The sequence below is a fragment of the Podarcis pityusensis genome, assembly GCF_964106645.2.
Source record: "Podarcis pityusensis genome assembly, chromosome: 6".
Lineage (NCBI taxonomy): Eukaryota > Metazoa > Chordata > Lepidosauria > Squamata > Lacertidae > Podarcis > Podarcis pityusensis.
Genome location: NC_138030.1, coordinates 73,724,014 through 73,868,192, shown reverse-complemented (window position 1 = coordinate 73,868,192; position 144,179 = coordinate 73,724,014). Strand labels below are relative to the sequence as shown.

General features: G+C 43.2%; 2 protein-coding genes and 1 long non-coding RNA gene across 8 annotated transcripts; 1 reads left to right on the top strand and 2 right to left on the bottom strand.

Annotated features, from left to right (window-relative positions):
- Positions 1 to 41,399: 41,399 nt before the first annotated feature.
- PALMD (palmdelphin) lies at positions 41,400 to 98,535 on the top strand. 2 transcript variants are annotated; one of them, XM_081008702.1, is made up of 9 exons: positions 41,400 to 41,525; positions 71,162 to 71,207; positions 77,161 to 77,241; positions 83,687 to 83,817; positions 88,666 to 88,780; positions 90,046 to 90,079; positions 90,172 to 90,285; positions 94,140 to 95,243; positions 98,233 to 98,535. In XM_081008702.1, exons 2-9 carry the CDS (start codon positions 71,163 to 71,165, stop codon positions 98,274 to 98,276), a joined length of 1,668 nt encoding a protein of 555 aa, XP_080864828.1. In that variant the 5' UTR covers positions 41,400 to 41,525; position 71,162; the 3' UTR covers positions 98,277 to 98,535. The 2 variants fall into 2 exon arrangements, with proteins under 2 accessions (XP_080864828.1, XP_080864829.1); XM_081008703.1 differs by lacking the exons at positions 41,400 to 41,525; positions 71,162 to 71,207; positions 77,161 to 77,241 and adding an exon at positions 82,180 to 82,306.
- Positions 68,550 to 77,136, bottom strand: LOC308478817. The gene is made up of 3 exons (XR_013987309.1): positions 76,231 to 77,136; positions 75,200 to 75,450; positions 68,550 to 68,715 (listed from the first exon to the last, which is right to left on the bottom strand). It is a non-coding gene; the product is annotated as an uncharacterized lncRNA (long non-coding RNA).
- A 1,736-nt stretch (positions 98,536 to 100,271) lies between the features above and the next one.
- On the bottom strand, positions 100,272 to 139,227 carry LOC308478680 (ferric-chelate reductase 1-like). 5 transcript variants are annotated; one of them, XM_081008665.1, is made up of 17 exons: positions 139,074 to 139,227; positions 138,877 to 138,962; positions 122,158 to 122,356; positions 119,891 to 120,027; positions 118,783 to 118,877; positions 116,112 to 116,259; positions 114,422 to 114,604; positions 113,665 to 113,766; positions 110,274 to 110,421; positions 109,289 to 109,405; positions 107,973 to 108,088; positions 107,640 to 107,726; positions 105,634 to 105,731; positions 105,286 to 105,344; positions 104,083 to 104,226; positions 103,009 to 103,070; positions 100,272 to 101,906 (listed from the first exon to the last, which is right to left on the bottom strand). In XM_081008665.1, the coding sequence occupies exons 3-17, from the start codon at positions 122,354 to 122,356 to the stop codon at positions 101,814 to 101,816; spliced, it is 1,788 nt and encodes a 595-aa protein (XP_080864791.1). In that variant the 5' UTR covers positions 138,877 to 138,962; positions 139,074 to 139,227; the 3' UTR covers positions 100,272 to 101,813. The 5 variants fall into 5 exon arrangements, with proteins under 5 accessions (XP_080864791.1, XP_080864788.1, XP_080864787.1 ...); XM_081008662.1 differs by lacking the exons at positions 138,877 to 138,962; positions 139,074 to 139,227 and adding an exon at positions 131,878 to 132,056; XM_081008661.1 differs by lacking the exons at positions 138,877 to 138,962; positions 139,074 to 139,227 and adding an exon at positions 123,889 to 123,952.
- Positions 139,228 to 144,179: the final 4,952 nt, after the last annotated feature.

Sequence of the window (144,179 nt, the reverse complement as noted above, 5' to 3'; positions counted from 1 at the left end):
GTTTGCAATCATCTATCACCCAAATTTCAATGTCATACTTAAAGAGGAAAAACTAACGGTTCATTTAATAAGCAGAATATATAAGAAGCAATTATTAAATCAATACATCCCTGAAGCACAAACATTTTAATAAATAACAAGGGATTAAAAAAAAGCAAATGGCACACATATTAATCAAAATAAATACGCTTATAAATATGAATTTTTTGAAATGCTGCAGATATAAATCATTGTAATTGTTATTTTTAAATGAATGAATTGTTTCCATATATACATACATGCTCATGAAGAATTTAAAATATACCACGGCATGGGGAGACAAATGGGAAAGAACCCCTTCATTACTAAACTCACTCCAAACCTGACCAATACATAGGTGTGGAAAATGCTTTTTTTTTAGCAGTTTGAAAAATACATTGAATTTTACATAGCTCACTGTCGCCATCTGGCGTCACATTTGTATATTGCACTTTGCAACACGTTTAAAGCGTTTTATTTGCAGCTGTGTTGCTGGGTCCAGTGCTGAGCTATGGCATTTACTCCCACAAGATGTAATCCATGTGATGGCCACCAACTTGGATTTTTAAAGGAAGAATTAAGACTAGTTCATGGAGGGCAAGGCTATCAATGACTACTAGCAATTGTGGCTGTGCGCTACCTCAACGTTTGGGTGGTGGCATACTTCAGACTACCAGTTGCTGGGGATACCAAGTGGGGAGACTTCTGTTGTGCTCAGAGCTGGCTTGCAAGCTTCCCATAGGCTGACCACTGTGACAACAGGATGCTAGACTTGACAGGCTTGTGGCCTGAATGATCCAGCCCAAGGTATCCTTAAAAAATTGGGCAATGTTGGGAATGTATAAAGGTGAAAAGGTTCTGGGAAATGATATATAATGAGATGAAAAAAATGTTGAAATATACATTTATTAAGAAACCAGAAACATTTTTATTGGGCATTGTAGGAGATGATATAAATAGAAAGGATTGTAAGTTGTTTTTATATGCAGTGACGGCAGCAAGAATATTATTGGCACAAAAATGGAAGCAAGAAGTATTACCGACAAAAGAAGATTGGAGGATGAAATTGATGGACTATGCAGAATTAGACAAACTAACAGGAAGAATTCAAAACCGGCGGGACCAGAGATTCACAGAAGACTGGTGTAAATACATGGACTATTTGAAAAGTAATTGTGATGATCAGATTACGTTTGTAGGTTTGCAAGTTTTGTGAGGTGCATAATTTGAATTATTGCATAATTGGATAAAGAGGAGGATTGTTAGTTAAGATAATTAAAGGCAATATGAATTTAAGAAATGATAAAATGAGGGATCATCAGAGGTGCTGATGGAAGTCCAAAAAGATTGTATAAGATGGGAAGTTTTGTGGTATGTATGATAATTAATACGTTATAAAATTAATAAAAATTGTTTTTTAAAAAATTGGGCAATGTGCTCAGTGTGCATGGCAAGCAATTATTATTTCCCAGTCCTCTTGGAGGCAAAGGAGAGAGGGTGTGAAATTCACCTCATTCTAGTCATCATTATATATTATCTACACCAGGTGCCACAAAATGATTTAAAAGACATCACCTTGTCCACAAGATGAAGACCATACATCTCTTGGCAATATGAATGTTTTGACATGCGGGTCCCAGGCTCAGGAGCTGTAGCTCTCACTGCTATGTCTTGAATTAATCACTTTGAAATTTTCCATTTTGTCCGCAGAAGCTTCTCCTGTCCCCACATTTTTGTATTAGGCACCCGCACACACTTGTCTACGAACAAGCCTACTCAAGCACCTGTAAGACTGATTTTAAATATTTCTTGAGTATGTACATAGCAATAAGAAAGTTTTTGTTAGCTTCTCGCCTTTGAAAGAAATGGGTAATTGCACATGATGAAACATCGCTGCTGGTGATTTATTGGAGGTTTGTGTTTTGAAAAAGAACCTTAGAGCATATTTTATTATGAGTGATCTTCTGAAGATCTGCCATATAATTTATCTTATATAGCACTATATCACTTAAGAGATGTTTAATGGGAAGTTTGAAGGGCACAGTAGGAGGGCTTGTCAACCAGGTTATTCCTCAAAACAACATATAGAAAAACACTTTTTACTTGTTGATGCAATAGTCTGAGCGTGAGCCCAAAGCAACTGATTTTGCGGCTTCAAAACCCGTGCAAGAAAGGAAAAAGCTGGTGAGGTTACCTTCTTTTCTGGAAAACAATTGGGGCCTGTGATACTATAAGGCAGGCATAGGCAAACTCGGCCCTCCAGATGTTTTGGGACTACAAGTCCCATCATCCCTGACCACTGGTCCTGATACCTAGAGATGATGGGAGTTGTAGTCCCAAAACATTTGGAGGGCCAAGTTTGCCTATGCCTGCTATAAGGGATTGTACTTGGAGTTGGCTCCAGTGGTAGCTAGTCTACAGATTTCACAGTTGTACACCTCCTTCCAGCAACTCCGGCAGCCATTGGTCCATGTAGCTGCCTACACTGATTTGCAGTGACTCTCCAGGGTTCTGGCTGGGTTCTCTCCCAGCCCTACCTTTGCACACCTGGACCTTCTGCATGTGCTCTTCCAGTGAGCTACAAACTCTTCTCCTGAACCACAGCAAACATGCTGTTGTGGTTTGAACAAAGTTGATCCTTTTGTAATGATTATTCAACACTGGGTCTCTTGTGTGACGTTTCTAACAGCCATGTCTTCTTTCTCTTCAAAGACATATTTACCAGTATAGTGGTCCTTCTGGCAGCAATCACAAACAGACCACAAACTGGGGGCTCGTCCACTCTTAACGTTTGTCCAGCTGCTTCCCTGCCTCCATGGAAAACCCACTTTTTCCTGATGAATTGGAGCAAAGTCAATTTGGTTTCCTGTAGATTGACGTAGAGTGGGTCTTCCCATAGAAAGCATGGGGGCAAATGGAAAACAGCTCAGACCCATGCCTGTTTAGGGAAGCTTTTAATGTTTGATGCATTACTATATTTTAATATTTTTTTGAAAGCTGTCCAGAGTGGCTGGGGAAGCCCAGCCAGATGGGAGGGGTATAAATAATAAATTATTATTATTATTATTATTATTGTTATTGTTATTATTTCTAGGTGTGGGACAAGAAAAGCATGGACGACTGAGGTGGTGATGGTGATGGTTGAAGTGTCCTCAAGAGCAGGCAGGTGGGAAATGTGACAGTCAGCCAGACAGTCCCCCGTCCTTTGCAGATTGGCATGCACAAAGATTGTTATTACAGTATTTGAAAAGGCATTTTTAATATGAAGTCAAAAGCGTTTTGAAATGAGAAGCGCTGTCATCATCAGCATGTTGTATTTTGCATGTCATTTGGAAAAGGCAAAAAGCCAGTCAGAATGGATATTTCTGCCTGCTTCTCCTATACTGGCAAAATCTTGCACATACACACACACACACACACACACACACACACACACACGGCTGCCCACTCCTGCCTTCCTTTGTAAGCAGGGCAGTTAATAGAGCTCAAGTAATGTTGCATCAGACTGATTTGTATTAGATGGCTCGACTCTTCCTTCCAAACAGACAACAAGAATCAATGTGTTGTGGTTGCTGGGGTTCCCCCCCCCCCAACAAGCTGTCAGCCTTTTATTTACACTGAAGTACAAAATGTTTTGTTCTTTGGCTGTTTTCCTATATACGTGTTAATTAGAAAGCTTCTAAGTTCCATGGAAAGTACTTAGTATAAGCATGAGAAAGCACCAGAAGAATTCTCAATTGACAGGAAATGTCAAGGCGCAGGGCATATTGTTGTCCTTGGTAGATGGCTCAACGATATATCTGGCTAGTGCAAAGGTTTCCCAGCATCCACACAAGATTAGCTTCTCCTGGAAGATTCTCTGGGCAAGAAGCATTTGCTGAGGGCATAATTTACCACTCAACAGATACCCAAAGCCAAGCCTATAAATTTTCAGCCCCAAAATTATCATTTTTGATAAGGGAAGAGGACCATTGATTAGTTGTGACTAGCCCAAGGTCACCCAGCAGCTGCATGTGGAGGAGCGGAGACGCGAACCCGGTTCCCCAGATTACGAGTCTATCACTCTTAACCACTATACCACACTGGCTCTCATTCACCCAAATGGCCCAGCTTCTGGTTGTCTTTCTGTGTCACAGCACTCACCTGACCATTCTTAGAAGGGAAACAACACCCAGTCAGCCCAGAAGAAATGGGACTTGGAGAACAAAAAGGACTCCTGCTGACCTTTTATAAGGATTCCCTTGAGATTTGTTGCAGTTTCAAAGACTTGCCATGCCTCCTCCTGAACGTGACCACCTACCCAGTTTAGATCACACCCATCTGCCTCTGGCCTTTTGCATCTTTATCTGCCTGCTCCAGAACCACTGGCCTGTTTGGACCACGGTGTCTGCCTGGGATACAACTGGGCACTGACAGTAGCAAGCACAGTAATGTGTGTGAGAACTCTGTAGTTCTGACACTAAGTAGCTAGCATCAGTCACAGTCAGCTCCAGCATGATTGGGAGACAGAATGAGCCGCCTAGACTGGCTCTCCACAGGAAGCAAAGTTAGGGTGCTGTGGGCCTGCTAGGTTCAATAGGGACCCAGAGAAACTGTGCAGAAACATGGCGCTTGAAGGAAGCAACTGGCCTTGCCTCCCAAAGCAATTCCTGCTGAAATGCCGCTGTCCACCCCATCCCCCCAAATGGTAGTCACAGAAACATGTCATGGTCTTGAATCTGGAAACACTAATCACATCTCTTTGAGTCAGTCTTATAAATTAGGCTAGCTGCATTATGAAGCACAAGGAGAAAAATTGCACTGGCAGGCTGCTCCACACAATGAACAGACCTTTCTCAGAGATGTTGACAATGCCATGGTGATTGCACGAGCATCGAGAGAACTTCATAGCTACATAACACGAGGCCCATTTTCTTTTTGTCATCGTGGGCTGCCGAAATTGCCCTTCTGTGCATGCTGAGGCCCATTTTGCCCTGGATCTAAGCAAACCGCAGGAGAAGGAAAGCAGAGGTTTTGCTCTAATCAACATTCACCTTCAATATCACCTTTAGCGTCACTCGGATGCTTTATATCAAGCGCTTTATAATTTGAAGTCAACAGAATGACAAATTCCAAGCCATGGAAACTCTTTTGGTTTTTAATCCTGTTCAGATTTTGTGTTTTTTCCACCCCATACCTGCAAATTGCAAGCTACGGTCCTGGTGTAAATCAGCAAGGATTCGTAAATAATACAGTTTAAAAGAAAACCCTTCCTTGGTCTGCCTGGAGATGTTTCACATTTTGATATTTCAAAGCAGGGAGTCTCTTGAGACGACGCTTGCTTCATTGCAAAGGAGCTGTCTCTTTTGCATGGAAATCAAAGGATTCTTTCATGAAATCACTCTGCTGCTACCTGGTGAACCAGAAATTATTCCTGATAGGAGGGAGAGAACATGAAAATACTTTTTACTCTCAGCTACTTGCACAGTCTTACTTTGGTCCATGTGTCACACAAGGCCCGAGTCTTCTGGTGCCTATATTTACATCTGCTCAGTAATCCACCAACTTTCAATCTAGGTTTAGGTTCCCTCTAGTGTGCCTTGGGTTAAACCACAGAGCCTAGGAATTGCCGATCAGAAGGTCAGTGGTTCGAATCCCCACGACGGGGTGAGCTCCCGTTGCTCGGTCCCTGCTCCTGCCAACCTAACAGTTTGAAAGCATGTCAAAGTGCAAGTAGATAAATAGGTACCTCTCCGGCGGGGAGGTAAATGGCATTTCTGTGCACTGCTCTGGTTCACCAGAAGCGGCTTAGTCATGCTGGCCACATGAACCGGAAGCTGTATGCCGGCTCCCTCGGCCAATAAAGCGAGATGAGCACCGCAACCCCAGAGTCAGTCACAACTGGACCTAATGGTCAGGGGTCCCTTTACTTTACCTTTAATGTGCCTTATTCACATCATCATCATCATCAAACTTTATTACAGTCACAGACCAACATAAGATAAAAACATGCGAACAAAATAAACCATATAAGACTTAAAGAGGAAAGGGATAAAAGCCGTTTTCTCTACTTTCTCTTCGTATATACCATAAATCTTTTGCCTTAATCCCGAGATATGGAACCTGGCCTCCTTATGAGGTTAATAGAGCAGCTAGGAGCCACTTTTATTTTAAAAAATGCCCATTCATGATTTGACTGGGATACCAAACCATGATTTGGCATTTTGCTAATTTTTGTTTTAACCTGCTACGGAACCACTAAATTTGAACACAAAATCTATTGCACTTGGTGGAACAAACGCAATAGCTCCACATGGTGAGGGAGGGAATTACCATTAAATAATATATTTTTTAAAAAGTTTCATGTTGCCAGCAGGTGACATGGGTCCTAGCTGAATCAGTTTTAGCTGTTTGAATTAGTTCCTCTATATGAGGTTTGGTGCTGTGGGTTAAACCACAGAGCCTAGGACTTGCCGTCAGAAAGTCAGCGGTTCGAATCCCCGCGACGGGGTGAGCTCCCGTTGCTCGGTCCCTGCTCCTGCCAACCTAGAAGTTTGAAAGCACATTAAAGTGCAAGTAGATAAATAGCTACCGCTCTGGCGGGAATGTAAACGGCGTTTCCGTGCACTGCTCTGGTTTCGCCAGAAGTGGCTTAGTCATGCTGGCCACATGACCCGGAAGCTGTACACCAGTAAAGCGAGATGATCACTGCAACCCCAGAGTCGGTCACAACTGGACCTAATTGTCAGGGGTCCCTTTACCTTTACCTTTATGAGGTGCAGAGCATGCTAGTTTCGGCTGGTATCTTCCCCCAATCTTGCATCCATGATACACAATCCAGATTGAGGAAGTGGCCTTTCTCCCACCAATTACACTATTTTGCAAGGTGCTTTTGAAGCAGAAAGAAGAAATCTAACTGGTTTCTCTTTTGTGGGTGTGTAAAATGCAGAATCACCGGAGAAAGGCCGGCAGGGATAATGATGGGCAATCTAAATATATAGCGATTGGCAAAGAGATTTCCCTTCCAAATACAGTGTGTTTGGCAGAAGGCTATTTCAAAGGCACACACATCTGAGCTATTGTTTAGAGTGGAAATCTAGGAGACAGTCTGCTGGTAAGTGGCATCCTTTAATCTCAAGCAAGGCTGATGGCATCCTTGTTCCTTTCAACTGCCCTATCAACCATTTTAAAATCCTCTTTATTATAGCCCAGTGTTCTCCTTCCCCCCTTCACGCTCTGCAGATAATATCCCCCACAGCTATTCAGAGACCTATATAGACACAGCACTAGATTAAATTTAGGCGAAGAGGCCGTGCAGGCTGTACAAAGAGATGGAGAGTAGGCAGGCGAATACTGCAAGCAAAAGGTGAAGGAGGAGAGATGTGAATAAGCCCAGAGCTGGACCATAAAGAAGGCTGATCGCCAAAGAATGGATGCTTTTGAATTATGGTGTTGGAGGAGACTCTTGAGAGTCCCATGGACTGCAAGAAGATCAAACCTATCCATTCTGAAGGAAATCAGCCCTGAGTGCTCACTGGAAGGACAGAAAATTGCCTCTTCAGTTGGTGAGAAGAGGTACCATTTAACAATCCAGAGGAGAACTACAGGCATGGGGACCAAGATCAGAGTTTATAAATGGAGCAGAATGTTAGGGCCAAAAGAAGTTGAGCAGTTAACGTATACAACCAGTCACCATGTGCATTCAGCAGACCTCATGGAGAATGCATCCATGGAGAGGGAACTGTGCTCATTTCCCGGTCAATATGCACAATAACCAACAGGTATTGAAGATTTTGCATATATTGCCTGCATTATGCATATCCTGGCTGCATATTTGCAATATACATATATTGTATAAATAGATACAGATATATGTATATACATATACATATATTGTATATTGTATATTGTATATTGTATATTGTATATTGTATATTGTATATTGTATATTGTATATTGTATATTGTATATTGTATATTGCATAACCTATCCATTCTTAAGGAAATCAGCCCTGAGCACTCACTGGAAGGAAAGATCCTGAAGCTGAGGCTCCAATACTTTGGCCACCTCATGAGAAGAGAAGACTCCCTGGAAAAGACCCTGATGTTGGGAAAGATGAAGGGTGCAAGGAGAAGGGGACGACAGAGGACGAGATGGTTGGACAGTGTTCTCGAAGCTACCAGCATGAGTTTGACCAAACTGCGGGAGACAGTGGAAGACAGGAGTGCCTGGCGTGCTCTGGTCCATGGGGTCATGAAGAGTCGGACACGACTAAACAACAACAACAAGATGGCCAGGTAATATTTTGTACCATGTGATCTGGCTGGTCACTGTGAGAAGCAGATACTGGTCTAGAATGGGTTTTTAGTATGATCCAACAGAGCTCTCGTATTCTTAGGAGGGGAGGGGAACAAGGCAGACAAAAGGAATAGGCTCAATAAGCAAAAGCGTCACAGTCTCCCAATCCCTTGATATTTTCACAGCTACAACAGGAAGCTCCACAACCAGGCAAATCCATGCTTAAATGCTTCTTCCCTGGCCACTTTATGACACCTCTTGTCCTCCTCCGCTGTGAAAAACAGAATGTCTCATCATGCACATGGTGTGCTTGGCAAAGACAAAAGGCAATCATTGCAAATTTGAGAATGCACCGTTCCCCAACACCACCACCCCACACACATAATTTCTCTGTATGGTCCACTTCACCAGAGACACACACAAAAATACCACATGGATTCTCTCTTGCATGTGTCCTCCTGTTCATCTGTCAATCAGGTCTACCTGTTTCATACACAAACACAAACATCTGTGATGGATCTGCTCCCAATTTCCTACATCAATATGATGTGTGTGTGTGTCCAATCTAGTTCAGTGTCAATAAATGATGTTCTTGACCTTAGCTCAGCTCCGCCAACTTTCTAGTCCTTGTTTCCCTTCTAATTGTCCGGTGTCTAGGAGTCAAGCATCTAAATGCTCAGGTGACTAGGAAAGGAAGGTGTTCCAACACCCTCCAGCAGCAAGAGGGGTCATGTGTTCTACTTTAGAGATGGAAGTCCTCACTCTGAAGGACAAATTGGTCTGCATCCAATTTAAAGGGCCATACAAAATGGAGAGCAGGGGCCTTGAAGCTGCCCATCAGCAGATTGCACTTGAACATCAGTCTCCTGACCACAGTCCTCCTCCCTACAGTGAGATGTGCAACGCTGCAATTTAAACTTCAGCAATCATCTCTGAAATGGCACCTATACATGTAAGTGAATATATATCTCCACATTTTGTTTAGATCTGTGTTCTCTTTTACCATGCATATGTCACCAGCCTACATCAGGATGAGCATTAATTCTTCAGGGGGTTATTCTATCCTGATCACTTCCCATGAAGCCCTGTCTGCACTCTCTCTCACATACACACATTCACTCCCTCCCCTCCTCCCCCCCCCCATCTCTAGGAAAAAAATATATTTCACTACAGTAAACAGAGTACATACAAATTGCTAAGCCATCCTTGAACGTTTTAGTCAGAATGCTGCTTTTGGGGGCTTTTAACAAGTTTGCAGTGTGCATGCTAAATCCATATGGAGCAGAGCATGTGTCTTATATTTCCAGAGCTTCATTTCTGCTTCACTGCCTAGAAAGAAAGGTGGGGAGCGATGCACCACTCTGTACCGTACTATGCGTAGCTGACTGGGTTTTTTATTTCTTGAAAAAGGCGGCGACATGTAATAAAATTTAATTGAGCCAGAAGCAATTAGAACTGAGACCTAGAACATGCTTCTAATGCCAAAACTCCTTTTCACAAGCATGTGAAGAAAGATAATGGGGATTTTATCTCACTGCTTGCAGATAAAAGAAACACACAATGCGGTCCTTATCTTCACAACAACCCCACAAATGCTGGGATCTTCTAAAAGATTGTAGCAGGCCCAGGAGCATGCACTGAGCTTTTTGGTGGATTGGAACCCGTGACCTTCCAAATGTTGCTGGACTTCAACTCCCATCATCCCTGCCTGTTGACTATACTGGATGGGGTTGCTGGAGTTGAAGTCCAATGCTATCTAGAAGACCATAGGTACCCTGTCGCTACCATATAATGCTATGTATGGCTACATTGCAGCGTAGAAAAGATTCAACTAGAGATATGGGGAAGGAACCCTCCTCTCTAAGAAATTTGGCTAATCTTATCAAAATTATTTCTTATTTTCCCTCAAATTTTCTGCAACTCGTTAGCATCCAGATCAAGCATCAATTTTCAGGTAAATTCAGAGGCAGCTCCAGAAGATAACACTGCCTCTACTCTGGAATATAGCTATAGTGGAGGAGACTGTGCTTAATTTGAGTTTTTGACAGGGACTAGACACTTTTTATATCATTTGGCATTTCTTTATTACATATACGAGGGAGCCATCATTTTCAAGACCATCCTCATCACAAGCCTGGCAAACCTGGAACTATACTTGACAATCAAATAACACTAATAGTCGTGAGGACACGGGTGGTGCTGTGGTCTAAACCACTGAGCCTCTTGGGCTTGCCAATAGGAAGGTTGGTGGTTCAAATCCCCAGGACGGAGTGAGCTCCTGCTGCCCTGTCCCAGCTTCTGCCAACCCAGCAGTTTGAAAGCACACCAGCGCAAGTAGATAAACAGGTACCGCTGAAGCGGGAAGGTAAACAGCGTTTCCATGCACTCTGGTTTCCATCACGGGGTCCCGTTGCTCCAGAAGTGGTTTAGTCATGCTGGCCACATGACCTGGAAAGCTGTCTGTGAACAAATGCCGGCTCCCTCAGCCTGAAAGTGAGATAAGCACTGCACTCCATAGTCACCTTTGACTGGATTTAACCACCCAGGGGTCCCTTACTTTTAAAAAGGTAAAGGGACCCCTGACCATTAGGTCCAGTCGTGGCCGACTCTGGGGTTGCGGCGCTCATCTCGCTTTATTGGCTGAGGGAGCCGGCATACAGCTTCCGGGTCATGTGGCCAGCATGACTAAGCCGCTTCTGGAGAACCAGAGCAGCACACGGAAACGCCGCTTACCTTCCTATTTATCTACTTGCACTTTTGGTGTGCTTTTGAACTGCTAGGTTGGCAGGAGCAGGAACCGAGCAACGGGAGCTCAACCCGTCATGGGGATTCGAACTGCGACCTTCTGATCGGCAAGTCCTAGGATCTGTGGTTTAACCCACAGCGCCACCCGTGTCCCTCCCTTACCTTTACCTTTACCTTTAATTGTCATCCCTTATACTTTCTTACTGTCTTCGCAAGTTTTTTCTGTCGCGACTTAGACTTTGCTATTTAACCCAGCCTCATTCCAGCCTTGCAAAGCAGCTTGAGGCTGGTGCTGCTCCAGCAGCGAGGGTTGGGCTGGCGTGCAGTGGGCTCCTTTCGCCCTCTGTGCCCCATGCCCCGTGCCCCGCCCTGCGCATGCGTGCACACCCTGGGAGCTATTAAAGGATGCTCCATCACTGGACATAAGCAAGCTGCACTGGCAGCCAGTGAGCTACCAGGCCCAATTCAATGTGTTAGAACTAGCATATAAAGCCCAAAGCTAGTCCTACTCAGAGTAGACCTCAGGGTTGTAGACCATATGGGTAGGAAACTCCTCCATGTGACAGTGATTCCCCTCACCACCATAAAGTTCAGCACCGCTCAAGTTGTCTTACCTAGAGTGGATCTACACACAGGGGGGAAACGCTATAAATAAGTCAGAAATTAAATCGTTATAACAAAAAAAAAAAACTTTATGTAAAAACTGCTTAGATTTTTTTTCTCTCTGGGGCGATCTGGTGTTGCATGTTTATAACAAATTCAAAACATTGTTTTTTGACTAATGTAGTTCCTTATCACATAACGCTAGTTCTCGCCAGGAACAAATTACTGCATAGAAGTGCTTACAGGTGGTAAGTGTAATGTCTAGACCACTTAATGATTTGTTCCCGATTAGTCACAGAAGTGCCTTGATGCTCTCACAAAATTAACAATAGGCATTCCAGGTTATACAGCTATAACCAAGGCCTTTTCAGTTGCAGTCTTGTTTGATCAATCCCTCCCATTAGTCTCATAGGCAACCAAAGCTAATTTGCTTTATATACATAATGGGTGAACATTTTCACTCCCCTTCAATGCAATACCTGAAAAATTACTGAGAGGGAGGGTTCTCTTAAGCACTGCTGAAAATGTTCCCCAAAGCACACATGCCCCACTTTTTTGCCCTGGCCCAAGGCTCACAATATGATTTAACTTTAGATCCACAGTGACTGACTGATGTTAGAACCCAAAAAAATCAAGTCTTTCAATCATGCCTGAATTTTGCTATAATCATACACAAGACACAACAGACAACTGGCAGCTCACATTGTATACGGCACTGGATTCCTAGCTGTGCCTGCAGAATTCACTACGACCTGATGTCAGGGACTGGACTGAGGAGGAATTGTGGGGACCCACACTCTTTCTGAACCTTCCCAAGAAGAGAAGGACAGTATAGATTTAGAACAGTGGTTTGCAGAAGGTCATAGTTCAGAGGCTGCAGAGGGGAGAAGCTGGGAAATATTGGAAGAGCAACAGGAAGAAGAAGCAATAGGGGAGAGACAGCTGACAGACTTAATGTCTTTAGAAAGCATTCCAGAACCCCCCTCTCCCAAAATCTGGCGGGCATTGAAAGTAGGAGAACAGAAAGCTCAGAGGCAGAAAGCACAGATCAGCTGGTGTAGGGATGGCGTAGAATAGGAGAGACTGAGGGGGTGAGACTACTTGGAGCAACGCCATTATCTAAGAAAGATTGCATTCCTTCGTCTCTCTCTGTGAATATTGAATAAACTACTTGGTAAGAACTCTTCTTGTTTATCTGCTTCTTGGCTGCCACCGTGGGAGGGATGGGATTCCCTGAAGCCTGACACTCAACTGGAAACCTGTCTCCTCTCTTGTGGGGACACTCATCCCCAGCTCATCCAGACCTACCATATTTTTCGCCCTATAGGATGCACTTTTTTCCTTCCAAAAATGAAGGGGAAATCTGTGTGCGTCCTATGGGGGCGAATGCAGGCTTTTGCTGAAGCTTGGAGAGCGAGAGGGGTCGGTGCGCATCCCTCGCTCTCCAGGCTTCAGGAAGCTATCAGCAAGCCTGGGGAGCCCGCAGGAGTTCCCGCAGGGCTCCGTAGGCTGCGGATAGCAGCCTGCTAGCCGGAGCGCAGGGCGTGCTGAAGCAGAGCGCCCCGCGCTTCGGGCAGATATCCGCAGCCTAGGGAGCTGGGGGGGGGATAAAAAAAATTTCTTTATTCCCCCCCCAAAAAACTAGGTGCGTCCTATGGGCCGGTGCGTCCTATAGGGCGAAAAAGACGGTACTTCCTTTATGGAAATGTTTCAGAGCCTAGTGCTGTTAAAGAAACATGGCCATTTCACCATGGTTCCTTCTGATGCCAGCTTCCCTGGCTGAAATATACTCGGAGTTCATGCCCTTTATTCAGCTCATAGTGGTGAGGAGGAATGAAAGTTCCCCCAAAATATCTGCTTTATATACATTATTTACACAATGGGCTGCACGTGATTAGCTAATTCCGGGATTCTCCTGTAGGCCAAATAGGTTGTGGATTCACTTCCACCTGGAGCTGGATTGGGTGGCTCCTGCGGACCAATCAGACTGCTGCACAGTGGCGTAGCGTGGGGGGTGCAGGGGGGGCTGGCCGCACCGGGCGCAACATCTGGGGGGGCACGCTCGCCCTCGCAGCTCTCTGCCCCTACCTGGCTCACTCACTCTCTCTCACTGCAGTGCTGGCTGTGCGAATCCGATCTGAGCCACTGGGTAGCCGCCCACTGTGGAGGGGGTGGGTGCCAGGCGTGCGGTGCGGAGAGAGAGCGAGGGACTATCTGGGGGAGGGACAGTGCAGCGGCCGCCCAGCGCAGCGCTGAGCGCGGGAGAGAACCACACCAGACCAGACCAGGCAGCAGCAAGAAGAAGCTGGCAGCGGCGGCAGGTTAGGGGGCACAAATTACTTGCCTTGCCCCGGGTTAGGGGGCGCAAATTACTTGCCTTGCCCCGGGTTAGGGGGCGCAAATTACTTGCCTTGCCCCGGGTTAGGGGGTGCAAATTACTTGCCTTGCCCCGGGTGCTGACAACCCACGCTACGCCGCTGCTGCTGCATTCTGAATCCTATTGTTCTAGGACCAATCAGACTGCTGCATTTTGGATCCTATTACACTCAGTACATAACACCGGCATTTTGGATAAATCCCCAAATTCCTCCATCCGTAGATACAGCTGGAAGAGGGTGGCCCGTGATCACCATCCAGCCTTTCGCCAAGGAGAATAAGGACAAACTAGTGGCACGTCTGTTGAGAATTTTGTGCTGAGGATTGATCTCCAGGCCTCACCTCCACAGCACATTGGTAAAGGCTGTTTCCGTGCTCCATCTGCAGAACACTCTCTTCATCCCCTTGCTTTGCTGTCCTGCTCCATTTTATAAGTTGAGAGTACATCTATGATTAGGGGAAAGAGATCATGTTTCAAATGCATATCCCAGGCAGCACACATACTCGCATCCAGTGCACTCCTTTTTGAAGCCAGACACACATACCTCATAAGCCACAATCCACATCAATATTGCAGTCGCTTGAGAAAAAATGCATTGCGATGTGTTTCGCCCTGAACTAGCTTTGAAAACGTCAGCCCATATAAAGACCTCCAAGCCCTCTCTCCACGCACAGGTGTGCACAGACGTCAGGCAACTTAGAAACACTGGTTTTTTTGCAATCAGAAGTTGGGCACCATTGTCCAGATTTTGCAGCCTCTCAGGTGAGCATTATTGCCATTATAAGAGAACAAGGGAGGTGTTCATGGGGAGTTCTGGCACCTCTTTTCCTAGATAGGTTGCTCACCAGAGCAAGACGGTTTGAGCATATTACACTGACCCTGGTGCGACTTCACTGGCTACCAAGTAGCTTCTGAGCCCAATTCAAAGTGCTGGTTTTGACCTATAAAGCCTTAAACATCTCAGGAGCACAATACCCCAAGGGCCACCTCTTTCCATATGAACCACCCCAGACCCTGAAATCATCATCTGAGGCCCTTCTTCATGTGCCTCCTCCTCGAGAGGTCCAGAAGGTGGCAACACGAGAACGGGCCTGCTCTGTGGTGGCTCCCTATCTGTGGAATGTTCTCCCCAGGGAAGTTCGCCTGGCACCTTCATTATACACCTTTAGGCGAGGCAAAAACATTCCTTTTTAATCAGGCCTTTGGTTGACCTGATGGACATCCTATACCCTTTTAAAATGTGGCTCTTTTGGGGGGTGTTATTGGGTTTTTGTTTTTGTTTTTATTTTATATAATGTGATCTTTTCTGTGAGCCATCCTGAGACCTCCAGGTATAGGGCAGTATATAAATTCAATCAACCAATCAATAATAAAATAGCTCTGCATCCAGCTATACTGAGGTGTACAACAACATGCAGATGAGATTTTAAACAGGGCATGGGAGTAGTGACTCAACTGTGTTTTAAGCCAATAAAATCCCAAGGGTCTTGTCAAATTTCCTCCCCTCTTCTCCACCTCCATATATCAATATTCCATTACATTGGCTACCTCTGTGAAGGGATGGCAGCCTCAATTTTTTACCCTTAAAGTCCTCTTTAAAGATCTTTCTAGCAGACAGTGTGTGTTGAACTATATATGGGTCAATTTCCAGTTTCCTAGGTAGCCTGGAAGTACCTTTGCTCTTCTGATAAACACTTTCCCCTCCATTTTGAAGTAGAAATTTAGAAGTATCACCATTACGACTTTTCAGCTATATCCTTCCTTTAAGAAGAAAAAAGGTGCGTGGAACTCTCCCACTGCAACCAACAGGTGTTTGAATTATTTTATTTATTCAGAACACTTCTTTTTAGGTTGAATCCATAAAAATCAGCAAAACACAGCAATAAAAACCTGTTCCATTTAACAATCAAACTGACTAAAAACAGGACAATAGCTTCCATATTTGAGCTTCCCAGTTTAAACTCCAAAAGCTATTCTATTTTCAAAGCTTGCTTAAAGAAGGTCAGAGTGGGCACTGGCCTAATTCCCCTAGGATCAAATTTCATGAGGAGTGGGTCAATGCAGAGAAGGCCCTGCTTATTGTACCTGCTAGCCAAATCTATTTTACTGACAGACATCACAACAGGGCCTGTATCATACATCTGAACCTATAGCCAATCCCCAAGGTAATCTGATCCCATCCCCCCAAGGTAATCTGGTTTCCAGCTGTTTTGGGACTACAATTCCCATCATCCCTTACCACTGGTCCTGCTAGCTAGGGATGACAGGAGTTGTAATCTAAAAACAACGGGAGACCCAAGTTTGGGAAACCCAGATTTAAAGCTTTCAGGGTTGTCGCCAGTTGAATTGAGTCCAGAAACATAATGGCAGCCTTTGCAACTGGTGCAGAATTAGTATAACATGAACTGGAAGTCATTGATGAATGTATGAATTACCCTGGATAAGTGCTGGACCATGCCCAATGATGCTGAATTTGAGGAGATGCTGGAACCCACCAAGCTAAGCCTTGGGTCCAACCTCACCAAAGGTAAGCACTTTCAGTGGGAGAGTTAAACACCCATTAAAACCAATTGCTAGCCCATTGCTAGCAAGGGTGTACATGCAGTATTTGTATTTAGAAGCTCCTGCATTTAGTTATAGGAGCATGACTGATGATTAATCTTTTATGGACAGCTCCTTTTATTTACCCTGCGTCTACATTTTTCATGACAACGAGCGAATGCAGCAAAGAGTATCGTCTCCGAAAAGCACTAAGCCCACTAGTAGGCCAACAGAATCAGAAATATTAATGTTCTTCATGTAAATATTTAAAATCACAAGATTAACCCTTCCTTTTAATCATTTGTTGCCTGCCGTTAAGTTTTCCCCTCTGCAAGTCACGCGAAAACAAAGCCCAATCAAGCTATTTTCTTTTTATGAAATCCTGCAAAACTTGGAAATGAAATAGGAGGGGAGGCTCCAACAATACATTTGCCCCTTGGGAAATAACCGCAGCTGAGAGAATGTGCTAAAAGAGACGGAATGCATAAAATATGTCATTGAAAGAGCCATGAAACATCGCAGCCTGCCAAAATCATAGCGCACATGAGATTCTTTGGAGTATACATTCTTCACATTGCAATATATTTAGAAGAAATCAAAAGTGTAGCAAGACAATTAGCAAGAACCTATAGTCATACACACACACGTTCATTCTATGGAGCAAAAGTAATGTCATCATCAGGGGACGCTAATGTCATCACTGAGAGGGCATCCATTTACCGTATTTTTCGCTCTATAAGACGCACCAGACCACAAGACGCACCTAGTTTTTGGAGGAGGAAAACAAGAAAAAAAATATTCTTAATCTCAGAAGCCAGAACAGCAAGAGGGATCGCTGCACAGTGAAAGCAGCAATCCCTCTTGCTGTTCTGGCTTCTGGGATAGCTGTGCAGCCTGCATTCGCTCTATAAGACGCACACACATTTCCCCTTACTTTTTAGGAGGGGAAAAGTGAGTCTTATAGAGCAAAAAATACGGTAGATTTCCCAATCTTGAGAAGCATCACACTTCATGGTGAACAGTAAAACAAGGTGAATTTCTGACCAGTTCTGCATGCAAAAGATTCAGACAAATCCCAAATCAAAAACTGAAGCACAGCCACTCTCGAATCTCTCTGAAACAGCCCAAACCACAGCAGGAAGGAACTCCTAAGAGAATCTGGGTGTTTCAGAGATTTGGATGTTTTGTTTTTAAATGTATGTTTATTGATTTTCACATTGTTAACAAATGGACGACAACAATAACAGCAACCTTCGGGTGCTTAAAAAAACCGCCAACACTGCAGACGTTGTGTCTGCAAAAAATCAAATGTTCTCCTTAAACTAGCCATATAAGGAAAACGTCAGAGTGAAATGGGCTAGAAGAGAGAAGGAAGAAATTCTCTCAACAGTTTTGAGGCATGAAGTTCACTATTAGCAGTGGAAATAGTACAATAGCTTTCTTTTCTCTTAAGGTAGTCGTAGTAGTAGTAGTAGTAGTAGTAGTAGTAATAGTAGTAATTAATAATTTTGCTTCTTTTGTGAGCAGCAATAGCAGCTGTGTTGACAGCCTGGTGGGCCCCATTTTGAATTCTTCATGATGCCTGGAAACTAGGAACATTCTAAGGCATTTTGCGTGGGTGAAGGTGGCTTCCGCAGTGGAGAATATCTGGACACACTTCTGCAAAAGTGGCCTTCCTCTTTGTTGGAATGGTGAAAAAAAAGAAACGAAAAATCAGAAATGTGCTCCGTAAAAATGTCTTCCAAGAAATTTTGGCTCAGCTCCTAATATCTGGTACTCTGCAGGACACTGTCTCTGAACCTGTAGGTTCTACACGTCTGACAGCTATTTTGACAGACACACCTCCGTGAATCTGTGAGTAAATAAATTCATTACCACCAGATAGGTTAAATAGGTTTTAAACAGATAAACCAGAAGAAATCAACACTGTCATTTTCCATCAAAACTAACCTCATTAAGCAATTCCATGTCTTTAAATGACTCCCTCCCCCTACTTTTGAGATCCTTGCCCTAAAAATGCAGGTCCGCTCCATTCACAGACTTTCCCATGTGTTGCTGTCAGCTTTGACTTAGATAGGCTGAGAGCATATTGTAGTTCTATGTATCCATAACGTGCACTCCCTCCAGGCATTATAAATAATTTCCATGGAAACGGGGCTGAGGAGAATTGCTGCAAACCCAGGAGAGATCTCTATGTCACTCTCCATCTGACTTCTGCCCTTCCTATTTATTCATTTTCCTTCAGTAAACATAGTAAATGTGTTTATTTTTTCTAAATCAGGGCACAAATGGGGGTTAAAGCTGCTGAGGGAACGGAATGAAGAATGAAGAGCTCACGCAGATTAAGTCGCCACTCGGATGCTGCACCTTGAGTCTCGGAGAACGGATGGACTTCTTATATACCATGTTACACATTCGTACATAACTTTACACCAGGGCTCTGGGATTGGGGATTCGGAGGCGAGTGGAGTCTCTCCCCTTCATCTCTCGTTCCCAGCAAAGCTAGGAAAGTAGTTGCTATGCCACTCCATATTTCTCTGTGCTGAGTAAAAAGCATGCAGAGAGCACTGCTTTCAAAAGAACACTCTAGACAACTATTTGTGCCCAGGAAATAGGCAGCGCAGACCTGAATTTCATTCATCATTATGTGCTAAAATGGCCCCATTCATGCCACTCGCGGTCCAAAGAGAATATAAGGGATGGCTGACTTTTGTCAATTTCCCACCCTTGTGACATTTGTTCACTAGATTCCAAGCACCTGGGGCTTTCGCATCTCTGAGCATGTACAAAGTTCTTTCTTTTCCCCAGTTAAAGTGAACCCGTGCACTCCGAATGGAATATTTCATTGCCTTTCTGGAGGCAGCCCTTGTGTGATGTGGGATCTGAGGCTCTGCAACTCACCCTCAGCCTTCCTGATGAGAGTGATGGAGGCCTTACAGGTGTACCTAGTCTGATGTCAGGTAGAAATTCAACTGAGGGCAGGAGAGAATGAATGACCAAGCATGGTTTTAATGTAAATTTGAATCACAACAAATCAGTACTTCACAAAGCTGGTGTTTTGTATGCACAAGATTTTGAAAGTACAGTGGTACCTTGGGTTACATACGCTTCAGGTTACATACGCTTCAGGTTACACACTCCACTAACCCAGAAATAGTGCTTCAGGTTAAGAACTTTGCTTCAGGATAAGAACAGAAATCGGGCTCCGGTGACACGGCGGCAGCAGGAGGCCCCATTAGCTAAAGTGGTGCTTCAGGTTAAGAACAGTTTCAGGTTAAGAACGGACCTCCAGAATGAATTAAGTACTTTACACGAGGTACCACTGTAATGGATCTGTTGCGGGGGGGGGTGTACACTTAGCTCCGGTATCAAGATGATCGCAGACCTGCCCAAAAATGGTTTGGTGAGAGGAAAGAAAATCTTGTAAAGTTGACCTAAATAGTGAAATAGCCCAGGTGGGGCTTGGTAGCTTGGGAAGTAGGTGTGTGATGCCTCAGGTGGAGTAGGCTCAGGTGGGGGTCATATGCCTTGTAAAGCCCAGAGTATATGACACGAATTCCGTCCTGGCCAGGCCTGCATCCAGATGAGTTACCTAAGGGTCAAGCTGAATGGTACGAGTAATCTCGCACCTTTAAGCTTGAAAGGGGGGGATGTGGTGGTAGCCCAAAGGGCCACAATAAATGTGATAATGTGTACCTCTGGAAAACCTTGAGTATGCTTCTAATAGAAAAGTTATGGTAACCTGTTGCTTTATGAAACTGATGATTTTGCAAGTCCCCCCACCCCCCGGGCAATTGGAGCAGGAATACAGCTAATATGTGAATCACGAAGATGCAGCTCAAAGCTAGAACATAAGTTGCTGCATGGTGCTAATGGTTACACGTAACACAGGTTCCCAACATGCATACAGTGGAACCTCGTGTTACGGACAGGATCTGTTCCGGAGGCCTGTCTGTAACACGGAACTGACGCAAGCTGAAGTGCCATGTCTGCGCATGCGCGCAGTGCAATTTAACGTTTCTGCGCACACGCATAGCGCAATTTAGCACTTCTGCGCATGCGCAAGCGCGAAACCTGGAAATAACCCGTTCTGGTACTTTCGGGTTGCCGCAGGACGCAACACAAAAAAACGTTACCTGAAACGGACGCAACATGAGGTATGACTGTACTAACACAATGTAACAGATCACGGCGGGAATCAGCACTGAATCAGCGAAATTGCCAGTGCTTATTGTGCAGGTGTATTAAATATGAAATGAGGTAATGATGTATATGATTGGTGAAATTGAAATGCTTTGTTTGAAACTTTATAAATACCACTGCCTGAACCATTGGGCGGGGTTGCAATTTTGCGGAACTATCCAACTGTAACCTATTGCTTTGCAATAAACCACGATGGACTCCTAACACCTCACGTTTCTGAATTTTTATTGGCATAAACTCAGGAGATAAGCCATTTTTGGCTTACAACCAACTGGCCGGCTAAACCAGGTGAGGGTAGTCAATGGGTCTTAAACCTTTGGTGAGTTATGGACTTCCCCTGCATGCGAAGAAAGGCTCTGGTAGATTGAGTGGATGGGACCAATAACTGGTCCAGCAGTCAAGAAGACGTAGAGGGAAGTGATATGTGGATAGAGCCACATAATAGGAAGCATGTGAGTAAAAGGTAAAGGTAAAGGGACCCCGACCATTAGGTCCAGTCGTGGCCGACTCGGGGGTTGCGGCGCTCATCTCGCTTTACTGGCTGAGGGAGCCGGCGTACAGCTTCCGGGTCATGTGGCCAGCATGACTAAGCTGCTTCTGGTGAACCAGAGCAGTGCACGGAAACACCGTTTACCTTCCCGCCGGAGCGGTACCTACTTATCTACTTGCACTTTGACGTGCTTTCGAACTGCTAGGTTGGCAGGAGCAGGGACCAAGCAACGGGAGCTCACCCCGTTGCAGGGATTCGAACTGCCAACCTTCTGGTCAGCAAGTTCTAGGCTCTGTGGTTTAACCCACAGCACCACCTGCGTCCCACTAAGCATGTGAGTACAAATCCCCAAACAGGGCTTATCTCTGCATCTTTCTTCGGCTTCAATCTTCTACCTGCTTACTTGCCAGATCTCCACCGAACTCAGTGTGACTGACTTCTGAGCAGACATGCAGAGGTCTCGTTTTTTTCTCAAACGCAACAAACCACCGTCTGTTGCTTCTCCTTCAACAGAGACACATAGATTACATCATCATCAGCTGGGAGCTGGCAAGAGAGCTCTGCTTTTGCCCTATCCAAAACTCTTAAGGAAAACGTCTAACAATTAGTTCCCATGGAAACACATTCGCCTGCAGTTTTCTAAGAAAAGGCTGTGTCTGGTACCTTTGATGTGAGGCTACCAAGGAATATTTAAAAACCGTTCTTGTCTGATTAACCCTTTTGCTGTCAACCCCCCCCCCAAAAAAAACTTAACAATCAATAAACACGCAGTGTGTGCAGTCTTGCAAAATGTTCGTTGCAAAGAGATCCTGGCGACTTTCACAATGTGTTTGTGGAGCAACGTAAACAATGCCCTGATCTGGCATGCACGCATGGTGTTAAATCAGGTGCCTGTTATTGATTTATTGTAACATTTACTAACTGCTCTTCAGCCTTGGCTCTTGGAACTGTGCACGGCCTGTGATATAATATACAACAAATGCTATAAATAAAACAACAGTGACAAATTGCCGGAATGGTAGATTAAAAAGTCCAGCACAAAATCAAAATACCAACTGTGGGAGAATACAAAGGCTTTCACTGGCATCAGGAAAAGAAGCACCATAGAACTGCAGAGTTGGAAGAGACCTCAAGGGCCATCTAGTCCAACCCCCTTGCGATGCAGGAATCTAAACTAAAGCATCCATAATAGAGACACTGTGCCTGGAGAACCTCTCGTAAAAACATAGGCCCATTTAATCCAGCACCCTGTTCTCACATTGGCCAACCAGTTAGCAGACAAAACATGAGGCCAGCCGCCTCCTCCTCACTAATGCTCCCCAGCAACTGCTATTGGGAGTATTACTGCCTTTGTTGGAAAGTAGTGTGGGGTGCCACAACTGAGAAGGCCCTGTCTCCCATCACCACCTACCTTTACATACCTTCCAAGTGCCCCAGGAAAAATGGGACATCCTGTTGTTTTGCTCGAGATTGCAGTGGCCATTTTGGGTGCAACAATCAGGCGTGCTTTCTTGCCTCACTCTTGTCCCCCCAAAAGCACTTTTGGGAGAGTGAGAGTGAGGTGTGGTTGAGAGTGAGGTGTGTTGACATCTTTCCACAGGGCCTGCAAGACAGAGCTGTTCCGCCTAGCCTTTGGTTTGGACTCAGTCTGACCCTTATGTTTCCCTCCCCTTATGGTCTTAATCTATCGGCTACTTTTAAAATGAGGCTGCATTTTAAATTGCATTTTAGCCTGTATTTTAAATTGGTTCCCCCCCCCCCCATTATGTGATTTTATTGGTGTTAGCCACCTTGAGCCCTGCTCTGGCTGAGGAGGGCGGGGTATAAATAAAAATTATTATTATTATTATTATTATTATTATTATTATTATTTGACTCACCCGGGAGTGCATCCTGGAAGACGCTCACGCTGGTTTTGTCTGAAAAAGTTGGACAGTGTGCCTTTACAAAGGCACATAGCAGGACCTCTTAAAAAAAATTCAGGGGTACGCTCATTTTCCTACTCTTATTGAAATACTGCCCCTCAATGAGGCCAAACTTAGGTTCACAAAATGCTTAGGGGTATGTGTACCCCTGCGTCCCCCCTGGAAAAAAAACACTGGGTGGGTCCATAGGGATAAGTGGTGCTTTAGGTTTGTGGCTCCCAAACCATTTAGGACTTTAGAAGCCATACACCAGCACTAAAAATCATGTGTTCCACATGGCAGGGCCCACCCCATCCACTATCTGCGATTTCCGTACCATCTTCAAAGGCAGAGCCACATACAGCCTTGTGTTGCAAAAGTCTAAATGAGGGTAGGTCACTGCGGCCAGGCTGTTTCACCCTATTACAAAAACCTACCCCTTATCAAAGGAAAACATCCTTTTGAAGTGTCCGGTATTACGAGTAGTAATCACCTGTAATATCTTTGAAGTTTTCCAAGTTTGCGGTGAGCTAGTTTAAAGTGCAGGCATGTAAATAGACATTAACCTGATCACCTCTGGTGAGCAAGAACCACCTCCAGGCAATCAAGCAAAGAATTTTTTTTTAATATTTTGTTTAAAAAAAAAACTATATACACACAATTCCTTTCAGGCTGCCAGCATGCTATGTATCTTAGGAACATAAGAAAAGCCTGCTAAATCAGGGCAATGGCAACTGTGGCTCTCTTATCCGGGATGCAGAAAGCATTGCTTCAAGTCATCCATGCCATCATAGCCCCCCCCCCTTTTTGGATTATTCTAATATGTTTCACATTGGACTGCCACAAAATATGGTCTATAAACTTCAGCTACTCTTCAGTAGGATATATCCAGGACAATTTGACAATGATGGAACACTTTTCACCAGTACAGTGGTACCTCAGGTTACATACGCCTCAGGTTACATACACTTCAGGTTACAGACTCCACTAACCCAGAAATAGTGCTTCAGGTTAAGAACTTTGCTTCAGGGTGATAACAGAAATTGTGCTCCAGCGGTGTGGCAGCAGCAGGAAGCCCCATTAGCTAAAGTGGTGCTTCAGGTTAAGAACAGTTTCAGGTTAAGAACGGACCTCCGGAACGAATTAAGTACTTAACCTGAGGTGCCACTGTACTTTTGACATCTGCACTGACTTCCAGTCTGTTTCTGGGCTCAGTTCAAAGGGAGACTCCGAGACCAGAAAGAAGAGACAGTGGAAGAAGACTGGAAGAAGTTTAAGGTATATTTGAAAAAATATGTTAATATTTATATCTTAGAATAGCTTTGGAAGTGGATGCAGGCGGAGGGTTAGAAGTAGAAGATAGTGTATTTTATAAGTGATAAAATGTGAAGTTTTTTAAGGTTAAAGTAAGTGTGATTTTTAAAAAAATGATAGTTAGAAATTATGATATACGTAACCTGCTAAAGATGAAGTAAAATGAAAATCAGATAGGTGGGACTTGGGGAAGCCCACTTAACAATGTTTAGGAAAATAAGGATATGACAAGAATTTGTTTGTATCGTTTGTCTTTTCTGTTTGTGTTTTTTATTTGTGTTATATAATGAATAAGGGGGGGGGGGGGTTCTATCAGGATGCTAAGCAGAGACCAGTGAGGGCCGTGGCCTGTGGAGAGTGCCTAGACCTAAGGCACCACAGTCCTGAAACAAGTCGCTGCAAGCGCAAAACCCAACTTAATATTGAGAAAAACTTTTTAACCCCCATCGTTCTGCCCGGATACTGAGGTCCAGCTCCGAGGGCCTTCTGGTGGCTCCCTCCCTGCGAGATGTGAGGTTACAGAGAACCAGGCAGAGGGCCTTCATGGCGCCCACCCTGTGGAACACACTCCCATCAGATGTCAAGGAAATAAACAACTATCTGACTTTTAAAAGACATCTGAAGGCAGCCCTGTTTAGGGAAGTTTTTAATGTAAGATGTTTTATTCTCTTTTTAATCTGCTGGGAGCCACCCAGAGTGTTGTTGTTGTTTGTTATGTGCTGCTGGTGTGGCAAGCCAACAGATGGCAGCATTTATAGCCAAGATGGATACACAAAAGTAATATATTCATCACTGTGCTTTAACTGTCTTAACAAAACTGTGTTGGTATCTTAAGAAGGGATGGGTAAAAATTACATCAGCCACAGAGAACTGTTCATTTTTAATCAGCAGATGAAACGAGCCGGGTCATTGACCCCACTGAGTCCAGCCACCTGCACAGATTCTGGACAATGCATTATACTTTCCCAAGTTTTTGCCAAGCACCACTCTCACTAAATATTTGGCTGATTCTGCCCCCTGGCGGGGATATGTGGCTTTGGCTTATAATTCATCGGTTTCGGAAAGAAATGCGTGGGGGGAATGCAGTCACGAACCAACTAAAAATATCCAATACATTACATCCGCAGCTTAAAAATCAGTTCAGGAGGAGGAGTAAGTGAAATAAATAATCTTCTTCTATTTGGTGAATTCTCAGGTGGGGGGGGGGAGGTTGATCAATTTCCCAGATTTTTACTTCTTGAAATATGGCAACTTTATCTTCTGATTCCTTTTATAATGAGACATTTCCTCCTTTTTGGCAATGCAGTGTGGCCAATGTTCCTGAAGCTGACAGCTGCTGAACCAGGGTTCAGTGGGGTTGGCACCATGCATGGAGAATCAACATGATATCTGGCTCCATCTTTAACTGAGAAAGAAAAAGTGCTTAAGATAATATGCCCAAAATACAGAGGACAATCCAGACAGCACCCCTGATTAATTAGCATGTTGCAGAAAGAGATGCATGTTGGACACTGCCCTTTGCACACACACATCGTCTCTTCTGGCAGTTCTGAGAGAACAGTTGTTCTCCTCGTATCTAAAATTATCCTTCCCAGCAAAGAAAAGACAAATACAGATAAGCCATGTGTGTGGTGACATAAAGGGTAATTTAGTCCTCAAGCTAAGGGGGCCCAGGATTCTGTAAATGCTTTGAAAATCTGCTTAGGTTTTCCCTCTAACAATTCAATTCATGTTGTCATTGGTGGGAGCGGGGGCTTTAAAAAAATAATAAATCAGCAAATTAGAGTTTTTTAAAAAATATATTTGTATTGTAGAAATAATGAGACACGTCAGATCTTTAATCTGTTAGGATTTATCCAGATCTTTAATCTGTTAGGATTTATTAGAACTCCCTACAAGAAAACCCATTGGGATAACTAGATGTGAATGAGGTCAGGTCTTCTGCAGTGTAGAAGGCAGGTGTTCTACAGGTGTAGCTAGCCACTCAGAGCCCTGCTGTGCCTGGTGAAATCCTTTTTCCGACAGACTATTAAAGAAACAAGAGGTTTGTCGTCCTTGGCATACTCTGGATGCCATACAACAGAGGTGGATGATGCCCAAGGTCTGCGTTCCCTTCTGAGCAGCCTTCTCCGGGACCCCATGGCAGGAGAGATCCAAATCAAAAGTGGGAAGAGAAACAAATTTAAACTTTGCTTTTCAGTAGACTTGTTTCTTTGCACAGGCAAGCGAGAAGCACACCCATCGTTTAATGACACATTCCAACAAGGCAAAACGATGGTCAAGGGTGTGGATATCAAGCCGTATGAGGAACGGTTGAAGGAGCTGGGTATGTTTAGCCTGGGAAAGAGGAGACTGGGAGGAGATATGATAGCCATCTTCAGATATCTCAAGGTCTGTCACTTGGAAAATGGAGAAAGCTTGTTTGATCCTCAAGAGGGTAAGACGTCAAATGGCTCCAAGTTACAAGAAAGGAGATTTCAACTGAATGTCAGGAAGATATTTCTTATGGTAGGAGCTGCTTGACAGTGGAACAGTCTCCCTCAGGAAGTTGTGGACTCTCCTTAGAAGTTTTTAAGCAAAGATTGGATGGCCATCAGTCATGGATGCTTTAGCTGAGATTCCTGCAGTGCAAGGGGTTGAATTGGATGACCCTTGGGAGGCCAGGACACAGGGATGGCCAGGACGGTCTTCCTGTTACAGTGGTACCTCGGGTTACAGACGCTTCAGGTTACAGACTCCGCTAACCCAGAAATAGTACCTCGGGTTAAGAACTTTGCTTCAGGATGAGAACAGAAATCGCATGGCAGCGGCACAGCGGCAGCAGGAAGCCCCATTAACTAAAGTGGTGCTTCAGGTTAAGAACATTTTCAGGTTAAGAATGGACCTCCAGAACGAATTAAGTTCTTAACCTGAGGTACCACTGTATATACTCTAGGCTTTACGACACATATGACCCTCACCTGAGCCTACTCCACCTGAGGCATCACACACCTACTTCCCAAGCTACCAAGCCCCACCTGGGCTATTTCACTATTCAGGTCAACTTTACAAGGCTTCATTTCCTTTCCTCTCACCAAACCATTTTTGGCAGGTCTTCTATAATCCTGATTCCAGAGCTAAGCACACAAGCCCCCCACCCACCCCACCCCGATCAATTACTTTCAAAATCTTGTGCATACAAAACACCATCTTTGGAAAGTGCTGATTTGTTGTGATTCAAATTTACATTAAAACCATGCTTGGTCATGCATTCTCTCCTGCCCTCAGTTGAATTTCTACCTGCCATCAGACTAGATACACCTGTAAGGCCTCCATCACCCTAATCATGAAGGCTGAGGGTGAGTTGCAGAGCCTCAGAGCCCACATCACATAAGGGCTGCCTCCAGACAGGCAATGAGATATTCCATTCAGAATGCCTGGGTTCCATTCTACAATTCTATGACTCAAGGAGGGTCTGACACAGGGCTAGTGAGCCCTGCGACCTGGGAGAAGGGATGACTGGGGAAAGCGGGGTGGTTTGGGGGAGTCCCAAGCTCCAGACAGAGAGGTCCAGAAGGCCACATTCATCCCCTAGGCCTGTGTCTACCAAAGTGTGGTACACATATGCCACTAAGACTCTCAGCAAACATGTGCACCACAAAACTTTCAAAAAGGGTACGTGTTTAATGTAAGTTTGGAAACCCTGACTTGCGTCTGAGGTTCCGCACCCCTGCCCTATGGCCGGCACTGTGACTGGTGGGGCCCAAACAGTAGGCGGAGCCAGAGTCAATGACAGATAAAACCAACAAATTCCAGTTTTGTCCCCAACTTCCTCCCTGCTAGAAGAGGAGGAGGAGGAAGCTGACAGACTGTGGTGCCTGGACTGGCTGTATGAAGGAAGGTAGGTGGGAGGGTCTGGGCAAGGGAAGACTGCAATTGGTCAGTGCCCCGTTTGCCCTCATGAAGCAGTCCTGTGATAGAAAAGAACCCTGGCTGTCTAAGATCCTGAAGGGCTGTCACCAGTTGGAGTAGACCAGGGTGGGAGTCTGTGGTCTTTTGGATGTTGTTGGACTCCCCAACCAGCCTGGCCAGTCAGGGAACACAGGATGATGGGAGCTGTAGTGCATTTGATGGGGGTCAGACAGGTTCTCCAGTCCTGGAGTTGATTGGGCAAGACAGGCAAATACAGTGGACGCTCAGGTTGCGAAAGTGATCCATGCGGGATGCACATCTGCAACCTGCACCGTCCACAACCCACAGCGGCGCATTTGTGCATGCGCGAGTTGCGATTCGGCGCTTCTGCGCATATGCAAAGTGCAATTTAGCACTTCTGCGCATGCGCAACCGCTGAAACCCGGAAGTAACCTGTTCCAGTACTTCCGGGTTTTGGCGGTCCTCAACCTGAAAAAACGCAACCTGAAGTGTCTGTAACCTGAGGTATGACTGTAATCCTGTAGAAGTTAGGTCCCTATCTTCCTAAAAAGCCTTCGTACTCATGAATATGTGTGTGTGTTCAGTCCAATCCCTTTAGTTCATCATTTTAAAAACATCTGTTGGGAATACACAGCTGTATTTCAAGGGATGCATTTACATGAGTCTGCAGCCTGCTGTGTAAAACAAATTTAAAATATTGGGATCTGCCCTTGATAGATATGCAGCACAGTTAATTAAATATCACACTGGCTTTAGAAAAAAGGAAACACCAAAAGTGATGCCCAGGGGAGCTGCTCGGGCTTAGTTCAGTGGCCAGAAATTGACAGCTAAAAGACCTGCCAGAAATCGACAGCTAAAAGACCTGTTGCACACGTTGTTTATTTCTCTTTGTTTATCATAAACTTCATGCCTTGGGATCTTCTTCCCTTCGGCACATCTGAGTGCCACAAGCTAATATAATTTGGCAGAGATTTTATTCAAAAGTATTTTTGCTGCTGTCATCTCATTTCCTTTTGTGCTATAAAGTCACTGTTTCGGTTGATGTTTCGAAAGGAAAGCTAAACAAAGAAATGCAGTCTGTAGGGGAAACGATGGGATTGAATTGTGAAGTTTTTTTATTGTAATAAAAGACTTGCTGAGAAAATTGCCTCTTGAATTGGTGAAAAGAGGTACCATTTAGCAATCCAGAGGAGAACTACAGGCATGGGAACCAAGATCAGAGTTTATAAATGGAGCAGAATGTTAGAGCCAAAAGAAGTTGAGCAGTTAACGTATGCAACCAGTCACCATGTGCATTCAGCAGACCTCATGCAGAATGCATCCATGGAGAGGGAACTGTACACATTTCCCGGTCAGTATGCACAATAACCAACAGGTATTGAGGATTTTGCATATATTGCCTGCATTATGCACATCTTGGCTGCATATATGCAATATACATATATTTAAATCAACTATTTGGGGCACCTTTTCCTAGTAATTTTCACAAACGATGAAAGTGGCTGAAATTTGTGGCTTAAATCCTTAAAATGCTGCTCACAAGACTCTTAATCCCAGAATTTCTCTGCTAGAAAAAAGGTGCCTGTACTGAGTACCCAAAGACCCACTACCCAAGATCCATGGTGACTCTGTGGGCACTATATAGTTTTGTCACTAGCAAACCCTCCCAGTTTCCCTATTTTCCAGGGACAGTCCCGGATTTACAGAAGCCATCCCAGTTTCTGATTTGATCCTGGAATGTTCCACTTTTCATTAGGATGTCTCTATTTTCATCAGAGAAATTTGGGGGCCAAGGTGATAAGTAACTATACAGCCATCAGAAGACATCTTAAGGGACGCTTTTTTAAAAAAATGTTTTATTATGTTTTTATGTATGTTGGAAGCCACCCAGAGTGGCTGGGGCAATGAATGAATGTGTTGTTGTTGTTGTCCTTATTATTATTATTTGGGTATAGTCACTAGGTGACACAGGACTTGGTTGCATTACGATGGACTCAGGACTTTCCTGCTGCTTTTCTGTTCTTGAAAGAGACAATCAAATACTTGCCCTGTGTCCTCTGAGCTTTCCATCACACAGAGCAACAGTGCTAAAGCATGCTCATAAGCATTAAGTCTGCCCTTTGAAGACATTTCATTTTGAGTCACCGGCCATCAGACTATTAGCCAATCCAACTGGTGAGATTAGAGTCTTTCAGTGCTGAGTGTAGCTGCATCTTACAGCTTTGTGTCTCGCTCCTTGGTGCAAGGAGTGACCATTAAAAAAAAACCTCCCCTGTGGAGGATGAGTGAGCAGCCAGCAAACTGCTGCTGTCATAGACTTGAATCAAATCCCAGAGTGCATGTAAGCAGCATCTTTCTAACAAAGCGTTCACCTTTCTGGCCAAGTCCTTTTTAGCTCTGCTAAAGCAGCCTCTGATGAGAGCTCCTTTTAATGCATCTTCATCCGTACAGGATCTCTCCCTGCCTTTTTTGAAGGACTGGATTCCATGCCGATGCTTGAGTTTTAACACAGACATGAATTAAGCTTCAGCGTAACAGTCAGGGGTCCCTTTACCTTTTATGATGCAGCAAACTAGCATCCGGAACAAAACCTTATGCTCCCAAGCAAAAGGGCAAGAAGGGAGAGAAGTGGTATTTTAAGTCCAGCACATAAGCAGAAAATGGCAATCAGTGCTGCAAAAACAGAGACATGGCTGCAAAACCTACATTATCAAGCTAAGCATATCAGCCCTGTGCCTCTTTCCACTACTATGCTGTAGTGTAAACCTCTAATCCAGGTGAAGGATGCTATATTTGTTGACATGCAGAGGGCTGGGAGGCCAGCTAGCAAGCCCCAGCTGTGCCATCTCCTTCCATTGGCCCGTGCTCTGACGTAAATCAGTGACCTGGACTTGAGAAGCCAGGGCACACTATTAGCAGAATGTACTGTGCACACAGAATAGGCATGAGGCTTGTGAAGTCATACTATAGCTACAGATTTATTAATCATAAATCAGGACAAAGAAACATGTTGTCTCTCTCTCATGTCAGTCTCAGAACAGCAAAAGCAAAAGCTATACACAAATGGAAGCTCCCAGCATACTGTGCTGGAATGTAAACAGACATGTGACACACAACATTCCCACATGCCTGTTCCTTAAGGCGGAATGGAAATGTCAACAGTATTTGTTCTTCCCACACCTACATATCACCAAATTAAAAACCATAAGGTATGTTCTTGTTAAAAATACAATAGGCAGAAAAACACAAAAGGACTTCCAATGCAGTGTTGCAGTGTGGAATGTATCCTGCTCAGCATTCCGTAGCCCTTGACCACACTCGGTCCTCACTTGCCTCTTTGAGGGAGCGAGATCTTTTCTTTTAAGTATTTTTCTGTATTTTTGTAAATGGTCATGGTCCCCCTAGCCTACTCCCACCTCCCTCTTGTCCATGGGTGGGCCTGCACTGTTCTAGTGACCTAAGCATTGGCACTTACCGCCTAAGCATCAGCAATGGGCTGGTGCTCCCATGACGGCCATGTTTGCTTGCTGATGGCCTGGTCTTGCCATCACAACCTTCACAGATGAGAACTGGATCAGGCCAAAGGCCCATCTAGTCCACTTCTCAGAGTGGTGAAGCAGATGCCCATGGGAAGTCCCCAAGCTGGACCTGAGCGCAACAGTACTCTCCCTGCCTGGGATTCCCATCAACTGCAACTCAGAGACGTACTGTCTCCAAGATGGAGGTAAGAATGGAGCCATTATGGCTAGTAGTCATTGCGACAAAGGCAAAGGCCCCTGACCCAGTGATCAGGCAGAGGCCACCCAGCCCCAGAATGCCTTTACCATGGGACATGCCCTGCATCTCCTAAGCTGGCCTCCTGCCCTCAGGTGTGGTAGAGGACACTGTTGTGCCTCAGATGTTGAAGTAGCCCAGCTGGCTTCTGTATGTGGAATGGTTATTGAAGGGGCACCATATTGTCCTTCACCACAGGCAAAAACCCCCAAAAAGTCTGGAACTAGCCCTCACGTTTACTCAGAATGAAATTCCACTGTGTTCAGTGAGGGTTACCTCCAGTTAAGGTCTGAAGAACCCACCCATTTTGGTTTCCCTCCATTTCTCATTGTTCCAGGCTTAACTCAAGCTCACCACATTTCCACCAGTTTGATTTCTCTGTTTTTGAAACTCCTCATGAAAATCCATCAACATTTTTAGTGTGCATTTCTCCTTACAGGTACAATTTTGTGTGCGCAGATTTTGCTCAAGACACACATTTCAGCGAGGAAGTTTCCCTAATGAAAGGCATGTTTGTATTGCAGGTTATTTCATCCATACAGACATATGCGCACTTCTTTACTTTTTTGGCTGGAGAACTGCATCTCAAACTTTTTGAAAAGGGTGCAAGTGTTTCACTTCATGCATTGCGTCATGAAGATTAGGGTAGGATGACATTCAGGGATTTCACACCCATCCCTAAGTGAGCACAGAATTGCAGCCTTGGCACTACATAACACCAAGACTGGATATGTCAAAGATACCCATCCTTGCTTGCTTGCTTTTCAGGGAGGGGAAAAGTCAGTACTTTCAGCCAAGCAGATGATGAAATGGATGAGTCTTAATGCCATTTTTTTCTGTCTATTTGAGATCTATTTTTACCTCTGTCAAATGAACGCTTGCCAAGCTGTCTAGTACATTCTATACTGCCACCGTCTGGCCTTTGCCAAATATGTGCATTTCCTAAATCGTGGGTTACCTAAAAGAAAACAACAAAATTCTGTGGGATTGTAAAGGCTTCCCATATGTCCATGGCTCCACTGTAGCACACCTGAAACCAATCCCAAGCTCATGAAAGAAGTGAATATCTCTTTTATAGATGTGCTAGTTCCCCACACCGGCATTTATTTCCCCTTGTCCTCTTGTCAATCGCTATTTGCTCTGTGCATTTCACAGAAATACCGGGTGCTATTTCTGCATCCGAGGCCTAGAAGCAGTTTCATCAAAATTAAATGTTGCTTTGACTATTAAATGTAAAAAATAAACAAAAAATAATAATTAAGGCAGACTAAGAATAGTTTGGTTTTTATAACAGGCATGCCAAATGTTCCATTTTGTTGTTATACAAGCAGTTTAAGGGTGCTAGCAAAACAGATGCCATCAAGGCCCCACCCAAAAAGCCACAACAGAAGGAATCACTTGTACAGTGGTACCTCAGGTTACATACGCTTCAGGTTACAGACTCTGCTAACCCAGAAATAGTGCTTCAGGTTAAGAACTTTGCTTCAGGATGAGAACAGAAATAGTTGGAAATTGCAGAGTTTGGAGAAAATGAAAGACAAAGTGCGAGACTGGTTACATTACGCTCAGATTAAAGAAGTTTTTAAAAATGACAAGAAACTAGGGTTCCAGGTGGAGAAATCGAAACTAGAAACAGAATTGTTAGAACCAAAGATTAAGGTACTTTCAAGGATGTATAACTTGCTGTTAAAGTGGAATACACAAGATGAAACGGTTAAATCGGCTATGATAAGGTGGGCACAGGACATTGGGTATAATATCATGTTTGAGGACTGGGAAAGGTTGTGGAGTAATGGATTGAAATTTACTGCATGTAACGCTTTGAAAGAAAATGTAATGAAAATGATTTATAGATGGTATATGACCCCAGTCAAACTTGCAAAAATTTACCACCTGTCTGACAATAAGTGTTGGAAATGTAAAGAGTGTGAGGGAACGTTCTTCCACCTCTGGTGGACTTGCCCTAAAGTGAAGGCGTTCTGGGAAATGATTTATAATGAATTGAAAAAGGTATTTAAATATACCTTCACTAAGAAACCAGAGGCTTTCCTTTTGGGTATTGTCGGCCAAGGGGTGGTAAAGAAGGACCAGACATTTTTAATGTATGCAACAACAGCAGCAAGGATACTTCTCGCAAAACACTGGAAAACTCAAGATCTACCCACACTGGAAGAATGGCAGATGCAACTGATAGACTACATGGAACTGGCTGAGATGACCGGCAGAATTCGTGACCTGGGAGAAGAGAGGATTGAGGAGGACTGGAAGAAATTTAAGAATTATCTACAAAAATATTGTAATTTGAGTGAATGCTAAACAGGATGCTAGATCAAAATAACTGAGCACCACTAAATTTAGAGGTTTTTAAGAAAATAAGTAAGATTGTGAAAATTTAACTCCTTTCGAGAACTATAAGATTATGAAACGCAGAAGGGATATAAGAATGTAAATAAGATAATAAATTGCTGACAAAATGTTATAACGATGAAAGTGGGAGCGGGAGATGTGAGGAAGTCCAAAGAAAATGTGAAATTATGTTAAGACAAATGTTATATTGTTTATTATGTTTATTTCTATTGTAAAACCCAATAAATTGCTTAAAATAAAATAAAAAAAAAGAGAACAGAAATAGTGCTCCGGCGGCGTGGCAGCAGCAGGAGGCCCCATTAGCTAAAGTGGTGCTTCAGGTTAAGAACAGTTTCAGGTTAAGTATGGACCTCTGGAACAAATTAAGTACTTAACCTGAGGTACCACTGTAATTCACAGTTTGGTCAACCGTCTACAAAGCTGACAGACTCAGGACAAAACTAGTGCAGAAAGAGAGCAGGCAGAAGGACAATTATATTGCAGAGGAAACTCAATTCCCTGTATATCAGCCCATCTGCAAAGGTGATCAAGAGAGTCAGACTGCTTGGAGAAACTGGCAATGTTCCCTTAGGTTACAACAGGGATGGGAAGCCTGTGGCCCCTCCAATGTTGTTGGGCTCCCAACAGCCCCAGCCATTGTGGTAAATGGTCAGGGATGATGGGAGTTGTAGTCCAACAATAGCGTTGTATGCAAATCCCCCTAATGTACACATCTTTGCAAAGCAATATCTCCTCATAAAATGCCCACTTGTAGGCAAATTTCACTTACATGTACATTTTTATGTGATCTTTTGCCCTAGCTTATGCATTTTTGGACACATTACTTGGCTGGAGAACTACACTGGAAAATTCAGAGAAGTGTGAATTTTGAAGGATGGCTTTGTTTCAGTTCACACATTATTTCAGAGAGTGTGAATTATTGGGTTTGCCTATAAATGTGATTCAATTTCTCCCACATCTTATAATTTGTGACCAATCATCAAAAAGCATACATTGATGGCATAAGAGGGGAAGTCATTATAGAGAAATATATTTTTCAGCCTCCCTTGTCTGACATGGGTAGCCTCGCTGAAGGCAAGGAAACTATTCTACAACATGCGGTCTAAAAATTGTGTGACAGATTTTATGGAGTATAAGTCTCCTGCAATATCCATGCAGGGCTCAGCACTGACACCAACATGTCCTTCGTTCCTTGTAAAATTCATGATAAAAGCATCACAAGCTCAGCATGTAGGAGCAACACTACATGCTGCTGCATAGGAGGCCTAACGGTCCATTCCATCGCTCCACTGGCAGTGTATGAATACCAATGAATTCTGGCAACACAGACAAGGAACTGCTTTTGCAAGATGAGAATGGGCTCTGATCATATGATTGTAGCATTTGTTCTCTAAGGAAGCAATTCTCTTAGAGATAATTCTCGTACTATACAGAAGCAAGGCAAGGAAGCCTAGCATTAACTTAACAGAAAGAAGAATGATTTCTATTTGCACCTCACACACCTTCACATGATGTCTAGGCAGCTAATTTCACCCCACTATTTAATTTATAATGGAAGAAATTGGCCTCTTAGCTAGCCACATCTTGGGCAGGTTAACTAGGGCAGCAGAACAGTTTTAACTAATAAATCTCAACTGGAAATTCTTTGTTGGTCCGCAACAAGCAGCATAAGATTTATAATTTTGGGTCACTTACTGCATATTCACAGTGACTCTTTCTTAATGGAGCATAATTCTGAAATATCTATTTGCCTAATACAGTTCCTTTAATAATATTAATAAAGTTCACTTTAAACCGTTTAGCTTTCTTCCAAGCTTATAAGAGATTTCCACTTTTGCAATCAAAGAAACACTTCCTATTGCCACTATATATGGCAGAATCAAGGGGCAGAAATCACAGAATTGTAGAGTTGGAAGGGATCTTGAGGGTCCTGCAATGCAGAAATCTCAACTAAAGCATCCATGACAGATGGTTATCCAACCTCTGCATGAAAACCTCCAGTGAAGGAGAATCCGTCACCTCCCAAGGGAGTCTGTCCTACTGTCCAACAGCTCTTACTGTTGGAAATATATTCCTGATATTTAGTCAGAATCTCCTTTCTTGAAACTTGAATCCACAGGTTTGTGTCCTAGTCTCTGGATTAGGAAAGAAAAAGCTTGTTCCATCTTCTATGTGATAGTTCTTTAGATAGTGGAAGGTGGCTATCACATCTCCTCTCAGTCTCCTCTTTTCCAAGCTAAACATACCCAACTCCCTCAACCGATCCTCATAAGGCTTGGTTTCCAGACCTTGATCATCTTCTCTGCACACATTCCAGCTTGTCAATACCCTTCAATTGTGCTCCAGGTGTGGTGTAACCAAGGTGGAATACAGCAGGACCTTTGATCAGGACACTCTACTTCTGTTGATGCAGCCTGAAATAGCATTAATTTTTTTTTTGCAGCTGCATCACACTGTTGTCTCTAGCTTGTGGTCTACGAAAACCTCTAAATCCTTTCCACATATACTACTGGTAAGCCAGGTGTCCCCCATCTTAAATTTCTGCAGCTGATTCTTCCTGCCTAAGTATAGAACCATACGTTTGTGCCTATGGAAATTAATTTTGTTTGTTTTGGCCCAATCCTTCAATCTGTTCAAGTCAGCCTTCTTGAATCCTGACTCTGTTGTCTTTATTAGCTCCCAGTTTGGTGTCATCTGCAAATTTCTTCATCCAAGTCATTTATAAAGACATTGGACAACAACGGGCCCAGGACAGAGCCTTGTGGCACTCCACTTGTCACTTTTTTCCAAGATGACAAGGAACCATTATCATTTATCAGTTTCAGGCAGGTCTAATGACCTTAAACTGGTCATCACATAGTAGTTCAGGAATTGCCAATACAGTGCTTGCGAACACCACAAAAAGGTGTCAGTAACTATCTCATCAAATTTCTACAGTGAATGGGTGACGGTTTCATCTTCCTGCTCAGTTCCAGTTTTCTCGACCTCTCCTACACATCCTTCAATTATGTTCACTTCCATGAGACTGGAAAAGCAGAATTTAAATGATGAGATATGACCGTTCTGAAGAAACTGATTTTGGCCATTTGAGCTAGCCAGGGGATGTGCACTTGTACTAGGTTTGAACAAGACCCATTCAAACTGTTTTAGAATTACAAGCAAACCGCATGAGTTGGCATATCGACATTTCTTAATGTCGGCATTTCTTAATGTCAGCAAGTTGGAGGTACGTAGTAGCAAAACCAACACAGGCATTGAAGAATCAGGGCTTACCCCCAAGTAAATGGCTAAAGGATTGCAGCCTAAATCAGGCCCAACTGATCATTCAGTATCACTAAAATGCACATTTAAATTTAATCAACAAGATCCACTTATTAAAGGGGAGTTGATTGGTTAAAGGTGAAGCAACTAATCAGCTATCATTTACTAATAAAAAGCTGGGAGAGACATCAACAACTGACAGTGCAAGCCAAAACACATCTACTCAGAAGTAAGCTCCACTCAGTCCAATAGCACTTACTCCCAGGTAAGTGTGTAGAGCACTGCAGCCCTAATTTACTGACATAACCAGCTTGACAAACTCTTGCTTTATTTAGTTCTTCACAGCTCTAGTTCCTAATGTAGCTGAAAAGCTTCCGTCAGCTGTTGATGTAATACTGACCTCTACGTTTCCATGGTAGCTCTCATATTGCCATCTCTGTCAACAATCTGCTTCCAGTTCTAATTTGATCAGGCTCATGCTATTAATAGAAAGATTCTGCAGGCAGCTATTCTATTCATCTTCTTTCAAATCCAAGGAATGGTTATTGCTGAAAATCAAATTTTGGTTAGCACCATTCTAGTCAGGTTTCAATAGCTCATTGTTGTTCTACTCTCAGGAACAATTCACACTATCCTTGAAAAGGTTCCTGCTCTCCAGCCTTGTGTGTGTGTGTGTGTGTGTGTGGTTTTCTCCACCCAGGTTCAAACTGCCTCTTTCCCCCTCTCTAGATACACACTCACACACAGAGCTCTGACAAGCTCATTTCGGTTTGTCATCTAGGAACATCAACTGGCCATCAGGATCCATCAGTGTGAGAAAGATTTGATCCAACAAAGTTGTCCTCTTAGTACAAGAACTTCTGCCTGTACAATGGGACTCTCCTTGTGCAACTCCACCCCATAATCTGTTCTGGGGAGTTCCCTCTGGAGCAGATTGAGGGGGGTGCCAGGAAGAGGAGATGGGTAGAGGGTTGGGAGAAGGTTAGAAGGTTACAGAGAGGATAGGAGTAGCAGGTGATGCATGTAATTATCCAGAACAGCCTGGTTTGTCTTGGTAAGGAAAAGATGAAATGAACTGTATTATTTCCATGTTTTTTAAAGGTTCTTTTTATTTTACAGTGCATTTACGAGCAATTCTTTCTTTCCTGGGGTACTCAAGGCTACACAGTACTGACACCTTCCCTCCCCCCCCCCAAAAAAATGTCAAAAGTGTGACACTTACTGTAACAATTGCATTGTGAGTACTGGCACTTTTTTCCTTTAGGAAAAATAAAGCACTGGTGTGTGTGTGTAATATTTGTAGCCTGCTTTGGAATCCCTTTGCCAATGAAGAGTGGACTATACTTTCTGCAAATAAATAAATAAAACAGATGGCCTCTCGCATCTCTCTATCCTGTTTGTGTGTAGGAGAGATTGGGAGCAGCGTTTTGCTGAATTCCTCCAAAAGGAGGAGAATTTCAGCGACCATTTTTCAAGATTGTCGCTCACTGTTCATGGAGGTAGCAGTTGGTGGAACATGGGATGGGCTCCCCTGCTGCATCTGCATTGCCCTGAGCTCCTCTCTGCCTTGCTTGCTCCTTCCCCTCTCCCTCTAGGTAACCAGCAGTGATGCACAGCCTTTGGAAGTCAGGTGAGCAGTGCTGCAATGCCCACATTGCCTCAAATACTGCAATGCCTGAACCACCATGTTGGCCACTCTTCTTTCCTAGGAGTGTTTTTGTGTGTTTCCTGCAGTGATGACAGCAATTGTGCTAGATCCTCAGTGATGTTCTAGATGTAGCATCGTTCCAGGGCACTGAGGAGGGGAAATGGCAACTGCTGCCCCCTCCCCACAAAAAAAATCCAAAACCAGTGGAGAATATTCAAGAAAATTCTGTAGGGTGGCCTTCTCTCTCTCTCTCTCTCTCTCTCTCTCTCTCTCTCTCTCTCTCATGAGTAAGAAAAAGAAATCTATGGTGGGAAATTGTGGCTCAGCTTTAGAATCATATAACTGTAAGGGGTCCCAGGGGTCATCTATGCAATGCAGGAATCTCAACCCGCTGTCCCCCATCCAATTTGAAACCAGACCGGACCCTTCTCAGCTTGGCAAATGTGCTCGCATTTTCATTGCTGCATCAGTGGTGTTAACCATCAAAGAAAGCTCTGAGAAGATAGATCTTTCAAAAACTTAGAGATTCCTAAGTATCATTAGAATAAAAGAACACAAGAACAGCCCTCCTTGAACAGCTGAAACCACCCAGTTTTCCCAGCAGCCAACCAGGTGCCTGTAGGAAGGCTGCAAGCAAGACTCGAGTGCAATAGCCCCGCTGTGATTCCCAGGCACTTTGCTTCTGACAGTGGAGGGAGAACATAGCCATTATAGTAGCCATTGATAACCCATCCTCAAATCTTCTTTTAAAGTCATCACTACAGTTTAGGGAAGTGAAATCTAAGGGGGTGGTTTCAGCCAGAACTCAAAAGAACTTAGTTTGGGCACCTCTCAGTTTGGCACCATTGTCATTATGAGAGAACAAGGGAGGTGTTCGTGGTGAGTTCCAGGACCTCTTTTCCTAGAAAAAATAGCACTGGTGACATCCATAGATCATCTGGAGACCATCTGCTAACCACAAGTTCCTATTGAAGAAACATCAGCTGATCAACCTGAGCTATTAACACTTGGGTAGGCAAACGAAGGCCCGGGGGCCGGATCCGGCCCAATCGCCTTCTAAATCCAGCCCGCAGATGGTCCGGGAATCAGCATGTTTTTACATGAGTGGAATGTGTCCTTTTATTTAAAATGCATCTCTGGGTTATTTGTGGGGCATAGGAATTTGTTCATTATTTTTTTTCAAAATAGAGTCCGGCCCCCCACAAGGTCTGAGAGACAATGGACCGGCCCCCTGCTGAAAAAAATTGCTGGCCCCTGTATTAACAGCAACCCTTCTAACAAAGCAATGGTTAGGCAGCAACAGCAAAAGCCGTAGCACTCAATCTTGTCTGCTGCAATTGAAGAAAATGAACGCCATTGAAAGCTTTCACTTTCCACAAGGGGGAGACTTCACCTCACTAGATATGAGTTGTTCATTTCAAATGAAACTTCAGTGATTTTCTATGGAAGCACAACCAGAATTTTGAATGTATCAATTACAGGGCTTTTGATGTGACTTCATTAGTTTTCCAAAGAAACATCTGAAAACATGTGTCGCAAATTTGTCAGGTATGATTTTAGCTGCATCTTAACTGGCAGTGCTGCAGCTGGATTAAAAGTGACTAGGCTACTCAAATTCAAAATCCATGAGTCATTGTTATTTCTGTTTTGGCAATGGGCCAGAACTTTCTGCACATCAAAAGCAAGATGTTAACCTTCCCTGGGTCTTTCCTGGGTCATCTTGCCTGCTGTTCACCAGCCTTGACTCAAGATTTGCCCAGGCATACATTCCCGTCAGTTCATGATTGCATTCAAACCCTAAATTTACCGAGGTTAAATATTTACTAATCTGGTTTAGTGTGCAGCTGTCATGTTGAAATCAATAACAGATTGGTGATATTATGCTTGCTATGCCAGCAGGTGCCTCTCCCGTAAATTAGATACTTAGGTCAACAAAACCCAATAGCAGTCAGATGGTAGCCTTCATTATTACAGATTCGAAGTTCCCTACGTACACTCTGACCCAATGCCATTTGCAGTGTGGCACCGATAACTGCTGCAGCAGTACGAGGCAATTCCTTGGATTAATCACTGCGCTACGAAGGCACAAAGGTAAGAGATTTGGTGTTTCATGCTATTTGCAAAAAGAGAAACAGATGTATGGACAAGGTTTTTGCCTAGAGAATTCTACTGTATGACTCTGTATGAGATTTTCTCATTTCTGTTGCGGCTGGGTAGCATAGCTGTCAACTTTCCCCTTTTTTAAAGGGAAATTCCCTTATTCTGAATAGGATTCCTCGCAAGAAAAGGGAAAAGTTGACAGCTATGTTGGGTAGTGCAAGACCAGCAGGATGTACCCAACTCATCGAGACTTTACTCCAGCTCTCATAGGCTGCCTCTGTGATCATCACCATACACACCTGTGACAGCCGATTCAAAGAAGAAATCTTTGGTAGACCCCCCACTCTAGATACTTCCTGGGAAGAAAAAAGCATCCAAAGTAGGGGTCTACCCAAGCTTTCCTGCTGCCCCTGTTACATAAGAGTGTGAGGGTTCTCAATCTTTTAATGCAAATGATATAGGGCAGAAATCAGGAACCTGTGATCTTCCAAATATTGTTGGATTCCATCTCTCATCAGCTCCAGCCAGCACAGCTGATGATCAGGAATGATGGGAGATGGAGTCCAACAACAGCTGGAGGACCACAGGTTCCCCATCCCTGATACAGTGGTGCCTTGGGTTACAGACGCTTCAGGTTACAGGCTCCGCTAACCCAGAAATAGTACCTCAGGTTAAGAACTGTGCTTCAGCAGTGATGCAGCGGCAGTGGGAGGCCCCATTAGCTAAAGTGGTGCTTCAGGTTAAGAACAGTTTCAGGTTAAGAACGGACCTCCGGAACAAATTAAGTACTTAACCGGAGGTACCACTATACAGGGATACCGAGCTATATTTGTGACGATGCAGCCAGGATACACAAAGAAGGTGTCATACATATCAGGTGTCATCTGTAAGCAGGGTGCCAGCATGAATAAAATATGGGGGGACAGGTAAACCCCACACCACATAATCGATCACATGACACAGCACTCACACACCATTTGAATGGCAATACCCATCAGCTGGGGGAGGGGGCTGGCCCCCTCAAATATTTTATGGGCGGAGCGAAGGGATCTCAGCCCCTAGGAGTTGGCTCCTATGTCTGTGAGATAAATATACATAGGTAAATAACAAGTAAATACAGTGGTACCTTGGGATACGGGTGCGTCAGGTTACAGACGCTTCAGGTTACAGATTCCACTAACCCAGAAATAGTACCTCGGGTTAAGTACTTTGCTTCAGGATGAGAACAGAAATCGTATGATAGCAGCGGGAGGCCCCATTAGCTAAAGTGGTACCTCAGGTTAAGAACAGTTTCAGGTTAAGAACGGACCTCCAGAATGAATTAAGTTCTTAACCAGAGGTACCACTGTACACTGATTCATGGGCCACTATGGTTGTGACAAATACATTCCAAATACCATTACATTTGTCCATATATAATTTCCATCTGAAAGTGATCTGTTCATGGGTTGCAAGCATTGGCATGTCATCTATCCATTGATCGAAGGAGGCCGTCCATCAAAAGGAAAAACATGCATACTTCCCCATACCACCTTGCAACAAGAATATGGCATCTGCTGCTGAATTTTGCCATGTTTTCTTTTGACAAACAAAGGGGAAATGGCCAGCGACTAACTGCCACCTGGAAGCTGGAATGTAGAAATCTAGTGCCTAAAGCTTTACAATGGAGGGGTTGCTGCTGCTATCAAGAGCACTGTGTGTTAACAGGAAGGGAAGGAGGAACCTGAAAGACATATCACACAAGCTTTCCTCAGCCTGATACCCTCCAGATATTTTTGGACCACATCCCTGTCCCATCATCCCTGCCCACTGGCCATCCTGGCTGAGTCTGATGGGAACTGGAATCCAGCAACACCTGAGAGACACCAGGTTGTGGAAGACTGCGCGGCATAATCTCAACAAAGACAAAGGCCCGTATCTGAAAGGACAGGTTAAATTGAAAACCAATCTTAGAAGAACCTGAAATTGAGTCTGCATAATTTATGGTGAACTTTAATGGGCTCTTTTTCTCTAGGTGGCGTGAAGTCACTGAAATGAAATACATTTGCGGCAAGGATTATTTAACTGCTTTGCAATTTAAATTAAACCATGATATATGTCTCAGAAATATCCATTTTCCTTGTGTCTGTTTAGCAGGCCTCTGTTTTATTACTTATTTATTAGCTTAAAAGGTTTTAATTTTAACTTTCCATTGAAAAATTCAGAGTGGTTTATAATAAATCTGTTGTATCAGATGGGCATGGGATTATACTTAGGATTCTTGTGTTTCCCTTCTTTCTTCCTTCCTTCCTTGCTCTGGTTCTTTATTATTATTTTGAAGTACATTAGTTTTGCCCTCAAATCTATAATTTGAGAGCCAGTGTGGTGTAGTGGTTAAGAGCGGTAGTCTCGTAATCTGGGGAACCGGGTTCGCATCTCCGCTCCTCCACATGCAGCTGCTGGGTGACCTTGGGCCAGTCACACATCTCTGAAGTCTCTCAGCCCCACTCACCTGACAGAGTGTTTGTTGTGGGGGAGGAAGGGAAAGGAGAATGTTAGCCGCTTTGAGACTCCTTAAAGGGAGTGAAAGGCGGGATATCAAATCCAAACTCTTCTTCTTCTTCTTCTTCTATAATGATTACTGGGGAAGGAATAAAGGAACATCCTCTAATATGATTTACATTATTCAGGTATGTTAACAGAGCATGAACACAGTAAGTTTAGACACTCCTTTTATTATACACCCTTGGATGCCATTTAATACGCTTTCCCTCCTGGAATCATAAAATCATAGAACTGTAGATTTGGAAGGGACCACAAAGGTCATTCCCTGCAGTTCAGGAATCTTTTTGCCCAATGTGGGACTTGAACCCATTACCCTGAGATTAAAAGTCTCAAACTATACCAACGGAGCTCTCCCTATCCAACAGCATTGCCTTATATAGGCTTCTGACTATAAATGGAATGGCCTGAACTTCAGTTATGAGGACCACATGGGAGATGGCTTGGATGGGAGTTGGGTGTACATTTGATACTATATGTGAGATACCCTCCACCATAAGTGGTATCTCTCAGGGACCGTGCTGAGGAGGGCTGCACTGAGGAGGAATGGCGGGAGCCTCCCCCTGCTCCTGATCAGGATCCTGAATCTTCCCAGGAGCAGGAGGACAGTATAAATTTGGAAGAGTGGCTTGCAGAAGGACATAGTTCAGAAGGCAGAAGCTGGGACGTACAGTGGTACCTCAGGTTACAGACGCTTCAGGTTACAGATGCTTCAGGTTACAGACTCCGCTAACCCAGAAATAGTACCTCGGGTTAAGAACTTTGCTTCAGGATGAGAACAGAAATTGTGCTCCAGCGGCGCGGCGGTAGCAGGAGGCCCATTAGCTAAAGTGGTGCTTCAGGTTAAGAACAGTTTCAGGTTAAGAATTGACCTCCGGAACGAATTAAGTTCTTAACCCGAGGTACCACTGTACTGGAGGGGGAACAGCTAAGAGGAGAAGCACTGGGGGAGAGAGAGAGTTAACAGACACACTCTCTCTGGAAAGTGTCCATCCGCTCAGCCCAAGGTCAAGAAGGTGGCAGCACAGGAAAGCACAGTGGTTGTGAGATCAGGTTACAAGATGCGGTAGTGACGTGGGGTACTAGGGAGGAAGTGGGTGCACCTTCATTCCTAGGAAATGGATTCTTTGTTCGCTCGCTGTGATCATTAAAGCCTCTAACTGGTAAGAAGACTCCTTTTGCTTTGTTCTGCTTATCTTCTGCCAAAGTGGGGAGGAAGCCTATTCCCTGAAGCCTGACATATCCATTGCCAATGACAGGAACATTGTTGTTGTTGTTGTTTAGTCGTGTCCGACTCTTCGTGACCCCATGGACCAGAGCACGCCAGGCACTCCTGTCTTCCACTGCCTCCCGCAGTTTGGTCAAACTCATGCTGGTAGTTTCAAGAACACTGTCCAACCATCTCATCCTCTGTCGTCCCCTTCTCCTTGTGCCCTCCATCTTTCCCAACCTCAGGGTCTTTTCCAGGGAGTCTTCTCTTCTCATGAGGTGGCCAAAGTATTGGAGCCTCAGCTTCAGAATCTGTCCTTCCAGTGAGCACTTAGGGCTGATTTCCTTAAGAATGATAGGTTTGATCTTCTTGCAGTCCATGGGACTCTCAAGAGTCTCCTCCAGCACCATAATTCAAAAGCTTCAATTCTTCAGTGATCAGCCTTCTTTATGGTCCAGCTCTCACTTCCATACATCACTACTGGGAAAACCATAGCTTTAACTATACAGACCTTTGTTGGCAGAGTGATGTATCTGCTTTTTAAGATGCTGTCTAGGTTTGTCATTGCTTTTCTCCCAAGAAGCAAGCGTCTTTTAATTTTGTGGCTGCTGTCACTATCTGCAGTGATCATGGAGTGAGCCCAAGAAAGTAAAATCTCTCACTGCCTCCATTTCTTCCCCTTCTATTTGCAAGGAGGTGATGGGCCCAGTGGCCATGATCTTAGTTTTTTTGATGATGAGCTTCAGACCATATTTTGCGCTCTACTCTTTCACCCTCATTAAAAGGTTCTTTTAATTCCTCCTCACTTTCTGCCATCAAGGTTGTGTCATCTGCATATCTGAGGTTGTTGATATTTCTTCCGGCAATCTTGATTCTGGCTTGGGATTCATCCAGCCCAGCCTTTCGCATGATGAATTCTGCATATAAGTTAAATAAGCAGGGAGACAATATACAGCCTTGTCGTACTCCTTTCCCAATTTTGAACCAATCAGTTGTTCCATATCCAGTTCTAACTGTAGCTTTTTGTCCCACATGGATCACTGCCTTGCCGTGGTGAAGGGGCTTGAATAACTCAGAGAAGCTATGAGCTATGCCGTGCAGGGCCACCCAAGATGGACAGGTCATAGTGGAGAGTTTTGACCAAACGTGATCCACCTGGAGCAGAAACCGGCAAGCCACTCCAGTATCCCTGCCAAGAAGACTCCATGGACAAAGATAACAGACGGGAACATTATTGACTGCATTTAGTCTCACTGCATTTGGAAGTTCCACACTTAAACTGCTGATAATTTCAAAGAGGATTAACTCTTGATATACTAATTGATGGGCAAAACAATACAACCCCATGATCGAGAGGTGTCCCTCTGCCCAGCTCCACCAGTGTGAAGGGTCCTGCTCCACCTGTAGAAAGATGAGTAGAAGCTGCTGTCAACAGTATGCCTATTAGCAGTAGCCTCTTGTATGCTGCCTCCATAGCTCACAGATCTAGTGGGATTCGAGACCAAATGGTTCATTCCTACTGCACAAATTTATCAGGTGGCGGGGATAGCAAAAAAAAATTCTCAGTTTCAGCACAAAGTAGCCTGAAAAATCCAGGCATTTCAAGTCACCAGAAACAGATGAGTATCTGAAAAAGCATATTGGGGGGAAATTCTGCATGTGTTCTCCAAATGCTACAGGCTCCCTGAAGAATCTTCAGCACAGCCAACATTTGATGTCTAGGCTGATGTTCTTATAAAAACAATTGGGTGAAACAAAAGGGGGGGATTCCTGAGCTACTTTGCATTTTTGCTGCATGGAACCATCCATGTGCTTTCAGGAATTTCCATTCATGGCTATTTTGAACATTCACACACTAACGAAAGCATCTGTGAAATGCTACTGCTATGGAATGCAAGCAGGAAAACTATACAAGATGCAGGGCCTGTCAGAAAACAGTCAAATCAATAAAACTACTTCCATTTCTTTCCCTCCTTCCATATATTATTATCAGGCCTTTTTTTTAAGCCAGTACTCACAAGAACTCAGGTGGAAGCCATTGCCATTATAAGAGAACAAGGGAGGCGTTCATGGTGAGTTCCAACACCTCTTTTTTCTAGAAAAATAACACTGATTGTTATTATTTATTTTATTATTTAGTATACAACCCTTCACCCACAGATCTCAGAACGGTTCACAACATAAAAATATATATGATAATTTCAGCAAACTATCCAATGTAAAAATCAAAAACAGCAATATGCCAGTAGATGACACAGATAGAAAGAACAAGAGTGTTCCAATCCAGTTTGTTCAGATTTGAAAGTAGGGATGGGAAATGGGTTTCAGCCAGTGGGCCAAATCCTAATACCCCTCCCCCAATATCTATGTGGGCCACTTTGACAGGTGGGCAGAGCCTGTCAATCACCTGACATCGCCATGATGTCAGCCAAAGTCTTTACCTTTGCAGACCAGCTTTGTTTCAAGTCAGTCCACAAAGGGGAAATGTTCACTTGCCTGTTGGTTTTGAAATCAAGCTTCTTGGGCAAAGGAAGCATGGTTTGCTGCATGCCCACTCGGGGAGCTCTTGAGCGGAGCCAATCCCAGTAGGGCTTGCATTGGGTGTGGAATACTTTAAAAGACCCTGACTGCAGACCTTGCTTGCCCAGGAACAACTGGGATTTGTTGAGATATGTGAATTGGGATATAGCATAATGTAAAGCAGAGACATCACCTTGCCAACAAAGGTCCGTATAGTTAAAGCTATGGTTTTCCCAGTAGTGATGTATGGAAGTGAGAGCTGGACCATAAAGAAGGCTGATTGCCAAAGACTTGATGCTTTTGAATTATGGTGCTGGAGGAGACTCTTGAGAGTCCCATGGACTGCAAGAAGATCAAACCTATCCATTCTGATGGAAATCAGCCTGACTGCTCACTGGAAGGACAGATCCTGAAGCTGAGACTCCAATACTTTGGCCACCTCATGAGAAGAGAAGACTCCCTGGAAAAGACCCTGAGGTTGGGAAAGATGGAGGGCACAAGGAGAAGGGGACGACAGAGGATGAAATGGTTGGACAGTGTTCTCAAAGCTACCAGCATGAGTTTGACCAAACTGCAGGAGGCAGTGGAAGACAGGAGTGTCTGGCGTGCTCTGGTCCATGGGGTCACGAAGAGTCGGACACGACTAAACGACTAAACAACAACAAAAATTATGTCAGTTACGGAGTAGATGGGTGCAGCTTGGGGAAAGCGACCTGATGGGCCAAATTAGGATCCCTATGGAGCCTAATTGGCCCCACAGGTCAGGGTACCATACCACTTTTTTAAGAAAGAAAGAAAGAAAGAAAGAAAGAAAGAAAGAAAGAAAGAAAGAAAGACAATGCAAAATAGTAAAGAAATGGGACAGACTTAGGCAGAAGTGATACGAACTGAAAATAGGCCATATCATCTCCACCCATAGGTTCCCATATGTCGGGGTAGTCAACGTGGCTCCCTCCAGATGTTTTTGGACTATGACTCCCATCATCCCTGTCTATTTGCCATGCCTGTTGGTGCTGATGGGAGTTCATGTTGGCTATTCCTACACTGTGCTGTTCCCAACAAACCCACCAAGATCTAATCAGCTGTTATTTTGTGTCATGTATTGGCACCCTCAATCCCATCCAGCTCACAGATTCAGCACACTCTTTTTAAGTATTTATTCTTTTAGAACTTAGAATTTAGGTGAAAACACATACCAATGTTTAAATTCCTGTCTTTTAACAGATTAAAAATAGCACAGTTCCAATGACTTTTTGGAGACCACAGAAAGGGACTGTAGTTAAGTCTTCACTAGTGATAAATGGTAGTAAGGCTCTCATGAGCAGAATGCTCACCTCCTGCTTTCGTAGCATGTTTTAGCTAAAGCCAGCTGGTTGGTGCTAGCATCCAGCAGGGACATGGGAAAATCCCCTGAGGGCCTCATGCCTACTGGGTGGTGAGGAGCTCACAGAAGCAAAGCGAGAGAGATAATTCCCTCCCAGAAATATGTGTGTGTTGCTCATTCACATGCAAATGCCCTGGATGTTCTGTGAGCTCCCAGCAATTGTGGGGAATCGACACTGTCCTAATTTTGAGAGCTGGCTGTATTCATGATGAGCCTTTGTGTTCATTTTCTATGAAGAATGTAATTATGTGTGTTTTCCATAGAGCAGACTGGCAACACAAGAGCCTCCATTCAGCAGAAAGCTTTCCATTAGGGCGTGAACAGATAAAGTCAGCCGTCAGGGCCAAGGAAACAGTGAGTCAGAATATATAGCAGCAATTGTTACGTAAGGCAGAGAGACGTGGAAAGAGTCACGAGTGTGTTCCTGTCAATCTCGGAGGACGAGGGTTTGCACATCAACTGGATATCAGGTGCGAGGGCTGCTTGGTAGCTCGTTCTGTGTTTGCCGGTAAATATTTGCACACTACATCAATGGAATGCCATGCATTTGGCTTGCATGTGCAACTCGCCTGGCCTATAAGCTGCCTGAGCTCAAGTTGGACTAAAAAAGCATGCACAACTAATGAGATCATGCTAGAATTTCACTTAAGGACCCACAGATGTAAAAATGGCCAGCCACCCATTCTTCTTCAAAGCAGACATCAAGCAGCCGTGAGGAAAGACTGAAGGACATCTGGGACTTATACAGCTCCAGGGAAGTCCAATTTATACAGGAAACAGTTGAAAGGATCCATGCACAGCCCATTATTTTCTGTGCAATGTACCTATTATGGCCCAAATGCATGTTCAGCCCCTCCTGGTGGCGCAGCAATAAAACTGCTAGCCCATTTGCAAAGCTAAGCAGGGCCTGGTATGGTTTCAAGCTGGATGGGGGACTGCATGTTGAGATACCTGGACCCAGGATCCCTTCCAACTCTACAATTCTATTGTTCTATAGTTCTATCAGGGATGCGGGTGGCGCTGTGGGTTAAATCACAGATGAGAATAATGCATCTGCTGACTAACCATGTTTCTACAAAGCAGGTCTATACGAATGAATTAAAGGTGTGTAATGATTTGATGTAGGACCAAAAGAGGCATTGGCCCACAAGATACAGAAAAAGAATCAAGTGCTCTCGCTTTCTTCTCAGCAGCAGGCACACATGTCTGGGCATGCTGAATGGCAAAGTGGGGGGAAAGCTAGGACAGGAATGGGGAAGGAGTTCAAGTTGTTGTCTAGCAATCTTGTGACCTGCCAGTGAAATATACTGATCTGGCTGTAAAGAAAAGTGGACTTCTAGCAGAAGTTTAAGATGCTTATTGACTCAACTCAGAATGTGGAATGCCTTCTGAAGAAGGATCCACACAAGATTACAAGACTCATTTCTTCTTCTTCTTCTTCTTCTTCTTCTTCTTCTTCTTCTTCTTCTTCTTCTTCTTCTTCTCAGCCAGCTGGACTGAGAAGTCTAATCTGAAAAGACTTAATTTTCCTTTCACCGTTCAAAAGAGCCTATTGTGTTTGCAGTAGATTTATTCTAAAACATTTCCTTTTGGCTTATTGCCAGCTACATCTCTGAGTTATCCATTGCTATTCTCTTCATATTCTTATTGTTCCACCCAAATTAATTGCCAGAACACTTGGGATTCCCATTTAAAATTCATTGCATTTTAATCTTAATATACTCGGCAAAATTTGTCAACATCTATTCTATGAATAACACCAAATTCCGAACCAAAATGGGAAGAGAGAGACAAGGGTCTTCCTTGCTCAAACCTGAGAAAGCCCAGTTCCAACAGAGGGGCAAAAGGAGATGAGAAAAAGCATTTTGTGTTTAATAATGTAATGATACGTGCACATTTTTAGACTGCATATTTATAAAGATGAAGAAAGGGGAAAGAGCATTATCTGAAAAACACACCTTCATGATATGTACAACGCCAGTCAACTAAAAGAACAGACGTTCTCTTGCTCCAACTTTCAGCCCTCCAGATGTTGATAAACTACAAGTCCCATCACCTTGGACCATCGGTCTTGATGGCTAATAGGAACCACTGAGAACAACATCTACAGGACCATAGATCAAGGCCACCACCCACTTCTCGTGGACATTTTCAAAGATAATTTTTTGTCTTCAGCCAGCAAACATCTTAGTTGGGAGCAGGGGCAGTGTCATACAGTACCTGCATTACCTCACAGACATAACAGTGCTATATATGTTGTGTGCAATCACAATTTGGATGTACATTGCTTGGTAGTGTTTTATTATAGTGTTTATTGGAAGCAATAAAAAATAGTTTTAAAAACAGACAGTCAAACAAATAAATAAACTACTTCCGAAGGAAAATTATAGAATACAGTGGTACCTCAGGTTAAGTATTTAATTCGTTCCAGAGGTCTGTACTTAACCTGAAACTGTTCTTAACCTGACGCAGCACTTTAGCTAATGGGGCCTCCTGCTGCTGCCGTGCCGCCGGAGCACAATTTCTGTTCTCATCCTGAAGCAAAGTTCTTAACGTGAAGCACTATTTCTGGGTTAGCAGAGTCTGTAACCTGAAGTGTATGTAACCTGAAGCGTATGTAACCCGAGGTACCACTGTACAGTTTTATAATAGAGCTTCCAGGCCTATGTGTCAGTACAAAGTCTTAAAAGCTGATCCTGAAAATCAGGTCCTATTTGCATGCGTGTTTGGAAGATAGCTGCTTCCTTTGCCCACTACACCTCTGTCGTAAAGTCTGACTGTGCTTTAGATGCAGCCAATGACCTTTGGATATTGAGCCAATCTTCCAGTGCACTGAAAACAAGTTCAGTAGGCTGTATAGCCTTAGTTCAATAGGCTGTATAGCAAAAGACTGAAACCAGTGATGTCAATGAAATCTTAGGCAATGGAGACTATGCTTTACGCCTGGAATTTATATGTTCAGTTCCTTCCCAAAAATGAAAGCGAGATGTCTTGCAATTGCAGTAACAAGTAAAGGTTGGCCTGACATCTGACACGTCTGTGAATGCAATAATAAATTGCTGATAACATCACATATATCCAAAATGGCCTTTCTCTTTTTTTAAAAAAAATATGAAATAGTATAGTCATTGTTTAAACAAACCACTGACTTGGCTGTCCCTGATTTATATTGTTCTATATTACAGAGAAAGGGACAGAATGTCACATAAACACATTCATCAAACGTACAGACCTTAGTATGACTCATGCTAAATAACAGACCAACGTATGTTTTTTTAAAGCCCTCAATATCAGAAATCTCTAAAAGTCTCTTGTGATTCTCAGCATTTTTACTCATGAGATTTTATTTTATTTTTACTTTTGCCTGTTAGCCAATGCTCCAATAGAATCTCTAATATAGAATCTCCTTTCCCCTTGTTAGGACCAGCCCAAGACATTTTGCTGCCCGAGGCAAAGATGGCGCCTCTCGCATTGCATGTACAAAAGCTGACCAGACCACTAATTCAATCTTAGGTCAACTGTCATGGGGCAGTGTCTTCCACTGCACCTGAGGGCAGCAGGTTGGCTTAAGGGGCACAGGGCAGGTCACAAGGCGTACACAGCTCTATTATCCAAAATCTTGCTCTCCCCTCCATCCCTCAGGAGCTGCCTCCCTTCTTCCTAACAGTAGGGCTGTTCCCATCCCATGTCAAACCCACTTTCTGAAACTAATTTCCAATGTAAATCCACCCGAACTCCAACTCCCTGGTTTGTTTTTTCTCAGCTGATAAAAACATTTCTATGCTGGAATGCTTTTTCCACTGTCAAAATGATGTGGGCTGCTCTTTGACTGGCAACTTGCTGTTGAGTTTTGGTTTGGGGCAAACACCTAGATGCCATTATGTTGTAACGAATGCCTTTGGGAAGGGAAGGCAGCTGCCAAATGTTCTAAATAAATAAGACAAGCCTCTAAAAATCTAATTTGCAAGAGGATCTTACAAAATCATTTTTTAATTATCTGGCCAGGCTATGGTTCTAATGTTTACATACCCACCCACATGAAGTAATCTGTGCTCAGGCATTAGTCTCTTAATTCTACGAGTTAGTGACACAGAACTGAACAGGGCTACTTCACATGTTATGAAGTGAGATGCTTTTTCATGGGGGCTAGGATCAATATGTAGGTCGTTTGATGGGGAAGTGTGGGCACATGCATGTACTTTTTCTGCATGCCTGTATACACATACAGTGGTACCTCGGGTTAAGAACGTAATTCATTCTGGAGGTCCGTTCTTAACCTGAAACTGTTCTTAACCTGAGGTGATTTACCCAAGGATAGATCATTGGAAACCCTTGTCCCAAATCTGGTTCTCTAAGATGAACTAGCTGGATCCACTGCTGTCAATTCAGAGGGATGAGATATCAGTGGAAGATGCAATGGCTATGGCAACAAGATTTAGAGGACAGCAGTGTTCGAAAAACCCATTGTTCTTGGTGCATTTGGCGATAGGGAATGTCATTTGTGTGAGCAGTTTCTAAGCTCTGGGCCAGGGGTCAGCAAACTTTTTCAGCAGTGAGCCAGTCCACTGTCCCTCAGACCTTGTGGGGGAGCTGGACTATATTTTTGGGGGGGGATGAATGAATTCCTATGCCCCACAAGTAACCCAGAGATGCATTTTAAATAAAAGCACACATTCTACTTATGTAAAAACACGCTGATTCTCAGACCGTCCGCGGGCCAGATTTAGAAGGCGATTGGGCCGGATCCAGCCCCTGGGCCTTAGTTTGCCTACCCATACTCTGGGCACTGTACTGAGTGAGCCTAAGATTTCTGATTAAAACGGCAGAGTGGAAGGAAAAGAGGACCTTTTTCTGCCTCCCCACTTCCGGCCACTCTCTGAAGACTGGAGAAGAGACCCTCTTAAGACTATTAGGGGTTTGGGCAGGGGAAGGACTAGACCATGTGAAAAATGAACATAATATTTTAGCTGCAGTTTTGTATATTCTTGTATAAAAAAGTGCACTTAAACATTCCATTGTTGTGCCCGTAACCTCGGTTTAAGGTGTCATTTAGCTCCTAGCTTTCATATCTCAGTTTCTATCACTGGAGGAGATGGGAACTGGTGTACCTTCCTCTTTCCCCTCCTCTGTGCATGCCACCCCACCCATGACCAGAGATTGCATGCAAAGTGCTTACACTGAGGTGCTAAAGCAAAGACTGGAGAGCCATTTGTCAGGGATGCCGCAGTTGAATCCTGCACTGCAGATCCTGCACTATGAAGGAAGATGAATTGGGCCAGATGACCTCCACAGTTCCTTTCAATTCTACAAGTCTACAGAAATCTGGCAATAATGAATTTTTTTAATCTGCAAAACGGTTGATGAAGCCCTGTTTAAATGATGCACACCAATGGTGAAACAAATAGTTTTGGGATTGCATGGTGTTCTTTCACAATTTGCGAAGCATCAAATCATGCGACTGGTGGCTGTGAAATGCTGACCACTCCATATCTACATGGGCAATGTAGATCTGCTTTTGAGAACTGCTTCCTCTGTCTCTGTCAGAACCATGGTCAGTTAATCATCTGTCCTATAGTCTCATTGCTGCTTCAGGCAATGGTTTAACAACAATCTCAGCCTGTCAATCCCTTGCCTTTATTGCACCTGATTCCACTGTCACTCCAATTTATTGCCTGCCCAGCAACTCACTTTATTTGTCAGAGGACGAAGCTCATCTATGCAGGCTACCAGGGGAGCCAACCCAGCGATTTGTGGGTAAAGAATGCAGAAATGCACAGCTATGTACCTTCTTCTTCCCCAGGAGGTTCCTCTTTTACAACTCTTAGCCAGTCTCTTATTAACAGGGGCTCTCTTTCCCCCACCTCACCTCTCTTCAGCCTCGTTTCTTAGTTGGACTTACTTCCAAGGTCACATCTGTCACTGCTAATGTTCCCTTTGACTCATTTTCAATAGATAGAACCACAGATCCAGACAGATCCAGACTGCCAAATGCATTTACAATTCTGTTGGCTTACTGTATTACTTTCCTAGCATTTGCTTGTCACCTTGGTATAGTCACTAAAAGCAATGTGGACCTCTATTCAAGTAAATTCTGATTAGGACTATGTGTTGGTTTCTCCGGGCTATGGTTTCAGGATCGCAACTTTCTTCGTTTTAAGTTCTGCAGCAGCTATATCTGGGCTGAGGTTATGAACTTGCTATGGCTGAACTTGACAGGGGTGCCATTCAGATAAGATAGCAGTCCCCCTTCCTTTTGTTTCGGATGAAGAAACGTCCATCTAGTTCAGAATCCTACAGAAATGGCAGCCACCCAGAAAATCCTGGGAAATTTACAAGCAAGGTGTGAAGGCAACAGGCCTTCCCTTTCAATTCCACTTGGAATCAGATGCTCAGAGGAACACTGCACCCAAACACAATGGATCCATTTAGCTGTCATCATGGGTACTTGCTATTGACAAATTTATCCCCACCCCACAATTCTTTAATTTTTTTACCTGAAACCATCCAGGGATGTGTACGCAGAGGAGAGGAAGTCCCATTACATGAGAGGAGCACCACTCGTGTTGGATACAAATCCAAGCCTTGTTTGTCATGGTCACACTACAACGTGACAGAAGAAGGTTTATTTAAAAGATACGTATGTAACTAACATGCCCATCCAAGGGCATGTCTCCATCAAGCACTGGCACTGAATGATGTCCCGTTATTTCATGTTAAGCATGCATTAGAAGACAGAAGACGGTCTCAAAACATTTCACCCACTTAATAAGAAGACAACAGGGGCTTTGATGTTTAATTGCATCCAACTAGCTTGTCTTGGTTTTTTGCTGAATGCAAAAGAATGTTTTCCAAATACATCTGAAGATGATTGTGTTGTCTGCGAAAGGTTTCTCCTAATACAAAGCCTCATGTCCATGTTTAGTTTGTTCTGAGCAATAAGTTCTGGAACACATATTGCACATCAAAGGCCTTCTTTTATCTTCATCTAAACTATCTCAGATTTAACGCAGAAGGCCTTGGTGGAATAAACAGCACAATGGGGTTGCTTTGCTGGGCAGGCTTCTATGGCATCATCAGAATGTGAAGTACGTATTGGCCAAAGCATCTCATCCTACCGAGACATGACGCCTCATCTCTAGGAAACCTCTGTTCAAGAAGTACACATCTAAAATTTAACTAAGCTGGATTCCTGAATTTCACTTCCTTTGCACAGTACAGTGGTACCTCGGGTTAAGAACTTAATTCGTTCTGGAGGTCCGTTCTTAATCTGAAACTGTTCTTAACCTGAAGCACCACTTTAGCTAATGGGGCCTCCTGCTGCCGCCGCGCCGCCAGAGCATGATTTCTGTTCTTATCCTGATGCAAAGTTCTTAACCTGAAGCATTATTTCTGGGTTAGTGGAGTCTGTAACCTGAAGCGTCTGTAACCCGAGGTACCACTGTTCTCTGCAAGTGGATAAAAAAGTATTTATAACTTTACACTCACCTCACAGAGTGTTTGTTGTGGGGGAGGAAGGGAAAGGAGAATGTTAGCCGCTTTGAGACTCCTGAAGGGGAGTGAAAGGCGGGATATCAAATCCAAACTCTTCTTCTTCTACATAACTCCATTTGAACCTTCAGCAAGCCCAGGAGTTCTGTCTCATATACTTCAGTGCCAATCCTTATTTGGCCAAAACAGTGCCATCCATGCACAAGAAAGAGGCTTCAACATGCTTCGGGGAACCCAAAGCTTTCAAGAGGCATAAACTGGAGAAGAGAGGTGCAACTGAGGATCCTGGAACTCTGGATCAGGAGCAATCAGGAACAATCCACATGTTGTTGCAGGTCCCATTCTTATATAACCTAGTAATTCTAAATGACTTCTCAGCTACAGCATTCGCTATAAATTGACATCTCAGAACTCAGAATAATGGGAACCATCCACTAGAGAAAAAGCTACTGCTGGTCTTGGGAAAAATCTGTAAAACATGGAGCAAGATGCTAACCAGAAATCCATAGGTACATGCAGTGCTTTTTCAGGGGGTACTCAAGGGTACACAGTACCAGCACCTCTTTTTTGTTGTTAGAAAGTGTGGCACTTACTGTAACAACTTCATGGTGAGTACCAGCAACTATTTTTCTAGGGGGGAAAGCACTGGGTACATGTATGGTCTCACAAAGGGGGTGAGGGAAAGATGTTAGATATTACTTTATGAAGCTGGAGGTTGCACACAGTTTTGGCTTCTATGGCTGGGACACAGTGATAGATCCAAAGTAACGCAGGGAGCATCATGGCTTAGTGTGCTTTTTAACAGTGGCCTCCCTGGTCCTAGTCCAGCACTCTAAGCATAGTTTGACACTGGCTGGTCTTTGCACAGTACTTTGGTGTATTATTCTGCAGAGAGGAGGAGGAGGAGGAGGAGGAGGAGAAGAAGAAGAAGTTTGGACTTGATATCCCGCCGTTCACTTCTCTTAAGGAGTCTCAAAGCGGCTAACAACCTCCTTTCCCTTCCTCCCCCACAACAAACACTCTGTGAGGTGAGTGGGGCTGAGAGACTTCAAAGAAGTGTGACTAGCCCAAGGTCACCCAGCAGCTGCATGTGGAGGAGCGGGGAAGCAAACCCAGTTCACCAGATTACAAGTCCACCACTCTTAACCACTACACCACGCTGGTGTGCATCATTTAAACAGAGCAGAGAGGAACAGTGAGGCAGAAGCCTGCGAGAGCCAAGGGTGTGTTTCTGTTTCAAATACGTAAGGGGATCTCTACGACAAGTAGAGGATGGTGGGTGTTGTGGAGAACACCACAGCACTGTTTACATTTGGACACTACGAGGGAGAGCTCAAACGCTTCGAAACAACAGCAAGAATTTCATGACGGATATGGAGCAGCCAATGTCCAGCCAGTGTGCCAGAACTGGAACAAACATCCCCTCCGCCCACACCAGAAGTAACAGCCAGGGCTTTGGCTAAGGCAGAACAGGAAACTGACATGGGAAACCCAGAACCTGATCGCTGGTTTAATTTTCCTGGCAGAAGCTGCTATTAAGTTATAAGCGGAAGAGGTTTCAGTGTTAAGCCTCCCCCATAAGGGCGTCTTCTGTGTGGATGGGAGGGTAAAATACAACAGAAGTGTTTTGGAGTGTTTTTCGTGATCACAGTCTCAATAGAAACATATCACAAAGGCCCCAGATAATCACAGTATTTGACTTTCCCTGGCAGCCATCTATAATGAGCTCTGTACATTTCCCCCTTAATTAATAATCTTCTAATACTATTTCCTGAGGTAGTTAGGAAAGGTAATGACATTCCAAGGGGAGTGTGCTATTCTGATGAGACTGCGGGAGAAAGGCTAGTCTTAATTAAATCTGGTTTCAGAAGCTGCCAGTTCTTTATCACAAAAACACTGTGTGTGGATGTCAGCCCCTAGACAGCTGTTTCCTCCATCTAAGGCTGCAAGGGAGGGGAGAGGAGGGATGTCTCATTAAACAGAGAAATTGACATTTAAGACTCCAGGGAAAGCCAAGAAAGCTGCAAGAATCCTTTCAAAGGAGCACATGAGCAAAAATGCAGAAATATGTTACAAGCAGTTGTGAAATGACAGGGTGGCATTCAAGGGTCAGAGTGCTGAGAAGTGTTGTTTACATGAGCAAATGATATACGCTCTGTCAGAATGGCCTACTTTTGGTGACCACAGCAATTAAGCGATGCCAATGGCGCTGGAAATCATTGCAATATGCTGAGATTTTTCTCCTTCCATGCAGAAATGTAGGGCATCGTCCAGAAGGCTAAGATTAAGGTCATATCAGCACTGGGAGACAGAGATTAAAATGAAAGTTGGAGACACAACCATTTTGTTTTTGTCATTTAATATTCATCGGCACCCGGCATTTCCTATCGGCCTTAACAAAAGAAAGTCAATAAAAGATACAAGGCCAAAGAGAATGTTTTTAGATAACATTATTATTTGCCTGCATGGTGATGTTTTTAATGCTGCTTTTGTTTCTTGTTTATTTTTCTTGTTTTATATTGATAATTCATATTTTTTATGGTTTTGTAACTTTTATTCCATTATTTCAATATTGCAAAGCCACCTTGTGAACTTTTTGCAGAACTGAAAGGCTGGAGAACTTCACTCAGTGGGGGCCAAGCTTGTATACTAGCTTCCCCCTACCCCAGTCTCTTCTAGGCATTTAGGCTTTTTCCTCCAACACCCTGACCCCTATAGCTCTTATTGAAACCCCCCCCCCCCCCAGTCCAACAGCAAAATGTTTGCCTTTATGAGAGAATCATTACAGCCACCATTCTGAAATTTGGCAGGCTTCATCCCCTCAGAAGAGCTCACAATGCCTGCAAATTGTATGCCATTCTGGCAAAAAATTAAAAAAAAAATAATAAAGTGTTATACGCCTGTCCTTAGGGTTTTTTTAAAAAAAAATATCAAAGTTGAAAGGTGCCCTAAATGAAAAGCCCTGGATTTATTTGCCCACAATTTGGCAGGCTTAATCCACTCTGGAGGGGCTTCTGTGCATGTAAATTTCTTTCATTTTGGCCAAAAGTGGGGAACAATGCATTTTTAGAATTCCCATTGCAGGGAACGGGGCACCCATTTTGTACAGGGTGGGCTTGGAATCAAGAGCACAAATTGAAGCAGAAAGAACAGAGTGTGACTCAAAAACAGATCAGATTGTTTGGGGGGGGGAATGTGTATATACAGATACAAAGTGATTCTTGGGACCTGTGCGCTCCCCTTATCAAGTGCCCATCCATTACCCTGGTCCTTCCCCTGCAATGATAATTTCCAAGAAAGTGTCACCCCATGCATGAGGAGAATATTTCCAATACATATCTGGGGAAACTGCAAAAAACTTTCAGTTAGATTTCGGGTTGTCAGGTATGAGAACCATAATACAAAACATTTAAGTTATGCTTTGCTCGACATGCCAAATTGTAAACCAGCTGAACACAGATGCCGTCAAATAATTCTGAGGATAATTAGATTCAAGGAAATAGATTACTAATTCAATAAATGTACGTGTTTAACATGCAAGGGTTTATGTAAGTGGTGTCTTTTTGCTGATGAAATACTATTCGATTGCCGGAGCGATCGCCCCAGGAGCTTTTTCTTCCCTGAGCCAACCCTGCGTGACTTTGCCAGGCTGGGATTTGATTAGATCCCAGCCTCTCAAAGCGGCTTGAGGAGGGCGGCATGAGAAGGACACCATGCAGCCTTCAAACACAGCCTCTCCCCTGAGGGGCTGGGATCAAATGGCACATGACTGCTGCATCCTTCTCACATTGTCCTCCCTAGAGATCAGCCTCAGAAAGCCTGACCCAGAAACTCCAGCGGGTGCAGAATGCCGCGGCAAGACTCCTTACGGGGTCCTCGCTACGGGATCCCAGGCCACAGGGAGGTTAGGCTGGCCTCAACCAGAGCCAGGGCTTTTTCGACTGTGGCCCCATCTGGTGGAACGCTCTGTCACAAGAGACTAGGACCCTGTGGGACTTGACATCTTTCCACAGGGCCTTGAAGACAGAGCTGTTCCACCAGGCCTTTGGCCAAGGCACAGTCTGACCCCCTCCTTTAGTAATCCTCATAGAACTCTAGCCCAATGGTTGCCATTAATCTGATTTGAATTGATTTTAGAATGAATTTCAATTAATTGATTGTGATTTTATGTAAACTGTGTTACTTTTACTGTTGATGGCCGCTCTGAGCCCGGCTTCAGCTGGGGAGGGCGGGATATAAATAAATTATTATTATTATTATTATTATTATTATTATTATTATTATTATAAAACATCTTATGTCCAAGATTGCTGTTTTATTTCTGTATGAGAATGAGTTGAAAGAAAGAAAGAAAGAAAGAAAGAAAGAAAGAAAGAAAGAAAGAAAGAAAGAAAGAAAGTTGACTACATATAAAAGATCCTATATTTAAAAGACAGGAAGGGAACAAGTCTGCCACAAAACACACAGGTGACCATCATGGGACTGGGACATGCCAGTAACAGGTTCTTTTTTAAAGTATGTCACCATTTACAGAGACCAGAACAGTTTACAGACCAGAAGGCTGCTAAAGAGGCCTTTTTCTTCAACTTAAAAGGTTTAACAGGGTGGTTATGAATAGAAATAGGAAGGGTGTTCCACCCAGAGGAACAGAGTCACGGAAAGCTTTCTTCCAGAGGTTCAGGGCGTGGAACCTCTTGTACGAGGGAGAAAGACAAACAACATTTGCCACTTGCTACGGTGTAGGATTATCTCAGCAAATGTCCCAGGACAACGTCAAGAGAGATGTTCCCACTAGGCAGAGGGAGCTATAATCACTTAGTCCAAGGTTTTAAAATCATTTCTCTGAAAAGACAAAACAACTACGGCTGGAAGAATCTGTCAATTTCAGTTCTCATTTTTTCAGTTTTAAGTTTGTTACATTTCCACATCAGCTTGCCATTAGAAAGAGAATCCTCAAAAAAGGGTCAGCATTTTAGTGTGCTTTTCTCCCAATACACCCATTTTGTAATCAGACACAACACAATGAAAGTTAAGGTGTTTTCTCATTAAATACATGAATTTAGTGTATTACTGTGGTTCACCCTTCTTGTTGTGCTGTAGTGTTCCTGCTATGGAGGGCCCAACCAGCGCCAGATTTAGGGAAGTGTTGGTGCAAAATTAAGAAGATCCATTTGGGGACACCAAATTTTGGCCTTGCACAGGGCGTCATGTTACCAAAGATTACCCAAGTCCATCCCTGGCCCACCAGCCCTCCCCAAATCAAGTGTCTCTGCCTCTGTTTACATACCCCTCAACTATCACAGTAAAACTGGAATGTCCCATTTTTATTTTCATGTGAGAGTTTAGTGCCCATTTTGGGTGCCACAGTCTCACCTCCCAAAAAGCATGTCTTTCAGGACCATGATCTCATGCAGGTCATGTGACTTGTGTGGGAATGCCTTTCTGGAAGACACGTGTCACAGTTTTTCACCTCGACGTGTTGGAGGATAGGTTGCTGTGGGAATGTTTAGGGATGCGGGGAAGGATATATTGTCTAAGATATCCCATCCCAACTTGTCTTTACAAGTTGTCTTGATTCAACAAAATCAGCAGAGTTAACATTCCCCTTTTATTTAAACACACACATAGCAGATAGCTTGCTCAGCCTCGTTAGAGTCTCTGTAAATATTTCCTGGTATTTTCCACATTTGTTGTCGTCGTTGTTTAGTATTTAGTCGTGTCCAACTCTTCGTGACCCCATGGACCAGAGCACGCCAGGCACTCCTGTCTTCGACTGCCTCCCGCAGTTTGGTCAAACTCATGCTGGTAGCTTCGAGAACACTGTCCAACCATCTCGTCCTCTGTCGTCCCCTTCTCCTTGTGCCCTCAATCTTTCCCAACATCAGGGTCCTTCTCACTGTCCTTCCAGTGAGCACTCAGGGCTGATTTCCTTAAGACTGGATAGGTTTGATCTTCTTGCAGTCCATGGGACTCTCAAGAGTCTCCTCCAACACCATAATTCAAAAGCATCAATTCTTTGGCGATCAGCCTTCTTTATGGTCCAGCTCTCACTTCCATACATCAATACTGGGAAAACCATAGCTTTAACTATACGGACCTTTATTTTCCCCATTTAATCCCTCCTAAAATAAGACGCTACACAGTCTTCTGTAAAGTATAAAACATTTACGCACAAGTAATCATCTGTTCACACAAAGATTCCCAGAAGGCAGACTTATTAAAAGGTTAGAACATAGTTTAAATGTGGTGACTATCTCCTTGTGGGAGAAAGCCCCCCTTTTCTTCTCTTGGCCTGGAGCCAAGGGTGCATCTTAGTAGTGCTGTTGTTAAGATGGCATCAATAGAGACAAGAGAGACAAGATGGTCACCAGCCTGTGATTCTGGCTCTTTTACTTCAGGAGAGGCCACGCCCATCTCAAGTTACACATAGGAAGTTTCGTCTCAGTCCTGGATAGCAGGAAGTTCCGGCTGGAGGACTGAGACAACCATCATGTCTACTCTAGCAATGTTGTGTTTGACTGCACCTGATTCTTACATCCCACAGTTGCAACGACTCCTCCCCTCCCTCTGGTTCAGTACCATCATAAGAAGGTCTTGGAGCTCAGGCAACAGGCTTCCTGTTTCCTGAGGCCTGAGACCTCCTTGCAGTGGTGATGAGGAAAAGACTCCAGCATGGTCAATGGTCAGCAAGGATGGTCCTCAGATTGTCCATCGTTGCATAAGACAACTGCTCACCTTTGCCTTCTCCATCACTTTAAATGCAGTCCCATTTCCAGCTGTGTGGACCTCAGTTTTTCCTCCAAGGATCTCACAAGGCAGTGAATGTGGTTCACTACCTCACAGTTCCATCATCTCAAGAGTCCTGGAAAGTTAGACTGAGAGAAAGTGAATGGGCCACTAGTGAGCTCCCTGGCTGACAATGTAGTCCCAACTATGTCTGCTCAGAAGTAAGCCCTGCTGAATTCAATGGGGTTGGGCCACAAGACAACTGACAATGGGGTTGGGACACAAGACAAGACTGCCACTAGAAATAAAATAAATAATAATCAAAGCACCCACCCACAGAAGAGACTGTGTATCACTCCATCTCTCCTTGACTCATTGCCCTGGCCTTGCATTCTGCTTGGAGAGGGTGTGGAGATGCAGAAGAATCTGCCATCAGAGGAGGCTCACTCTGCTATTTCTACACGAGTCTACATGCTTTGGGCTTCCTTTCTCCCACTCAGGCCAGGAGGCTTTCTCAGAACAGTGATTCATGGAGAAACCCGGAGGCTGGGCCCTGGTGTATGTTCGCGTGTGTTTATGTATTTTAAATGCAGCTCGGTGTTTCTTGTACCTTGGAAGGATTTATATCATGAAAGGCAGGATATGAATTCTTGCAATAAATAAATAAAAGCATGCCTCCAATTTCCATTCAAAAAAGAAAGTGATTTCGTCTCTTTAAAACTAAACACGTAAAAATAAAATACAACAATAATAATGTTTTATAGCAGGCTTGCAGAATTGGGGGGAGCAGTCTTAGAAGATGTTAAAAGCTGTGGGTGGTGGGATATCAGGTGCAATTCTGATGTACTGGTACCAGTCTGTGCAGTTATTTAAAATTGCCTTTAGGATCAAAATATCCATATTCATGTTCAGCTGCTGGTGTTGCCATGAAAATCCCCTATGGGGTTTTTTTTAATAATAATAATAATAATAATAATAATAAAGATTATCTAGTCTTCAAGAGCCCCACCCACTACCTAATACAGTTGTTTCGATATTTGCTCTGGTAATGCATCATGAAAGCAGACTCCTGTGGTAAAAATAATCCATTATGAAATAGAACTGAATACATAAAGCATGCAGTGAGGGGTGGACCCCACAGAAGAATGCAATCAGCCTGCCAGATCAAATTGACTACAAATGTTGCATTCATAAGTCAACATCCGTTAGGTCAAAAGAAACGTTTGCTCAGTATCTGCTACAGAGAAATGAAGGTTGGAAACAGTTTTCAGTAGATCGTGCTTCCCAATTTGGACAACAGGCTTGGTAAAAATAGCTGTAAAGGAAACTATTTTAATTATCACAAATCTCACAAACTCTCTTCCAGGAATCTTACAGAGACCGTGCCTGTTGAAGTTTCTGAGCTATCTGTATGCGATATCTTGGTTATGGCACCATCATAGACAAAGTGGGCTTAAGGCCAGACAAAACGACAGCTGGCCCATTTCTCCCTGTTACCATGCAAATCCAATTCAGAATTGGATTAAAGTAAATGGTGGGAAAGGGATGCAGGTGGCGCTGTGGTCTAAACCCCTGAGCCTAGGGCTTGCTGATCAGAATGTCGGTGGTTTGAATCCCTGCGACGGGGTGAGCTCCCGTTGCTCTGTCCCTGCTCCTGCCAACCTAGCAGTTCGAAAGCACCTCAAAGTGCAAGTAGATAAATAGGTACGGCGGGAAGGTAAACGGTGTTTCCGTGCGCTGCTCTGGTTTCGCCAGAAGAGGCTTAGTCATGCTGGCCACATGACCAGGAAAAACTGTCTGCGGACAAACATCGGCTCCCTCGGCCAGTAAAGCAAGATGAGCACCTCAACCCCCGAGTCATTCGTAACTGGGCTTAACTGTCAGGGGTCCTTTACCTTTTTTAAATGGTGGGGAAAGAAGGTACAGTATTGATTGAAGGGGGGGAAGTGCACCTAGCAACAAGTGAGGAAAATGTTGAAGGAACTTTTGCAACATGACTCACTTGAAAAACAGTGACATTATTATTAGTCTGCAATGATATCTATGCAAACTAATCTGAGCATAAGACCTACTGATACTATTAAGCAAACTTTGTGCTCAGTCTATGTTTCCTCATGTATACCTGACAGTAAAACAAATTCTCCTCCCTCTTAAGTATGGGTGAGGACTGAAATATCCCTTCTTTAGCAACTGGCAGAGTGATATGATGTTTGCAGAGATAGAACGTGCCCTGATTGGCTGGGTAGTTCTAAGTGAGTTCTGTCCTCTGCATGTTTGGTACAGTGCCTCACTGCTATGTACAAGGCCTAACGTAAGAAAGGCTTTGCTCCTTTCTCCTCAAATTATACACCAGGGGTTTTTGTTTCTTTGTTTCTGTACTCGAGTGTTATCAAATTTATTCTCTTTCTAAACCTTGTCTGGATTATTTAAAAGACTTTGCTAACATTTACAGCCATGCTTGGTTTAAAAGAAAGGCAAATAACATAAAAATGGGGAAAGAAAAGATGCTGACTTGTTCACTGAAGATTTATAATTATCCAAAGTAGGGCCAAGCAGATAGTCTGTGATTTAGCACCACTATGCAATTCACTTGCTATATAATCAACTATGGAATCAAAACAGAAATTTTGCAAGCAACATGTAGCAATTGGAACACCTTATAAAAGCAAGCAATTCACATACTCCCTTTTACAGGGGCAATACCAAACCATATTAATTCCTCTGGTTATTGTGTCTTTTAACAGCTGGGTGTTGGTGGTGGTTTTGTTTTTGGTTTTTTAAAGAAAAAGACTGGCTAGGTCTGAAACTATTCTGCTACTTAACTTTGGCAGAGCCAGAGACCCTAGAGGGAGGATAAAGCAGGAGTCTTCAAATGCTTAAAAAGTTCTTTTGTAAGATAAAATACCAGCTGTTCAGTATGACCAAAGATGGATAGGCCAAAAGCCTGGGCATCAGGTTACAGGGAGGACAAGTGTGGCCAATTATTTGGAAATTCTTTGTGTGTGATTTTGCAACAGGACTTTGACCTAGGTAAAAAAAGTAAAACTGATTGCTGGAAAACAATCATTTCTACTTCATTTTATTCATTTTGGGTATCCGACTAAATCATACTCGTGGTAGATTAAGTCATACTCATATCTGTTTGATTTACTGTGTTCTAGTTTGTAGAGTTTAATTTTAAATTATTTATATTTATATGCTTTTATTATTGCATATGTCTGTATTTCTGGTCTGTGACCATAATAAAGCAAAATTCATTCATTCATTCATGGTAGACCATTGCTTATTGACTTCAGAGGGTCTTCTCTGTGTTGGATGCCACCTTTTAAGTCTCTTAAGTCTCTTCCTTTCCAAGTAAGGTCCTCTATGATGATGATGATGATGATGATGATGATGATTATCATACCCCGCCCATCTGGTTGGGTTTCCCCAGCCCCTCTGGGCGGCTCCCAACAGAGGACTAAAAACAGAATAAAACATCAAACATTAAAAACTTCCCTAAACAGGGCTGCCTTCAGGTGTCTTCTAAAAGTCAGATAGTTGTTTGTTTCCTTGACATTTGATGGGAGGGCATTCCACAGGGCGGGCGCCACTACCGAGAAGGCCCTCTGCCTTCTTTAGAAATAATTGTTCAGCCACTGACAAAACTTTAGAATATTAGAACTTGATTATGTCTTCTGATCAGCTCTTTAATATTAAACACAACAATAAAAATGTAGTAGATTGCCTTATCTTTCCTTTGTGGTCATCAATCTGCATAATTTCAGCTTTGTGGGAAAGATATCAGGTCTACAGAACAGTGCTTGGAGATGAATAATGTATAATGTCACTTTTTGTAAACAGAGACCACATTCGCACGATAAATTTAAAGCCCTGGTGTGCCAATTTCACAGTTTGAATCCTGGGAACTGTGATCTGTTAAGGGTTGTGAGGCGGCCACAATTCCATCCCTCCCACTTCCCAAGCTACAATTCCCAGAGTTTCCTGTGGAGTTATTGTTAAACCACTCTGGGAATTGTAGTTCTATAGGAGGTGAACGGAGGTCTCCTAACAGGCGTCAGCACTCTTAACAAACTGCAGTTCCCATGGCCCTTTGCGGGGGCGCCATGACTGTTAAAGTGATATAACAGTGCTGCAAATCTATTGCACCAAGGTTAAGGAAAGCTGAGATACAGTGATAGGGAATGTTTCACCTGTTCATTCCTCCTTGTAATTCAGATAATAAAGGCACAGAATCTATGTGCTATGGACAAGTGGCACAGCATTCCCTTCAACATTTCTCCGTTGAAAATAGGGACATCCCATTCCATTACAACAACAACAATTTTATTATTTATACCCCAGCCCCTCTGGGCTTCTTGCAACATACCATTCCCTCCAACATTTCTTGGATGAAAATTGTTGTTGTTTAGTCATTTAGTCGTGTCCAACTCTTCGTGATCCCATGGACCAGAGCACGCCAGGCACTCCTGTCTTCCACTGCCTCCCGCAGTTTGGTCAAACTCATGTTGGTAGCTTCGAGAACACTGTCCAACTATCTCATTCTCTGTCGTCCCCTTCTCCTTGTGCCCTCAATCTTTCCCAACATCAGGGTCTTTTCCAGGGAGTCTTCTCTTCTCATGAGGTGGCCAAAGATGAAAATAGGGATGTCCTATTCCATTATTATTATTATTATTATTATTCTATTTATACCCCACCCATCTGTCTGGTTTGCCACTCTGGACTGCTTTCAACATAAAAACATAATAAAACATGAAACATTTTTTTAAAAAACCTTCCCTATACAGGCTCCCCTTCAGACAGCTCAGGGGTCAGATAACTCCATACCCTCCAACGTTTCTCCAATGAAAATAGGGACATCTTAAGTAAAAGCGGGACATTCCAGGATCAAATCTGAAACCGAGATGGCTTCTGTAAATCTGGAACTGTCCCTGGAAAATAGGGACACTTGGAGGGTCTGGCACAGCTTCACTGCACATTTTCCAAAACAAAAACAAGCATATACTGATTCCCATGTTCATCTATATTTGAAGAGATTGTGAAATTACAGTTACATGATACCAAAGGCGCGGAACAATTTCAAACCAACTCAGATTACACATTGAAGAGATTTGTCAGTCTTTTTGCAACGAGCAGATATTATTTTTCATCATTCTACCTGTTTTGCAAGTTTTGTGTGTATTTTTAGAATGCTTGCCCTTTTCACTTGGAAGATAAAGAACTTGCTCAACGTTCTCAGCCGTATAAAATCACATTCAGCTTCACAGTTGTTGAAAAAAGCTCAGCTTTACTTTCAGAGTATGGAAACTCCCCTATAATGAAAGAGGGAACATTAATTTTCTATGTATAGAAAAGATCAGGTCCTTAATAATTCTGAATTAACACTTTCTTCTTTTCTTTTCTAAACACTTTTAATTTATATCCTGCCCTTCAGTGTATGCTAAAAATTCCCAAGTTGCCTTACAAAAGACAACCTGATCACTATGAGTAGGTTATGGGCCCATATACACAATGGAACTTCATAAAACCATAGAGTTGGAAGTAACTTCTGAGGGTCATCTATAGCCCAACTCCCTGCAATGCAGGATTCTCAACATATGGTTCCCCCATCCAATCTGAAACCATAGCAGACCCTGCTTAGCTTTGCAAATGTGCTGGCGGTTTTTCTTTTTAATTGTTGCACCATTGGGGGACTTCAAAACTTTAGGGTCTATATATATATTGCTAATGTCAGGTCTTTATATATTGCAAGTGATTCTTGCACCAGATTTCAAATTGTCAGCTCATAGCATTTCCATATTGGTGACCTAGAGAACCATTTTCCATGACAGACTGAGCTCCCATTGCTCTGTCTGAACTCCTGCCAACCTAGAAGTTCGAAAGCACACCAGTGCAAGTAGATAAATAGGTACCGCTGTGGTGGGAAGGTAAATGGCATTTCCGTGCACTCTGGTTTCTGTCACGGTGTCCCATTGCACCAGAAGCAGTTTAGTCACACTGGCCACATGACCCAGAAAGCTGTCTGTGGGCAAACACCAGCTCCCTCTGCCTGAAAAGTGAGATGAGCACTGCACCCCATCGTTACCTTTGACTGGACTTAACCGTCCAGGGGTCCCTTTTCTTTTAATGCTGCCTCTGCAGAGGCCAAGGCATGACTGTGGCAGTACTTGCCTGCTTCTCTTCTCGCTTACCCCAACCCCAAATTCCTCACCACAGGGAGACTGGGTAGCAACCAAGGTAGGGGGTGGTTCTGTTAGCACTGTACTGCCGAATGGTAGCCACTGACATTAGTGTCCCACATACACACAGCTGGTACATACATTGTACACAACTGTACAATCTGCCATAAGAACCTGCTATACAGTGGTACCTCGGGTTAAGAACTTAATTCGTTCTGGAGATCCGTCTTAACCTGAAACTGTTCTTAACCTGAGGTACCACTTTAGCTAATGGGGCCTCCCACTGCTGCTGCGCCACCGCCGCACGATTTCTGTTCTTATCCTGAAGCAAAGTTCTTCACCCGAGGTACTATTTCTGGGTTAGCTGAGTTTGTAACCTGAAGCGTCTGTAACCTGAAGTGTCTGTAACCCGAGGTACCACTGTATAATTCTGTCACTAGATTATAAAATGTTTTCAAAGCCTACATTTGAGTTTAAATTTAAATTTAAACTCAGTGGATAGGTCAGTTGGTTAGAGAATAGTGCTGATAATGCCAAGGTTGCAGGTTCAATCCCCATACGGGACAGCTGCATATTCCAGCATTGTAGGAGGGTTGGACAATGATCATCAGCGTCCCTTCCAACTTAATTCCATGATTCTAAATTACCACACACAGAGACAACACTGTGGGACGGCAGCATTAGGAGCTTCGTTAACTATGGAGCCCAAAAATTGGGATCCCCTCCAAACTGCTGACAAATTTTTGCAGGGTTTCATAGCAAAGAAAACACATTTTGCAACACGTGTCCCCCCAACTGAGTATTCAAAATTTCAGGGTTTGTGGTTAATTAAGCTAACATCTGGTATAGTATAGCAGCTAAGGACATTGAGGGAAAGTTTGAAGCCAGCAAGAGAGAGCTCTGTTACGATTTAGGTTGTGATCTAGGTGACCTCAGGCCAGCTAATTCTTCGCAGCCTTGAGCCCTCATCTGTAGTATGGGTACAAGTTATAAAGTCTTCCCTTTACAGTGGCAGCTGCATGGGTTACAAAGGAAAAGCTTTAAATGCTACAAAACTGCTAATTATTCTGATGACGGCATCTCAATGAACATTAAATAAGGGGTACGGCTTAAAGATGTCAGGGATTTATATTTCACCTCTTTAAAAATAACTACTACCATTGCGCATTAAAGAACGCCAGCAAATATGATTTGCGGGGGGGGGGGGAGGTTGGGCAGTTAACGGTTAATCTATGGCCTGCCAAGTGTGCATATGATTACGACAAAGAATTGGCAGCTGCAGAAGGAAAAGGGCTTGTGTTCTGCCGTTCAAACTTGTCAGTCAACTCATGCCAGTATTCTGGATGTCTGCCTCCCCAGCACACCCTCATTACATGTGTCTGTCTGAGCCGACTTGCTCATCTGTTTGGAGACACACCACATAAGTCGGGAATTCTCCCTCCTCTGTGGGAATTAGATCATAACCCTTCAGAAGCATTTGCCTCGTCGCGCTCCTCCTCCTCTTCCATACGGGAAACCTCTGTGCCTATGTAGTGTTTCTTTGTAGATTTCAAAACCTGTGTGTTTGTTTGATTTCTAGAATGGAAGAAGCTGAACTGCTGAAGGAAAGATTTCAGGCCATAACCGTAAGTACTTCTTCTCTATATCAGTCTTTGTGTGTGCTTGTGTGTGTCTTGTAATATCTGTCTTGTAATATATATTTTAGAAAATCATTATCAAAGCTGCTTAGAGGTTACTGAGGTGGTTGGAACGTCTCCCTGTTCTGTATGAAACCCTTCATTTCTGTCCTTATTTTGTTCCTTTTTGTAGACTACAAACTTTGGGCAGTCAGCAGAATTCTGCGTATGACTTGCATTTATGGCAGGAACATAAATTTGACCATTAGCTCCCAGGCGCTGAATGCCAGAGATGTAGGAGTCAGGCAGTGTTTTATATCAGGCATATGTGATGCTGTCATTAAGACCAAGTGGCTCAGTGAGTGTGCATCTGTGCATTAATTTGAAGGACACCAGGTCAGAAAGCTAAGAATGAACTGGAACAAGGAAATTCCATAGTTTAAAAAGAAAAGAAGTACCCTGGGCAATTAATCTTCTGCTTAATTAAATGAGTATTTGTTGGTAGTTCATGGGAACACCAACATTCTGTGTGTGTGTGTGTGTGTTTTAAAGGAGTATGATATGGGAAATTCAATTCAGTTCACACTATGGTGGAGATATTTTATTCATAAAGATCCCAGCGCTTGCAGAAAGTTGTCTCAGAACTGTGCTATTCTTAAGAGGAAGAACGACAACTAATAGCATTGATGTCTAGCTCCCTATTGATCTGATCTAACCCTCATTCTCTCATCTCATGACAGGTTTGGGCCAGTAGATTAGTTCACTGGCTATTCTTTAAGGGTAGAGCTATGATTGGCTGTGGGTGGCATCATAGCACAATAATGATTATGTTCCTTTGAAGCGCTACTAAAGCTAGACGCAACATGCTTTGGAAGAATGAGAAAGCTCTTTCTGACATTTTTGTTTCATGCCTGTTCCCATTGCTCCCAGTGCTTCCCTTGCTTACACAACTAAAGAGCTGATGGTTAAAGAACGAAATAAGTAAATTCAGCTGTTCTTTAACTTTCAGGAGCTATTTATTTCACAACCCTTGGTTCAAACTCTTTTTTTGTTTCTCCATGAATAGCAAGACTTCTTGCTGGTGAACTGGCATCACTATCAAACGACTCCATAGTCAAGCTTGCAAATGCAGCCACTGGCAATGTACCCATTACCAACTTACAACACAACTTGGTCATTCTTTTTCTCAATTCAGATCAAAGCTGGTTTGGGGCGAAAATGCATCAAAACACAGTATTTCATAGGAAATGTCAGGATAGATAAAGGATAGTGGCTAATGTCATACATCCATTGCTTCCCATACATCCATTGCTGCAAAAAGGCACTAGATGCGGGCTACTCACTTTGTAGCCCATGAATAAAGAGATCTGCTGCGGAAATATTTTCTTCCTCTTTTTTTTAAGATGGAAGAGAGTCAAGCCTTCCCCATTCCACTTTTCAGACCACAAGTGACTTAATTCATGGTGCGCAAATATTTGCAGGCTAGTAACTTTTATGGGCTTGTTTGCAAGGTTGTTCACAAGAAACATAGAGGATTTCTTCCCGCATCCATAGGAATGTAAAGGAGAAATGTTGCTTTCTGCTTTGAGCCCATAGCAGTAGTATAACACTAGACAACTCAAAATAAAAAATAAATCCTTCCAGTAGGACCTTAGAGACCAACTAAGTTTGTTATTGGTATGAGCTTTTGTGTGCATGCACACTTCTTCTTCTTGCATGCACACGAAAGCTCACACCAATAACAAACTTAGTTGGTCTCTAAGGTGCTACTGGAAGGAATTTTTTTTAATTTTATTTTGTTTCGACTACGGCAGACCAACACAGCTACCTACCTGTAACTAGAACTAGACAACTCAGTTGGTCAAGCACTGTTGATACAGTGCCATCAATATACATGACTGCTTGATACGATACAAGAGGACAGGTCCCTGCCTTTGACAGCTTGCAGTCCAAAATTCAATATGGAGGAGACAATAGGGGAAAGTATAGGAAAAGGAGGCAGGGGTATACCGAGGGAAAATGCATGTTTGTTTCCATTACATGTAAATAGACTTGGTTACAATAGGATGCTGGCACTTGAGGTTGTGCCAAAGGCTTCATGGGAAAGCTGGGTGTGTTAAGAAGGGGTTTGAAGAAAGAGAGAGGGCCTCAAGAAGGTATGGGGGGGGGTTTAGGGGAGGTAAGATGGAGGAAAGAGGGGGAGCTTTTTCAGGCACCCAAGAAGTAACTGAGGAACCTCACTACAAGAAGCTTGACCAGGCATCTTCATCCACAATCCACTGCAGATGAGAAGTTGGCTTGTTGATTCTGGCTACTACACTTTCTAAGCTATTAGTCTCAACATTGGCTATGTTCTGGTACCCTTATTTAGCTTGCTGCTTTTGAAAGATTTGTGCTTATATGGCCCTTTAGTGATAATAAATGCAAGTTAATATAGAAAGTGGTTTGATTAAACACATAGATTTCTTGCTGGAAATGAATGAAGTTTTTTTTAATTAAAAAAACTGGCTGAGAAATGCAACAGCTTTTAAGCTTTAAAAGTGTGTCAACTGACATATATTGAAAGGGGATGGAATAAAGGCTAATGCATTAGTGGAACTTAATAGCTGAACAATAATTCTTCCGTTGCTGGAAGAAGCTCAATTCCTTTCCTCTCACTGCACTGTCAAAGGCCTATTACATATAATTTTTCTGTTTCGTGAAAGGTTCCTAGTAAGAAAGGCTGGATTAAACAACAACAACCCCCACTATGCTTCTGGAATTTTCTGTGACTACAAGCCATATCTATATAAGATCCCACAAGTCATTTCAATGACTGCAGTGAGATGTGGATATTTTATTTCAACAACAACAACAAATATATTAGAAGGAAATTCCACTTGTTTCAGTAGGACATATTTTCTTCAAATAATTGTGCCTAGGTTGCTGGTAGCTAGTTTGATCATTAGGGGGAATAGGATTGCTTTAGCAGATTGCAATGGTAAAACTGGAAGTTTGGAAAAGTAGTATCCCAAACTGTGCTCCAATACACACATTCATGCCATTCCCAGCAGTGGTACCACAAATATATATATATATATATATATATATATATATATATATATTGTTAGAATTCCTGCTCCATGATTGCAGTTATGGGATTTTTGTCTATCACATGACGGTATATGTTTTGACTCCACAGAGTGGGAAGTGACGGAGACAGGATGTTTGTGTTACTGGGTTCCGTGAAGTGGGACTATTGTCCTTTGTTCTTTTCTCTTTGCTGTCTGATGCTAGAGAGAGAGGGAGCCATGTTGCAGTGCTCCGTGTGTGTTTATATGTAAATAAAGTAGATTAGCCCAAATGCTGAGTTGCTGAGTTCTGTTACGCAAGCTGCGAACATTCTGCGGATCCCTAAGTGTGCCGGTGTCTGTTGGCATAGGTCGCTGTGATGTTTGGGCAGAAGAAAGCTTTTGAAGCTCCCAAATGATCGACCAGGAGGGAGGGAACATGCCAGTCGGGCATGTGTCTCTGCCAGGGTCCTACTCGAGAGTAGAACAAGCTCCTAACATATTTACCGTATTTTTTGCTCTATAAGACTCACTTTTTCCCTCCTAAAAAGTAAGGGGAAATGTGTGTGCGTCTTGTGGAGCGAATGCAGGCTGCGCAGCTATCCCAGAAGCCAGAACAGCAAGAGGGATTGCTGCTTTCACTGCGCAGCAATCCCTCTAGCTGTTCTGGCTTCTGAGATTCAGAATATATATTTTTCTTGTTTTCCTCCTCCAAAAACTAGGTGCGTCTTGTGGTCTGATGCATCTTATACAGCGAAAAATACGGCATATGGGCAGGGCACATGGGGGGGGCTAGTTTAGTTTATTTCAATTATTTATCCCTTCACACAACTGAAAGGAGTCCCAAAGCTATTTACAAGAAAATATAAAATTACATGATACAATATCCCTAAGTATGCAAAAAAAATACTAAAAATTTTTATCCAGAATAATCAAAAACAAGAATATCACCTCCAACACACTGCCGTGAACTTCTATGGCAGGAGTCACCAATGGGCCTGTAGGCACACATGTCTTTCTCTGGCGCCCACTGAGTCCCTTCTACCGCCTCTCTCCTCACTGAAATTCGGCTTGAAAGAAGAATTCTGTTGTAGCCGGTAGATTAGACTGAATTATTTGCTCATCTGTGCTACGTGTCTGGTGCCCACAACAGCTTCTCCAGTTTGAAAATGAGCCCACGTGCCCAAAAAGTTTAACGGTCCCTGCAATACAAAGTAGTGGTAGCATTGCCTTACGGAAATCCCACAAAACCTGATGGAACACCTTCTGCTCTCTCTATATTGTACCCCAGTGTAAAACTCATTATCACTTAGGGCATGTCTGGATATACTTAATACGAGTGGTGATACGTTGCTATATATTCCAGTATAAAACTCCACAATTTATCCATTACTTTTCACTTTGGGAAAAGTAATGTGTGCAGTAAACTAACTCTGGAATTGAGCTCACCTTGTTTCGGTCAGACATACCACCTTAGCTTAAGTGGTGAGCTCAAGAGAATCCTATTTGCCCCCCCAAAAAGGGGCTGATCACTATTCTGATTGGTTGGCCCTCATAGTGATCTTCCCCCACACCCCCTCACCAAATACCCCTAATTTCCTTAGAAGGGAAATCCAGCCTTCCTGGAGTCGGGAGAGTGAGCAAAGAGAAAAATTAAATTGTCCCTGGATTTGGAGCCAAGAATGTGCCATTCGTTTCTCGAGCAAAAGTGGGGGGGAAATCTGAGATCCTTTTGCAGGATACTGTGAAGGTATATCTGGAGGCATGCTCTGAGTTAGGAAAAAGAGCTCTCTTTGGGAGTTTGCTTTTAATCTACAAAGTCATTTTGATGACCTACTGCACCATTCATGGCCAAATTATTTCAAGGCCCTTAATATAGTGGCATTCAGAAGAAAGGAAGGCATGAAGTTCAGAGACTGGCAGCAGGATGTTCTTGAAATCTGGATTAACTGAACCGTTCAAAATTGCTACTGGGGGCGTACCTTAGTAAACAAAGTTTAAAAATGGAACGACAACACCAGCTATCATTCTTCTCTCAGATATGTTCAGCTGTTTCTCTCAGCAAGATGCGGAAGTAGAAGCAGGAGGCCCTGCTAAAAGTATAAACGTTATAAGGATACATGTAAATACAGGCTAGCAAACTATTTACATCCCAAATGCTGTTTATAGTTGCGTTATGGGATGTGTGCCAGAAATAACTCCTATCTGCAATGAAGATTATTCCAAGTCTCTAGACAATCATGGGAACAGAGCCCAACCTGGTTGCTAAATTTTCTGTAACTGAAATTACCTCAGTTAACACCACCCTTGCTGTTTCTCGCTTGTAAATATGTAAAGAAAACAGAAGCATATTTCGGGACTTGAAAGAATTGCCTCCTGAAATTTGAATTTGTTTCCCTGGTGACTGATAAATGAAGGGAAACAATCGTTTAATAGTTTTGCATGCCTAAACCTTTAATACTAGACACAGCTGGTATGTACTAAAAAGAAAATGATATGTTGAAGAAGAACCCTGAGATTTGTTCTCGATAGAGATGGATTTAAAACTATTTTAGCAATCCTTTCCTCTTCCTAGGGAAACCAGGAAGTTGCAGTTCTGTGAGGTGGCATTCTCTAAATTCTCACTAAACTGCCATCTCCAGGGTTCTTGAGGGAATCCACAACCATTGAAGTGGTATTTAAAAATTGTTATTTTTGTAGTGTAGATATGCCCAGTGACTTCCTTTCCTTTTCATTTTTTCTTTGTTAAATGAAAGCAGAAAAAGGCAGACAACTCCCACATGCCCATCTCAAGCACTTCAAATAGCTTCTAAAATCTAAGACCTCATTTCTTACTGCACAAAGTTTTCATATTCCAAGATATACTGTACATTTTATTCTCTTTGGTTTTCTACGATTTTTGTAATTCGCAGGACAAGAGGAAACTTCAAGAAGAAATCACTCAGAAACGCCTTAAAGTTGAGGAAGAAAAACTAAAACATCAGCACTTGAAGGTAACCTGCCCATGAGGAGACTCAAATAATTTTCTTCTTTTCTTTTTTGGAAATCCACTGCTTAAAAATGTAAGAAGTCGTTAATAAGAGTATCAACAATTGGCTTATACAGGTGTGTACATCCCTTGATTTCTCTACACTGGATGTCTGTTAGCTCAATATTTGACCTGAGTTGATTGAAAAGCAGCTTTTCCCCAAGCAGGTGTACAAACACACACACACACACACACACACACACACACACATGACTACAATTCCCATCAGCCCCAGACAGTACGGCCAATGGTCAGGGATGATGAGATTTGTATTTCAAAATATCTGGAGGACATCAGGTTGGAGTATGTTGATTTGTGGTGTCACATCTATATTGGCCCATTCACACATGTAAGTAATCACTTGACAAATATGTATGTGTGAACCAGTCTGACACAAGTGTCCTGTCTAATCAATACAGGTCCAGTTACATACATTCTTTCCTTCACAAATCTAAACATTTCTTTAATTTTTGCAGTATGAATGTCATCTTTATTTAGGTGTGCAGGTGAATTTTGAGTTTTACTAGCTAGAAAACAGAGTGCATTAGTTAATAACTGTCAACCTGGGCTCCTTTAAGAGGAAAGGCAATATATAATTTTAATTAATAAATAGCAGCACTGGGCATTTTTTTAAAGACTTGAGCTGTTTAGTGATGGTTTAGTGATGGCCAGAAATAACTATTTAATAGAAGTACAACGGCACGTTTTTCAGACAAATCAGGTCCTCCCTTAAAGAGGGCACGTGTTGCGGTGAGATCTGGTAACCAAACCCTGTGTTGAGGGTGGGTACGATTGGATAGCCACAATACCCAATTGGTAGGTCCCTTGATGCTGGGTTTAATCAGGCCAATGGGATGCAGGCTAAATGGATAAAGGGACCTATATATACCTATGCACGTGACCCAGAACTTCCTCTTTCGGTGCATGCATTGGAAAACCCGCCCACCTCTCCCTACTTTTAGGGTTTGTTGCTCTTGACCTTGCTATGCCGTCGTCTGTCGTTGGGACAGGGGCACAGTAGGAATTTCCCCACTTGGCTGATTGGCTGTTGCCATTTGGGTTTCGCCTGCCACGTAGCAAATCATCACAACTTTTAAGGTTGTGGATAGGCACTGGTTCAGGTGATATGTGAAGGGTATTCCGTTAAAGGAATCCAGGGACTCAGTGGTTTGGTCAACCCTGTGAGGGGGTTGTGCCCATGCCTGAGTCCAGGGGGACATCTGGGTGGTGGACATAGCCTGTTCCCGGCTTTCTGCCTAACGGGTGTTCACCATAGGCTGACCTATGCTGGTGCCCTGGGTCAGCGCTGCCTGCAATGGTGCAGGGAGCTAGAAGAACCAGAGCCTATGCAACCACTCACTTGCTGTAATCAATAAAGTTGTGGCCTAAATTCTGCCAAAAACCAAACAAAAAATTGAGTCTTGTCTGAATTTATTTAAGGGGGAGGTTAAAAGGTCTGAACATGCAAAGCATTTTCAATTTAGTATTGACTATAGACTCCATAACAATGGGATTCACCAAAGCATTAAATAAAAGATTCTTCTAAAATCCTCAGGCAGTAACTTGGTGTATCTGCCAAATGTTTAGTCAATTAACTTAATGGTCCTACATGAAAAGATGTTCTGACCCTGCTTCCCACGCACTACAGAAGCACCTACAGATGTCAAACTTGCCAAGTTCCTTGGTACAAAATCCCAATTACCGATGGATCAAATGGCCAGCCTCATATGAAAAGCTGAGCTTTTCAAGGACAGCTTGACATTGCTTGTCAGATGAAGAACGAAACAATAAAAAATAAAAAATCACAGTGCTCATTTGTTGACAGTAGTCAAAACAGTGTCACAAAAATCTCGGTACAAATTGTGTCCTGACTAGAGGCTCAGTAGTAGGACGTGGTTGTCGAGGTCAGTGAGAAAGTGCAAGAACTGCAGAAGTCACAAAAGTGATCTCCAGGTTCTCCATCAGTTCAGCAGTGAAAAGGTTGATGCTGCTGTGGCTATCATGGCTGGGCGCATTGAGTGTATGCAGCATCACGTATATACAGTGGTACCTTGGGTTAGGTACTTAATTCATTCTGGAGGTCCATTCTTAACCTGAAACTGTTCTTAACCTGAAGCACCACTTTAGCTAATGGGGCCTCCCGCTGCCACCACACAATTTCTGTTCTCATCCTGAAGCAAAGTTCTTAACCCGAGTACTATTTCTGAGTTAGTGGAGTCTGTAACCTGAAGCGTATGTAACCTGAAGCGTATGTAACCCGAGGTACCACTGTACATTGAATGCCTGAGCAAGGGTCCCGCGTAGAACTGTATGCCCAGAAGCATCTCTGCAGACAATCTAGAACCCTTGACTGTGCAGGGATCTCAACTGTGAAGACACAGCGCTCTACTCATTCAGCTGGACATGCAAGGAACCTATCCAGGCATTCAGTAAACATGGGTGGATTGAAAAAGATGGAACCTGCTGCTCCCTATCCACACATGTCCACCGCACAGCGAATTTCAGTGTACAGATTAGAAGGGATAGGAGTGGGTAACATGTGTCCTCCAGACATTGCTTAACTACACTTCCCATTACCCCTGACTTTTGACAATGCTTGGTGGACCTGTTGAGGGCCAGAAGTTGCCCTTCCCTAGAGTAGAAGAATGATAGCATAACACCTGAAAAGGACTTCTTTGTGTTTTCAGTTATGACAACCATCCAGCAGCCACTACCCTCCCCTTACTCATGGGTGCTTATAGCAGAGAAGTTGTGTCCTGCCAAAGACAAAAGGATCAGCTGTTCTTCCTCTACTCAGAGGTCCAGGATATGGTTTAATATAGCTGTGGCACACCAGCTGCAGAATGATTGTTTGGGAGCCCTTAAGTTGCACGTGCAAATGAGCAATGACGAATCTTTTTCTTAAGCCATTGAGAATCTGCATTGTCTTTAACCAGTGAGAAGGGGTGCATGGAGCCCTGGAGCTCTAAAAACCAGGAAGCATGTCCCATCAAACTGGTACACTACTTCTTTTGGACAGCTTCTTGTTTAATTAACATACCCATCATATAAGCTTGCTTCATCAATTTTTACTGCATCACTTCCACTGTTAATGACCCAGACTGCGTTATGTAGTAGACAGAATTACATAATTTTAACATATTCTCGCTCTTAAATGAGGTTCTCATTGCTGTCACTCCCGTGCTTTCCTGTTTTACCCCCATCCAACAGAGAATTTTAATAGTGTTATTGCTAATAAGTATGATTGCACAAATTATTATACAGGGATTTAGATTCCATTACAGTATTTTGAGAAAATATAATTAAATAAGCTTGAGAGAGGCGTAATTAGAAAGTGATGAATCGCTGTAGGAGCAAGGGTTTTCGTGAGCACGCTGCTCTCCGTACTAAAGAAAGGGCACAACTACTTGCCTACAGATTGCAAAGCTGGAAACAAGGAATCTCCCACCAACATTAGTGCACATCTCATGGCTAGGTTCGCATGTGAAGTCTCCAAGCACATGAAAACATGCTTGCTTTTGTGGAATAATTCACATAACACGCTTAATGACTGCAGCACTCATTTAATGGGTGTGAGATACAACTTGTTGTTGTTTATTCGTTTAGTCGTGTCTGACTCTTCGTGACCCCATGGACCAGAGCACGCCAGGCACTCCTGTCTTCCACTGCCTCCCGCAGTTTGGTCAGATACAACTAAGCCTCCTTTAATGGCAAATTATGTTCCTTGGATGCTTTGCAGCCACAGGGGAGTGTCGTCGCTGGAACTAGAAAAACCCTGGAGTGGGTATAGAATATGGTCAGCTATCGGGAACAGTCAGTTGCTGAGCAAGAGGAGAGGAGGAGTTCATAATCAATTGCTAGTGCTCACAGTCCCAACATGACCTCTGTGAAAGGGACAAAAGGATGGGAGGAGAAGAACAACGGAGAGGGCATTGCTTGCCTTTTGCTCTTGGAGTCTTTTCGCATATACAGTGCTGCCTCAGAAGTTGAACAGAATCCATTCCAGAAGTCCGTTTGACTTCCAAAACGTTTGGAAGCCAAGGTGCAGTTTTCGATTGGCTGCAGGAAGTCCCTGCATTGGACATTCAGGTTCCAAAGAACATTCGCAAACCCGAACACTCACTTCCGGGTTTGCGGTGTTCAGGAGCCAAACACCGTTCAGGGAAGTTTTTAATATTTAATGCTGTACTGTTTTTAACATTTGATTGGGAGCCACCCAGAGTGGCTGGGGAAACTCAGCCAGATGGGCGGGGTATAAATAATAAATGATTATGATTATGATTATGATTATGATTATGATTATGATTATGATTATGATTATGATTATTAAAAAACGTTGAAGTCACAAGGCGTTCGTTCAACCAAGGTACGACTGTATATCGTTTTGTAAAGGAGGGTTACCCAGTGTGTAAATGTGTAAATGAGGGTAGTTGAAATGGAAGTGGCCTCATCTTTGGCCATATTTCCATGAAATATGTTTTTTTATTCTCTCAGACTTCTAGTGGGAACTAATGGGACTGTGCTGTTATGATGTCGAGGAAGGCTTTGACATTCGCTGCAATATTTTGAAGGGAATGGGCTTTGATAATTGCTGTCAGATGCTGCTTCATATTGTGTTTTATTGTATGTTGTTTTAGTTGTGTTATACTGCAGTTTCCTTTTAATGTTGTTACTCACTTTGGAATCGCAAAAATATTTATAATTGAACAATCAATCAATCAAAGCTCTTTACCAGTAAATTTCAGGGATATGAGAAGGCAACGGTGAACATTATTATCAGACCAGTTGTTGGTTGACTGCCATGGCTCTGTTAGGCAGCTAAATGCTACATTAAGACCTCAGCTTTCATGGCTACCTTTCCCCAGTTTGAGAGTGGAGAGAGCTGGAATTGCAGTTGCTATGCAACTATGGAATGCATTCCTTAACTCCTTCAGGGCAGTTCAGAGACCATGTCCTTTGGTTGCCCAGCAAACCCTATATGTGCTTGCTAAAAATAAATGAGAACTGGACTGAAATTCTGGCACAAACAGGTTGGCATCACTAGTAAAAGAGAACAATGCTGCAAGGGAAAACAAAAACCAAAAAAAGAAGTAATTATCTGTGATTATAACGGCAGGCCAAGTCCAGGTGACATATCCCTGGAAGGAGATGGGGGGAAACAGGCCTTAGGGATGCTATCTCCATTTTAATGACATACAGGAGGGTCTTGCAGTATATTTTACAGGTCCTCTTCATTTGTTATGTCCTTTATCCTAACTAATGAGTAAAATGTTCTCATTGAGTTCCAGCTCATAAAAGAAATGTACTTGACTCTTTTAAGAAATTGGTGTTGGGGCAGAAGAATCTGTCTAGAGCCTTAAAAGGGAACCTTTTAGATCTTTACCTCTTAAAGCACTGTAGGCACATGTGAAACTTCAAGCAACATTTACTTCACATTATGAAACGGTTGGCTCCTGAGGAAGTATTGTGGGAAGTATTTGCTTCCAGGCATGCCTGGAGCCTGATGGCAGAGGTCTGTGCTATCTAATGCCTCGGTGCCAATAATATGGTGGAATGTGAACTACGCTAGACAAATGTAGCATGCCATCATTGAGGCCATTCTGAGAATCTTATCCCATCATACTGTGTTAGTAGCCTCCGTTTGGCATAATATACTTGCAGCACCTAAGAAGCCACTCCATAAGAGAGACATCCTCTCTTTTTGAACCTCCTTTTTACAAGTTCCCCTAGATTCCTGGTTTGAAGGCCACCCAAGGAAATTCCTACAAAAACAGCCCACGGTTAAGACTATTTCTGTACAAGTAGCCTCACACTGGAAAGGGGAGGAGGAAAGAGGAGGATGGCAGAAATCAGATTGTTTGTCATGGAGCAAGAATATTAAATATAATCATTCAGATGATCTGCTCATGAAGCCAAGATATGAGCCTTTGGGCCATGTACATAGCCCTTTCAAACCTTCCTTCACTTGAGGTGGCAATCAAACCAGGAAGTCTCTAACCATAGTTTCCCGCTTCATCCAAACCAGGAAACTATGGTATCAGAACAGGATACTGAGCCTTCAAACCATGGGTTAATATCCTGATTTGTTCCATACTGTTGACCACAGTTTCCCAGTGGAAATGAATGAAACAGGACCCTATTCGTTAATGGAAGGCTTCCTGGCTTTTTCGCTTGCTCAGAGGGGTTGTATGCATAGCCAAAAGGCTTTTTTAAGCCGAGACATGAAACTTCTGAATGTCACCACTGAGTGACCACAGCTTCTTCAGCCTTGCAGATGCATATCTGGCCTGTGGTAAAACAATATGGTTGTTCATCAAGGTTGAGCCAATGCATGCTCAATTTGTGCCAGATGTGTGGCAGTCGAATGAAACTGGTAATGAGATTCTTTTAAAATATGTTAATATCTGTAGAAAAAAGCTCTGCGTGAGAAATGGCTCTGGGATGGATTAAATACTCTGACTCCAAAAGAACAAGAAGAAATGCAAAACCAGAATCGAGAGGATCAACAACGGATGAATGAGCTGGAACAAAATATCCTCAGGTACAGCACAAATTCTTCTTTTTATTGCTCGGTTATTAAAAGCTATGTGATCAGATCACTTTTCTATTCTTAATGAGGATTATTGTCTCTGGGGCCAGCTATTTGCCTTCTGCTGTTTCAATAATACAGCCAAAATTTTCCCCCAAAAACACCTTGTTTTAAAATATCATGTTCTGGATATGATGCAAGTGGGTGAGATTTCACCATGTTTTTAAAAATCATTACTTAAAATTGGCAGCAACTGAGCATTTTAACATTTAAAATGACACTTCAGTCCCTGGTATCTTCAGGTAGGACTGAGAACAACTGCTTAAAATCCCGTAGAACCACGCCTAGTCATTATAGAGAATGCAGAATTGCATAGGCCAATTTCTGACTCTATATAAGGCAGCTTGCCATGTTCCTGTGACATTTTGAATAGGACAGAGTTTTTAAAATTCTGATGTTCAACTAACAATAATGAAACAAGGAATCAAAGTTGCCAAAACTGTTTCGACATATTTGCATTCCCTCTGTTGCAACACCCCTACTTCAGTATGAACGCCGGTATCGCAAAGTGTTGACATTCATATTGGTAGAGTAGAGCTCAAATCTTGAAGTAAAGAATTTGAAATGGTTCTTTTTTAAAAAAAATCTTTCTTCTACAGAACGTGGTTGGTTTCGAATTCAGCAGAAGTACAGTCATACCTCGGGTTACAGATGCTTCCCGTTGCGCTTTTTTGGGTTACAGACTGCCGAAACCCAGAAGTACCGGAACGGGTTACTTCCGGGTTTTGGCAGTCGCGCATGCGCAGAAGCTCTACATTGCACTTTGCGCATGCGCAGAAGCACTGAATCGCAACCCACATGTGCGCAGATGTGCCACTGTGGGTTGCGAATGTGCATCCCACACGGATCACGTTTCCAACCCAAGCATCCACTGTAGTTATTTTCCATATTCCATTCAGTCAACTTTAAAGTGCACTCAGGGGTGTAGCTAGCTGTTCTGGCACCGGGAGCGGCGGGGGCAGGGCGAACTGCCCGCGGGGGGGCTGCAGCAATCCGCACATGGGGGCGCCGAACGGGGCGCGGCACACGGAGTCCACCTGGTTGATGCAAGCCCCATGCTGCCATTTCTGTCAGCGCAGGGTCCTGAGCCATCACGTCACTCCCAGGAGAGATGCATGGCTTGGGGCCGCTGCAGGCCAGGCCCTGCTGTAAGTGCCGCCCCCCACATTGTGCCATATTGTCACCCCCCCTCAAGGATAACACCCAGGGTGGTCCGCACTGCACCCCCGCACCCCCCTTCCTATGTGAGGAGAATCAGAACTTACAGGGTTAAACAGTTCTTCTGTGTGACGTCTCACATTCTGAGGCGTGGTTTGGTTCACATACGGGAATCTTTTTCTTTTTTTTTAAGATGATATTTATTAAGGTTTCAAAGAATACAAAAATTACACAAAAACAAAAAGTGAAAATACAAAATACAGAAAAAAGAATAAAGTTTTTAAGATATAACAAAAAAAATGAAATATAAAAAAAAACATACAAAATAAAAACAGTTAAAAAACACGTTAATTTTCCATAACCTATCTTCCTTACACTTATTTCCCTGGACCTCCTCATACCTCCCTTTTTTGTATTCCAGTTCAGTTTGTTAGTTCAGCAAATCCTTACCATTAAGCTTTTACCCAATTGTAAACCTTTTTTCGTATCTCTTAAAGCATTACAGCTGGAAACCACTTAGTTTCTATCCAACATCCTTCTAAGATTCCTTAATTTTACAATATTTCTGTAAATAGTCTTTAAATTTCTTCCAGTCTTCTTTCACCGACTCTTCTCCCTGGTCTCGGATTCTGCCAGTCATTTCTGCCAATTCCATGTAGTCAATCACCTTCATCTGCCATTCTTCCAGAGTGGGTAGATCTTGTGTCTTCCAATTCAAGATTCACATACGGGAATCTTCCTTTGTGTGTGAGTTTCCTTTCGTTTTTGGCTGAGAGACGAAAGAATGTCCGCTCTCTCGCCCGGCTGATTTATGATGTTTTTCTTCTCATTAAAGGCTGTTAGAGATTAGCAAGAAGCCTGCGTTCGGTCTGATTTATTATCCACACACAAGGAAACACTTTCTACCACTGCAGAACTCTGCTAAGGACTCTGCTAAGAGGTCAAGTTTTTCCTATCGGCACAAGCGTCCATCGGCACAGGGGAAGTGTGCCGGGCGCCATCTTATCTCAGCATCCTAGGCCCCTGAGTGCACTACCTGGTCTACATACCTGAAATTTGCCTCTCTGCCTGAGGTGCCCTAATCACCTCGCAATCAACGCAGGTCTCTCAGCAACCATGGAAACTGGTTTCCCACATGCTGTGAGTAGGAAGGACTTGGAGCGTGGAATTAGCATCAAAAGAAACCCCTGTAATGTTGTTACCAAGGAGCACACAACAGCGCCTGTTTGGATCCTCTGTGGTCTTATTAGAACTTTCTCGGCAAATTCTTTAGGAAAGAATTCTTTAGAAGCCAAACACCTTAGAAACCTCAAATCCTATCCAAGGCTCAGTACATAACAACAGGCAGAGCTAAAAACAACATTGGCTGACGCTGGTGTGATTTGGAGTTGCCCCACACATTACACAATGCATTTTCAGTCCTGTGCATGTACATATATACGTGGCAGGAATTTGCGGCCGGTAGATGATACGAACAAGAGAAGATGTGTACCTGTTGTGAGCATGTGTTGCCTTTCTTACATGTACAGATTTAGGCCTGGATGAGGCCTCTACATGGCAATGGGGAGGGGCACCACCCACCTCCCTTTGTGTAGTGCTGTTTCCCCTCCTCACCCCAGCCTGGATGAAAGATTATTGACTTTTAAAACATAATTTGCTTTGTTTGCCAGCTCTTTCCTTTTTAATTATTTTTATTTTGACCTTTCACACGCAGGACTCCTCCAAATTGTTGTCACTCCCAGAAAGTCTGTTTTGATGCATATACCCCCCCCCCCCCCCGCAAAAAAAATAAAGAAGTACCCTGGCTTTTGTTGGAATAGATGCTAGCCGATTCCCAACCAAATGTCATCCGTACAAAACCAGAAAGGTTATCTGACAAAAGAGATTCCGTTAACTCCTGGATACAGATAATCATGTAGCAAATTAGATGCTACATTGGGGGGGGGGGGACGACAGGGACAAGCAAATACCGCTTTACTCAGTATTGATTGCATCAGGCCATGTTCTACTCTGTTGGCACATTTACAGTGACTCAGTAACTGCTAACTCTTCAGTACTATTTCTCACCGACGATTCCGTGCATCTTTTTTTTTTTCTTAAGCAGTGTTATCAAATCATCCATTTTCAGATTGATTTGGCTGCTAAAAACAAGTATTCATGCCCAAGCTGAGTGAAAGTATTTCTGTCCATTTCCAAGAGAATGTGAACTGCAACTCCTGGAAATAATACATTGTTCTTGACATTCAATTTTTATGAAGTACCAACCCAACAAAAAGATGCTGTACAAAATACAAAATGGAAAAACCCTCTCCCTCACCACACTGCTCCATTCAGTGTTACACAGGGCAGACAAGAGCACAGCTTTCCAAACTGTGTTTTGCGACACATTAGTGTGTCGGCTGCAGTGTGTAAGTGTGTCGCGCGAATGCTCCCTGCTCTCCTCCCAGGGCTAGAAAGGAGTTAGTTTAACCTCCGGTCTGCTAGTAAAACTGAATTACCGTGTTGTGAAATGATGCATGTCTGCAAAGTGAGTCACCAACATGAAAAGCTTGGAAAACTGTGGAATAGAGTGTGAGGCAATTGCATTTGATGATGCTCCCTTTGAATAGCTGGCAATGGAGGACAGCCCTGTCTCTTCATTATCCCAGCTCCCATTTTGAGTAGGGATGAAAGAAGGCAGCAAATTCCATTCTAAACTGCGTTCATAACAAACAGCACTGTTTCCATTCCACTGCAGTTTGATTTCTGTCAAATACTATGTTATCTGTCTCACTGTCCCGCTATTTTACATATGTTATGTAACTATTTAGGTAACTAATGTAACTTTCATTCATTTCAATGTAAGAGAAGCAACAAAACAATGTTCAAAAAGCCACTTATTGTATATTGTTTACGGAATTAAACAACAACATGCTTGAATGCTGAGCATATTCGTTTGACTGGTTTCCGTTCCTGGTTTCCACAGACTAACCATGCGAATTGCAGAAATTTCTGCTTCCTTTTCTATTTTCCTCAGAATTTTCTGACATCCATCACTTAAGGTAAAGGGACCCCTGACCATTAGGTCCAGTCGTGGCCGACTCTGGGGTTGCGGCGCTCATCTCGCTTTAATGGCCGAGGGAGCCGGCGTACAGCTTCCGGGTCATGTGGCCAGCATGACGAAGCTGCTTCTGGCAAACCAGAGCAGCGCACGGAAATGCCGTTTACCTTCCTGCTGAAGCGGTACCTATTTATCTACTTGCATTTTGACGTGCTTTCGAACTGCTAGGTTGGCAGGAGCAGGGACCAAGCAATGGGAGCTCACCCCATCGCGGGGATTCGAACCGCCAACCTTCTGATCGGCAAGTCCTAGGCTCTGTGGTTTAACCCACAGCGCCACCCGTGTCCATCACTTAGAGGGTCACTAATCTAACCAAGCTGATGCGACCCACAACAAAATGTGGCAGACTGTCATGTTCCTTATTCAGTGCCATTCTCCAGGATACTTCATTTCATTCCTCCTCCCACATAGTTTTCTGCAGTATTCCATGGTCACTGAGCATGCTCAGTCCTCGTGGGGATATTTTCGGAGATTTTTCGTAGCTTTACCAAACCAGTTGGCACCATTAACCCTTGCTTCTCCAAATATTCTACATAATGCAGACTTGAAAAAGAAATTGAGGACCTTGAGAAAGAAGAACTGGCCATCTCAGCTAAAGAAAAGGCCATACTGAAGAAGCTTAAATCGGTAGAAAGAACCACAGAAGATATTATAAAGGTCAGTGTCTAATTTTAAAGTCCTGCTACTGATCTCTGTCGCTTTGCAAAAATAATCAATTGAGGGGGAGGCAGGGATGAAGGCAAGGAAATGTCACAGAGCTCCAATGTGAAGTTCAGCAGGGGGAAATAGGAGCGACTAAAACTCACAGTGGTCAAGCCCCTCCAAAACATGCAGATTTATCGAGATATGTTATGTCGAGATTGCCACAGGAAATGTTGCATCACATTTATACCCTAATCCTAGTATTGGGATATTTGCACTTTGTGCTCTGAACTACAGCATTATTTTAGCATTAAAAATAGCTCAGGGTTAACTGTTGACTGTATATCTACGTTGGCAGAGTATCAAGAACATATGGAGGGAGGGGGGAGCCTAACCTCAGAGAGGAAAAATGCTCTCTATGTTTATTCACCCTTCAGTCAAAGACTGAACAAACACGCAAGCTTGCCAACGTGTCCTGAAAGTCAAATAGGCCCAAAGGGGTATTATGCAATCGCTTTTGTAGAGAGAAGCTTCTGCCATCCATTGCCCCAGAGTGGTCTAATTGAAGATGTGGCAAGGCAGAGAACATAGACGAAATGTTATCTTGCAAGAACAGTTGCCATCACACCCAGGAATGACAAATATATTGACCAATTGCATATGCCTCATAGGAAGGTAAAATACCTTAACTAATAACCCAGCAAAATTATTTTTCTTTTTGATGTTTATTAAATTTGTATACAGTCCTATACCCACAGGTTTCAGGGCCATTCACAAGATAAAATCACAAAAATACATAATAAAAATAAAGACAAAAACAACCCAATTATCCCCCCTCCCCAACACATTATAAAAGGGCATCAGTTGTCAATTAGCCAAAGGCCTGGTTAAAGAGGAACGTTTTTGCCTGGGACCTAAATATATGTAACAAAGGGGCCAGGCAAGTCTCCCAGGGAAGAGACTTCCACAGTTGGGGGGCCACTGCAGAAAAGACCAAGTCTTGTTTTGAGACGCTCTGGACTTTTAGTGGAGGAGGCACACGAAGAAGGGCTTCAGAATATGATCTCAGGGTCCAGAAAGGTTCATATGGAGAGAGGCGGTCCCTGAGGAAATGTTGTATATATATGGAGGATATGGTGTAGCGATTTACAGAAATATACATATACACACATATATATTCCACTGCCGCTACATATTCTGTAGCTGTGTGGTTGACAAGCTGTGACACTTTCAACCCTACTGGTGGTTATTTACAATACTTGCTTCTTCTTTTTTCTTAGTCTGTGAAGGTGGAAAAAGTAGAGACTAAAGAAGGTATGTTCACTCAGAAGCCTAGAATTTTACATTATTTGTGCCTAACGTTAGAGTAAAAGTGGTTATGTATTAACCATTCTCTCTTTTCATAGAGCCACCTGACTACATTTATGCCAACATACCTGACCTTCCAAAATCTTTCAGGCCTTCTGCACTTAAAAGGACAGGGCATCTAGAAGCAGAGGATGATGAAGAAAAGCGAAAAGGTAAAATTCAGCAATGCAGTTAAAGAAAGGGTGTAGATTTATAATGGGGTACATCTAAAATGGGGTACATCTAAAAGGAAATGAAATGTGTATTTGAAATAAATATGCATAGATTAGATAGATGATAGATAGATAGATAGATAGATAGATAGATAGATAGATAGATGATAGAGATAGATAGATGATAGATAGATAGATAGATAGATAGATAGATAGATAGATAGATAGATAGATAGACGGATGATAGATAGATGATAGAACACAGAGAGAGACACAGATCTTTTTTTTCTAGTCCATGTAGCTCAGTATTGTCTACTTCGACCTGTAGTGCTCTCCAGGGTTTGATGCATTTGACTAAACTTCTAAACAGACTTTTCTCATAAGAGATATACAGTGGTACCTTGGGTTACATACGCTTCAGGTTACTTACGCTTCAGGTTACAGACTCCGCTAACCCAGAAATAGTACCTCCGGTTAAGAACTTTACTTCAGGATGAGAACAAAAATCATGCAGCGGTGGCACGGCAGCAGCAGGAGGCCCCATTAGCTAAAGTGATGCTTCAGGTTAAGAACAGTTTCAGGTTAAGAACAGACCTCCGGAACGAATTAAGTACTTAACCCAATGTACCACTGCATATATTTGAGGATGTGTGGCACTGGCTACACACAATGTTGTTTTGTTTGTTCTATTTTGTTTTGCATGAGTTCTGCGTGTGCTTCGTTTGCCAAGAAAAGAGTGTGATGGTGAGCACACTATTCTTCCTTGTCAAAGACACCTTGTTTCCAGAATACTGCTAGCTATATCTGTTCCATGTTCCCGAATATCTCAAATGCTGAAAGGAGAGGATGGGCAGGTTTTTAATTCGCAAACATTTTGAAACGCCCAGAGCTTGCCCTGGAGCATTGGCAAAGACTGAACGCAAACCAGTGCCTTCCAGATACCGACACAGAAATTCAAGCTCAACCCCATGGCTGATCTTTAGCGAGAGCCAAAATGACAAGCTGGAAGATGTTCCCTTAATTGCCCCTTTTGTTTCCTCAAACCTTGCAAGTTGGCAGAAGAACATGAGGTCCAATGAGTGTCATTGTCTACCTTAACTTTATTGTGCTATATCAAACTTGCACGTTATCCCAGTAGCAGGAATGGAAATTGTTGTCTCAGCTCTGCTTATCCATTGCCACGAGTAGGGCAGGCTCTTGCTCTTCAGCAGCACTGCTTAAAAAAATAAGTCTTGCTGAATCACGCCAGAGGCCAAAGTATCCCAGCTGCCTTAAACCAAGTCAGATGATTTATCCCTCTACCCCTGAGCTTTGGTCCTTCCTGAGGAATTGGTGCTTTCTGTTTTTCAGGCAATGCCTTAGAGGTGTACGTGTGCCCAGATAGGCTAGTAGAACGACTTCCTGTCTTGAATTTATTTGTAACGTTGATTTACAAGCTCAGCCCTATTGCCACCAGAACACAGATAACCCACCAATCTGTTCTGGCTTTTCGCAGAGAGGGAAATGGTTGTTGTTTAGTCATTTAGTCGTGTCCGACTCTTCGTGACCCCATGGACCAGAGCACGCCAGGCACTCCTGTCTTCCACTGCCTCACGCAGTTTGGTCAAACTCATGCTGGTAGCTTCGAGAACACCGTCCAACCATCTCGTCCTCTGTCGTCCCCTTCTCCTTGTGCCCTCAATCTTTCCCAACATCAGGTGAAGTTTGTCATGCAGCAGGAGATGACGACATCTCCTTGGGAACCCAGGTTGGTCCAAGAGAGGACCGCCTCGTTAGAGAGAAGAAGTCGAGTTAATGGAGTGGCCAAAAACTTTTCCCAGGGAAAAGAAGTAGTTATTCTCTTCATTTCCCTGTTCAAGTAGTTATTTTCTTGGCATGTTTTGAGAAATCAGTGGGTGATGTCCAACTAAGACATACTCTGAACAGACTCACTGAAAGCAATGGATGTAAGTTGCTTAAGTCTATATTGTTGTTGTTGTTTAGTCATTTAGTCGTGTCCGACTCTTCATGACCCCATGGACCAGAGTTTCGCGAACACTATCCAACCATCTCGTCGTCTGTCGTCCCCTTCTCCTTGTGCCCTCCATCTTTCCCAACATCAGGGTCTTTTCCAGGGAGTCTTCCCTTCTCATGAGGTGGCCAAAGTATTGGAGCCTCAGCTTCAGGATCTGTCCTTCCAGTGAGCACTCAGGGCTGATTTCCTTAAGAATGGATAGGTTTGATCTTCTTGCAGTCCATGGGACTCTCAAGAGTCTCCTCCAGCACCATAATTCAAAAGCATCAATTCTTCGGCGATCAGCCTTCTTTATGGTCCAGCTCTCACTTCCACACATCACTACTGGGAAAACCATAGCTTTTACTATACGGACCTTTGTTGGCTAGGTCTACTTTTTAAGATGCTGTCTAGGTTTGTCATTGCTTTTCTCCCACAGTATTACAGCAGCTGTTTGTTTGGACCTCCATTCCACACCCCCATCCTTGCTTGAAACCATTGCAGGTAGCCGAACAGTAAGACCGAGAGCTGCCTCTCTAGTCTTTAAAGGACAGGCGGCATATAGCTCAAACCAGCAAGGAAAAGATAGGGAGAGGGCTGGAAAAAGGAGAGGGAAAGCTCTCAGTATTTCTCATGAACTCCTCCTTAGCGCCTCCAATCCATTGGGCTCAAAATCTCCTCCCAAGTAGCAGTGTATTCTGCCAGTGGATCCTAAGATATCTGATGTCTTCCTCCAACCATCTGTGACCCCAGTTATCACAGAGGCTAACTGCATGTGACAGTGGCAAAAGCCATTTCCTGGAGCATGGGTTGTGCTGGACTTACATAGGGTAGGCTCAGGGTGATTGAAACCAGACAAGAAACAATATAAGGGATAGAAAAGACGTGCTCAGTCTTCGTGCCTGCACTTTCCCTACTCCAAAACATACTTCCCAGGTGCTTTTAAGAGCAGCGGGGCTTGCCTCCAGTCTTCGAGCTCCATCAGGAGAAAAACAGTTGCAGGGAGAGCATTACAAGTAAGAAAAATAGCAGCTGGAGAAGAATCTATCATACCCTGCGTCCCTGCATGCATTGCTTGAAATTATTCGACATGTTCCACAGGAAACTGCTGGTGCCCCATGTTCTAAAATAACCGCCTGCTGCTGTCATGTGCAAGTTCTTGTGACCTAGCATAATATTATTTTTACAGTGGTACCTTGGGTTACATACGCTTCAGGTTACATACGCTTCAGGTTACAGACTCCGCTAACCCAGAAATAGTACCTCTGGTTAAGAACTTTGCTTCAGGATGAGACAGAAATCGTGCTCCGGCGGCGCAGCGGCAGCAGGAGGCCCCATTAGCTAAAGTGGTGCTTCAGGTTAAGAACAGTTTCAGGTTAAGAACGGACCTCCGGAACTTAACCTGAGGTACCACTGTATTATTATTATTATTATTATTATTATTAACATTAACATTTGTCTGAGAGAGTGAAGTTGGTGTTGTTTCATCTCTTCAGGTCTTTGTTGATTTGTTGCCACAAGGGGTTGTAGTTGTGGAGGTATAATTTGTTGAGGTTTCTGCTTATTTGTACCCCTAGTATCTGAACTTGGTGCGGCAAAGTTTTATCTTGGTGACGTTGGCAAATTATTTTGGGGTATGGGGCACACAGCCTCAGACTTTGCAAAGTTTACCTGTAGGCCCGACACCATTGCAAATGTGTTGAGTTCTCTGATAAGGAGGTTGCTGTGTTTATGGGGTCTGGTGTTCGACCATTAGGTCGTCTGCAAAGAGCCCTAATTTATCGTATTATTGGCATTTGTATATATCTTTAGCACTTGTGTTACTTTGCTTTATAAAGGACTCTTATTTCTTCCAATGCAGCATTGTTTGCTATGGAAATTAAAGTTGAAAAAGACCTGAAGACTGGAGAAAGCACAGTTTTGTCGACAATACCACTACCGTCAGAGGAATTTAAGGGCGCAGGAGTGAAAGTGTACGATGACGGCAGAAAGTCGGTCTATGCAGTGTGTTCCAATGGAAGTGTCACAAACAAGGAAGTAGATGACCTTGCGCCTGTTGAAGTGGAGGACCTCTTGAGGCAGGCAACGGAGAAACAATCCAAGTCTCCCACTGAATACCATGAACCAGTATATGCAAACCAGTTTTGCAGGCCCACAACTCCCCAGAATGATAAGTTAGTCCAGGGACCAAATAGCCAAAAAGGAGCTCTTCAAAACAAGACAAACAGCCTGGACTGTTTTTATAAGGAACCTGCCTATAAAAAAGAGCAACCATTTAAAGAAAATGGCCTAGATTCTTCCAAGAGCTATCGGCACAATTCTCACTCTCCGGTCCTTCAACGAACACGAAGCCCACCACAGATTAGCCCCCCAAACAAGATGGCAACTAACATTCAAAGAGAAATTCTACAAGAGGCTGTTGAACCCTATCAGAAGATGGGAGAGAACCAACAAGGTATAAAATTCAGAAACTCTGTAAGTACCCATGAAAGGCCTCCTTCAGGAACTCTGGAAAGTGATGAAGGTTCTAGTTATAGTGTGGTCCAAGCTGTGCCGTGTTACGTGGATGATACCGAACCCGTTACAATGATTTTCATGGGTTACCAGCATGTGGACGATGAAGAACTGAATAAAACTGTCTGTGGGTATGATGGACTTATCCATGCAGAACTCGTCGTCATTGACGATGACGGTGAAGAAGAGGACAGCAAGGAGGAGAGTCGAGCTGGAAAGCCTTTGTATCATCCAGTTGGTCCTTCTAGCCAGGTCTACCAGACCTCCAACCAAACAAGTGCAATTCCACAGACAAACCCCAGCAAAACCACCAGTGACGGTGTAAATGTGTCGCCTTATAAAAATTCCATATCGCTCAAGGAGCAAGAAGAAAGTCTAAGCTGTGCTACCTACAATGGTCAGATCGATAGCCGGTTATCAGGTGATGGAACAGAGGATCCCTCCTTAACAGGTAAAAAAAGGGGCAAGTCACGACACTGTTGCACTCTCATGTGACAGACTGACTACTTCTCTTTCTCCCTTCGTTCCTTCCTTGCTTCCTCTTGGCATCTCTACACCTCAGAGCTGACTAATACAGACTATCTAACCCATTTCTCCTATGTTCTAACACTTTCATTCAAGTGTTAACAATGTTAACCATGCTACACTGAAGGACCTAAGTGCACAAGCAGCCAAAAAAAATTTTTTTAAGCTGCAGATAGGGCTGGTATAAATCAGATACAGATCTTTGTACGTCAAGTGCAACTTGGAAACACTGATTAAAATGTTATCTCCTTGTTCCTATGGCGTGTGAGAAAAATGGTTGCATTTCAGTAGTAAATAATAGCCTTTCTTCCTATTCTGCGTCTCCATTTCTGGAGCTCAGTCATGCCTCTCTCTGTTCTCCCAACTTTGTACCGTATAATGTACCTTGCACCTTAACACAGAAAGGCTGGTTGAACAGGTTTGCTTTACTTTAACCTTGATTTAACATTGGCCACTTCACTTGAAATGTATTTATGCAAGTTTTGATATCTTTTCTTAGCCTGCTTGATTTGGATGTATGTGGGTTGGTTGGTTGGTTGGTTGGTTTGTTTAGTTTTTTAAAAAAATAGTTAGTATGACTAAAATCCAATTCTTTTATCTAACCTCTGTCTGTCTGTCTGTCTGTCTTTAAAATAAAAAGGTGTTACATTTTCTAACCTGTTTGCATGATTACTTTCATTCTGCTTTCACTCTCCTCCTTGCTAGAAACTTTTTGTATTCTGTATGCTTCTTAGAACACAACAACCTCAAATCCAAGTACTTCAAACTTCTGGTAATAGTTCTGTTGGGGGAATAAAGGACTGGGTTCACCCAGTGTGAACTGCATCATATAGACCTGATCCCCCAAAGAAGTAAAGCTGAATTATTTGGATTTATAACAGTTTACATCTGTTGACTTAATTTAGGACTAATCCTGTGACTATGCATGCAGTTGCACAAAGGAGATCCCACTAACAAAAATAATAAACGTATAAAGGTAAAGGTAAAGGGACCCCTGACCATCAGGTCCAGTCGTGACCGACTCTGGGGTTGCACGCTCATCTCGCTCTATAGGCCAAGGGAGCTGGCGTTTGTCCACAGACAGCTTCCGGGTCATGTGGCCAGCATGACTAAGCCGCTTCTGGCGAACCAGAGCAGCACACGGAAACGCCGTTTACCTTCCCGCCAGAGCGGTACCTATTTATCTACTTGCACTTTGAGGTGCTTTCGAACTGCTAGGTTGGCAGGAGCAGGGACTGAACAACGGGAGCTCACCCCGTTGCGGGGATTCGAACCGCCGACCTTCTGATCGGCAAGTCCTAGGCTCTGTGGTTTAACCCACAGCGCCACTTCAATATAAATGGATTTAGCACCCAACAGATTTATTTCAATGGGCTTTGAACTTAGGCAGGCCTGCACATGTATTGAAGCCTGCCGGTCTGTTTTACAAACTTCCCCCTCTTCGCTCCATCTTTGTTTTCAAGGCAGTTGACAAAAACAGAACATTAATCAAGCCACAGATGAGCCACCATACATGACATTGTGTTGTGTTATGGGATCATGAGTCCTGCCTGTTTTATGTCTTCCAGCTTAAATGGCATTTACGGAGCCAGCTTTTCGTGATCTATCTCTTTGTGTTAAAATTTTGGAACGCATTGCAGCACATTCAGCTCAGGCGCTCACCACCTGCCAATAGTACCCCTCCAAATATGAGTTCCATAGTAGAATAATGGAATTCATATTAATCTAAGCTAGCCTGGAGCACACTGTTCCCTGACTGCAGAACTTGTCCCGACTGCTGAAGCCAAGTAGTTCTTCTTGCTGCTTTGGTCCTCTTCCCATGCATTGTTACTGTGCCTCGCCACATACGGAGTAAGCGGAGAATGCTAGGAAATGAGTAATTTTCCCAAACAGTCTCCTAATTATCCTGCTTGCCCCTCAAAGAAAACAAAGCCAGGAAGACCAGCTGTAGGGCAAGGTAGCAAACTAACAAAGAGCTGCTTGTGAGAAGGGAATAGAGGCGTTCTCAGATCTATTTTATTTACTTGTTCCTTGTCAAAACCCATCTTACAAAAATCCCTGAAGTCAGTGCCACTGTGCCATGTCAGGGGAAGGCCCAGTAGTCCAGGGAAGCATTCGTGGATGCCTTTCGCATTGGAGGAAGGGAGCGCTTAAAAATCTAAACAAAAGGGGCAGCCTTTGTAACTGTGTGTGTGTGTGTCAGATAAGAGTTTCGTACCAAGGAAGGAAAACAGGCACAAGTGTCAACAGGCCAGAATGGAAATGGTGGCGCCTCCTGCAGTACAGTCCATGAAGTTTTTAGCCTTCAAACTTTTTCAAACCCAACTCCTTGCACCTGATTCTGGTTCTAGACTGTGGAGTTTTGATTTTTTTATTAAAGTAGATCCTACAAGGCCCAACGTGTAATTAGTGAACAAAGGCCGTATGGAAACATTTCCTGGCTTAAAAAACACAGCAAGGTCACTCTTTTTCTTGACTTGGAATGAAGTTGGCTTGGTGGCCAAATGCCTTAAAATCCAGTATTTCATAAGAAATGGCAAGATACATATGAATCTAGCATTGTGCACGCATCACTTCCCAAACCAGTGGCGGGAGCGCAATGCTTTCAGAGTGAACAGAATTCTCAACTGAGAAATTAAAAGGCATATTGTTTACTGTCAAGTGTCCAGCAGGTCAGAGGGCAGATCAATGACCACTTTGACAGCCATGCAAGATATTTTAGTGCCCATTCTTCCTTCACCTGCCATCTATGCTGTTGTCTCTCTGCACCTTAATAACTTCTGATTTTTAACTCTTCTAAAACAATGCTCTCTTGGACCTAACCATTTGAGGTAAGTGCAATTCTCTTTAAAAGTTAGATTTAGAAGTTGGATAATGCATGGAATTTGTGACTTTTTTATTTATTTATGTTGCAGCTCTGAGAATGAGAATGGCAAAACTGGGCAAAAAAGTCATTTAGGAGCTGCAGTGGTATAAATACTAAGTATCTGCTGGTGTGATGTGAAGCAGAAGAAGAGCTTTCTACACTTCGGGCTTTAACGGCTTTCGCCTATTCGAAAGAAGCATACATAAGAATAATGGCACCCTGCAGGAAAGTGAATGGACCGCAAGTTGTGCTTCCAGCTACTCAACCCAATCCATATGAATTTAACTTCAAGTGCCTTCAGAAATTTCTGATAACAAATGGGACATTTCTAATAAATGCTATGACTATGTAATTGGAAGCTAAGAGCCAGTATCTTTAACAAGGCTGCACCCATAAGAGTCCCATTTATTGAGTGAGGGTTGGCTGTTTCCTATTCAGATCATTCTCTAAACCCAACCACACAAGCAAGAATATATCTTCCTATTCTTACCAATTGTGGATGGAGTGTCACAGCTCATGATTTGTACATTTCCATAAATCACGAGATCTGAAGTGGGACTATGACACTTCAGGATGTTTACTACTACCCAAACCCACCATCTTCCCTAGAGATTATCTCCATGTGTTCTTTTGGTTCTTGTTAAGGAAAATCCTGGCAAGGTGAACTACATACTCTAACCAACAGCTTTTGTCAGGCCTCATTCATCTCCCACAGGGCGACTAGGGGTGCCGGAAGATAGATTTCTACTTCTGACAGTAGCAGGGCCAGTTCTCTGAACTACAAATAGCCTTGACCTATGTACAATCCCACCTGGCCCCACTGTCACCAACCTGCCAGCTGTGGACCATGGAAATGGCAAGAGCAGAGACTTTAGAAAGATATTTATATGGTTAACAGTACTTGCCCAAGTGTGTTTGCAGCTTCAAAAGTGAAGGCATCATGCATATGTAAAACACCTACTAGAGATGGAAAGCGCTGCCACTCTCTGCTAATGTACTCATGCTCAATGCATCCTGCATTGTGTCAACCCCATCGCATTTCCTCATTCAGAATTGGGGCGGGGGGAGGTCAAAAGTCTGTTATGGGGTGGGTGGGAGAGAGACCGACAAGCTGGGTTTAAGGTGGTTTTTTTCCACCATCTTATGCTTACATCCATCTGTCACTTTTCCACTCCATAGTTACAGACTCCCACTGACCTAGGAATAAGCCCCATTAAATTCAATAGGATTTACTGCTGTATAGTCATGGTTAGGATTGTCCCATTAGCCACTTCAGATTAGACAGCGCTTCCCTGCACCACTATGGTCATTTTTCCTCCAGCGCCTCTGCTAAACACATTTTCAGACTGGTAGAGGTCTACATGGCCAAAGTTCTCAAGAAGTTAAGAAAAAAATCACAACAAATCATGCTCCAGCATAAGGATTTGCTAGAAGGAAAGTTCTCTGCTTCAGGTCATAGCTATCTGCTGCACAAGAACTCAGCCTGGGCCACAAACAGGACAGAGAACAGAATGGGCAAGACTTGCTGATTTGGAGAATTTCTGGAGACAACAGGCTGAAGTATGTGTACAAAAAAATATTTAAAATAGTTGAAATTTTGTTTGGGCATTGTGCTTTCAAAGCACAGATTTCTATTCTGATAAACATTGAGATTTGTGCTTGTGGGCTGTTTCATTTCTTTGAGTTGGCAATCATTTAAACTTAAACCATGATTAAACTCTGAGCAAGAGCACCCCACAGTGTCTCAGCAGTAGAAGTGACAGTCCCAGTGGCTCAGCTGTGCATCCAAGAGTTTTATATGAAAATGCCAAGTGCAGCAAGACTGCATCTTCCCTACAAACAGGTCAAAGACAATGAGAGAGAGAGAGAGAGAGAGAATTTGGCAAGCAGATTAGCCTGCTGGAATGCATAAGTAATACATATAGTTATGGCGAGAGGCCAGGGGTTCTCTTTAATTGCCCATTTCATTAACTTTCAGACAGTGATTCAGGGACACCTGAAAATACAAGTCCATGTGTGGATGGCACTTGCCTCTGGACAAACTGAGATGGCTTCTTCATATAAGTATCAAGAAAAAAGTACACAGAGTACACAAAGCAACTCTTTTAATTTATGCAATTCACACTCTCATAATAGGATAAAAAAATGAAGCACTGGAATGTAATGCACAACTATAAAATCAGTGCAGGTGGTCTCACACTTGATTTGTGCAGGGTGTAGCAGGTAGGGAAAGCAAGGAAAGGGTCAAGGGGACAGGGAGTAAGAAATCCAGTTATTTCAATCCAGTGTGGAAGACAACATGAACCACAATGGGTGGAATCCAATTGCATCCTTTTGCCCGTGGGAAGAGCTTTTCATCTAGCAGCAACCTTTGCAAATGGATGAGGACAGATTATTTTTGCTCATCCTGCACCTCTACCTCCCACCGGCAGCATCTTCCATGCTATTCTTGAGGGACCCACACCATCTAGAGTAGGAAAGTGATGCATTGTCAAAAAATCACCCACCTACCTCTGCTGTTTGCAGTGACATCCAATGGATAATTGGATTTCACCCAGAGCCTGCAGGTTGACAGTTTTTTTCATACACACACATATTTATATATATATATGTGCCAATCATTCTTTAAACAAATGTTGGCACTAGTTCTAGAGAGCTTTCTGGTACAGCTACTAGTTACCTGTTAAAGAAACTCAGAGTGAGGAGAGAGATGTAATCTACAAGAACACTGGTTGCTTCAAAGGAGAAAGGGCAGTTAGATCTCCACCAGAGCTGTTTTCCCCCCACCCTTAACACCATATAGTCTTCCAACAGAGCTACAAATCCAAGACGTTTGTGTCAAACACAATCCTTGGGATTTCTGATGCCTGAAATAAGTTGTTCCAAATGACATCTGGCCCCTAACTGGCTTCCATTCTCGATCCCTCTCGACTCACAAAATTGTTTCCAAATATAACTGCTGAAATCCCTATGGATGAGGCATCCTTAAAAACTAATACCTTGCAGTCTGTAATCCAGCCTTTAGTGGTAGACCATTATTCTTCATCACACTGAGACAATGACTATCTGCATCCATCCTCAGGTTAGAAGCAGGCTGGGGAGAGGGATGTGTAGACCTTTAACCATCCTCTAGCTAGCCTATAGATAGACCATGAGCATATGGAGCTCCTATGTCATAATGGTGGTAGTTGCAGGTGGAGACTAGCTAGGAATAACATGAACACGTTGACCTATTAGATGGACGGACAGAAAGCTGATCAAGTGCAATGGCAGGCAGTCCATTTCAAATCAATGGCAACCCTGGAACAAGAAAGGCCAACTTCTCAAATGGAAGCTCTCCCTTGAGCCTTGAAGTGACCGATGAATCTACAGGACCCAGATAGACAAATGTTGAAGGGAGGCGTTTAGTCGTGCTGGAGACCAAGGCAGTTCTGACCAGGTTGGGACAACGTATTTGCCAAGAAAAGTCTAATTCTGCCCTGCAACGGCTGTATAACGAGGACCAGGTTTCTTAAATCCCAAATTGGCAGTGTTTACGTTACAGATCGTCCTTCTGCTATGAACTTCAGCAAGACACATCTCCAACAGTTCTATTGCAAGCTCTTCAGAGTATTAAAGGCTTCTTCTTTGTCATACTTTTACAATTGCTGTCAGGAAGGTGATGAGAAATGCCACATTGCCACTAATGTAGATGAACAGCACTGTCTTTTTAAATGTATGCCCCTGTAAAGAGAGAAAGGGAAACACTGAGAATGCAACCATTTGTGAAAATGCTGAGTCAGTTCAGAAAAAAAGGCATGTGCCTACCAGTCTAGCCTTCTCCAGCATGGTGCCCTGGCAAAAATAAGGAGTGGAGATGATATACGGCAGTTATGTGAAAACCATAGCTGTCAACGTTTCCCTTTTCTTAAGGAAAATTCCCTTATTCCGAATAGGATTCCTCACAAGAAAAGGAAAAAGTTGACAGCTATGGTGAAAACTCTGGCCCATCAGATGCCAACTTCCATCAGCCCTAGCCAGCAAAGCCAATGGTCAGGTGTAGGGGTAGACAACATTTCCAGTTGTCTCAGTTTCTCATTTTTCCACTCTAAAATTGTCCCTATTTGGCAGAAATTTGATTATATATATATATATATATATATATATTTAAAACCCTCATGAAAATTTATCAAAATCTTAGTAGGACTTTCTCCTAATAAACACATTTTTATATGAAGGTTTGACTAACTTACACATTTTTGCAAGCAATTTCCCTTAATATCATTTATTTTTATTTGTTATTTCACTAACATATTCATTTTTACACACACCTTCCCCCAGTCTATGTATTTCTGTAAAGCATTGTTTGGTTGGGGAACTACATCACAAAATTTGGATAAGTGTGAATTTCAAAGGATAACTCTGTTTTGGTTCACACACTGCTTCAGAAAGTGAACTGGACAGATTCGGCTTTAAATGTGAAGTGGATCTAACTCAGGAATAATGGGAATTGTGGACTGGCAACATCTGAAGGGCCACAGGTTAGGAAAGGCTGCTCTGGAATGTACCACTACAGGATACAAATGGGGGGGGGGGGCAACATTCCAAACGCTTCCCCATTGAAAGAGAAACCCCCTGCACATGATACATCAAGGAGATGGGAATGGAAGAAGGAAGCTTGTGCAAAAGGCTAGCCATTAGCTTGCTTTTCGCTTAAAAGCACATGGGAGCATTCAAATGAGCTAGCCTTACACCCTGAAAGTAGTATAGTTCTTAGGAGGCAGCTCCATGCTCAGAAAAAATATATATGCCTATATTTATCCTCTCGCATGCATTCTATACTTACCTGTGCCTCTGCCGTTGTAATGGACTGCAGAATCTGTATCCTATCATCTTCCAACACTTGAACTGCAAAATAAAAATTTCACGGTTGATTTTTATTTAGCCTGAAGCCATCAAAGCAGTGTAGAAGATAAAAATATATAATCCCCCAAAATGCAAATTCTAAAATTAAAACCGTGCCTACAGATCTAGATCAGAGCTACACTCTACCCTATATGTTTCTGGTCATTTACCAGATTATCTTAAAAGACACCACACACAATCCAGTGGACACAATAGATCTTTAAGCAGCCCTGTTTTAGATTGTGCCTGTTGAGCTTCATCCACCAGTTCAAAATAAAGGGGGTGCCGCTCGTTCATTTGAGATGAAGACACTGTTTGAAATGAGCACCTTCTGATGGAGAAGTGGGGATGCTGTCCTTGACATGGTTCCATTCTGGAACACACTTTACTTGTTCTAGTACAAGAGACTCTACAGGAGGTGTGCGGAAGCTGTGACACTCCATTGGCCATGCTGGCTGAGATTGATGGAAGTTGGGAGTCCAACAATAGCTGGAAGGCCACAAGCTGGGAAAGGCCGTCCAATGGAAGACACAAGAGGGCAGGGGAGAGAAGTGTGGACAGAGATTTCCATTTGGTCCCAGGAGAACAGAGCTCAAATGCCTGCTTATCCATGGGCTCCCCTGGTGTCAGGAGCATTTACCATCTCAGCCTCAGAACCTGATCCATAAAGTAAATCAATCAGCAGTTCTTTGCCCTTCAAACCCATCTCTCTTCAAACTGATAAGCAAAGGAGGTATGTGATGGGCTAGTTTCGATATGCATCCCTCCTGCCATATTATTGCTCCTGAATAAAAATTATTTTATCAGGTATATCATGTTACATTTCTCCACTCAAATATGTACCTGGGGCTTTCACAGCAATTGTGAAAACTGCAGGGGGGGGACAGCAGATAAGGATAATGCAAACAGGTATTTAGACAGTGTAAAGCTATCTCTTTCATGAGCCAGGATATCTGCCTCTTCTTGCAACTGCATTGTGTTCAATGCAAGCTAAAGTAGAGATTGGTCACAGTACCTTTGTGAATGAGGCAGTAGCCATGTATCTCTAGGAGAACATCGGTGCCAACATGCCAAGCTACAAATCCCATCATTGTATATGTATCCCATGGATCTGGAAGGTTGAGAGCTGGCAAGTCCATTCCGAGGAATATTACCACCACTAAAGGACAGGACCAGGTTTACAAAACAGAGAGTAAGCAAAATTAGATCAAGTAATTTCAACTGGCAGTGCTCTACTGCAACTTGTTGCTGCAATGTGGTTAGCAACAAAATACATGATAAAAATACAACCCAGAGTCCCACATAATTACAGGCTACCTGCTCACTTGTATAAAGCAAGAGATTCCATACCCTCTGTGGTTTCCAATGTACAGACACTAAGGCTTCCTCCAGAACATCAGCATTTTGTAGAAGTCATTCAAGTGACCACTGAATTTTATATTTGTGGATTTAAAGCATTGTGGACCCATAACAACACATTTTTTATTTTATTTTTTAATTGACTCTTTGCAGTTTGGAAATGACAGGGAAATGCACTGACAAATGTCGGATGAACAAATGAATAATGGGAAGATGTAAGCAAATCAGAACAAGTGTCCAATAAAGACCAGACATAGGTAAACTTTGGACAAGCAAGTCGGGATGAATACCCAACAAACAGGCTATCTAGAGGAGCTATAAGCCTTCACACACAATGTTTAGCAGTTGTAGTCTATCCACTCCCAGTGATGGTCAGATTGTGGTCACGGAACAACGTGCATTTATTTGATATTGCATGTGAAACCAAAGCAATTTCAAGTACAGTGGTACCTCGGGTTACATACGCTTCAGGTTACATACGCTTCAGGTTACAGACTCCACTAACCCAGAAATAATACCTTGCGTTAAGAACTTTGCTTCAGGATGAGAACAGAAATCGGGCTATGGCGGCGCGGCAGCAGCAGGAGGCCCCATTTGCTAAAGTGGTGCTTCAGGTTAAGAACAGTTTCGGGTTAAGAACGGACCTCCGGAACGAATTAAGTACTTAACCCAAGGTACCACTGTAGTCAGCAGGGTGCAAGAGTGAAGTTATCACAAAATGCAAGATCTACAAGTATTGGACTGCCACTCGTAGAAAGCCACATAAATTAACTTAAGAAAAGCATAATTAATACCCATTGTCCCTAGCCATCTTACAAATCAACATTTTAGATAAGGCTAGATTGAATTATTCACTCACCTGCTAATATTCTAGCAGTTGTGCCCGTGCTCCAGTGTAACCAGTTGAAGATTTCTCTTCTGTTCCCAAAGAAAAAGGAAAGAAAAGTCAGTGCGTGATTCCAAACACCATCAGTGCCCGGGGTGTGAAAAGAGAACGGGGACGATTACATCACCACACACTCATTAGGGTTGCAGTAACTGGAGTCTGCAAACTTGGGGGTTGCAAATTTCTGGAAGAGGGGGCAGGTCTGGGGTTTCCATACCCATTAACCACAGGATCATTGCCCTTTAAAACTCTTGACCCGGCTGGTAAGTCCCTCGCACTCTCACTGGAATATATTTATGTAACTTGAGCAGGCAAGAATACCTTGGTGCTTGAGGTGGAGGTCTGAAGCCTGCCATAATGGGCTGAAAGATTGCCAGTGCCATCACCGTACAGCCAAGATATGGATGGAAGCCTGCTTGCTGCATAAAAGATGGGTTTGGTTATGAACAACCCTCCAACAATGCTTTTTTGACAAAGACCACACTTCACAGCAGGATATAGTCATTGCATGGATATGCTATGCAAGTTCTTGAATACAGTGGTTCTCAAAAGCCTTGGTACTCTAACAGCTTGGAACCCAAATACTGCAAACCCAGAAGTATGTGTTCTGGTTTGAGAACTTTTTTCAGAAGCCGAACGTGCTCAGTTTTGAATGCTTTGAATGTTACGCTTCCGATTTGAGTGCCACACTTCCATTTTGAGTGTGATGCTGAAGTCTATCTGTTTTTGCGATTTATTTTGCATTTCTGTTTTTGTGGCTCTTTCTTTTTGTTTTTGTGACTGTGTGGAACCCAGTTCAGCTACTGATTGTGTTACGGCAGTACATTGTTTATTCCTTTCATTTTATGGATCTATGGCCTCGTTGGATAGTAAAACAGATTAATCCGTTTTGCATTACTTTCTATGGGAAAGCACACCTTGGTTTTGGAACGCTTTGGTTTTGGAACGGACTTCCAGAACAGATTAAGTTTGAGAACCAAGGTACTACTGTACTTAAGGGACCGTTTCCCGTACTTAGAAAGCCAGACTTGGGGAGAACTCTTTTATTTTATTTTTTAAAAGAATTACCATTATTTACCAAGTATCAAATAGAAGCACACACATGCACAAAGACTCCAGAACAAAGAAAAGACCCCCAAGCTACTAGGAGATAGCATAATAATGCTCTCATTGTGGAGCAAATGCCGAAGACAATTATGCTATTGTATTAGGGTGCATTCCTAACCTTCTTTGGACCAGGTTTTGGGGAGGGGTGGATGAAGGCTGGCACAGCAATTTACCTCCTTCACACACACACACACACACACACACACACACACCTTCCACCCCAGCAATGGGGCTGCTAGTATGGTTGTGGCTTCGCTGCTCCGTCCCTCCCCACCAATTCCCAGGGCATCGGACCTACAGCATATTAGACACAATAACTGACAAGTCCCCAGATTTTTGAATCGTTAATTGTTTTCCAGAATTATCACATATTGAGCTGGAAGCATCCATGTACCATCAATCATTAGCTGTCTCCTCTCTCAAGGTAGCCATGAATATTAGCAGACAAGATAATGACTCCCAAACATATATATCCAAGCATCCCAGCCACCCCAAGACTTCTGGCACTGAATTGTTTGTTTGTTTGTTTGTTTGTTTGTTTGTTTGTTTGTTTGTTCGTTTGTTCGTTCGTTCGTTTGTTTGTTGTTTCAACCATCACAGCCATATCAACCACCCAAAAAAAGAAACATGCATCCTATAAAATACAGTGGTACCTCGGGTTACGAACAGTCCTGCTCATGAACTCCACAAACCCAGAAGTTGGTGTCCCGGGTTGCGAACTTTGCCCCGGGATATGAATGCAATCTGCTTCCAGGGCCACAGGAGGCCTATGTAGGAAATGTGCATCTTGGGTTAAGAACGCTTCGGGTTAAGAACGGACTTCCAGAACGAATTAAGTTCGTAACCCGAGGTACCATTGTATATACATAGATACAACATTAAAACACAATTTATGTTTCATTCCCAATTAAATCCTTACTTCCCACCATGTTATCCTCACTGAACATTCTCCTCAATTTTTGGGCAGCGACTGCAAATCTCGCAACTTTGTCACAAGTTTCCCAATACCAGAGGGCAAATACAGGATTTTTCACTTGGTCATCCACATCAGGTATCTTACATAACAAATCAAGAACAAACTTAGCTCTCGGTTCTGAACTTTGTGACTCTTTTATAGGTAACGGGAAAGAACAGTGTCAGAACACGAAATTTTTAACATAGCCACACATGGGGAGTTACATTGTTGAATAAAAGCATCAAGCTTATGTAATGTCACTTACATCGCTCCAGCCTCCCCGGTATAGGAATGGAAGAATGAAAGATGCACCTGTAAGCAGCACTGTCATCACCATTAGGGCACGATGGACCTATCGATAAAAAGTTAGGTATTTTAAAGAAAATAGCTTAGTTAAATAGAATCCAGAGACTCATTCTAGTAACAAGGAACATAGTGGCAGAAAATCAATGTGTTTAGAATAAAAATGGAACCTATGCTCTTAAGGAATACACAAAAGGATTTGAGGGAAATCTCGCAGAGGGTTGGATTGCAGGACCTTAGAGATCCCTTCCAACTTGAATAGAGACAATTGCCATCTTCTGGCTTTTCCTCCCACCTGAAACCAGATCTCTTCTCCAAACAGCAATGAATTAGGCCAGACAGGCTTGAAGAATCGGGCAACGATCACACCAATGCTAACGGTGGTCATCCATGCAACGAACATTAATGCACCTGGAAAAGGAAGACACAAAAGGTTCTTGCAAAGAACTATAAGTTGCAAAGTAGCCACAATTTAAAAATCAAATCAAAGTTCACTTTTATGGCTTCAGACATTCAAAGACTGCTTTTCGAGCCATTATGGTTTCTGTCATCCCCAGCCTGAAATATCAGAAGCTGTTCTTGCACTGCTTCCTATAAAGATGGTATGAAAATTACGCTGGCTAAACATTTGTTTTTCAGCAGACAAAGATGCTTTACATAGCAAAGTTCTGTCAGACTCCTTCCCCTCCTCAGGGCTACAACTGTTTTGCACAAAGATACGGCAACTTGGACTTTCAGAGGATCTCCTGGGTGCTGTGGCTTTCCAAATCGCCAAGGCCATGTTAAAAACTAGGCTGTGGGACATAGATCGCCAGGAACTAATCTCAGCTGCGGAAAAAAACATGTTCCCCTCTTCATTTTCGACTCTCTTGGGTACAGGAATTTAACCTTAATTATTTATAATTTTTGTTTTACCCACAAGAAAGAAGGGCTTTTTCACTGGCTAGGTTCAATTCTAATCCTTCTAATCTTCTTTGGGGTAGGTTTGCGGGTATGGCAGAAGGAGGTAGGATCTGCCCATGTGATGCCCACCTGGTGGAAACTCTAGCTCACATGGCCCTTAAATGTAAAATGTATGATGATCTCCGCCAACAGTTTCTAGACCATCCATGTATTCCAACATGGAAACCAGCGACAGAGGTTATACGCTTCTTATTACAGGGGAGAGACCAGGAGCTCACCAAGACAGAAGCTAAGTTCCTCTATTTGATTTTTTTGTCGCCGAAGTACACTACAGGATCCTGCCCTTGCTGGAGACCCCAGAGATGAAATAGATTGCTTGCCTCTTCTTCCCTTTGGCAAATGACTGTACTGTTGAAATGGCGATGATATCGCACTGGCCTATTTATTCTGGCGATGCCAATAAAGGTTTGATGAAAAAATGACCTTCTTCCTCTCAGAAGCTTTCATGTAGAAAACACAGGGTGTTGTCTATAAGAGGTCCCATCCAGTGCATTCTGTCGTCCCCCCTAGCATCCCATACAGAACTGCAAGACTTTGAAAGTTCACCTGTTACAGATGCTGCAAGAAGACCCCGCCACCCCAGCTACAAGTCACTGGACCACAGGAGACCTAGCCCATCCTTGCACATGAAACAGAGCATTAGCTTGCCATGGATCTTGATGAGAAGAGGGGAGCGGGATCCTCCAATATCCTTTGCCGGTCCCGTAACATTAAACTTTCCGTCTGTGATCAGAGGCTGCCTGTAGTGTTTGTGGATCATACCTCCTGCGCAAGAGATGAAGAACAGATGGCATGTTAATGGCAAAGGAAGGGTGGGGAGAATTATCTGCACCCTGCAAGGAACAGGGACTGCAAGGTAGGTTTGGCTAAGAGGTTAGTGATTGGCTCAAGATCACCCAGTGAGCTTTGCAGCAAAGTAAGGATTTGAATCTAAGTTGGTGGACCTGTAAAAGGGTAAAAAGAGTATTGGGAAATAATTTATAATGAATTGAGAAAAAAATGTTTGAAAGTACTTTTCAAAAAAAACAAACAAACCAGAATCCTTTGGGGGGGAGGATAATTCAGATGGAAATTCCCAGGTGTCAAAAAAGGCTATTTATGTATGCCTCTATTGTGACCCATGTTTTGTTAGCCGCAAAATGGAAAATGAGCGAGCTCCCATCTAAAGAAGAATGGCAACTCAAACTGATGGAATATGCACAGCTTGCGGGTCTAACATATAGAATATGAGAACAAGAAGAACATACATTTAAAGAAGATTGGGAAATGTTTGCTGAATATATGGGAGAAACTGTGTACACTTGAAAACATTGGCAGCATTAAGATAATTTCAGCAGTGTAAACAAGTCTTGCTGGATGTATTAATGGAATACTGAATGGTTTAGTTTATGTAAAATATGCAGGGATTTACGATATGCAGATTGAACCATGGAAAGAGAAGAAGGGAAGTCATTTATATTCTAAGGTTTAATTAATATTTTAAATTGTAAAATAGAAAACTTAATAAAAATTACACACACACACGGATTTGACTCCAAGTCACTCCAGGAGGGCTCCATTACCTAACCACAGTCCATAACCAGTAAAGGAACCTTAAGGATTTTTGTCACTTTTCTTTCAGTTCCAAACTTACCTTCACTGACTTCCCCATCTGCCATAAATATATAGTAGTTTGCATCAAGATTAAACCTCCCTTGAAGAACAGGAAAGTGAATTCTCCTTCTGAAAGAACACTGAATAAGGCCGTCAGCCAGCCTCCATGACATTTCATCCAGAGCAGGCTGTGGGGAAAATAAATCAATGCCAATTTAACATTTCTGCCTCTCAAGCTGAATGACCACAAATATAGCTTTCTTTCTTTTTTAGATGCCTAGTGCTGCCATCAAAAGCTTACAGGCAACCGGGTTTATCAGAACAAACATTCCTGATCATGGGCGTGGCCAGGATTTTTGTCACGGGGGGCAGAACATCAGTTTGCTATGTACAGTGGTGCCCCGCAAGACGAATGCCTCGCAAGACGAAAAACTCGCTAGACGAAAGGGTTTTGCGTTTTTTGAGTCATTCCGCAAGACGAATTTCCCTATGGGCTTGCTTCGCAAGACGAAACGTCTTGCGAGTTCTTGCGAGTTTGTTTCCTTTTTCTTAAAGCCGCTAAGCCATTAATAGCCGCTAAGCCGCTAAGCCGTTAATAGCCACTAAGCTGCTAAGCCGTTAATAGCCGCTAAGCCGCTAATAGCCGTGCTTCGCAAGACGAAGAAACCGCAAGATGAAGAGACTCGCGGAACGGATTAATTTCGTCTTGCGAGGCACCACTGTATTTTTATTGATTGGGGGAGCAGCTGCCTCCTCCTTGGCTATGGCCCATGTTCCTGATCCAAACTGGCTGGCTTTTAGGAAGCAACCACAGTGCGTTTGAGACAACCAATGTACTTCCAATGCTAAATTTGGTGTACCTACACAGTGATTTCTCAACATCACTCTACCAAGAGCCATGGGGAACAGAGGCAATTTTGAAAGCTCAGAGTCCACTATACCCATGTTCTGTTGGCAAGAAACTCTTTGCCGTTATATTGGAGTGGATGAGTTGAAAAATGTTTATTCAGATGAAGAATCGGAAGTTCCTTAGTTTCTTAACTTTTCTTTCTTTCTTTCTTTCTTTCTTTCTTTCTTTCTTCCTTCCTTCACCTTTGCAACAATGTTTCTGTTTTACTCAGATTAACGTTTCAGTTTGGACAGAAAAAATATCTGATAATAATCTTTGTATCTCTCTTTATAAAATCTAGTAAAAAATTATTCCAAAAAAAGAGAGGAACTCTTTGCAAGCAATGGAGATCAGAGGCAAATAAAAGCTGGATCCATGTGCCAGTTTCACATGACTACCACACCACCCACAAAGGTGCCCCAGGCTGTGTACAGAACATATATTTAAAGCACATGACTTGACCCAAAGAAGGTTAGTGTAATTTAAATGTTGGTGTTAATTGCATTAACTGTGCTTAGGTCTGTCTCTCAAGTTGCCCTTCCCCTGGGTCTGATTTCTGTTCAGGGTTAGGATGCCAGCTGTGGTGGGCCTTCTGAAACAGCCTGAGGCTGCAGGATTCTGGCATGACTCATCCCTCCCCTTTCTCACCAGAGGGAAAAGTGAGTTTGTGCATGTGTGTATGTTGGCTGATATATATAGCCAGAAGCAACCAGCAGCCTTGCATGGATCTCTGTCCGGTTTGAGTCTCTTTGCCATTTTTACCTCAACCTCCTAAGACGAGGTTACTATACTTAGTTTGTTAGCAGTGTATAGGTTACAATGCACCAGAATCTCCTAACTGCATGTCCGTAACGTGAATAATTGTCTTGTTGATTTGCAGCAATAAAATACTTTGCGTTGAACTATGTGGGCAAAGAGTTTTCTTCAACATCAACTCTGAAATGCACCGACAGAGAAAAGGGCAAAGATCCCAAAGCTTTGCTGTGCTGTTACGCTGGTATAGGTGCAATCTTAAAATGTTATCAAAGAATCCTGGACACTGTAGTTGGTTAAGGGTGCTGTGAATTGTGAGTAGCATACCAGTTCCCAGGATTATTTGGGGGAAGCCAAATAAGCCAACATGTGTAGGAGTGTACTTGTCTATCATAGGAACATGATGGATTCAATCCTATAATTTGCATTAAAAAAAATAAAAAAGTGTCCATGGAACAAACACCTCTCTTTGGGAAAGAAAAGACGAGCTTGTTAAAGCCTCAGTGACAAACTGGGCAATCAATATAGGACACAATATACCGTATTTTTCGCTCTATAAGACGCACTTTTCCCCTCCTAAAAAGTAAGGGGAAATGTGCGTGCGTCTTATGGAGCGAATGCAGGCGGGAGGCTCTGCTCAGCGCTCCCTTTAAAGAGCCGCGTGGAGCATGTGTGCGGCTCTTGGGGGCTTTTCCCCGAGAAGGGGAAAAGCCCCCAAGAGCCGCACACACGCTCCGTGCGCTCTTTAAAGGGAGCGCGGCTCTTGGGGGAGCCTTCCTCCCGCTGCCAGGGAGAGGCTGCACACGGCTATCCCAGAAGCCAGAACAGCAAGAGGCTATCCCAGAAGCCAGATCCCTCTGCTGTTCTGGCTTCTGGGATTCAGAATAATTTTTTTGTTTTCCTCCTCCAAAAACTAGGTGCATCTTATGGTCTGGTGCGTCTTATAGAGTGAAAAATACGGTAGATTTTAACCTCTGGGGGAAAAACTCTGGAAAAGTGACTTGAAGTTTACAGCATGCTATTCTTTGAAGGAGAACTACCTGAAAATGATTCACAGATGGTATTTAACTCTGAGTAGGCTTGCTAAGACGTATAAGTCTGAATCAGATAAGTGCTGGAGATGCAAAGAGGTGGAGGGGACGTTCTTTCATATGTTGTGGACTTGTAAAAGGGTAAAAGAGTACTGGGAATTTATCCATAATGAATTGGGGGGGAAATGTACTTTCCCCCCAAAACCAGAGTCCTTTCCGTTGGGGATAATTCAGACTGAAATTCCCAGGTGTTTAAAAAAAGGTTATTTCTGTATGCTACTACTGTGGCCTGTGTTTTGTTAGCCCAAAAATGGAAAACGAGCTAGGCCCCAACTAAAGAAGATTGGCAACTTAAGCTGACAGAATATGCACAACTCGCAGACTTAACATATAGAACAAGAGAACAAGAAGAACATACGTGTAAACTACAGTGTAAACAAGTTTTGATGGATGCGGTAATGGAATACTGAGTGGTATCTTGGATATTCCACTGAGTGGAATACTGAATACTGTATCTGAAGAAGTGTGCTTGCACACGAAAGCTCATACCAAGAACTAACTTAGTTGGTCTTAAAGGTGCTACTGGAAGGATTTTTTTATTTTGAGTGGTATAGTTTTTGTAAAATATGCAGGGATTTATGATATGTAAAATGAACCATGGAAAGAGAAGAAGGGAAGTCACTGTTATCTTAAAATGAGTATTTTAAATTGCAAAACAGAAAATGTAATGAAAATTATATATATAAAGACACAAATACCTCTGAATCAAACTCTGGATAAGCACGTCCAGTTAAAGAAGCTGTCTTGATGTCAACGTGGTGACTGTCACTAATGCAGAGATAGGCATCGTCACCACCACCCTGCAAATAACGTCAAAGAGATTGTTAAATGGCATTCCCAGAGCAGGCAGCGCCCCGTGCCTGCACAGGCCCTGGCTACACAGCCAAGACAAATGGAGGCTCATGAAAGCCTATCCAAAACTGGCTCACCATTTAAGGACACATTCACTGAAGTTCCTATTTTAACAACCCCAGGACTAGAGTCAATTCAGCTTTAACTTGCACAAGTAGTAAGGGGCTGCAAACTCTGGTAGCGACATGATGCAAGCCCCTAGGTCCTAGGAGTTTGGGAGCACATACAAAAATGAGCTCTCGGGATCTGTACTACCACCAATACAAAGAATAGCTCGTCGGAAAACTTTATTCACCACTCTTGTAAAACGCCCTTCATTCAAGCAAATCCCTGGGTGCTGTACAAAACAAAATCGATTTGATAAAGTATGTTATCAATGAAACGTGCTTTGTACATTTCATACTTATGCAATACTGGTACAAGCAGTCATGCAGTTGGAAATGTATATATGCCCTGGATACTCATGGAAGGGAACTTCTAGCTAATTGCAGCTCCCTCGCTCAAGTATATTCTGGCTTTTTATGGTTCATTCTTATTTCCAGAAGACTATGCAAATTCCCCAGATTGGCAGTAGGATCCGAATGGAAAATAATGTTTACAAACCATCCACTGGTCATTGGACAGTGCAAATGCAATATAGCCATCGCTAGGACCACTCATTTCCACCATAATCAAATCGACATGGTCTCGTTTGAAAGACAGAAAGAAGCAGTTGCGGGCTCCAGGATCACAGTCGGAAGGGTTTCTCACACAGAATTTGTTGCTGCCACAGTCCGATGCACTGAACTAAGGGAGACAAGAAGCCAAATTACATTACCTAATAGATCACTACTTGAGAAATGGCTGACGTTCTGGAAAATGCACTCGCACCGTTGCAGGATTTTAACGGGAAACTGTTTCCCACAACCTCAGATTTCTACCCAGCTATTACAGTTAGTTTCTCTGGCCATTATTAAGCTGCAAGCCTCAAATCGACATCGTTCAAACTTTGTAATTTTGGGTGCACACTACAATCCCACTCTTGTCTTAGTCAGGCAGCTCTGTTAATTGCTCGAAACTTTGCATTAGCAGGAGTATAATTAAAGGCTTTCTGAATCATACCAAACTGCTCCAGATAATTACACAAGCTCTGTAAAGATTAAAAAGGAGGTCCCTATGGATTTTAATGAGGAGAAAGAATGAAATACTGTCTGTTCATTTTGCAGGAGGCCAAGTGCAAAAAAACCCACACTACAGCAAATAATCATTTAAAGAGGTTACCCTAAAGTTCAGTATTGGAGGCAACAAGATTCATCTAAGTTTTTGAAATGGCGGGAATGATGGTTAATACAGTACTTGACAAGAGACAAGAAGACTGAAAGGAAATCTAATCTATAGCTGCTACCCAAAAAGGCAAACAAGATTCAATAGAAACCAGATGACTGATGCAATCGATTCATGAAGAGGATTAAAAGTGTGGTTTCATGGTTTGAAAATCTGTGTAAAGGCTGGCATCTATTTCTGCACTTGCGTTTGAGCCAAGGATTAGGCATTGAACAGGGAAAAATGCTGAGCCTTAGGCATAAGACTTCAGATCACCTTGAGCCCCATTTGTCATGAAGATTCTTAACGCAAGAAATATTATCAGCCAATACATAATTCGTGTGACCAAGATGTGATAAGGCCTAGTCATATTACACACTCCTTCCAGTGACACATGTCCACCACCAGGAGTGGGAGGACATGCAGTTTGAACAAAATTATAGCCCTGGAAGCACATCTAGTGAGGAGTTATGGTGCATTCTGGCACCATGCACCAAGATGCAGATAGATATCTGGAGATATAAAAGTCATCTGGCTATGGTGGTTTGGAGCCAATCCATGCATTCCTTAGCACACACCAGTCAGTCAGCTGAGAAGGCTGATGCAAAGTGTAGTTGGGGCTGTCCTTCAGCATGGGTCAAAGGGGCACTTATAGGGCTGCCATACGTCTGGGATTTCCTGGACATTATTGGGATTTCAAAGGCGGAAGTGACATTCGGGGGGGAATTTCCAGAAAGTGGTGGATTGTCCTGGATCTTCGGCAAGTAAACCGAGAAATCATGGGGGGTTTGCGTTTTCGACAACTTTGGGGTCTTCCTAAAAAATGCTTTTGGGGTATCTTGGTTTTTACTTTTGGAAATATAGCAACCCTAGACACTTAGTGTGTGTGTGACTGGATGCCCCAACTCTTTTTCAGGCTGCAATCTTCCCTGATGAAGTCACATTTTACTAAAATCCAAACAGCTCCGTTCACGAGCTCAGCGCTACTTACTGGTTGGGTTAGATGAGAAACAGGCAGAGAAGTTCCAACAGTCACCTCAGTCACCACAGGTGTTGCCAAGGTTGGTGTATTGGACTGGGAGATTGTAGGACCTGGAATTTTTACCCAAAATACTCTAAATTTTTCTACAACAGTGACTCTGCAAACAAGACAAAAGCGAGATTTGAACCAAAATTGTGTACTGTTCTCTTCCGCATAGAACAAGTCCTTTCTGAAATCCAAAACAGATGTTTTGGGCCAGCTTTCTTTAACCTGATGCCCTCAAGATGTTGTTGGGGGTCCATTTCCATCTGTCCCAGCCACCATGACCAATGGTCAGGCATGACAGCAGTTGTCTGCAGTGCCCCAAGTTGGGGAAGACTGCTACATATTTATTCAGGTGTTAAGTTACCAGGAAATAATCTCTGACCTTATACCATTGCAAGAGAGTAATGGTTGCCACCAGTCATGGTGGCGTGGGCCTGTCACCCAGAGTTTCAAATTGGTGGAGAAGATAGCAGGTGTTTAGTTGGACAATGGAGAAAGATGTGCACACCGAAGACTTGGTTGGTACATTTCCCTGCAAATATTAGCAAGCTCTGTGTGTCAAACAGCCTCCACCATCCAAATGCTTTGGACTACAGCTCCCATCAGCCCCAACCATTGTGGTCCTGCTGGCTGGGCTTGATGGGAACTGTAGCTCAAAGCATCTAGACAGCACCAAGTTGGTGAAGGCTGCTGCAGAAAATCAAAACAAGGTCACAAGCTAGCTTGTCATGCAGAGGTTTCAACTAGCCTTGCCCCACAGACAGAGAAACCCATCACCAATGGGCTTCATCCTCTGCAAAAGCAAATAAAAACATTGAATAAGTGGAGGTGAGCCATCTCTTAACATCTGAAACATGACAGCTTTCAGGAAAGAGAAGTCTAAAATAAATATTTTGAAAGCCACAGGAATATAGATGCAACAGTGGTTTTGGTGATACAACAGTAATGTTATTTTTTAAAGTCATATTTATATTGATTTCCTTTTAGAGAATATTAGAAGCAGGCTTTTAAAAGAGGGAAGCCCTGTACTCAGAACAGAAATATGTTCAAGACTTATAGGAACATGGGAAGTTGTTATTAAAAAGGTCAAGGTAAAGGACCCCCAGTCAAAGGGAACTATGGGGTGTGGGGCTCATCTCGCTTTCAGGCCAAGGGAGCCAGCGTTTGTCCACAGACAGCTTTCTGGGTCATGTGGCCAGCATGACTAAACCGCTTCTGGTGCACTGAGACACCGGGACGGAAACCAGAGCGCACGGAAACGCCGTTTACCTTCCCGCCACAGTGGTATCTATTTATCTACTTGCACTGGCATGCTTTCAAACTGCTAGGTTGGCAGGAGCTGGGATAGAGCAACAGGGATAGAACATCTAGATCAAGGGAAGTAATAGTGCCACTGTATTCTGCTCTGGTCAGACCTCACCTGGAGTACTGTGTCCAGTTCTGGGCACCACAGTTCAAGAAGGACATTGACAAACTGGAACGTGTCCAGAGGAGGGCAACCAAAATGGTCAAAGGCCTGGAAACGATGCCTTATGAGGAACGGCTAAGAGAGCTGGGCATGTTTAGCCTGGAGAAGAGGAGGTTAAGGGGTGATATGATAGCCATGTTCAAATATATAAAAGGATGTCACATAGAGGAGGGAGAAAGGTTGTTTTCTGCTGCTCCAGAGAAGCGGACACGGAGCAATGGATCCAAACTACAAGAAAGACGATTCCACCTAAACATTAGGAAGAACTTCCTGACAGTAAGAGCTGTTCGACAGTGGAATTTGCTGCCAAGGAGTGTGGTGGAGTCTCCTTCTTTGGAGGTCTTTAAGCAGAGGCTTGACAACCATATGTCAGGAGTGCTCTGATGGTGTTTCCTGCTTGGCAGGGGGTTGGACTCGATGGCCCTTGTGGTCTCTTCCAACTCTATGATTCTATGATTCTAGGAGCTCACCCTGTCATGAGGATTTGAACTGCCAACCTTCTGATCGGCAATCCCAAGAGGCTCAGTGGTTTAGACCATAGCACCACCCGTTGCTATATACAGAGTCAGGTCATTGTTGTCTATGTTAGCTGATAGCAGCTCTCTTAAGATTTCAGACAGGTTTCTCTCTTAGCCCTACCTGGGGATTTTTTATATTATAGAGCACCTTGTGCTCTCCAGATGAAGGGTGCTACAAAAATTAGAACAGGAAGAGGAGGTGGTAGAGGAGGAGGAGGAGGAGGAAGAAGAAGAATTGAACTGAGGACCTGCTACATACAAAGGAGATGATCTCCCACTGAGTCACATCTTCTTCATAGCAGTATTGCTGTTTTTGTATACAGTGGTACCTCGGGTTAAGTACTTAATTCTTTCCGGAGGTCCGTTCTTAACCTGAAACTGTTCTTAACCTGAAGCTCCACTTTAGCTAATGGGGCCTCCTGCTGCCACCATGCAACCGGAGCACAATTTCTGTTCTTATCCTGAAGCAAAGTTCTTAACCCAAGGTAATATTTCTGGGTTAGCAGAGTCTGTAACCTGAAGCGTATGTAACCTGAAGCGTATGTAACCCGAGGTACCACTGTATAAGTTTTGAAAGGAGACTAACCTAAGAACACTCGATCAGAAGATTCCAGCTATAGCTGAATTTGTCTTTATTATTCATACTTACAGAAATTGTATTCTCTTTGGTGCATCTCTAGGAGCAATCCAATAAGCATCTAGATGGCTTTTCTTGGATTTACTTGTATGGCTGACAGCTGAATTCTGTAACAAACAAATGCCCCATTTAAGCATTACCAGTGAGATAATGCAAACTACTCCGTTCATGAATCATCTAAATGATTAAAGCAGTCTACCACAAGTTGCATTTTAATATTTGGCTTGTATCGTAGGCTTATGAACATCACATACTAAAGAGGTCATGAAGCTCAGTATGGATTAGAAGAAAAATATTTCTCTGCCAACACTAACTGCTACCAATGGCAGGAGAAAAATCTAGGTGTGATCATCTGGGGATCTTTATAATCCAAGCAAGATTTGAACCAAAGTTTCCCCACATCTAGCCATGACATCAGAGTAGAGTCACATGAATTTTAATTCATAGTACATTCACATAAGCTCAGTTCAGGCTTGGGATTGATCTGCATACGTGTCTTACGAAATGATGAAAATAATGATTATTATAATGATTACTTAGTGGTCAAGGCATATGCCAGTTACCCCAGGAAGCTCCATGTTAGAAAAAGTTTGAAAACAATTTTGGAAGCAGTTTCTGGAACACCTTCTGAAAAAGGAAACCTAGAAATTTGTTGTTTTGGTTTTTTAATACATTTGTAACAAGATGGGCTGCTGTGCTATATATATTACAAAGGAGAAGTGACTTTGCTCTGAGGTCCACTAAGGTAATCTAGTTACATATGCTATGGGAAAGACAAACTAAAAGCTAAGTTTAAAAATTGCCGTCTAGCAGCAACCATTAATGCGCTTTCACATGGATAGCCCAGCAGGGGGAGTCCTAACATTTAATTGTTGCCAGTAAAGGAGAACATTCATCCCAAGCCAAACTTCTGCCAGTTTCATTTATAAATCTTAAAAGAAAAAGAAAAGGGTATTTTCATACTCATACAATTTATTTCTCCTATGCCATGCCATGCCAAGCAGATGCAGGCGGGGAAAAGTAGCAACAGCATATTCTGCTGCTGGGAGGACCTAATCCACTTGGAACTAACAGAGAAACCTGCTTGCCAAAGCCATCTGGAAGATGCAGGGACTCTTACCTTAACACGCCCACAGGTGAGGACCTGAGATCTTTTCCTGTCAGCTAGGGCAAAGGAGCCAATGGCAGGCCCCTCCAGGTTCTCAGCACTGCGGGCTTGTAGAAAAAATCCTTCAAACAGAGGTCCGGACAAACTAACTGAAACCAGGAGAACGAGGGAAGAGATGGCTATTAATAAGCTCTAGTTATGTCGCCAGCACCTACCTGCCTCTATGTTTCCAGGAAAGGGAGGAGCTGGGCGTACCTTTCTCCCTACCTGCTGTTAAGAACTGTGCGCTGCTGGTCTAAGATTCCTTGTAAACGTTTCAGTACCTCATGTTCTTGTAACCTCCAGACTAGACTACTGCAATGCACTCTGCATGGGGCTTCCCTTGAAGGTGCAACTGATGCAAAAGCCAGGTTTGTTGGCTGGGCACAGCTTACCTAGTACCTTCCGAGCCCAAATCAAGCTGTTCAAATTAGCATTTAAAGCCCTAAATGACTTGGCCTCCAAGTATACGAAAGTGTGCCTCCTTCTCTATAGAACCAGCACAGGCATCAGCTGAGGGAGCCGTGCTGGTAGTTCTGCTGCTGCAAGTGGTTTTCTTGGGGCCACTACTGACACCTTCTGGTAAGAAATATAATAATTATGAAAAACAACAGCCAGGCCACCGGATGCCTCCTGAGGCCCACATCACCACCAGTCCTCTGTCCCTGCCTCTGTTCCTCCTGAGTGGCTCTGTCTCCTCATGTCTCCTCTGCCCACTATAAACAAGGCCAAGCGCAAGAGGAAGGAGCAGCTGCAGCCTCTAAAAAAAGTAAAAAGGTAAAGGGCCCCTGGATGGTTAAGTCCAGTCAAAGGCGACTATGGGGCTGAAGCGCTCATCTCGCTTTCAGGCCAATGGAGCCGGTGTTTGTCCACAGACAGCTTTCTGGGTCATGTGGCCAGCATGGCTAAACCGCCTCTGGCACGATGGAAGCCAGAGCACATGGAAACACCATTTAGCTTCCCGTGACAGCATTACCTATTTATCTACTTGCACTGGTGTGCTTTCAAACTGCTAGATTGGCAGGAGCTGGGACAGAGCAATGGGAGCTCACTCCGTTGTGGGGATTCGAACCGCTGACCTTCCGATTGGCAAGCCCAAGAGGCTCAGTGGTTTAGACCACAGCACCACCCACGTCCTGCTGCAGCCTCTATACACCTTGCTCTCTCCGCCTAACAGTGGTGTCGATTAGGCCCTGACCAGGGCCGGATTTAGGTTTGATGAGGTCCTAAGCTACTGAAGGTAATGGGGCCCTTTATATGTCCAGCTGTCCTTTGTCAGCAACAATTTGTTGCTGTTTTTGTGTTGAATATATGCTATATGGTAATTTATGGACCTAACAGATATCTAACCAGTGATATTTTAGGGAGCAGACTAGCAGGCGGGGCCCATTACTTACATCATAGGAGCCTACACAACACAAAACACTGTTGCTGTATGTAGGTTTTATTTTGTTTTTTATCTTATATTTTGGAAATGTACATCCAGTTTTTTTTCTTTACATTTTTTTGGGGGGGACCCAAGTCATACCTGGGGCTACAGACGCTTCCGGCTGCGTTTTTTCAGGTTACAGACCGCTGAAACCCGGAAGACCAGAACGGGTTACTTCCAGGTTTCAGCGATTGCGCATGCGCAGAAGCGCTAAACCGCGCTTTGCGCATGCGCAGAAGCACCAAATTGCAACCCAAGCGTGCGCAGATGTGCAGACGTGGGTTGCGAACATTGCAGGTTGTGAACGTGCATCCCACACGGATCAAGTTCGCAACCCAAGCATCCACTGTAGCTTGTTTAGCTTATACAGTGGTACCTCGGGTTAAGAACTTAATTCGTTCTAGAGGTCCGTTCTTAACCTGAAACTGTTCTTAAGCTGAGGTACCACTTTAACTAATGGGGCCTCCCTCTGCCACAGCGCCCCCTCCACCCGATTTCTGTTCTCATCCTGAAGCAAAGTTCTTAACCTGAGGTACTATTTCTGGGTTAGCGGAGTCTGTAACCTGAAGTGTCTGTAACCCAAGGTACCACTGTACGTAAATCCGGCACTGGCCCTGACGAAGAAGGAAATCAAATGGGCAAGAATGACACTGGCAAGGGGATGGGACTGAGGGCCCTTCACCGAAGGGCCCCACAAAACCTGGAGCACTGCACCCAAGTATCTGAAGAAGGCGGCAGCAGCAATCACAGAAGCAGCAAGTGTTATGTCCTTCTTGCTGCAGACGGTAGCGAGGCAAGAAGATCACAGTACCTTTCACGCGGTCCCCTGGCTTGAACTCCGTCACATTTACTTCAACGGTGTGCATTGGGAAGCGCTGAGGCAAAGAGTGTCCATGTAGGGGCATCATAGTCTTGCACGCCTCTGTTACTTTGCCATTTGGGAAGCCGGTTGATGGGCCAGAAAGGCAGGCGAGGACCCAGAGCATCAAAGCTACTCCAGGAGACTCCATCTACAGAAAAGAAACAAAGTTTTAGTCCCCCAGAAACATTTTCGAAAGCAGCAGATTTATTTTTTTTAAGCCATGACTGGGAGAAACAGGCCATTTCTGTGCATCCCTCCCCTCCTTAAAGGAAGGAGCTCCGCCCAGCTACATTACCAGATCTTTTTCTATAGACTATTTCTGGATCTCAGTAGATCTTCACAACAACTCTGTGAGGTAGGTTGGGCTGAGGATGGCGAGCTTCATGGCAGAGCTGGGATTTGAACCCAGGTCTCCAGAGTTACTCTAGACACTACACTACACTACACTACACTACACTGACTCTCCAATTCCTTTGTCCACCATCCTCCCACACTTTCAAAATTTAGAGACCTAAAGTGGCTGTTTCCTTTAGCTACCTGTAATAATTTTGAAAAGGTACAGGCACTGCACAATAACCAATCAATCCTACATGTTTTGACTTGCATTATCTCCTCTGTCTATTAGCTATACTCCAAAGGAAGATCTGTTCTCATTTCCATTTTAATTTAATTTCGAAAGACAATCCGTTATTCATCCAAATATTCAGAAACTAAGCCAGTGCATCGGAACCCAAATTTCATGTGAATCTATTCCAGTGAGTGATGCCACAGTTACTAAAATTTATATTTGACAGCATGGATAATTTTTAAACCAACTATTGTTTACTTTGGGGAGGGCAAGTTGGAAGCAGGTTTGTTGCACAAGAGCACCAAATCCTGAACTTGTACAACTTGAAAATGCTGGTATGTGATGGAATCCCATCCACAAAATAGAGACAATCTGGATGTGACCATTAAGCATGATTTTTTTCTCCACTCCCAATACTGATAATTATGCCATGCAGCACATAGACTGAACAGACTAAAAGCGTCACCTATAAAGCCTTATCTCCAAGCCCTTTCAGAGGTAATGCAATGGCATGGAATGGTCACACACATTTCAACTGCTGAGCAAGAGTATCAGCGATGAAATCCCTACAGAGCAGCTTCTATACACAGTGAGGGACATGAACTTTTGGGCAGAAAAAGGCTTACACATAATGCAGGAATGGGAAATGGGTTTTTTTAACTGTTCTTATTTTATCTGTGAGCTGCCCTGAGTCCCTGTCAGGGGGGAAAGGCAGGGTATAAATAAATATATATATAATAATTGTTATAATATTTTTTGCAGAAAAGGATACTAAACAGGTAAACAGGTTTAGAACTGGAGAGCTGGGTGAGGAAAATATCAGAGGAAACTAAGAACAAGGAGCTAAGATGCCCTGGGCTGTGGGGTGAGAAACAGAGGGGCTTCCAAACTGCTGTTGTGCACTCGCAATTCTATTACTGCACCAGTAATTAGTGCGGTAATTTGCACACTCTGAATTCTAGAATTAAGCAAAAAGGTTATTCCACTTAGAAAAGTAAATACGGCAATCTCTTTGCCTTCATTCAAGATCCAATTGGCTGGTCTGCAACCCTAAGCTCAAGGACTGTGGAGAACAATTTCAGAACAATTTAGATAGAAGTACCAACTCATACCTGAGGAAACAAAGACATCATCGGTCAGGATACTTAGTCCAATGGAGTCGAGACATAAACGTAATATGGAGAGGAGTCAACGCTTCTTAGCTTTGAAGATTAGACTCCTGACCTAGCGATTGCTCCTCCCAAGACATAAGGCATTCATGATAACAGCAAACAACTGGCTGACAAGCAAACCATATCCAACTTGCCTTAAGAGACCCAAAATGAAAGCTAATCTCACGGTGTCTTGCAGCATCAGTGATACACCAGGAATTGAAGCTTTGGAAGCATCCAGCCTTTTAATATTAGCAATTGTTTCGCACTCCAAGTTGAGCAATTCATCTCTTATGCTATCAGGGAAAAGGTGACATGGTCTGTGACTACCATTCGGCCATTTAGCTGAAAATGTCACAAATTAATGAAACATAGACGGGCTGAATTTGATGTGCAGGCTTCATAAGCTGCACTTGACCTTGGTTATCATTGGCCGTGGTGCAGCTAAGGCTGGACCTCAAAGCCAAGGACATGAGCCTTGAGCCCGGGGGGGGGGTGCTAATGACCCCAGACAGCAGCTGATGGTGGGAGATCAGTGAAAAGCCTAGGTATATGCACCTGGGCCAGAATGGTCACATGACCCACCATGATAGTCCCTGTTCCCTCATATTTTTAAATACAACTTTATAGTCAGGAAGCAGCCAGTTAGGCCTCAGCTGCACTGTACATTTGAAGCATTATTTAAACAGCCTTGGCTTCCCCCCCAAAGAATCCTGGGAGCTGTAGTTTGTTAAGGGTGCTGAGAGTTGTTAGGAGACTCCCCCTATTCACAGAACTATAATTCACAGAGGCATTTAACAATCAATCCCTCTTCATAGGAACTCTGTAACTTCGTGGGTAGCAGTACCCTTAACAAACAACAGTCCCAGGATCCTTTGAGGGAAGCCATGACTGCTTTAAATGTATAGGGCAGATGCATTAGGAATTCTTGTTTTATTATTCTTATGCTTTAAAAAAATCTCTTCTACAAAAGAATGGTTGTTGTTGTTGTTTAGTTGTTTAGTCGTGTCCGACTCTTCATGACCCCATGGACTTGAGCATGCCAGGCACTCCTGTCTTCCACTGCCTCCCGCAGTTTGGTCAAACTCATGCTGGTAGCTTCGAGAACACTGTCCAACCATCTCGTCCTCTCACGTCCCCTTCTCCTTGTGCCCTCCCATCTTTCCCAACATCAGGGTCTTTTCCAGGAAGTCTTATCTCTTCTCATGAGGTGGCCAAAGTATTGGAGCCTCAGCTTCAGGATCTGTCCTTCCAGTGAGCACTCAGGGCTGATTTCCTTCAGAATGGATAGGTTTGATCTTCTTGCAGTCCATGGGACTCTCAAGAGTCTCATCCAGCACCATAATTCAAAAGCATCAATTCTTCAGCGATCAGCCTTCTTTATGGTCCAGCTCTCACTTCCATACATCACTACTGAGAAAACCATAGCTTTAACTATACGGACCTTTGTTGGCTAGGTGACGTCTCTGCTTTTTAAGATGCAGTACATATTCCCAAATAAATATATTTCAGATCAGAACAGCAGAAGCAAACTCATTCTCTGCCCCCCACCTCCCAAAGTAGTGATATGATTCACACAAGTTTAAAATGCAAAACTGTTATCAGATTTATAAGAAATGTCTGGGAAGAGCAGCAGCAGCAGCAGCAGCAGCAGCAGCAGAAGAAGAAGAAGAAGAAGAAGAAGAAGAAGAAGAGAGACCATCTGATCCTCAAGTCACAATGTCAGGCAATTTGGGCGGCGAAATCAACTTGCGATTTGAAAAGGAGCACAAAGTCAATTCCAAAATGGAAAATAGTTTCAAAGTTCTTTAGCTTCATCAGGAAACTATGTATGACGGGTGTGTGATTCAAATCCTATGTACGTACCATCCATTTAAAGCACATGATTAAATTTTCTGTTTTTACAATTTAAAGTACTTATTTTTACATCCTTAAGATATCAATGACTTCCCTTCTTCTCTTTCCGTGGTTCATTTTACGTATCCTAAATCCCTGCATATTTTATAGAAAACTATACCAATCAGTATTCCATTATTATATCCATCACAACTTATTTACACTGTTGAATTTATCTTAATGTTGCCATTGTTTTTAGCTGTACACAGTTATTTCCCATATATTCAATAAACATTTTCCAATCTTCCAAAAAAAACCACAACTGCACACACTCAGGGATATTCCTTTTTTCTTTTCTTTTTTATCATGACTAGCATACTTTTGTTTTCCTCTGGTATCTCAGGGATGTAGAACCAGTTGCAAAAGCATGGAATGGTGGCAGAGGGTAAAAGGGGAATGTTAATGTGCTGTCTACAATACACACAAACAGACATGGCCATCTAAAATACACACAAACCATTAAGTCCATGGACTAAAGTTACCAAGCTGTATCACTGGTTGATAGCCATGAGGTAATTATTTTTCTCCCTTACACAGAGACACTCTTGTTCAAAATACAGATACAAACAGTCAAGCTTAGTTTCACATTTAATCTTTCCAAAAGGTTTGTGAAAAGATGAATGGACTCACATTTTCGTGGCAAAAGACAGCCATTAATGTGAAAAACTATGTGTCACATAAATCATCAGGGTGGAAAAACAAAGTCACTCTGGAGACAAGGCTTAGGAATTCCCCATGCGGGGAAGACAGTCAGCAAGGAAGCAAACCACTTACAACTGGTCCTGAAGAAGCAATAAAGAGAAGCTATGGGTCGCATTCAACTAGTCTTTCCTCAAGGTAGATCCATTGAAATGAATGGACCCAACTTAGTCATGGACATTAATTTCAACGGGTTGACCCTGAGTAAAAGTTAGTTGAATGCAAGCCCACACTGGCTTAGATAAGAATATCAACTTGGAGGTAAAAAGACAACACATGATAGCCAAGGCTGTGTCCACATTCCCATCAACAGCACACTCACTGTTTCCCGTGCTGAGTTTTTAATCCATGTTCACATGACACGATCTAACATGAATATGCATCCTGTACTTTGTTATAAGGTGCTACAGTTTCATGCATTGTTTCTCAAACCAACTTTGGAGTCATTAGGCCAGGATTTCCCAAACATGGGTCGCCAGCTGCTTTGGGACTACAATTCCCATCATCCCTGATCACTGGTCCTGCTAGCTAGGGATGAGGGGAGTTGTAGTCCCAAAACAGCCAGAGACCTAAGGTTGGGAAACCCTGGCTTACGCTTTTCCTAATTTACCTATAGCTGGGGTGTGAACTCCTTTGCACAGGGTAAAGATATCTCCATCATGTCAACACCTTCTGGTATGTGTACACAACCAGAGAGTCATGTCAATGTGGACAGCTAGGGCACTCTAAGTAAACTGACCACGTCCTTAGAAGGAATGAACAAGAATAGAAATTTAACTATCCCTTTAAAAATTACCGTGTGATAGTCTAATAACTGCACATATTCACATATCTCTACAGAACTGCAGCAAGGACCTTGGCGTGGTTTTCATAGACAGGGTCCTTTCCCATCATCTAAGTAGTAACTTAAATCTAGGCAGAATCCTAGGGACCTGCTTTGACAAAAAAAAAAGGTATAGTCACTTGAGTTCATTGATGGCATTTGCAAGAGGAAATCCCATACCTATCTTGGTTCTCCCATCTATGCTAGATTTTTGCTTGAATGCCCTGAATGTGCCAGCATTAAATGCTTAATTAAAGGAGAACTGCCTTTAGAATAAACCTGTTCGTTCTACTACAAAAAAAAAGAAAAAAGAATGGCATAATTGTAAGGAACGCTAAGCAACAGTGTGCTATGAATGAATGAACGAATGAATGGTAACACATTAAGAATGTTAAATAATGCTGTCATTTGTTTGCTACCAACAAATCCAGATTATTCAGTTATTGCAACACCAAGATGACCAGTTTGGACTTTGCAAACTAAACTCCATACTCAAGGCTAAGCCACGGCAGAGTTTGACACCTGATAAGCCTATGTAGAAACTAACAGGAGACAGTATTAGTTGAGCCTTTTGGAAACTTGGATCTAACTGAAAGTGGACCAGAAAATTATTGTACAGAGGTACACACACACACACACACACACACACACCACAAGAAGTGCATCAGTTTGTGTTCAGGTTCAGCCTTCCAAGTTATGACTTACTGAGACCCAAACATTCGTGGCCATTAAACCACAGTAACTATGAAATGCAAGGTTGTTAGTAGAGGTCTAGTGTTTCATTTATCCATCCACCGCATTCATATGCCTACCTTCCTCAAAGGATCCGAGTGCTGTGTGTATGGGTGCCTCCAGATTGTCAGTATTTTGCAGGATGGATATAATTGCATACCAGAACTGCAGGTTTGCACAGCTTTTGTGTTCCAGTGCCCAAGTGCAACAAATCCACTTTATAAAAGGTGTCTGTGGTTTGAAAAATGCATCGAAAACCCAAAGTTTCCAATGGAATATTGTCCAACAAGCAAGATAAAAAGCCATTAATAAGATCAGCTCATTAAATAAATAGCTGGGGAAAGCTAAGTTTTAGCAGTTACCTAGTCTGTCCACATGTGACACCTAGGACAGGAAAGATTTAGAAATAATAATAATTTATTATTTGTACCCTGCCCATCTAGCTGGGTTTCCCCAGCCACTCTGGGTGGCTTCCACAAATACCAAAAATACATTAATATGTCATACATTAAAATTTTCCCTGAACAGGGCTGCCTTAAGATGTCTTCTGAATGTCAGGTAGTTGTTTAGAAAGCATTTAGAAAGCATTTGCAACCCAGAAAGTTCTCACAATGAGATTTTTCCAGCTATACAGCTGCAGTACTAAGCACACTTGCCTCAGAGTAAGTCCCACTGAACTCAGTGGAATTTCCTTCTGAGTAAATATGCACAGAGTCACACTGTGAAAGGAGTAGCACATTCTACAAAGGTTTAGGAAAGATTGTTGGTGAAGCACAGAGATGTGATTTCTTATATTTGTGTTTTCATTCCAGACTTTCACCAGGTCATCTGTTTGAACTTTGGTCCCTTGCCAATCAATGGTGTTTAACTGCCTGTATCTATGAACAGTCCCTTAAGGGCTTCACAGTCAGACATTCTGACAAGTTGTACAGATGGTGCACATATTTTCTCCTCACCCAGTGCCAGAACTCACCATGAATAGCTCCCTCGTTCTCTTATAATGACAATGGCGCCCACCTGAGAGGTGCGGGAACGGAGTTCTGGCAAGTTTTGGCTGAAAAAAAGCCCTGTCCCCACCCATCCAACTACAGTGAAGAATTTGGGAGAATCTCACCATGTTGTGAAATATAGACAGCTTTGATTTGCCAGTTTGAGAAGCCAATTGTTTCAGTAACCACTTCCACCATGATTCATCTTTCCTATGACCTTCTCCAGGAACTTCTGCTTAAGAAACTTCCTACATTTTGGTGGCTGTTTTTAGAAAGGTTTGAAATTGCCACCACACTGTTTGACTTCTACGTATCTGGCCAAGATAATTTGATGCTTCTCACTGCTCAAGTGCACCCCTCAACTTACAGACTATGGTGTGTTTCATGCAAATACTTTACATGTGTTTTAAATATATATATATGTAAGAATGTTAATAATTGTAACCACTGGTTTTGTTACAATAAGTCACAAGAAAATCGCCAAAAGTATCCAGCAAATTACTATGTATCATATACTATCTTACTAATGAACCCAAGAGCAAACAATTTAATCCATGTTGCCTTGATCCACACACAATTATTATTTCTTGTTTCACAATAAATGGGATTTTAGCCATATTGATACATAACTTCCCAGAAGCCATGATATCTTGTTAACATGTTGCTTTCTATTGAAAGAGGATACAAGTTCATATTTCCCTAACCCTGTCGTTGTCACACTACATTCCAGGAAACCCTCAGATAATCATAAGATGATCTGTAAAAGGAAAACAAACGTCCCCGCAAGGTTTGTTCCCGACTCCTGATCTTGCCTTGTGACAAACAACTGCAGGGAAATGTTGGGGTGTCCTGCAAGGTTCACCCTCATTTTACACACATGGAGCAGCCTGACAGGCCAACCAATGTCTTTCCTAACCCAAGCGCAAACCCAACAACACACAGGAACTAGAATCCTCCTTGTAGCTCTGGAGTTTCTTGATTTACCTGTCAGTACAGAAAGGACTCCCTGAAGGTAGGAAGTTTGAAAACCATGGATCTAGTGAACACACGTTTTCTTCTCACTGTCAAGTGCCCTCTCCTAAAGGTAAAGGGACCCCTGACCATTAGGTCCAGTCATGGACGACTCTGGGGTTGTGCACTCATCTCACTCTATAGGCCGAGGGAGCTGGTTTTGTCCGCAGACAGCTTCCGGGTCGTGTGGCCAGCATGACTAAGCCGCTTCTGGAAAACCAGAGCAGCGCACGGAAACGCCGTTTACTTTCCCACCAGAGAAGTACCTATTTATCTACTTGTACTTGACATGCTTTCGACTGCTAGGTGCAATAATAATAATAATAATAATAATAATAATAATAATGGGCAGGAGCTGGGACTGAACAATGGGAGCTCACCCCGTCACGGGGATTCGAACTGCCGACCTTTCGATCAGCAAGCCCTATATTGGTACACACCACTCCAATCTCTGAGGAGCAGCAGCAAGATTCAGGGAAGTTCCAAACACTGCGTTGAAAATTCAGAGGCTGTAGCTTTTTAAGATATATGGTTCATTTTACACCTGGATCTAGATGGAGACGAATAGAGTTCACAGCATTGCATCTCCAGAGTGTCTCTCCTTGTTCCTCTCATAGCTTCAGCAAGCTTAAGTCCAGAGCAGACAGCCATGCTCCCCAGTCTCTGGGTTGCAGCCTCTATAGTCAGAAACTGCCTTTGTTCTCCCTCCTTGTTCCCAGTACACCTTGCTAAGACCCAAGCCCACTCATTTCCTGTCACCTAGCATGCCCACCCCATCACTTGGCAACCTCTGTCTGCCGAGGACCAAAGATTCCTCCTCAACACGGGCCATCAACACCTTTTGTCACATTAAAGACTTGCTTATCCCTTGCTAGCTGTACACAGATGTCTGGACTTGTGATCCTAAACTGAACAAAACAGTGCTTGGCTTTAAAACTAAACTAAACTAAACTTTGTGTACTTCGTGAATTTGCGAGTTGGCTCAAATTCTAGCTCTTTACTGACCCTAGAGATTAGGGAGACAAACTCTCCAACATTACTTCCATGAAAATGGGGACATCCCATTCAATAATGATAACGATAATATTATTTATACGCCGCCCATCTGACTGGGTTGCCCCAGTCCTTCCAGGTGGCTTCCAACATATATAAAAACATAACTCAACATTTTTAAAAACTTCATTGTATAGGGCTGCCTTCAGATGTCTTCTAAAGGTTGTATGGTTACTTATCTCCTTGGCTCAGGGGCCGCATAACTCCACACCCTCAAACATCTGCTGAAAATAGGGACGCGCTACAGAAAAGCGGGACATTCTGGGATCAAATCAGAAACTAGGATGGCTTCTGTAAATCTAGGATTGTCCCTGGAAAATAGGGGCACTCAGAGAGTCTGTGGAGAGTCTGCCCCTCCCACAAACAGATAACATCAAATATACCCACCCACAACTTTGAATATTTGGTTACATTAGCACACACTGCATTGAAACAAAGGCAACAAAGTTTATAGATACAGAATCTGAGCAAGTAAGAACTTTTATATTTAAGAGCTCCTTCAACTTTTCCTTAATTAACACAACCAATCTCTGCAATATATACTGGGATTTTTTTTAGAAAAATTAGAAGAAGACAAGGGTGAGAGAAGGCACAGGTTTGGCAAAGCCATCCAACACACAGCCAGCCACAAAGTCCCGTCTTATAAGCGTCACACTGAACACAGTGTCTTAAACACAGCACAGACACCCAAGATGCACACGCACACACCCTCTTAAGAAAGGAATTCATAAGACACCTGTTTCTTACCTTAAGGAACACGCTGCTCGTGTGGCATAAACGCAGCTGCTAGGCTTCCCCCTTTTACCCAAACAGGATTTTTCCTTTTTTCTTTTTAAAGGGTGGGCATTTCTCTGGCAAGCAAGTCGTTCCGACTCACTGCTGTGAGCATGGAGGCTGCAGTGAAGAAACGCGCTCTTATCTTGCAGGAGGCTCTTCCTGCTTTCTGACAAGCTGTATCGCATCTCTCAGACGTGGGTGGAGCCAAGCAAAGTTAAGGCGAAAGCAAACTCGTCCTTGAAGCAGCTCTGGGGAAGAATTGGGTGGGTGGGTGAAAGCCCCGCTGGCCTCAGTGGGACTTACTTTTTCATATCAAGGAAGAATACATAGGCTCAGGCTGCTGAGCTCCTTTCATAGATACATCTGGGAGTGAACCCCCCAACGGACACAAAACCCATCGAAGCTTGTGGGATCCATTTCCAAGTAACTGAACTTTAGTCCCTTCAGTTCTCCAAGTGTCCCTATTTTCCAGGGTTTTACAGAAACCCTTCCAGTTTCTGATTTGATCTCAGAAAGTCTCACTTTTCCTTAGGGCACCCCCATTTTCATCGGAGAAATGTTGGAGTTATGTGACCCCGCAGCCTAGGAGATAAGTAACTATGCAGCCTTTAGAAGACATCTGAAGACAGTCCTGTATTGGGAAGTTTTGTAGTGTTTAATGTTTTATTATGTTTGTATATACGTTGGAAGCCACTCAGAGTGGCTGGGGAAACCCAAACAGATGGGTGGGATATATTGTTGTTGTTGTTGTTGTTGCTATTATTATTGTTGTTGTTGTTGTTGTTGTTGTTTTAAATAGGACATTCCTATTTTCATCAGAGAAATGTTGGAAAGTATGAGTCCTGCTAAGAATAAGCACCCAGTTTTACAGCTGCCTTTTAACCAAATAATGAAGAGGCCCTGATCCTGCACTCACTTACCGCTAAAAGTCATTTGAAATCAACTAGACATCCTTAAGCACATTTGGCTTAGGATCAGCTACTTGCCTTGCCGCCACCTCAACTCCCTCCCCTCCACCTCACAATACCTTAAAACCCTCCAAGAAAAGAAAAACCAGAGCAATTTCATAAGTTGGTCAATGTTCAATCCATTCATAAAGTTCGGAATCTTTTTTTAACAGCAACAAAAAAAATGTGTGTGGCACTACATGCTTCTTAAGTATTTACAGAGCAAGGGCAGCAGAGACAACCCATTTCACTAGCATTCTTCCCTTTAACCCCTCAAACACTCATTTGGAGTCATCGGAACAGCTGCAAATACTTCTATTTCCAAGTCCTATTTACCTCTGCTCAGGATCAGGGAGCAAAGTCCTGATATTGCCTCTTTCTTCTATTTGCTGACATGTTCCTTTAGCTATTTGCTTGCACAAAGTTTGTCCAGAGGTTAATGAGCCCTATTTATTGAGCATTCATTCTGATTTGGTGGCAATGGAGGTTATAAGACTTCCTGCGAATCAGCTGCGTTTCTCTGTTGCAAAACTGCATTTCTATGGGTCTCAAACAGGAGAGTGAGAAAGTGTCTCTCTGAAAGTATGCATTGGCAGACTGCATGTTTTTAGCCGAGTTAATGTTAGCACTGGGTGGAGGAAGGTGGACATTTGCTAGGGAAAAAAAATCAAAGGATGGTGGTTTATACTTCTCCTGCCTGGTAGTATCCCTTTAAGACTGTTGTTACTGTCATTGGATGAACCGAGCTGTAGGGAAGTGGCCAGAGAACGGGAGATGGAGGGGACATGGTGGGCAAGGGGAAAACTAAGCCCCTTCCTGCCCTTCAAATCCTCTCACCTGCATTAATGTTATTAGTTTTACCGCATAATGAGTAGCTGTCAGCTGAGATGACAGGAGAACAGACTGCTTGGGAGAAGAGAGTGCTTGGAAAATCTTGGTAATTCTCAATGTGCTGCTTATCTGCTCATCTTGTTATGGCTGGTGGCAGTTATTGCTTCAACCTCCCCCTGAACTGAAAGGACAGAGAGTGGCTTAAAGCAAATCACCAACCCAGACCATCTGAGGCTCTTTTTTGTGTGCTTTCACCATGAGAGGTCCAGAGGGTGGCAACACGAGAACAGGCCTTTTCTGCAGTGGCTCCCTGTTTGTGGTGTGCTCTCCCGAGGGAGGCTCTCCTGGGGCCTTCATTACATATCTTTAGGCGCCAGGCAAAATCTTTCTTATTCTCCCAGGACTTTGGCTGATTAAACAATATATGACCTTTTAAAGGGGAGACATTATTGTTTTTGTTAGTTATTATTTTTGTGTTTTTATATTGTGAACTGCTCTGTGATCTTCAGATGAAGGGCATTAAACATATTTAATTAATAATGATGATAATAATAATAATAACAACAACAACAACAATAATACTGTTGTGATGGTGAGCATGATAACTATGTACCAATAAGAAATGGAGCAGTATGTCTGCACCCAAACCATTGCAGATGCAAGCAGTACTGAAAGCGAAATTGCTTATAAATATCTTGATATCATCAGGAGCAAAAAAATCACAATAAAAAGCTGCCTTCTTGTTGTCACTTAGGCTGATCACAATTCCCCCCCCCCAAAAAAAAAAAATCTCTTCTCTCTGGCGAAAGGAGGGGAAAGCCATGCCAGTTTCACCAGTACCTTCTGATTTCTTTCACTGTCTCCTGAAAGTCCTGTTTCAGGGATGCTGGAAGAATTTCCACCCCTTTTTACCTGTCCCTTTGGGTTTCCTTCAACACTTTGTGTGCACCAGAATGTATGGTGTGCCAAGTACTACTTCCAATCTTACTGGAGCACAGGGAGGGTGGTGAAGTAAATGGCTGTGAGGTGAGATGGAATGATACCTCTGTTAGGATACTGATGTTCCGTTTCGGCTAAACATATGTGTGGAGCTGTTGTACGTCACATGTCTGTTTACATTCCAGCACAGCTTGCTGGGAACTTCCGTTTGTGTATAGCTTTTGCTTTTGCTTCCTGCTCTTGGACATGAAAGAGAGCAGACATGTTTTCTTTGTCCTGAACTATGCTGAATAAACTGCTTGTAAATATGCTTTACATATGCCTCTGTCGCCCACTTCTGTTGCATGTTATTCACTCTGCTGGTTAAGGCGTGCTCAAGTTTCTGAAGCCTTCTGAAGCTGTGAGTCACTGTTTGATGCTGTTCCAAAGGACCAGAGTTCGCCCGGCTGCTGGCCAGTGGGCTGGAGCCAGCTGGGGGCCTGCGAATTGCCCCCGTTCCCTTGGACACATCGCAACAACCACTAAGTCTGCACTCAAATCTAGTTTCAGCAGAGTTTATCAAGCCAGCTTTGGGTAGCCAATCGAGTTAATGTCCTCTTCTGCACTAGCTGTAGCAGTTGTAGTGACATTTACAGTAAAAGTATCATTGGCAGGAAGGGCTTCCTGGTGATAATTAAAACATTTCAAAATACAGCCAACAAAACCAGTTTTATCAGTTTTCAGCTCCACCAGGAGGCATCCTTTGTAAGGATACTGGGCTTTGATTGCCAAATTCAAACCAAACCACACATTTGCCTCAATCTCTTTAATTCCAATTTCATGTCCTCCAAGTGTCCCGATTTTCCAGGCACAGTCCCGGAATTACAGAAGCCATCCCAGTTTCCGATTTTGTCCCGGTTTTCCTTTTTCCTCCCCTCCGTTTCTCAGAGAAGTATTAAAAGTGGTGTGTGTGGATTTGGGTGTACGTGCAGAAATGGAGTCTGTTTACATGGGAAATAAAATCCCTGAACCAAATGAAGGAGATGTTGAAGCTGGGATACGGAGCCCTAACTATAATTTCGAAGGAAAAGGCGTACCTTAATTTGCTCTGAGAATCCACATCTTTGCATTGTTTCTTGTAGAAACTCAACAATGTTAGTAAGCTATCTATTCAGGAACTCATTTTATTGTTCTAGCCATGGCAGGCATCACTCAGTAAGGAGAGCATCCTTGTGGCAACTATAATGTGTGCTCCAGTCCAGTTATATTTCTCCAGCTGCTTGTAACTTCCATCCTTTGCACCTGGCAAAGTGATCAATAGGAATTACGTCCCTGTGCAGCAGAGGCCTATTGATCTCCATAAAACTTAGCAAATGCTGAAGTTGTGAGCTAGATTACGTTCATCCCAGCATGTAGGTAAAACGCAAAGCTTACATTTCAGGGTTATAGACGGTGGAGGAGGCAGACTAGGTAATGTAATATTTTGTGGGACACAAAGACATCATTAGAAAAATTGATTCCATTCTGATTTTGTTACTGTCCTGAGAGCTGTAACAACAGGGACACTCAAAACATTTAAGTTAAGCAAATCACTTGGCATATTTGCAAAGCACGCTGTTGCACTAACAACTTGTGAAGAAACTTGTCCATTTTAACTAATGGTGTTCTGTTGCGCCAGAAGCGGTTTAGTCATACTGGTCACATGACCCGGAAAGCTGCCTGCAGACAAATGCCACTTCCCTCGGCCTGAAAAGCGAAATGAGTGCTGCACCCCATAGCTGCCTTTGACTGGACTTAACTGTCCAGAGGTCATTTACAATGAATGGGGTATGGATATTGAGAATGCAAATCAGATACTGTGTAATTTCTATCCAGTCTTCTTTTTAATTATATCTTCCAGAAGCCTAGAATTTTAGCAGTACACAGAACTGTAATTATGCTCTGCAATGATCTATCTCATTATGTAGGTACTGGAAAATAGATATACCACAAATCCCAAACAATATCAGATTGTTAAGTCTGCTCAAGCTCATTTTATTTATGAACCTTCAAGACCCTAGGAGCTGCATATAACATGTACCAAAATGCAATATAAAACAAGTCCTTATATTTCAATGAAGCCAGTCAACAGAAATAAAAAGGAACAAGCGAATATATGCAAGATGAGGATAACATAGGAAATCAAACACATTTGGAACTAGAATAAAGTTTCGGCCTGTTCCAGAAGGCTTTTCTTATGTCCTTATTGGGGGAAAGCATGGTTTACAAATATCCTGTTCAAAGCCATGGCATCGCTGTTGCAAACAAAAGTAATTGCTGCTGTTGTTTTTCTGGTCCTGGAAAAGAGCTGTGATCTACCTGCTGTACTGTTCATGTGAGGGGACCAGTCATATGAGCAGTTAGTTGCACTTACAATAACCTAAGAAGGAATTCAGCATAGTGCTAAGCAGATTGCTCCATTAGCAATTCAGCATAGTGCTAAGCAGATTGCTCTATTGCAGCAAGATCGCACACAGGAGAAGTGATGGGGGGACCAGTACAGCTCTTTGCCAAGCATGCAAGGGACCCTAGGTATGCCTCAGACTAGAACTAGAACTAGAGCCAATGGGGTCTAGTGGTTACTCGAGTATCCATCTAGGACACTGGCAGCCAAATCCCCACTTGGCCATGAAGCTCACTGGGTGACCTTGACTCTTAGGACTAAGCTACATTAGTAAATATATATATATATAAGCGTTATAACACTGTGACATCAGATGGCGCTGTAGAGCTGAATGCTATGAAATTTTCCATTGTGAGCTTTACAACGTTTTTTTCCCCAGAGCATTTTCAGAGCGGTTTTTTATAGCTGTGTAGATGCAGCCTTAGCCTAACCTATCTCACATGGTTGTTGTGACAATAAAACAGAGGGAGAAAGGAGGGAAAGTGGGAAGTAGATGTTGTAAATAAGCATAATGCAGTCCTTTTATAAAATGGTCAACTGCAGCTGTTGTCGTTGTTGCTGCTGTTAGTGCCCCTCTAGGGATGAAGTCAAACCACTGCATTATCAGCACCCAGGTGACCTCTCCAGGGCGCAAGCCTGGGCAGTGTGATTTGAGGTCCTGGGCTACACAGACGACAAGACCCCCCCCCCAGCCTCACTGATGTGGTCCAAAGGAAGCAGAGCAATATGTTTGGCAACAGCTTGGCTGCAGGAGTTGCCAGAAGGAGTTGCCCACAAGGCAGCGGAGGTGCCTTGCACAGTATGAGTGTCACAAAGCTAAAGGACTGAAAAAGGATCCAGCATAACTTTTTGTCCTTTTTTAAATAACAGCAACAACAACAACAACATAGTATCATCCATTTTAATATTTCCACATGCTTGACTGGTATAATGTACAAATTAATATAAACACTGTACTGTACCTGAATTCTCCAGTTGGCATTCCCCCCCCCCCCTTTCACATAGGCTTGCAGCTGAACTTTTATCCTTAGTGTCAAAGTCCTTTAAGTTGAAATGTTGCCTGAGCAAAAATAAACCTGTTTTCATGAAATGCAAACCACCTACTTCTTTGCAGTAAATATATTGTGCAAATACTTCTGGGCACATAGTTTCTGAAAAATGCCAGGGGAGCGAATTCTGTGTAGCAAGCGCTCAGTGAGAAAGAAATTTTGGAGCGCATCTCCACTCATTACGGCACAAAGTGCCACTGTTTTTTTTCTGAGTTTAATAAACTCTGTCACAGCACAGTAGGCAAGTGCTGTGCTTTTTGAAACTCGCGAATGACCTGTTTTAATTAGAGGCAATGGGAACTGAACTGCATGCTGGCTAAATGGATGCCCCGGGAACTCTGCGGGTGCCATGTTGTGTGGCCAGACTAATAAGGCATTCAACTGCCCGAGTCAAAGGACAAGAGGTTGCTCCCTCCCCCATTCCATGTACATAGAAACTGACTGGCCTTGCAGCTTATTTTAACGTTGGCATTTGGACAGAGACTTCTGTTGCCCTTGAAGACAGCAGGGTAGCTTTGGGGATAAAGGGCAGGCCCCAGTGGTAACATATAACCCCAGCATCAGCTACCTGAGGTGGCTGCCACAGGAGACCTAGTAGCAGGACAGGCCCTGGAGCCTCTCCATTCTTTGCTTTGTGTGCTGTGCTCCAAAACAGTGCTACTGAGCAAGGTAGGTCAGAAATCAAGGGTCCTGCAACCCTTCAAGCCTCTCTACCTATCCCTTTTCCCAGGCTACTCATCCTCCTCGGCCACACACCCTTTTCCCAGGCCACACCCCTCACCAGCTCTGTTTTGCCTCTCCCCCTCGATGGTTTTTGCCTGGCCAGAATTTGCCCTCAAACTCATCTTGATACTGTCACTTTCTTGCCTGGATGGAGAATAGAGAGGGGTGTGTGAGTGCGTGTAGAAACCAGCCTACCACGCAGAGGTGACATTTGCATTCATTGCTCCACTTGCTTTAGCCACTGGCCCTACTCACCTCTGGCACGAGGCCCTCGAAAGGTTGCCCAGATGAGAATGTGGCCCTTCGCTTTCTCACATTAGAGAACTGGAAAGATGCCTAGGGGCTTATAGCAGGGCAAGAGGGTCATTGTTGCCTATGCGATAGGAGCTCATGGTGTGGGTGCCCTTTGTTATTGAAGATGTCCTGGGGTTGTGTTCCTGTTGGCAAGCTTCCATTGACTCCCCCCATGTGAGCATCATTGCCACAACAGTCCCTGTTTGGCAGTGTTTCCATGGACACTGGACTGCAGCTGTGTTCTTTTTCTTCTTCTGCCATTTTGCTATGGGGTTTTTCTCATCTCACCTGGGCTGAGCATGTAGCAATGACATATCTCCACCTGAACCGTAGCCAATGCAGACGACTGCCTGCTCCAGCTTGTTCAACATGTTTTGGTAGCCCCAGTGCTACTTAATCACCGTCCAGGCAGTCTTCCAATAGACCTGTATGGGCCTTCCTACAGCTCTCTCAAATACAGCTTCTGAAATCCCCTTACAAGTTCTAAAAGATCTTTGTGTGTATGTGTAGGTTTAAACAAAGGGAAGGGTGGCATTGGTTTTTTCCAGAAATACAAATACAAAGCCTTACTGGATATACAGATTTAGTCATAGTTCTCTGGATTGCGAAATTTACTCATAGACTACCAAAACGCCTGTATAATGGATTGCTCAAGTGTTTGGAGCTGGGCAAGTCGCCACAACTATAGTCTCCCATGGTAGCAGCCTGCATACTTTCTCTCACAGAAGTCAGCAAAGGTCTTGGCAAACTGCACCTATCCTTCTCTTTATTCTCCCTTTCATTTACCTGGTCACATCTTGGGTTCATTTCTTGCTCATGCTTCAGCCACTGATACAATAGCTTCATTTTGAAAACATGATACCCAAAACCCAGCCTCAGTAAAATTCATACAAGTGCTTGATGTGCCCATATCATTCTGAAAAAGTATTTTTATTAAGGCACTGTACAGTTGTGCTTCATTTATTGGTGCATTCTCAATTTTGTGATGATCATAGAGAAGATGGAGGATCTATCCCTACAGGGAGGCAGCCCCATCAGTAGATATTTGGGCACACTTAAAAGTTTCTTTCTTTTTAATTGAACAACAACGAGAGCACCAAGTGGATTTTCTGCCTCAGGTGCCAAAATGTCTTAGGGATGTCGATGCCAATTGCATTTACAATATATTCTTTACTATCATTTGCCCAGAAAGAGATGCCCAGACATGTGTGGCTGCTACACTCCAATTTTCAGCATTCTACCTGCAGCTTCTGTTGAAGAAGAGCAGGGTTTGGAAATATAAAACCATGCATGAGGTAAAAATGGCAGAGAGGGACATTTTAAGGGAAGAATCAATGGATACATGAGGAAGGTTAAAGTACCCACCTCTTGCCCACTGATTCTCCCCTACACACACAAATTAGCAGGGCCCCAAATTTGCCTAGTAACGTATAGCTCCACCTTGAGAATTTGCTTTTTACTATTAGTAAGGCTTTGTTTCCATGGAAAGGCCACAAGATGGCACCACACGCTAGAATGATCACATTTTTTGCACTAGCGGCACAAATACCAACAGCAACTGCGAAGAACTGATTCAGGGCTGCCAACTTGAATAAAATATATGGTGGGGCAAGTAAGCCCCACCCCACATGATGGAGTGCACCCACACCATTTGAATGGCAATGCCCATCAACTTTTGGGAGGAATGGCCCCCTCAAATATTTAATTGTGGGGGCGAAGGGACCTCGGTCCCTAGCAGTTGGCTCCAATGAACTGATTATTCATTCCTTATTTATCCCATCCTGGCTCGAAGCAACAGGTTAGAAGTGTTTGATCACACACACACACACACACACACACACACACACAAATATTTATCACCACAACACCCCTGTGAAGTCTGTGAGACTGAGCAAGAGTAATTCGCCTTAGACAATTCAGTGAGCTTCTTGGCTAAGTAGGGATTTCAGCTCTGATGTCCCCAGTCAAAAGTCTTGGCTGCAAGGATGCTGTCTGGCCAGGCTGCATTTTGTTCATGTATGCCTCGTATTCAGGCACAGAAAAATTAACTTTGTGGTATTTCCCCCTCTCACATACTTGAGTACAGTTTCCCCTCCCTCCTTCCGGACAGATGAAACTCTGCCTCAGGCTTACATTTCAGAGACCTGTCAGAAAACTGTTTGATGAGCCCGTTAAATTATCCACGCCTGCTTACAGCCTGAATGAGTAAGCAACGTTCAACACCATGTGAATTTGTGGGGGGAATTGGGCAGCCTTGATGTGAAATATTCTGCAAATATGTTTGCCATTGCTGTAAGAATAATTGTAATTATTCTTGTATACTTGCAATTAAGTTCACGTGACAAATTTTTGCATAAGTAACATTGATGTGATCTTCTCTAGCAGAGCTGGTGTTATTTAAATTTTGTAGTAGTAAAGTATGACCACAAGCAGATATGATGTTCTTATACCCAAAGTACTTCAGGTTAATCAAATGTATACCAGCAGAAGACCTAGGTTCGATCAGTAGTATCTCCTTATCTATTTCAACTTTCTGATTTCAGCACCATCTTAATTCCACAGTATGGTGTCCTTGCAAACATAAAAAAACACCTCACCAAAGTGACTGTAATTTGAGAACAGGGTGGGTTTTTTTAAACACCTCTGAGCATTGAAAATAGACTGACCTTTGACTACTGACCTTCTCTGCAGAGTGTAGTTAAAAATATTTCATCGCTGAGACACTTGTGAGCAACTGGACTGCTTCTGTTATAGGGCTGGCTGCAAATAGTAGGAAACTAGGGGTGCAAAGCTCTGAAAGAAGCTAAGTGGGTTGTAGTGGCAAAAAAAATAAATCAGTGTTTCCGATTACATAATTCACAAGAAACTGAACAGAGGCATGTATTGCTCAATATCCTGAGATGGTACATACTGTGGCAGTTTAGAAATGACTCTGCTGCAGCAAAAACTTTTAAGCTGTGATCTTGTGATTCCAGTTAGATTAGAAGCACTAGTGGCGTGCTCATGCTACTTCTCTTAAAACACATTGAATTTGTTACCCCCTCCGCCCCATGCGTTGTACAGCTCTTTCCTCCCTAACTGTTCACATCAGCATGGCTTCAATAAAGTCAGATTCGTTTCCGTTTGTGGACACACCAGGAGTGTCTATGCAAAGTTGCTCATACCATGGCCAGAGGCAAACTGGGAAAGACTTAAAAGACTCCAATCGGTGTCCAGTTTGAGAAACAATGCATCAAACAGCAATAAAGTGGTACCTTGGGTTAAGAACTTAATTCGTTCTGGAGGTCCGTTCTTAACCTGAAACTGTTCTTAACCTGAGGTACCACTTTAGCTAATGGGGCCTCCCGCTACCGCCGCCACGTGATTTCTGTTCTCATCCTGAAGCAAAGTTCTTAACCCGAGGTACGATTTCTGGGTTAGCAGAGTCTGTAACCTGAAGCGTCTGTAACCCGAGGTATGCATTTTGGATAAAGTCTATTTTGTGAACACAGATTAAAAACCCAGCATTGGAAATGCAATGAATGCCTAGTAAATTGGAGTATGAACCTAAACGTGTTGTCTGGCTGCTTTGAATGGGCCTATCACTAGGAGATATTCACTGTGATTATTCCATTGTTGCAATCATTTCTTCTTGCCGGACAGAACTATCCCCTCTCCCTCCACTGTTCTACGGGGTTATTCCCTCCAGAGCAGATTTGTGCATGGGGAGGAAGGGGGGGAGCCATATTGTACAGTGGTATCTCTGGATGCGAATGGGATTCGTTCCAGAGCCCCATTCGCATCCAGAGCAGAACGCAACCCGCACCTGCGCATCACGATTCACCGCTTCTGTGCATGCGCGTGATGTCATTTTGAGAGATTGTGCATGCACGAGTGGCGAAACCCGGAAGTAACCCATTCCGTTACTTCTGGGTCACTGTGGGACACAACTTGAAAAAATATAACCCGAAGGGAAGGTATGACTCTACTTGCACTGGCTTCTGCTAGCATGCTCGGTTGAATCTGGCCCTACCCAGCTGGAATTCAGGATTTGATAATAGACTGTCATTGACAGTAGACGATTATTGCTGTTGTCGCTGGTGAGTGGGCTTGCACATTCCTATGACCCTTGTGAGCAAAGCCGTGGGGAGTCTCATGCTCCCAGCAGGGTCACCCAAGGCGGCAAGGTCAAAGGGGAGGAGCTAGACAAAGAATGATCCAAGAAGTCCTCAAAGGCAAAATAGGTGGAAGGTAACAAGCGGTGTGTTACAACAACTGTGAAGGCAGATGAAGGCCGCAGCAGATAAGAATCTACTGGTCGCTGTGATACTCATGCCCTCAGAATAGAGCCTTACTGCAAAGACTGTGCATTGGTCAGCATGCACTGATCTACAGGCATAAAATAAATTCACGCGTCTTCCCAAAACCCATCCCAAATCCAAGCCCAAGAGAGTCCCATGGCGATCGGCAAATGGTAACGGGGACAGGACCGTGAAATCTGGAAGCCCCTAGTCATGAACCGGCACATGGGTGGTGGATACAGATTCAGATGAGCATCTGAGAGCATCAGCACTTCAGAACTGCGAAGCCGATTCCAGATTTTAAAATGTGCAATTTTTATTGTATGGTTTTGTGCATAATTGTTGTAAACCGTTTTGAGATTATTTTATGAATAGTAGTAAATGAGTGTTTTTGAGTAAATAATTAAACAACAACAACCAAGCAGGGTCTGCAAGAAAATGTTGCAGCAGAGGGCACCTACAAAGATATACCAATCTTCTGAGAAAGCATACTCCACATCCTTAGGAACATCATATGGTTACTATTAGACAGACTGCTGTTATTTGTTATTTATTACTGGGGGGGGGGGGTTTCCCCCCTCTAGGGGAGAAATGCTTGAGATTTTATGCCTCAGCTGCCGAAATAACTTTGCTCACCCCTAGTACTATGGACCTTAATTGTATACAGGTGATATTTTCTGCAAAAATGACTTGGGCCAGCCCTGCGCCCTTATTTAAAAAGAAACTTCCCTACGTGCTCAGAGGCACTTATCATCCAGGTCCCGTGAAAAGGTTAAGATACTCCATG

What these genes read in the sequence shown, in the direction of transcription:
- PALMD (XM_081008702.1), top strand. Translation starts at nt 71,163, where the DNA reads ATGGAAGAAGCTGAACTGCTGAAGGAAAGATTTCAGGCCATAACC. An exon ending in AAAGATTTCAGGCCATAACC is followed by an intron (nt 71,208 to 77,160) that starts GTAAGTACTTCT and finishes TGTAATTCGCAG; the next exon opens with GACAAGAGGAAACTTCAAGA. An exon ending in TGATGAAGAAAAGCGAAAAG is followed by an intron (nt 90,286 to 94,139) that starts GTAAAATTCAGC and finishes CTTCCAATGCAG; the next exon opens with CATTGTTTGCTATGGAAATT.
- LOC308478680 (XM_081008661.1), bottom strand. Translation starts at nt 123,909, where the DNA reads ATGATGTCTTTGTTTCCTCAG. An exon ending in GCCAGGGGACCGCGTGAAAG is followed by an intron (nt 120,028 to 122,157) that starts GTACTGTGATCT and finishes TCCTGGTTTCAG; the next exon opens with TTAGTTTGTCCGGACCTCTG. An exon ending in GAGAAGAGATCTGGTTTCAG is followed by an intron (nt 107,727 to 107,972) that starts GTGGGAGGAAAA and finishes TTTTATCGATAG; the next exon opens with GTCCATCGTGCCCTAATGGT.